The sequence below is a fragment of the Prunus avium genome, chromosome 1, assembly GCF_965620075.1.
Source record: "Prunus avium chromosome 1, drPruAviu1.hap1.1, whole genome shotgun sequence".
In the NCBI taxonomy this organism is placed as follows: Eukaryota; Viridiplantae; Streptophyta; class Magnoliopsida; order Rosales; family Rosaceae; genus Prunus; species Prunus avium.
In genome coordinates, this window is record NC_142284.1 from 26,365,811 (window position 1) to 26,509,989 (window position 144,179).

A 144,179-nucleotide genomic window follows, 5' to 3' on the forward strand; every position below is an offset into this window, starting at 1 on the left:
ATGATGTTGCCCAAGTTTTGGGCTCGATCCGAAATCAATAGGTGTTCCAAATTGGACAATTCAAGTTCAACGGCAGTTCGTTCCTAATTGGAGTGGTTGGTGTATTCCGTACTTCTAGCGTTTGGATTTCACTCAAAACTCACCAAATGACTCCTCCCACCAAATTATGATGTTTCCCAAGTTTTGGGATCGATCCGAAATCAATAGGTGTGAGAAATTGGTCAATTGAATTTCAACGGCATGTCGTTCCTAATTGGAGTGGTTGGTGTATTCCATACTTCTAGCGATTGGATTTCATTCAAAACGCACTAAATGACTCCTTCCACCATATTATGATGTTGCCCAAGTTTTGGGCTCGATCCGAAATCAATAGGTGTGAGAAATTGGACAATTCAAGTTCAACGGCAGTTCGTTCCTAATTGGAGTGGTTGGTGTATTCCATACTTCTAGCGATTGGATTTCACTCAAAACTCACCAAATGACTCCTCCCACCATATTATGATGTTGCCCAAGTTTTAGGCTCGATCCGAAATCAATAGGTGTGAGAAATTGGACAATTCAAGTTCAACGGCAATTCGTTCCTAATTGGAGTGGTTGGTGTATTCCATACTTCTAGCGATTGGATTTCACTCAAAACGCACCAAATGACTCCTCCCACCATATTATGATGTTGCCCAAGTTTTGGGCTCGATCCGAAGTCAATAGGTGTTCCAAATTGGACAATTCAAGTTCAACGGCAGTTCGTTCCTAATTGGAGTGGTTGGTGTATTCCAAACTTCTAGCGATTGGATTTCACTCAAAACGCACCAAATGACTCCTCCCACCATATTATGATGTTGCCCAAGTTTTGGGATCGATCCGAAATCAATAGGTGTGAGAAATTGGTCAATTCAATTTCAACGGCATTTCGTACCTAATTGGAGTGGTTGGTGTATTCCATACTACTAGCGATTGGATTTCACTCAAAACTCACCAAATGACTCCTCCCACCATATTATGATGTTGCCCAAGTTTTGGATCGATCCGAAATCAATAGGTGTGAGAAATTGGTCAATTCAATTTCAACGGCATGTCGTTCCTAATTGGAGTGGTTGGCGTATTCCATACTTCTAGCGATTGGATTTCACTCAAAACTCACCAAATGAATCCTCCCACCATATTATGATGTTGCCCAAGTTTTGGGCTCGATCCGAAATCAATAGGTGTGAGAAATTGGACAGTTCAAGTTCAACGGCAGTTCGTTCCTAATTGGAGTGGTTGGTGTATTCCATACTTCTAGCAATTGGATTTCACTCGAAACGCACCAAATGACTCCTCCCACCATATTATGATGTTGCCCAAGTTTTGAGCTCGATCCGAAATCAATAGGTGTGAGAAATTGGACAATTCAAGTTCAACGGCAGTTCGTTCCTTATTGGAGTGGTTGGTGTATTCCATACTTCTAGCGATTGGATTTCACTCAAAACTCACCAAATGACTCCTCCCACCATATTATGATGTTGCCCAAGTTTTGGGCTCGATCCGAAATCAATAGGTGTTCCAAATTGGACAATTCAAGTTCAATGGCAATTCGTTCCTAATTGGAGGGGTTGGTGTATTCCATACTTCTAGCGATTGGATTTCACTCAAAACGAACCAAATGACTCCTCCCACCATATTATGATGTTGCCCAACTTTTGGGCTCGATCCGAAATCAATAGGTGTTCCAAATTGGACAATTCAAGTTCAACGGCAGTTCGTTCCTAATTGGAGTGGTTGGTGTATTCCATGCTTCTAGCGATTGGATTTCACTCAAAACTCACCAAATGACTCCTCCCACCATATTATGATGTTGCCCAAGTTTTGGGCTCGATCCGAAATCAATAGGTTTTCCAAATTGGACAATTCAAGTTCAACGGTAGTTCATTCCTAATTAGAGTGGTTGGTGTATTCCATACTTCTAGCGTTTGGATTTCACTCAAAACTCACCAAATGACTCCTCCCACCATATTTTGATGTTGCCCAAGTTTTGGGCTCGATCCGAAATCAATAGGTGTTCCAAATTGGACAATTCAAGTTCAACGGCAGTTCGTTCCTAATTGGAGTGGTTGGTGTATTCCATACTTCGAGCATTTGGATTTCACTCAAAACGCACCAAATGACTCCTCCCACCATATTATGATGTTGCCCAAGTTTTGGGCTCGATCCGAAATCAACAGGTGTGAGAAATTGGACAATTCAAGTTCAACGGCAGTTCGTTCCGAATTGGGGTGGTTGGTGTATTCCATACTTCTAGGGATTGGATTTCACTCAAAACTCACCAAATGACTCCTCCCACCATATTATGATGTTGCCCAAGTTTTGGGCTCGATCCGAAATCAATAGGTGTTCCAAATTGGACAATTCAAGTTCAACGGCAGTTCGTTCCTAATTGGAGTGGTTGGTGTATTCCGTACGTCTAGCGATTGGATTTCACTCAAAACTCACCAAATGACTCCTCCCACCATATTATGATGTTGCCCAAGTTTTGGGCTCGATCCGAAATCAATAGGTGTGAGAAATTGGACAATTCAAGTTCAACGGCAGTTCGTTCATAATTGGAGTGGTTGGTGTATTCCATACTTCTAGCGATTGGATTTCACTCAAAACGAACCAAATGACTCCTCCCACCATATTATGATGTTGCCCAAGTTTTGGGCTCGATCCGTAATCAATAGGTGTTCGAAATTGGATAATTCAAGTTCAACGGCAGTTCTTTCCTAATTGGAGTGGTTGGTGTATTCCGTACTTCTAGCGATTGGATTTCACTCAAAACTAACCAAATGACTCCTCCCACCATATTATGCTGTTGCCCAAGTTTTGGGCTCGATTCGAAATCAATAGGTGTTCCAAATTGGACAATTCAAGTTCAACGGCAGTTCGTTCCTAATTGGAATGGTTGGTGTATTCCGTACTTCTAGCGATTGGATTTCACTCAAAACTCACCAAATGACTCCTCCCACCATATTATGATGTTGCCCAAGTTTTGGGCTCGATCCGAAATCAATAGGTGTGAGAAATTGGACAATTCAAGTTCAACGGCAGTTCGTTCCTAATTGGAGTGGTTGGTGTATTCCCAACTTCTAGCGATTGGATTTCACTCAAAACGAACCAAATGACTCCTCCCACCATATTATGATGTTGCCCAAGTTTTAGGCTCGATCCGAAATCAATAGGTGTTTGAAATTGGACAATTCAAGTTCAACGGCAGTTCGTTCCTAATTCGAGTGGTTGGTGTATTCCATACTTCTAGCGATTGGATTTCACTCAAAACTCACCAAATGACTCCTCCCACCATATTATGATGTTGCACAAGTTTGGGGTTCGATCCGAAATCAATAGGTGTGAAAAATTGGACAATTCAACTTGAACGGTAGTTCGTTCCTAATGGGAGTGGTTGGTGTATTCCATACTTCTAGCGATTGGATTTCACTCAAAACTAACCAAAGGACTCCTCCCACCATATTATGCTGTTGCCCAAGTTTTTTGCTCGATCCGAAATCTAAAGGTGTGACAAATTGGACAATTCAAGTTCAACGGCAGTTCGTTCCTAATTGGTGTGGTTGGTGTATTCCATACTTCTAGAGATTGGATTTCACTCAAAACTCACCAAATGACTCCTCCCACCATATTATGATGTTGCCCAAGTTTTGGGCTCGATCCGAAATCAATAGGTGTGAGAAATTGGACAATTCAAGTTCAACGGCAGTTCATTCCGAATTGGAGTGGTTGGTGGATTCCATACTTCTAGCAATTGGATTTCACTCAAAACTCACCAAATGACTTCTCCCACCATATTATGATGTTGCCCAAGTTTTGGGCTCGATCCGAAATCAATAGGTGTGAGAAATTGGACAATTCAAGTTCAACGGCAGTTCATTCCTAATTGGAGTGGTTGGTGGATTCCACACTTCTAGCGATTGGATTTCACTCAAAACTCACCAAATGACTCCTCCCACCATATTATAATGTTGTCCAAGTTTGGGGCTCGATCCGAAATCAATAGGTGTGAGAAATTGGACAATTCATGTTCAATGGCAGTTCGTTCCTAATTGGTGTGGTTGGTGGCGATTGGATTTCACTCAAAACTCACCAAATGACTCCTCCCACCTTATTATGATGTTGCCCAAGTTTTGGGCGCGATCCGAAATCAATAGGTGTTCCAAATTGGACAATTCAAGTTCAACGGCAGTTCGTTCCTAATTGGATTGGTTGGTGTATTCCATACTTCTAGCGATTGGATTTCACTCAAAACTCACCAAATGACTCCTCCCACCATATTATGATGTAGCCCAAGTTTCGGGCTCCATCCGAAATCAATAGGTGTTCCAAACTGGACAATTCAAGTTCAACGGCAGTTCGTTCCTAATTGGAGTGGTTGGTGTATTCCATATTTCTAGCGATTGGATTTCACCCAAAACTAACCAAATGACTCCTCCCCCCATATTATGATGTTTCCCAAGTTTTGGGCTCGATCCGAAATCAATAGGTGTGAGAAATTGAAAATTCAAGTTTAACGGCAGTTAGTTCCTAATTGGAGTGGTTGGTGTATTCCATACCTCTAGCGATTGGATTTCACTCAAAACTCACCAAATGACTCCTCCCACCATATTATGATGTTGCACAAGTTTGGGGATCGATCCGAAATCAATAGGTGTGAAAAATTGGACAATTCAACTTGAACGGTAGTTCGTTCCTAATGGGAGTGGTTGGTGTATTCCATACTTCTAGCGATTGGATTTCACTCAAAACTCACCAAATGACTCCTCCCACCATATTATGATGTTACCCAAGTTTTGGGCTCGATCCGAAATCAATAGGTGTGAGAAATTGGACAATTCAAGTTCAACGGCAGTTCATTCCGAATTGGAGTGGTTGGTGGATTCCATACTTCTAGCGATTGGATTTCACTCAAAACTCACCAAATGACTTCTCCCACCATATTATGATGTTGCCCAAGTTTTGGGCTCAATCCGAAATCAATAGGTGTGAGAAATTGGACAATTCAAGTTCAACGGCAGTTCATTCCTAATTGGAGTGGTTGGTGGATTCCACACTTCTAGCGATTGGATTTCACTCAAAACTCACCAAATGACTCCTCCCACCATATTATAATGTTGTCCAAGTTTGGGGCTCGATCCGAAATCAATAGGTGCGAGAAATTGGACAATTCATGTTCAATGGCAGTTCGTTCCTAATTGGTGTGGTTGGTGGCGATTGGATTTCACTCAAAACTCACCAAATGACTCCTCCCACCTTATTATGATGTTGCCCAAGTTTTGGGCTCGATCCGAAATCAATAGGTGTGAGAAATTGGACAATTCAATTTCAACGGCAGTTCGTTCCTAATTGGTGTGGTTGGTGTATTCCATACTTCTAGCGATTGGATTTCACTCAAAACTCACCAAATGACTCCTCCCACCATATTATGATGTTGCCAAAGTTTTGGGATCGATCCGAAATCAATCGGTGTTCCAAATTGGACAATTCAATTTCAACGGCAGTTCGTTCCCAATTGGAGTGGTTGGTGTATTCCATACCTCTAGCGATTGGATTTCACTCAAAACTCACCAAATGACTCCTCCCACCATATTATGATGTTGCCCAAGTTTTGGGCTCGATCCGAAATCAATAGGTGTGAGAAATTGGACAATTCAAGTTCAACGGCAGTTCGTTCCTAATTGGAGTGGTTGGTGTATTCCATACTTCTACCGATTGGATTTCACTCAAAACTCACCAAATGCCTCCTCCCACCATATTTATATGTTGCCCAAGTTTGGGGCTCGATCCGAAATCAATAGGTGTGAGAAATTGGTCAGTTCAATTTCAACGACAGTTCTTTCCTAATTGGAGTGGTTGGTGTATTAGATACATCAAGCGATTGGATTTCACTCAAAACTCACCAAATGACTCCTCCCACCATATTATGATGTTGCCCAAGTTTTGGGCTCGATCCGAAATCAATAGGTGTTCCAAATTGGACAATTCAAGTTCAACGGCAGTTCGTTCCTAATTGGAGTGGTTGGTGTATTCCATACTTCTAGCGATTGGATTTCACTCAAAACTCACCAAATGACTCCTCCCACCATATTATGATGTTGCACAAGTTTGGGGTTCGATCCGAAATCAATAGGTGTGAAAAATTGGACAATTCAACTTGAACGGTAGTTCGTTCCTAATGGGAGTGGTTGGTGTATTCCATACTTCTAGCGATTGGATTTCACTCAAAACTCACCAAATGACTCCTCCCACCATATTATGATGTTACCCAAGTTTTGGGCTCGATCCGAAATCAATAGGTGTGAGAAATTGGACAATTCAAGTTCAACGGCAGTTCGTTCCTAATTGGTGTGGTTGGTGTATTCCATACTTCTAGAGATTGGATTTCACTCAAAACTCACCAAATGACTCCTCCCACCATATTATGATGTTGCCCAAGTTTTGGGCTCGATCCGAAATCAATAGGTGTGAGAAATTGGACAATTCAAGTTCAACGGCAGTTCATTCCGAATTGGAGTGGTTGGTGGAGTCCATACTTCTAGCAATTGGATTTCACTCAAAACTCACCAAATGACTTCTCCCACCATATTATGATGTTGCCCAAGTTTTGGGCTCGATCCGAAATCAATAGGTGTGAGAAATTGGACAATTCAAGTTCAACGGCAGTTCATTCCTAATTGGAGTGGTTGGTGGATTCCACACTTCTAGTGATTGGATTTCACTCAAAACTCACCAAATGACTCCTCCCACCAGATTATAATGTTGTCCAAGTTTGGGGCTCGATCCGAAATCAATAGGTGTGAGAAATTGGACAATTCATGTTCAATGGCAGTTCGTTCCTAATTGGTGTGGTTGGTGGCGATTGGATTTCACTCAAAACTCACCAAATGACTCCTCCCACCTTATTATGATGTTGCCCAAGTTTTGGGCGCGATCCGAAATCAATAGGTGTTCCAAATTGGACAATTCAAGTTCAACGGCAGTTCGTTCCTAATTGGATTGGTTGGTGTATTCCATACTTCTAGCGATTGGATTTCACTCAAAACTCACCAAATGACTCCTCCCACCATATTATGATGTAGCCCAAGTTTCGGGCTCCATCCGAAATCAATAGGTGTTCCAAACTGGACAATTCAAGTTCAACGGCAGTTCGTTCCTAATTGGAGTGGTTGGTGTATTCCATATTTCTAGCGATTGGATTTCACCCAAAACTAACCAAATGACTCCTCCCCCCATATTATGATGTTTCCCAAGTTTTGGGCTCGATCCGAAATCAATAGGTGTGAGAAATTGAAAATTCAAGTTTAACGGCAGTTAGTTCCTAATTGGAGTGGTTGGTGTATTCCATACCTCTAGCGATTGGATTTCACTCAAAACTCACCAAATGACTCCTCCCACCATATTATGATGTTGCACAAGTTTGGGGATCGATCCGAAATCAATAGGTGTGAAAAATTGGACAATTCAACTTGAACGGTAGTTCGTTCCTAATGGGAGTGGTTGGTGTATTCCATACTTCTAGCGATTGGATTTCACTCAAAACTCACCAAATGACTCCTCCCACCATATTATGATGTTACCCAAGTTTTGGGCTCGATCCGAAATCAATAGGTGTGAGAAATTGGACAATTCAAGTTCAACGGCAGTTCATTCCGAATTGGAGTGGTTGGTGGATTCCATACTTCTAGCGATTGGATTTCACTCAAAACTCACCAAATGACTCCTCCCACCATATTATGATGTTACCCAAGTTTTGGGCTCGATCCGAAATCAATAGGTGTGAGAAATTGGACAATTCAAGTTCAACGGCAGTTCATTCCGAATTGGAGTGGTTGGTGTATTCCATACTTCTAGCGATTGGATTTCACTCAAAACTCACCAAATGATTCCTCCCACCATATTATGATGTTGCCCAAGTTTGGGGCTCGATCCGAAATCAATATGTGTGAGAAATTGGACAATTCAAGTTCAACGGCAGTTCATTCCTAATTGGAGTGGTTGGTGGATTCCACACTTCTAGCGATTGGATTTCACTCAAAACTCACCAAATGACTCCTCCCACCATATTATAATGTTGTCCAAGTTTGGGGCTCGATCCGAAATCAATAGGTGCGAGAAATTGGACAATTCATGTTCAATGGCAGTTCGTTCCTAATTGGTGTGGTTGGTGGCGATTGGATTTCACTCAAAACTCACCAAATGACTCCTCCCACCTTATTATGATGTTGCCCAAGTTTTGGGCTCGATCCGAAATCAATAGGTGTGAGAAATTGGACAATTCAATTTCAACGGCAGTTCGTTCCTAATTGGTGTGGTTGGTGTATTCCATACTTCTAGCGATTGGATTTCACTCAAAACTCACCAAATGACTCCTCCCACCATATTATGATGTTGCCAAAGTTTTGGGATCGATCCGAAATCAATCGGTGTTCCAAATTGGACAATTCAATTTCAACGGCAGTTCGTTCCCAATTGGAGTGGTTGGTGTATTCCATACCTCTAGCGATTGGATTTCACTCAAAACTCACCAAATGACTCCTCCCACCATATTATGATGTTGCCCAAGTTTTGGGCTCGATCCGAAATCAATAGGTGTGAGAAATTGGACAATTCAAGTTCAACGGCAGTTCGTTCCTAATTGGAGTGGTTGGTGTATTCCATACTTCTACCGATTGGATTTCACTCAAAACTCACCAAATGCCTCCTCCCACCATATTTATATGTTGCCCAAGTTTGGGGCTCGATCCGAAATCAATAGGTGTGAGAAATTGGTCAGTTCAATTTCAACGACAGTTCTTTCCTAATTGGAGTGGTTGGTGTATTAGATACATCAAGCGATTGGATTTCACTCAAAACTCACCAAATGACTCCTCCCACCATATTATGATGTTGCCCAAGTTTTGGGCTCGATCCGAAATCAATAGGTGTTCCAAATTGGACAATTCAAGTTCAACGGCAGTTCGTTCCTAATTGGAGTGGTTGGTGTATTCCATACTTCTAGCGATTGGATTTCACTCAAAACTCACCAAATGACTTCTCCCACCATATTATGATGTTGCCCAAGTTTTGGGCTCGATCCGAAATCAATAGGTGTGAGAAATTGGACAATTCAAGTTCAACGGCAGTTCATTCCTAATTGGAGTAGTTGGTGGATTCCATACTTCTAGCGATTCGATTTCACTCAAAACTAACCAAAGGACTCCTCCCACCATATTATGATGTTGCCCAAGTTTTGGGCTCGATCCGAAATCAATAGGTGTTAGAAATTGGACAATTCAAGTTCAACGGCAGTTCGTTCCTAATTGGTGTGGTTGGTGTATTCCATACTTCTAGCGATTGGATTTCACTCAAAACTCACCAAATGACTTCTCCCACCATATTATGATGTTGCCCAAGTTTTGGGCTCGATCCGAAATCAATAGGTGTGAGAAATTGGACAATTCAAGTTCAACGGCAGTTCGTTCCTAATTGGAGTGGTTGGTGGCGATTGGATTTCACTCAAAACTCACCAAATGACTCCTCCCACCAAACTATGATGTTGCCCAAGTTTTGGGCTCGATCCGAAATCAATAGGTGTGAGAAATTGGAAAATCCAAGTTCAACGGCAGTTCGTTCCTAATTGGAGTGGTTGGTGTATTCCATACTTCTAGCGATTGGATTTCACTCAAAACTCACCAAATGACTTCTCCCACCATATTATGATGTTGCCCAAGTTTTGGGCTCGATCCGAAATCAATTGGTGTGAGAAATTGGACAATTCAAGTTCAACGGCAGTTCGTTCCTAATTGGAGTGATTGGTGTATTCCATACTTCTAGCGATTGGATTTCCCTCAAAACTCACCAAATGACTCCTCCCACCATATTGTGATGTTGCCCAAGTTTTGGGCTCGATCAGAAATCAATACGTGTGACAAATTGGACAATTCAATTTCAACGGCAGTTCGTTCCTAATTGGAGTGGTTGGTGTATTCCATACTTCTAGCGATTGGATTTCACTCAAAATTCACCAAATGACTCCTGCCACCATATTATGATGTTGCCAAAGTTTTGGACTCGATCCGAAATCAATCGGTGTTCCAAATTGGACAATTCAAGTTCAACGGCAGTTCGTTCCCAATTGGAGTGGTTGGTGTATTCCACACCTCTAGCGATTGGATTTCACTCAACACTCACCAAATGACTCCTCCCACCATATTATGATGTTGCCCAAGTTTTGGGCTCGATCCGAAATCAATAGGTGTTCCAAATTGGAAAACTCAAGTATAACGGCAGTTCGTTCCAAATTGGAGTGGTTGGTGTATTCCATACTTCTAGCGATTGGATTTCACTCAAAACTCAATAAATGACTCCTCCCACCATATTATGATGTTGCCCAAGTTTTGGGCTCGATCCGAAATCAATAGGTGTGAGAAATTGGACAATTCAATTTCAACGGCAGTTCGTTCCTAATTGGGGTGGTTGGTGCATTCCATACTTCTAGCGATTGGATTTCACTCAAAACTCACCAAATGACGCCTCCCACCACATTATGATGTTGCCCAAGTTTTGGGCTCGATCCGAAATCAATAGGTGTGAGAAATTGGACAATTCAAGTTGAACGGCAGTTCGTTCCTAATTGGAGTGGTTGGTGTATTCCACACTTCTAGCGATTGGATTTCACTCAAAACTCACCAAATGACTCCCACCATATTATGATGTTGCCCAAGTTTTGGGCTCGATCCGAAATCAATAGGTGTTCCAAATTGGAAAATTCAAGTATAACGGCAGTTCGTTCCTAACTAGAGTGGTTGGTGTATTCCATACTTCTAGCGATTGGATTTCACTCAAAACTCACCAAATGACTCCTCCAACCATATTATGATGTTGCCCAAGTTTTGGGCTCGATCCGAAATCAATAGGTGTTCCAACTTGGACAATTCAAGTTCAACGGAAGTTCGTTCCTAATTGGAGTGGTTGGTGTATTCCATACTTCTAGCGATTGGATTTCACTCAAAACTCACCAAATGACTCCTCCCACCATGTTATGATGTTGCCCAAGTTTTGGGCTCGATCCGAAATCAATACTGTTCCAAATTGGAAAATTCAAGTTCAACGGCAGTTCGTTGCTAATTGGAGTGGTTGGTGTATTCCATACTTCTAGCGATTGGATTTCACTCAAAACTCACCAAATGATTCCTCCCACCATATTATGATGTTGCCCAAGTTTGGGGCTCGATCCGAAATCAATAGGTGTGAGAAATTGGTCAATTCAATTTCAACGAAAGTTCGTTCCTAATTGGAGTGGTTGGTGTATTCCATACTTCTAGCGATTGGATTTCACTCAAAACTCACCAAATGACTCCTCCCACCATATTATGATGTTGCCCAAGTTTTGGGCTCGATCCGAAATCAATAGGTGTGAGAAATTGGACAGTTCAAGTTCAACGGCAGTTCGTTCCTAATTGGAGTGGTTTGTGTATTCCATACTTCTAGCGATTGGATTTCACTCAATACTCACCAAATGACTCCTCCAACCATATTATGATGTTGCCCAAGTTTTGGGCTCGATCCGAAATCAATAGGTGTGAGAAATTGGACAATTCAAGTTCAATGGCAGTTCGTTCCTAATTGGAGTGGTTGGTGTATTCCATACTTCTAGCGAATGGATTTCACTCAAAACTCACCAAATGACTCCTCCCACCATGTTGTGATTTTGCCCAAGTGTTGGGCTCGATCCGAAATCAATAGGTGTTCCAAATTGGACAATTCAAGTTCTACGGCAGTTCGTTCCTAATTGGAGTGGTAGGTGTATTCCATACTTCTAGCGATTGGATTTCATTCGAAACTCACCAAATTACTCCATCCACCATATTATGATGTTGCCCAAGTTTTGGGCTCGATCTGAAATCAATAGGTGTGAGAAATTGGTCAATTCAATTTCAACGACAGTTCTTTCCAAATTGGAGTGGTTGGTGTATTCCATACTTCAAGAGATTGGATTTCACTCAAAACTCACCAAATGACTCCTCCCACCATATTATGATGTTGCCCAAGTTTTGGGCTCGATCCGAAATCAATAGGTGTGAGAAATTGGACAGTTCAAGTTCAACGGTAGTTCGTTCCTAATTGGAGTGGTTGGTGTATTCCAATCTTCTAGCGATTGGATTTCACTCAAAACTAACCAAATGACTCCTCCCACCATATTATGATGTTGCCCAAGTTTTGGGCTCGATCCGAAATCAATAGGTGTGAGAAATTGGACAATTCAAATTCAACAGCAGTTCGTTCCTAATTGGAGTGGTTGGTGTATTCCATACTTCTAGCGATTTGATTTCACTCAAAATTCAACAAATGACTCCTCCCACCATATTATGATGTTGCCCAAGTTTTGGGCTCGATCCGAAATCAATAGGTGTTCCAAATTGGACAATTCAAGTTCAACGGCAGTTCGTTCCTAGTTGGAATGGTTGGTGTATTCCATACTTCTAGCGATTGGATTTCACTCAAAACTCACCAAACGACTCCTCCCCCCGTATTATGATGTTGCCCAAGTTTTGGGTTCGATCCAAAATCGATATGTGTTCCAAATTGGACAATTCAAGTTCAACGGCAGTTCGTTCCTATTTGGAGTGGTTGGTGTATTCCATACTTCTAGCGATTGGATTTCACTCAAAACTCACCAAATGACTCCTCCCACCATATTATGATGTTGCCCATGTTTTTGGCTCGATCCGAAATCAATAGGTGTGAGAAATTGGACAATTCAAGTTCAGCGGCAGTTCGTTCCTAATTGCAGTGGTTGGTGTATTCCATACTTCTAGCGATTGGATTTCACTAAAACTCACCAAATGACTCCTCCCACCATATTATGATGTTGCCCAAGTTTTGGGCTCGATCCGAAATCAATAGGTGTTCCAAATTGGACAATTCAAGTTCAACGGCAGTTCGTTCCTAATTGGAGTGGTTGGTGTATTCCATACTTCTAGCGACTGGATTTCACTCAAAACTCACCAAATGACTCCTCCCACCATATTATGATGTTGCCCAAGTTTTGGGTTCAATCCGAAATCGATATATGTTCCAAATTGGACAATTCAAGTTCAACGGCAGTTCGTTCCTAACTGCAGTGGTTGGTGTATTCCATACTTCTAGTGATTGGATGTCACTCAAAACTCACCAAATGACTCCTCCCACCATATTGTGATGTTGCCCAAGTTTTGGGCTGGATCCGAAATCAATAGGTGTGAGAAATTGGTAAATTCAATTTCAACGACAGTTCGTTCCTAATTGGAGTGGTTGGTGTATTCCATACTTCTAGCGATTGGATTTCACTCAAAACTCACCAAATGACTCCTCCCACCATATCGTGATGTTGTCCAAGTTTTGGGCTCGATCCGAAATCCATAGGTGTTCCAAATTGGACAATTCAAGTTCAACGGCAGTTCGTTCCTAACTGGAGTGGTTGGTGTATTCCATACTTCTAGCGATTAGATTTCACTCAAAACACACCAAATGACTCCTCCCACCATATTATGTTGTTGCCCAAGTTTTGGGCTCGATCCGAATTCAATACGTGTTCCAAAGTGGACAATTCAAGTTCAACGGCAGTTCATTCCTAACTGGAGTGGTTGGTGTATTCCATACGTCTAGCGATTGGATTTCACTCAAAAGTCACCAAATGACTTCTCCCACCATATTATGATATTGCCCAAGTTTTGGGCTCGATCCGAAATCAATAGGTGTGATAAATTGGACAATTCAAGTTCAAAGGCAGTTCGTTCCTAATTGGAGTGGTTGGTGTATTCCATACTTCTTGCGATTTGATTTCACTCAAAACTCAACAAATGACTCTTCCCACAATATTATGATGTTGCCCAAGTTTTGGGCTCGATCCGAAATCAATAGGTGTTCCAAATTGGACAATTCAAGTTCAACGGCAGTTCGTTCCTAATTGGAGTGGTTGGTGTATTCCATACTTCTAGCGACTGGATTTCACTCAAAACTCACCAAATGACTCCTCCCACCATATTATGATGTTGCCCAAGTTTTGGGTTCGATCCGAAATCGATATATGTTCCAAATTGGACAATTCAAGTTCAACGGCAGTTCGTTCCTAACTGCAGTGGTTGGTGTATTCCATACTTCTAGTGATTGGATTTCACTGAAAACTCACCAAATGACTCCTCCCACCATATTGTGATGTTGCCCAAGTTTTGGGCTGGATCCGAAATCAATAGGTGTGAGAAATTGGTCAATTCAATTTCAACGACAGTTCGTTCCTAACTGGAGTGGTTGGTGTATTCCATATTTCTAGCGATTTGATTTCACTCAAAACTCACCAAATGACTCCTCCCACCATATTATGATGTTGCCCAAGTTTTGGGCTCGATCCGAAATCAATAGGTGTGAGAAATTGGTAAATTCAATTTCAACGACAGTTCGTTCCTAATTGGAGTGGTTGGTGTATTCCATACTTCTGGCGATTAGAATTCACTCAAAACTCACCAAATGACTCCTCCCACCATATTATGATGTTGCCCAAGTTTTGGGTTCGATCCGAAATCGATATATGTTCCAAATTGGACAATTCAAGTTCAACGGCAGTTCGTTCCTAACTGCAGTGGTTGGTGTATTCCATACTTCTAGTGATTGGATTTCACTCAAAACTCACCAAATGACTCCTCCCACCAGATTTTGATGTTGCCCAAGTTTTGGGTTCGATCCGAAATCCATAGGTGTTCCAAATTGGACAATTCAAGTTCAACGGCAGTTCGTTCCTAACTGGAGTGGTTGGTGTATTCCATACTTCTAGCGATTGGATTTCACTCAAAACTCACGAAATGACTCCACCCACCATATTGTGATGTTGCCCAAGTTTTGAGCTCGACCCGAAATCAATAGGTGTTCCAAATTGGTCAATTCAAGTTCAACGGTAGTTCGTTCCCAATTGGAGTGGTTGGTGTATTCCATACTTCTAGCGATTGGATTTCACTCAAAACTAACCAAATGACTCCTCCCACCATATTATGATGTTGCCCAAGTTTTGGGCTCGATCCGAAATCAATAGGTGTTCCAAATTGGACAATTCAAGTTCAACGGCAGTTCGTTCCTAATTGGAGTTGTTGGTGTATTCCATACTTCTAGCGATTGGATTTCACCCAAAACTATCCAAATGACTCCTCCCACCATCTTATGATGTTACCCAAGTTTTGGGCTCGATCCGAAATCAATAGGTGTTCCAAATTGGACAATTCAAGTTCAACGGCAGTTCGTTCCTAACTGGAGTGGTTGGTGTATTCCATACTTGTAGCGATTGGATTTCACTCAAAACTAACCAAATGACTCCTCCCACCATATTATGATGTTGCCCATGTTTTCGGCTCGATCCGAAATCAATAGGTGTGAGAAATTGGTAAATTCAATTTCAACGACAGTTCGTTCCTAATTGGAGTGGTTGGTGTATTCCATACTTCTAGCGATTAGAATTCACTCAAAACTCACCAAATGACTCCTCCCACCATATTATGATGTTGCCCAAGTTTTGGGCTCGATCCGAAATCAATAGGTGTTCCAAATTGGACAATTCAAGTTCAACGGCAGTTCGTTCCTAATTGGAGTGGTTGGTGTATTCCATACTTCTAGCGACTGGATTTCACTCAAAACTCACCAAATGACTCCTCCCACCATATTATGATGTTGCCCAAGTTTTGGGTTCGATCCGAAATCGATATGTGTTCCAAATTGGACGATTCAAGTTCAACGGCAGTTCGTTCCTAACTGGAGTGGTTGGTGTATTCCATACTTCTAGCGATTGGATTTCACTCAAAACTCACCAAATGACTCCTCCCACCATATTGTGATGATGCCCAAGTTTTGGGCTCGATCCGAAATCAATAGGTGTGAGAAATTGGTCAATTCAAATTCAACGGCAGTTCGTTCCTAATTGGAGTGGTTGGTGTATTCCATACGTCTAGCGATTAGATTTCACTCAAAACTCACCAAATGACTCCTCCCACCATATTATGATGTTGCCCATGTTTTCGGCTCGATCCGAAATCAATAGGTGTGAGAAATTGGACAATTCAAATTCAACGGCAGTTCGTTCCTAATTGGGGTGGTTGGTGTATTCCATACTTCTAGTGATTGGATTTCACTCAAAACTCACCAAATGACTCCTCCCACCAGATTTTGATGTTGCCCAAGTTTTGGGTTCGATCCGAAATCCATAGGTGTTCCAAATTGGACAATTCAAGTTCAACGGCAGTTCGTTCCTAACTGGAGTGGTTGGTGTATTCCATACTTCTAGCGATTGGATTTCACTCAAAACTCACCAAATGACTCCTCCCACCATATTGTGATGTTGCCCAAGTTTTGGGCTCGATCCGAAATCAATAGGTGTTCCAAATTGGTCAATTCAAGTTCAACGGCAGTTCGTTCCCAATTGGAGTGGTTGGCGTATTCCATACTTCTAGCGATTGGATTTCACTCAAAACTAACCAAATGACTCCTCCCACCATATTATGATGTTGCCCAAGTTTTGGGCTCGATCCGAAATCAATAGGTGTTCCAAATTGGACAATTCAAGTTCAACGGCAGTTCGTTCCTAATTGGAGTGGTTGGTGTATTCCATACTTCTAGCGATTGGATTTCACTCAAAACGCACCAAATGACTCCTCCCCCCATATTATGATGTTGCCCAAGTTTTGGGCCCGATCCAAAATCAATAGGTGTTCCAAATTGGACAATTCAAGTTCAACGGCAGTTCGTTCCCAATTGGAGTGGTTGGTGTATTCCGTACTTCTAGCGATTGGATTTCACTCAAAACTCACCAAATGACTCCTCCCACCATATTGTGATGTTGCCCAAGTTTTGGGCCCGATCCAAAATCAATAGGTGTTCCAAATTGGACAATTCAAGTTCAACGGCAGTTCGTTCCTAATTGGAGTGGTTGGTGTATTCCACACTTCTAGAGATTGGATTTCACTCAAAACAAACCAGATGACTCCTCCCACCATATTATGATGTTGCCCAAATTTTAGGCTCGATCCGAAGTCAATAGGTGTTCCAAATTGGACAATTCAAGTTCAACGGCTGTTCGTTCCTAACTGGAGTGGTTGGTGTATTCCATACTTCTAGCGATTGGATTTCACTCAAAACTCAGCAAATGACTCCTCCCACCATATTATGATGTTGCCCAAGTTTTGGGCTCGATCCGAAATCAATAGGTGTTTCAAATTGGACAATTCAAGTTCAACGGCAGTTCGTTCCTAATTGGAGTGGTTGGTGTATTCCATACTTCTAGCGATTGGATTTCACTCAAAACTAACCAAATGACTCCTCCCACCATATTATGATGTAGCCCAAGTTTTGGTCTCCATTCGAAATCAATAGGTGTTCCAAATTGGACAATTCAAGTTCAACGGCAGTTCGTTCCTAACTGGAGTGGTTGGTGTATTCCATACTTCTAGCGATTGGATTTCACTCAAAACTCACCAAACGACACCTTCCATCATATTATGATGTTGCCCAAGTTTTGGGGTTGATCCGAAATCAATAGGTGTTCCAAATTGGACAATTCAAGTTCAACGGCAGTTCGTTCCTAATTGGAGTGGTTGGTGTATTCCATACTTCTAGCGATTGGATTTAACTCAAAACTAACCAAATGACTCCTCCCACCATATTATGATGTTGCCCAAGTTTTGGGCTCCATTCGAAATCAACAGGTGTTCCAAATTGGACAATTCAAGTTTAACGGCAGTTCGTTCCTAATTGGAGAGGTTGGTGTATTCCATACTTCTAGCTATTGGATTTCACTCAAAACTAACCAAATGACTCCTCCCACCATATTATGATGTTGCCCAAGTTTTGGGCTCGATCCGAAATCAATAGGTGTTCCAAATTGGACAATTCAAGTTTAACGGCAGTTCGTTCCTAATTGGAGTGGTTGGTGTAGTCCATACTTCTAGCGATTGGATTTCACTCAAAACACACCAAATGACTACTCCCACCATATTATGATGTTGCCCAAGTTTTGGGCTCGATCCGAAATCAATAGGTGTTCGAAATTGGACAATTCAAGTTCAACGGCAGTTCGTTCCAAATTGGAGTGGTTGGTGTATTCCATACTTCTGGCGATTGGATTTCACTCAAAACTCACCAAATGACTCTTCCCACCATATTATGATGTTGCCCAAGTTTTGGGCTCGATCCGAAATCAATAGGTCTGAGAAATTGGACAATTCAAGTCCAACGGCAGTTCGTTCCTAACTGGAGTGGTTGGTGTATTCCATACTTCTAGAGATTGGATTTCACTCAAAACTCACCAAATGACTCCTTCCACCATATTATGATGTTGCCCAAGTTTTGGGCCCGATCCAAAATCAATAGGTGTTCCAAATTGGACAATTCAAGTTCAACGGCAGTTCGTTCCTAATTGGAGTGGTTGGTGTATTCCACACTTCTAGAGATTGGATTTCACTCAAAACTAACCAGATGACTCCTCCCACCATATTATGATGTTGCCCAAGTTTTGGGCTCGATCCGAAATCAATAGGTGTTCGAAATTGGACCATTCAAGTTCAACGGCAGTTCGTTCCAAATTGGAGTGGTAGGTGTATTCCATACTTCTAGCGATTGGATTTCACTCAAAACTCACCAAATGAGTACCCCCACCATATTATGATGTTGCCCAAGTTTTGGGCTTGATCCGTAGTCAATAGGTGTTCCAAATTGGACAATTCAAGTTCAACGGCAGTTCGTTCCTAATTTGAGTGGTTGGTGTATTCCATACTTCTAGCGATTGGATTTCACTCAAAACTCACCAAATGACTCCTCCCACCATATTATGACGTCGTCCAAGTTTTGGGCTCGATCCGAAATCAATAGGTGTTCCAAATTGGACAATTCAAGTTCAACGGCAGTTCGTTCCTAATTGGAGTGGTTGGTGTATTCCATACTTCCAGCGATTGGATTTCACTCAAAACTCACCAAATGACACCTCCCACCATATTTTGTTGTTCCCCAAGTTTTGGGCTCGATCCGAAATCAATAGGGGTTCCAAATTGGACAATTCAAGTTCAACGGCAGTTCGTTCCTAATTGGAGTGGTTGGTGCATTCCATACTTCTAGCGATTGGATTTCTCTCAAAACTAACCAAATGACTCCTCCCACCATATTATGATGTTGCACAAGTTTTGGGCTCGATCTGAAATCAATAGGTGTTCCAAATTGGACAATTCAAGTTCAACGGCAGTTCGTTCCTAATTGGAGTGGTTGGTGCATTCCATACTTCTAGCGATTGGATTTCTCTCAAAACTAACCAAATGACTCCTCCCACCATATTATGATGTTGCCCAAGTTTTGGGCTCGATCCGAAATGAATAGGTGTTCCAAATTGGACAATTCAAGTTCAACGGCAGTTCCTTCCTAATTGGAGTGGTTGGTGTATTTCATACTTCTAGCGATTGGATTTCACTCAAAACTCACCAAATGACTCCTCCCACCAAATTACGATGTTGCCCAAGTTTTGGGCTCGATCCGAAATCAATAGGTGTTCGAAATTGGACAATTCAAGTTCAACGGCAGTTCGTTCCAAACTATAGTGGTTGGTGTATTCCATACTTCTTGCGATTGGATTTCACTCAAAACTCACCAAATGACTCTTCCCACCATATTATGATGTTGCCCAAGTTTTGGGTTCGATTCGAAATCAATAGGTGTTCCAAATTGGACAATTCAAGTTCAACGGCAGTTCGTTCCTAATTGGAGTGGTTGGTGTACTCCATACTTCTAGCGATTGGATTTCACTCAAAACTCACCAAATGACTCCTCCCACCATATTATGATGTTTCCCAAGTTTTGGGCTCGATTCGAAATGAATAGGTGTGAGAAATTGGACAATTCAAGTTCAACGGCAGTTCGTTCCTAATTGGAGTGGTTTTTGTATTCCATACTTCTAGCGATTGGATTTCACTCAAAACTAACCAAATGACTCCTCCCACCATATTATGATGTTGCCCAACTTTTGGGCTCGATCCGAAATCAATATGTGTTCCAAATTGGACAATTCAAGTTCAACGGCAGTTCGTTCCTAATTGGAGTGGTTGGTGTATTCCATACTTCTAGCGATTGGATTTCACTCAAAACTCACCAAATGACTCCTCCCACCATATTATGATGTTGCCCAAGTTTTGGGCTCGATCCGAAATCAAAAGGTGTGAGAAATTGGACAATTCAAGTTCAACGGCAGTTCGTTCCTAATTTTTGTGGTTGGTGTATTCCATACTTCTAGCGATTGGATTTCACTCAAAACTCACCAAATGACTCCTCCCACCATATCTTGTTGTTCCCCATGTTTTGGGCTCGATCCGAAATGAATAGGTGTTCCAAATTGGACAATTCAAGTTCAACGGCAGTTCGTTCCTAATTGGAGTGGTTGGTGTATTCCATACTTCTAGCGATTGGATTTCACTCAAAACTCACCAAATGACTCCTCCCACCATATTATGATGTTGCCCAAGTTTTTGGCTCGATACGAAATCAATAGGTGTTCGAAATTGGACAATTCAAGTTCAACGGCAGTTCTTTCCTAATTGGAGTGGTTGGTGTATTCCATACTTCTAGCGATTGGATTTCACTCAAAACTCACCAAATGACTCCTCACACCATATTATGATGTTGCCCAAGTTTTGGGTTCGAGCCGAAATCAATAGGTGTTCCAAATTGGACAATTCAAGTTCGACGGCAGTTTGTTCCTAATTGGAGTGGTTGGTGTATTCCATACTTCTAGCGATTGGATTTCACTCAAAACTCTCCAAATGACTCCTCCCACCATATTATGACGTTGCCCAAGTTTTGGGCTCGATCCTGAATCAATAGGTGTGACAAATTGGACAATTCAAGTTCAACGGCAGTTTGTTCCTAAATGGAGTGGTTGGTGTATTCCATATTTCTAGCGATTGGAATTCACTCAAAACTCACCAAATGACTCCTCCCACCATATTATGATGTTGCCCAAGTTTTGGGCTCGATCCGAAATCAATAGGTGTGAGAAATTGGTAAATTCAATTTCAACGACAGTTCGTTCCTAATTGGAGTGGTTGGTGTATTCCATACGTCTAGCGATTGGACTTCACTCAGAACTCACCAAATGACTCCTCCCACCATATTATGATGTTGCCCAAGTTTTGGGCTCGATCCGAAATCAATAGGTGTTCGAAATTGGACAATTCAAGTTCAACGGCAGTTCGTTCCTAATTGGAGTGGTTGGTGTATTCCATACTTCTAGCGATTGGATTTCACTCAAAACTCACCAAATGACTCCTCCCACCATATTATGATATTGCCCAAGTTTTGGGTTCGAGCCGAAATCAATAGGTGTTCCAAATTGGACAATTCAAGTTCAACGGCAGTTCGTTCCTAATTGGAGTGGTTGCTGCATTCCATACTTCTAGCGATTGGATTTCACTCAAAACTCACCAAATGACTCTTCCCACCATATTATGATGTTGACCAAGTTTGGGGCTCGATCCGAAACCAATAGGTGTGAGAAATTGGACAATTCAAGTTCAACGGCAGTTCGTTCCTAATTGGAGTGGTTGGTGTATTCCGTACTTCTAGCGATTGCATTTCACTCGAAACTAACCAAATGACTCCTCCCACCATATTATGGTGTTGCCCAAGTTTTGGGCTCGATCCGAAATCAATAGGTGTTCGAAATTGGACAATTCAAGTTGAACGGCAGTTCGTTCCTAATTGGAGTGGTTGGTGTATTCCGTAATTCTAGCGATTGGATTTTATTCGAAACTAACCAAATGACTCCTCCTACCATATTATGACGTTGCCCAAGTTTTGGGCTCGATCCGGAATCAATAGGTGTGACAAATTGGACAATTCAAGTTCAACGGCAGTTTGTTCCTAATTCGAGTGGTTGGTGTATTCCATACTTCTAGCGAGCGATTAGAATTCACTCAAAACTCACCAAATGACTCCTCCCACCATATTATGATGTTGCCCAAGTTTTGGGCTCGATCCGAAATCAATAGGTGTTCGAAATTGGACAATTCAAGTTCAACGGCAGTTCGTTCCTAATTGGAGTGGTTGGTGTATTCCGTACTTCTAGCGATTGGATTTCACTCAAAACTCACCAAATGACTCCTCCCACCATATTATGACGTTTCCCAAGTTTTGGGCTCGATTCGAAATGAATAGGTGTGAGAAATTGGACAATTCAAGTTCAACGGCAGTTCGTTCCTAATTGGAGTGGTTTTTGTATTCCATACTTCTAGCGATTGGATTTCACTCAAAACTAACCAAATGACTCCTCCCACCATATTATGTTGTTGCCCAGGTTTTGGGCTCGATCCGAAATCAATAGGTGTTCGAAATTGGACAATTCAAGTTCAACGGCAGTTCGTTCCTAATTGGAGGGGTTGGTGTATTCCATACTTCTAGCGATTGGATTTCACTCAAAACTCACCAAATGACTCCTCCCACAATATTATGATGTTGCCCATGTTTTGGGCTCGATCCGAAATCAATAGGTGTTCCAAATTAGACAATTCAAGTTCAACGGCAGTTCGTTCCTAATTGGAGTGGTTGGTGTATGCCATACTTCTAGCGATTGGATTTCACTCAAAACTCACCAAATGACTCCTTCCACCATATTATGATGTTGCCCAAGTTTTGGGCTCGATCCGAAATCAATAGGTGTGAGAAATTGGACAATTCAAGTTCAACGGCAGTTCGTTCCTAATTGTTGTGGTTGGTGTATTCCATACTTCTGGAGATTGGATTTCACTCAAAACTCACCAAATGACTCCTCCCACCATATTTTGTTGTTCCCCAAGTTTTGGGCTCGATCCGAAATGAATAGGTGTTCCAAATTGGACAATTCAAGTTCAACGGCAGTTCGTTCCTAATTGGAGTGGTTGGTGTATTCCATACTTCTAGCGATTGGATTTCACTCAAAACTCACCACATGACTCCTCCCACCATATTATGATGTTGCCCAAGTTTTGGGCTTGATCAGAACTCAATAGGTGTTCCAAATTGGACAATTCAAGTTCAACGGCAGTTCGTTCCTAATTGGAGTGGTTGGTGTAGTCCGTACTTCTAGCGATTGGATTTCACTCAAAACACACCAAATGACACCTGCCACCATATTATGATGTTGCCCAAGTTTTGGGCTCGATCCGAAATCAATAGGTCTGAGAAATTGGACAATTCCATTTCAACGACAGTTCGTTCCTAATGGTAGTGGTTGGTGTATTCCATACGTCCAGCGATTGGATTTCACTCAAAAGTCACCAAATGTCTCCTCCCACCATATTATGATGTTGCACAAGTTTTGGGCTCGATCCGAAATCAATAGGTGTTCCAAATTGGACAATTCAAGTTCAACGGCAGTTCGTTCCTAATTGGAGTGGTTGGTGTATTCCATACTTCTAGCGATTGGGTTTCACTCAAAACTAACCAAATGACTCCTCCCACCATATTATGATGTTGCCCAAGTTTTGGGCTCGATCCGAAATCAATAGGTGTTCCAAATTGGACAATTCAAGTTCAACGGCAGTTCGTTCCTAATTGGAGTGGTTGGTGTATTCCATACTTCTAGCGATTGGATTTCACTCAAAACTCACCAAATGACTCCTCCCACCATATTATGATGTTGCCAATGTTTTGGGTTCGAGCCGAAATCAATAGGTGTTCCAAATTGGACAATTCAAGTTCAACGGCAGTTCGTTCCTAATTGGAATGGTTGTTGTATTCCATACTTCTAGCGATTGGATTTCACTCAAAACTCACCAAATGACTCCTCCCACCATATTATGATGTTGCCCAAGTTTTGGGCTCGATCCGAAATCAATAGGTGTGAGAAATTGGACAATTCAAGTTCAACGGCAGTTCGTTCCTAATTGGAGTGGTTGGTGTATTCCATATTTCTAGCGATTGGATTTCACTCAAAACTCACCAAATGACTCCTCCCACCATATTATGATGTTGCCCAAGTTTTGGGCTCGATCCGAAATCAATAGGTGTGAGAAATTGGACAATTCAAGTTCAACGGCAGTTCGTTCCTAATTGAAGTGGTTGTTGTATTCCATACCTCTAGCGATTGGATTTCACTCAAAACTCCCCAAATGACTCCTCCCACCATATTATGATGTTGCCCAAGTTTTGGGCTCGATCCGAAATCAATAGGTGTGAGAAATTGGACAATTCAAGTTCAACCGCAGTTCGTTCCTAATTGGAGTGGTTGGTGTATTCCATATTTCTAGCGATTGGATTTCACTCAAAACTCACCAAATGACTCCTCCCACCATATTATGATGTTGCCCAAGTTTTGGGCTCGATCTGAAATCAATAGGTGTTCGAAATTGCACAATTCATGTTCAACGGCAGTTCGTTCCTAATTGGAGTGGTTGGTGTATTTGTTAAGCTCATAATTTCATACATATACATGCCCAATTTACTTACTTCTTTTGCTTAGTTCCTATAATTCTAAGTTATTTCCCTCCCTTTGTGTGTTTTGTAGGCCAATAGAGCAAGAGAGCATAATTCATGCAATTCAAGCATGTTAAGGCCTAATTTGGATGAATGGAAGAAGAGCTTAAAAGACAAACTCATTTTGGCTACAGCCCCCTGCCAGTCCAGTTCCGTGGGTCATATTGCAAGCTTTGTTTCAGCAACCTACACAGCTCGGATGAGGCAGCATTCTTCATGAAAGTTGTTCCAATGGGTGTGTACTATAACATATCCAAAAGTCAGCCCCATTGGATAAATATGGAGTCTGTTACCTAGCAAACACAGAGCCATGCTCAGGATGGATTTTATCAGCGCGCAAAATGAGTTAGCAATTTGTTTTGGCCTTAACTTCCTCCTCCGACCTTGGATTGGCCCAAATGACATATGGCTGGAAAGAAGACATTCTGAACTTCAATTTCGAGTGCTTAAAGTCCTAATTTGATTAAGAGAAGCCCAAGTTGTAAGCCCTTGAAGTTGCTGGTTATGCTGACCTCAGCATGTGCTGGTTGGATGCTTGGTCATGGTGAGCTAGGTATGAGCTATCATTTCTGGTTGGAAGCTTGGTCATGGTGACATGAAGATGAGCTAGGGCTGCTGGTGGGATCTATTGGTGAAGTGCATCAACCAATTCAGATTTTATAATGCAAGTGTTGTATGCATTAGTGAAGTGCATCAACCAATTCATCTTTTATAATGCAAGTGTTGTATGCATTAGCCATATTGAATTCAGATTTGTCACTCCCCTCTCCCTATAAATACCACATCCATTCCACATTCAAGACACAACAAATCCTGAGATTCACAACCCCCACAATTCACTCCAACCATCCTCAAACACTCTCAAAATCCCAAACACTCCAACAATCACCAAAACAACTCCAGCAAACCTCTCTTCCATTTCCCTACGAATTTCATCTTCCTTAGCCATCACCTCTCTTCCTTTTTTAAAGAATGTCATACAATCAATGCTATGGAGCTGCTATTTGAGGTTTTCATATCAGAATTTTGCACTTCACAAAGCTTTTGCTCTTAGAATTCTGGTGGCTAAAGTACCACGCTCAAATTCTTGAAGGAAAATAGTGGAGACTACCCTAGTGAGCTATATCGAGCCTATTGCTTTCTTGAGAGGGTTTAAAGTGTTCTATTTCTCATCCATACTTATTTTCTTCAATTCACTCTAATTGATCTCATTATTCCATTTTGATTGAATACTAAGGATGATTCTCTTTTGCAGATATCATGTGCTTGCTCTCATTCATGAATGAACTCATTGAAGTGATGCTAGGCTATGTGTGCATAACCATTCTATGTGCTTTCTTTTCACCCTACCTATATGTGTGTTCCATCAACCCTCTTGAAGCCAAACACTTAAAGCCTTTTCTTCTATCACCCTCATCATTTCCCTACCTTTGTATCTCAATCTGAGATACTTGACCTATTGTAGCCATACCCTATAGCTTAGAAATATACCAAGGTGTGCCAAGATAAAGTTTGAAGCAAGGAAGTTGCAGCCATGTACCTAAATAAAGATGATGTGAATCTGTGCAATGAAGTTAATGAAGATGCAGATCAAATCAACGAAGATGAAAGTGTTTCGATTTGATCTAAGTGTGAAAAATAAAGTCTATGCCAGGAGATACCATGAAGTTTGCTGCCATGCCAATCTAAATCAATGATGCCTTGCAGATTAATGAAGCATGCAACCTTGGTATGTTCTTAAGTTATTTGTTTTTCCTTCCAATTCTTCCATTTCCCCTAAACCTTAGCCTTTCATTACAACATTGTGAAAGACCTAGCTGATCTTTGAGGATGTATTCATGGGTGCTGGTAAGTATGTGTGTATCTCTATTCTTAGTATTTAATTCCTTTCATGAGATCTAACCAAATTTGTGCTTCTATTTCATACACTCACTTATGCTTTCTTGAGAGAATTAAAACATAGGTTCTGAGTGATTGAGTGTTATCTGTGAGAATTAGAGTCGAAGCATGTTCTCTATTCAAGGTTTGAGTGTGCTTGCTTTGAAACTGTGTGCCTTTGAGCTATAGCTTCCACTTGTACACACTGATTGATGACCTATCTTGGCAACTCTATGGTGTTGGAGGTATGACTAAAACTTTCTTTCATTTTCATTAGTTGATTTCAAAGTTGTTTTTCTAACCATTTTGTTTTGTAGAGTTAGAAAAACGTTTGTGGGTATCGTATCTGTTAAACCCTCAGGAGACACAACTCCTCCTACTAGGGATGCCTAGAGGTTTAAAGGCTTGTTGCATACGCTCAATGCAATCGAGTTACCTACGAAAGTGGTCTAGTTAACTTCTTGTTTTGTTTTTATCTTTGTTTCTCTTTTGTTTTGCTCGAGGACTAGCAAAATCTAAGTTTGGGGGTGTGTTAAGCTCATAATTTCATACATATACATGCCCAATTTACTTACTTCTTTTGCTTAGTTCCTATAATTCTAAGTTATTTCCCTCCCTTTGTGTGTTTTGTAGGCCAATAGAGCAAGAGAGCATAATTCATGCAATTCAAGCATGTTAAGGCCTAATTTGGATGAATGGAAGAAGAGCTTAAAAGACAAACTCATTTTGGCTACAGCCCCCTGCCAGTCCAGTTCCGTAGGTCATATTGCAAGCTTTGTTTCAGCAACCTACACAGCTCGGATGAGGCAGCATTCTTCATGAAAGTTGTTCCAATGGGTGTGTACTATAACATATCCAAAAGTCAGCCCCATTGGATAAATATGGAGTCTGTTACCTAGCAAACACAGAGCCATGCTCAGGATGGATTTTATCAGCGCGCAAAATGAGTTAGCAATTTGTTTTGGCCTTAACTTCCTCCTCCGACCTTGGATTGGCCCAAATGACATATGGCTGGAAAGAAGACATTCTGAACTTCAATTTCGAGTGCTTAAAGTCCTAATTTGATTAAGAGAAGCCCAAGTTGTAAGCCCTTGAAGTTGCTGGTTATGCTGACCTCAGCATGTGCTGGTTGGATGCTTGGTCATGGTGAGCTAGGTATGAGCTATCATTTCTGGTTGGAAGCTTGGTCATGGTGACATGAAGATGAGCTAGGGCTGCTGGTGGGATCTATTGGTGAAGTGCATCAACCAATTCAGATTTTATAATGCAAGTGTTGTATGCATTAGTGAAGTGCATCAACCAATTCATCTTTTATAATGCAAGTGTTGTATGCATTAGCCATATTGAATTCAGATTTGTCACTCCCCTCTCCCTATAAATACCACATCCATTCCACATTCAAGACACAACAAATCCTGAGATTCACAACCCCCACAATTCACTCCAACCATCCTCAAACACTCTCAAAATCCCAAACACTCCAACAATCACCAAAACAACTCCAGCAAACCTCTCTTCCATTTCCCTACGAATTTCATCTTCCTTAGCCATCACCACTCACTCAAACTCATCCCAAATCACCTCCATATCCTTCATACATCTTTCTAGAAGTGGGGAAGCTCTTGGAGAAGCATTAGAAGTGGAGAAGCACTTGGAGAAGCCTTGGACACCACAAGAACTTCAGAAAAAGGGTTTTTCTACTCTTATTGTATTCATTATGTTTTCTCATTTCTGTTCAAGTCTCTTTTCCATTATGAGTAGCTAAATCCATAACTAGGGCTTCGATGTAACCTAACATGAATATTCTGGGTTTATAAGTTTGGAGTTTCAAGTTTGATTCATGATTCATGTTCTTATTCATTATGCTTATAAGTTAACATGCTTGTTTGAATGATTGATCACCATTAGAACTTGTTTGTTAACTATCTTGGTTTGAATTAAGAGTATACACCATGCTTTAATTCGAATTGAACTATGAATAGGAAGAGTATGTATGGACATTCGACAACAGGGATTAGATACATACTTGGTTGTTTAAAATGTTCTTCTATGCTTAATGGGTTCCTAATGCTTAATTTTAGGTTAGACAACAAATGATCAAATTAGGGAATTAGGAACACAAGGTTAGGACCAAACACCATGGCCTAATCATACTTTAGCTAGAATCAATCTTTGAATCTGAATTAGACTTGTTACTTGAATCTTTATAACCCAGAATTGAATTGTTATGGTGATTCGAATGCCCTAGTCTCAAAATCTGTTTTCCAACTCTTAAAACCACTCTTTGTTACATTTGTTTACTTGTTTTTGTTTGCAATTTCATTTTGCTTCTTTTGTTCAACAATCACAACCACTCTTGTTTTAAATTCTGTTTTAGACATAACCTCCTACTTTCTTGAATTTGGTAATCTAAGTACATAACTAGTTTTAACTTCTCAGTCTTCGTGGGTACGACCTCGTACTTGTCTTGCTATACTACTAATTGCCCCGTACAATTGCGAGTTAACATAATATTAACAACAGTATTCCGTACTTCTAGCGATTGGATTTCACTCGAAACTAACCAAATGACTCCTCCCACCATATTATGGTGTTGCCCAAGTTTTGGGCTCGATCCGAAATCAATAGGTGTTCCAAATTGGACAATTCAAGTTCAACGGCAGTTCGTTCCTAATTGGAGTGGTTGGTGTATTCCGTACTTCTAATGATTGGATTTCACTCGAAACTAACCAAATGACTCCTCCCACCATAATATGATGTTGCCCAAGTTTTGGGCTCGATCCGGAATCAATAGGTGTGACAAATTGGACAATTGAAGTTCAACGGCAGTTCGTTCCTAATTGGGGTGGTTGGTGTATTCCATACCTCTAGCGATTGGATTTCACTCAAAACTCACCAAATGACTCCTCCCACCATATTATGATGTTGCCCAAGTTTTGGGCTCGATCCGAAATCAATAGGTGTGAGAAATTGGACAATTCAAGTTCAACGGCAGTTCGTTCCTAATTGGAGTGGTTGGTGTATTCCATATTTCTAGCGATTGGATTTCACTCAAAACTCACCAAATGACTCCTCCCACCATATTATGATGTTGCCCAAGTTTTGGGCTCGATCCGAAATCAATAGGTGTGAGAAATTGGACAATTCAAGTTCAACGGCAGTTCGTTCCTAATTGAAGTGGTTGTTGTATTCCATACCTCTAGCGATTGGATTTCACTCAAAACTCCCCAAATGACTCCTCCCACCATATTATGATGTTGCCCAAGTTTTGGGCTCGATCCGAAATCAATAGGTGTGAGAAATTGGACAATTCAAGTTCAACCGCAGTTCGTTCCTAATTGAAGTGGTTGGTGTATTACATACCTCTAGCGATTGGATTTCACTCAAAACTCTCCAAATGACTCCTCCCACCATATTACGATGTTGCCCAAGTTTTGGGCTTGATCCGAAATCAATAGGTGTGAGAAATTGGACAATTCAAGTTCAACGGCAGTTCGTTCCTAATTGAAGTGGTTGGTGAATTCCATACCTCTAGCGATTGGATTTCACTCAAAACTACCCAAATGTCTCCTCCCACCATATTATGATGTTTCCCAAGTTTTGGGCCCGATCCGAAATCAATAGGTGTTCCAAATTGGACAATTCAAGTTCAACGGCAGTTCGTTCCTAATTGGAGTGGTTGGTGTATGCCATACTTCTAGCGATTGGATTTCACTCAAAACTCAGCAAATGACTCCTCCCACCATATTATGATGTTGCCCAAGTTTGGGGCTCGATCCGAAATCAATAGGTGTGAAAAATTGGACAATTCAAGTTCAACGGCAGTTCGTTCCTAATTGGAGTGGTTGGTGTATTCCATATTTCTAGCGATTGGATTTCACTCAAAACTCACCAAATGACTCCTCCCACCATATTATGATGTTGCCCAAGTTTGGGGCCCGATACGAAATCAATAGGTGTGAGAAGTTGGACAATTCAAGTTCAACGACAGTTCCTTCCTAATTGGAGTGGTTGGTGTATGCCATACTTCTAGCGATTGGATTTCACTCAAAACTCACCAAATGACTCCTCCCACCATATTATGATGTTGCCCAAGTTTGGGGCTCGATCCGAAATCAATAGGTGTGAGAAATTGGACAATTCAAGTTCAACGGCAGTTCGTTCCTAATTGGAGTGGTTGGTGTATTCCATACTTCTAGCGATTGGATTTCACTCAAAACTCATCAAATGACTCCTCCCACCATATTATGATGTTGCCCAGGTTTTGGGCTCGATCCGAAATTAGTAGGAGTGAGAAATTGGTCAATTCAATTTCAACGCCAGTTCGTTTCTAATCGGAGTAGTTGTTGTATGCCATACTTCTAGCGATTGGATTTCACTCAAAACTCACCAAATGACTCCTCCCAACATATTATGATGTTGCCCAAGTTTTGGGTTCGAGCCGAAACCAATAGGTGTTCCAAATTGGACAATTCAAGTTCACCGGCAGTTCGTTCCTAATTGGAGTGGTTGGTGTATTCCATACTTCTAGCGATTGGATTTCACTCAAAACTAACCAAATGACTCCTTCCACCATATTATGATGTTGCCCAACTTTTGGGCTCGATCCGAAATCAATAGGTGTGAGAAATTGGACAATTCAAGTTCAACAGCAGTTCGTTCCTAATTGGAGTGGTTGGTGTATTCCATACTTCTAGCGATTGGATTTCACTCAAAACTCACCAAATGACTCCTCCGACCATATTTTGATGTTGCCCAAGTTTGGGGCTCGATACGAAATCAATAGGTGTGAGAAGTTGGACAATTCAAGTTCAACGACAGTTCCTTCCTAATTGGATCGGTTGGTGTATGCCATACTTCTAGCGATTGGATTTCACTCAAAACTCACCAAATGACTCCTCCCACCATATTATGATGTTGCCCAAGTTTGGGGCTCGATCCGAAATCAATAGGTGTGAGAAATTGGACAATTCAAGTTCAACGGCAGTACGTTCCTAATTGGAGTGGTTGGTGTATTCCATACTTCTAGCGATTGGATTTCACTCAAAACTCATCAAATGACTCCTCCCACCATATTATGATGTTGCCCAGGTTTTGGGCTCGATCCGAAATTAGTAGGAGTGAGAAATTGGTCAATTCAATTTGAACGCCAGTTCGTTTCTAATCGGAGTAGTTGTTGTATGCCATACTTCTAGCGATTGGATTTCACTCAAAACTCACCAAATGACTCCTCCCACCATATTATGATGTTGCCCAAGTTTTGGGTTCGAGCCGAAACCAATAGGTGTTCCAAATTGGACAATTCAAGTTCAACGGCAGTTCGTTCCTAATTGGAGTGGTTGGTGTATTCCATACTTCTAGCGATTGGATTTCACTCAAAACTAACCAAATGACTCCTCCCACCATATTATGATGTTGCCCAAGTTTTGGGCTCGATCCGAAATCAATAGGTGTGAGAAATTGGTCAATTCAATTTGAACGCCACTTCGTTCCTAATCGGAGTAGTTGTTGTATTCCATACTTCTAGCGATTGGATTTCACTCAAAACTCACCAAATGACTCCTCCTACCATATTATGATGTTGCCCAAGTTTTGGGCTCGATCCGAAATCGATAGGTGTTTCAAATTGGAAAATTCAAGTTCAACGGCAGTTGGTTCCTAATTGGAGTGGTTGGTGTATGCCATACTTCTAGCGATTGGATTTCACTCAAAACTCACCAAATGACTCCTCCCACCATATTATGATGTTGCCCAAGTTTGGGGCTCGATACGAAATCAATAGGTGTGAGAAGTTGGACAATTCAAGTTCAACGACAGTTCCTTCCTAATTGGAGTGGTTGGTGTATGCCATACTTCTAGCGATTGGATTTCACTCAAAACTCACCAAATGACTCCTCCCACCATATTATGATGTTGCCCAAGTTTGGGGCTCGATCCGAATTCAATAGGTGTGAGAAATTGGACAATTCCAGTTCAACGGCTGTTCGTTCCTAATTGGAGTGGTTGGTGTATTCCATACTTCTGGCGATTGGATTTCACTCAAAACTCACCAAATGACTCCTCCCACCATATTATGATGTTGCCCAAGTTTTGGGCTCGATCCGAAATCAATAGGTGTGAGAAATTGGTCAATTCAATTTCAACGCCAGTTCGTTCTTAATCGGAGTAGTTGTTGGATTCCATACTTCTAGCGATTGGATTTCACTCAAAACTCACCAAATGACTCCTCCTGCCATATTATGTTGTTGCCCAAGTTTTGGGCTTGATCCGAAATCAATAGGTGTTCCAAATTGGAAAATTCAAGTTCAACGGCAGTTCGTTCCTAATTGGAGTGGTTGGTGTATGCCATACTTCTAGCGATTGGATTTCACTCAAAACTCACCAAATGACTCCTCCCACCATATTATGATGTTGCCCAAGTTTTGGGTTCGAGCCGAAACCAATAGGTGTTCCAAATTGGACAATTCAAGTTCAACGGCAGTTCGTTCCTAATTGGAGTGGTTGGTCTATTCCATACTTCTAGCGATTGGATTTCACTCAAAACTAACCAAATGACTCCTCCCACCATATGATGATGTTGCCCAACTTTTGGGCTCGATCCGAAATCAATAGGTGTGAGAAATTGGACAATTCAAGTTCAACAGCAGTTCGTTCCTAATTGGAGTGGTTGGTGTATTCCATACTTCTAGCGATTGGATTTCACTCCAAACTCACCAAATGACTCCTCCCACCATATTTTGATGTTGCCCAAGTTTGGGGCTCGATACGAAATCAATAGGTGTGAGAAGTTGGACAATTCAAGTTCAACGACAGTTCGTTCCTAATTGGAGTGGTTGGTGTATGCCATACTTCTAGCGATTGGATTTCACTCAAAACTCACCAAACGACTCCTCCCACCATATTATGATGTTGCCCAAGTTTGGGGGTCGATCCGAAATCAATAGGTGTGAGAAATTGGACAATTCAAGTTCAACGGCAGTTCGTTCCTAATTGGAGTGGTTGGTTTATTCCATACTTCTTGCGATTGGATTTCACTCAAAACTCACCAAATGACTCCTCCCACCATATTATGATGTTGCCCAAGTTTTGGGCTCGATCCGAAATCAATAGGTGTGAGAAATTGGTCAATTCAATTTGAACGCCACTTCGTTCCTAATCGGAGTAGTTGTTGTATTCCATACTTCTAGCGATTGGATTTCACTCAAAACTCACCAAATGACTCCTCCTACCATATTATGATGTTGCCCAAGTTTTGGGCTCGATCCGAAATCGATAGGTGTTCCAAATTGGAAAATTCAAGTTCAACGGCAGTTGGTTCCTAATTGGAGTGGTTGGTGTATGCCATACTTCTAGCGATTGGATTTCACTCAAAACTCACCAAATGACTCCTCCCACCATATTATGATGTTGCCCAAGTTTGGGGCTCGATCCGAAATCAATAGGTGTGAGAAATTGAACAATTCAAGTTCAACGGCAGTTCGTTCCTAATTGTCGGTTGGTGTATTCCATACTTCTGGCGATTGGATTTCACTCAAAACTAACCAAATGACTCCTCCCACCATATTATGATGTTGCCCAAGTTTTGGGCTCGATCTGAAATCAATAGGTGTTCCAAATTGGACAATTCAAGTTCAACGGCAGTTCGTTCCTAATTGGAGTGGTTGGTGTATGCCATACTTCAAGCGATTGGATTTCACTCAAAACTCACCAAATGACTCCTCCCACCATATTATGATGTTGCCCAAGTTTGGGGCTCGATCCGAAATCAATAGGTGTGAGAAATTGGACAATTCCAGTTCAACGGCTGTTCGTTCCTAATTGGAGTGGTTGGTGTATTCCATACTTCTGGCGATTGGATTTCACTCAAAACTCACCAAATGACTCCTCCCACCATATTATGATGTTGCCCAAGTTTTGGGCTCGATCCGAAATCAATAGGAGTAGGAAATTGGTCAATTCAATTTCAACACCCGTTCGTTCCTAATCGGAGTAGTTGTTGTATTCCATACTTCTAGCGATTGGATTTCACTCAAAACTCACCAAATGACTCCTCCCCCCATATTATGATGTTGCCCAAGTTTTGGGCTCGATCCGAAATCAATATGTGTGAGAAATTGGAAAATTCAAGTTCAACGGCAGTTCGTTCCTAATTGGGGTGGTTGGTTTATTCCACACATCTAGTGATTGGATTTCCCTCAAAACACACCAAATGACTCCTCCCACCATATTATCTTGTTGCCCAAGTTTTGGGCTCGATCCGAAATTAATAGGTGTGAGAAATTGGACAATTCAAGTTCAACGGCAGTTCGTTCCTAATTGGAGTGGTTGGTGTATTCCGTACCCCTAGCGATTGGATTTCACTCAAAACTCTCCAACTGACTCCTAACACCAGATTATCATGTTGCCCAAGTTTTGGGCTCGATCCGAAATCAATAGGTGTGAGAAATTGGACAATTCAAGTTCAACGACAGTTCGTTCCTAATTGGAGTGGTTGGTGTATTCCATACATCTATCGATTGGATTTCACTCAAAACTCACCAACTGACTCCTAACACCAGATTATCATGTTGCCCAAGTTTTGGGCTCGATCCGAAATCAATAGGTGTGACAAATTGGACAATTCAAGTTCAACGGCAGTTCGTTCCTAATTGGAGTGGTTGGTGTATTCCATACTTCTAGCGATTGGATTTCACTCAAAACTCACCAAATGACTCCTCCCGCCATATTATCATGTTGCCCAAGTTTTGGGCTCGATTCGAAATCAATAGGTGACAGAAATTGGACAATTCAAGTTCAACGGCAGTTCGATCCTAATTGGAGTAGTTGGTGTATTCCAAACTTCTAGCGATTGGATTTCACTCAAAACTCACCAAATGACTCCTCAGACCATATTATGATGTTGCCCAAGTTTGGGGCTCGATCCGAAATCAATAGGTGTGAGAAATTGGACAATTCAAGTTCAACGGCAGTTCGTTCCTAATTGGAGTTGTTGGTGTATTCCACGCTTCTAGCGATTGGATTTCACTCAAAACTCACCGAATGACTCCTCCCACCATATTATGATGTTCGCCATGTTTGGGGCTAGATAAAAATCAATAGGTGTGAGAAATTGGACAATTCATGTTCAACGGCAGTTCGTTCCTAATTGGAGTGGTTGGTGTATTCTGTACTTCTAGCAATTGGATTTCACTCAAAACTCACCAAATGACTCCTCCCACCATATTAAGATGTTGCCCAAGTTTTGGGCTCGATCTGAAATCAATAGGTGTGAGAAATTGGACAATTGAAGTTCAGCGGCAGTTCGTTCCTAATTGGAGTGGTTGGTGTATTCCATACTTCTAGCGATTGGATTTCACTTAAAAATCACCAAATGACTCCTCCCACCATATTATGATGTTGCCCAAGTTTTGGACTCGATCCAAAATCAATAGGTGAAAGAAATTGGACAATTCGAGTTAAACGGCAGTTCGTTCCTAATTGGAGTGGTTGGTGTATTCCATACTTCTTGCAATTGGATTTCACTCAAAACTCACCAAATGACTCCTCCCACCATATTATGAGGTTGCCCAAGTTTTGGGCTCGATCCGAAATCAATAGGTGAAAGAAATTGGACAATTCAAGTTCAACGGCAATTCGTTCCTAATTGGAGTGGTTGGCGTATTCCATACTTCTAGCGATTGGATTGCACTCAAAACTCACGAAATGACTCCTCCCACCATATTCTGATGTTGCCCAGGTTTGGGGATCGATCTGAAATTAATAGGTGTGAGAAATTGGACAATTCAAGTTCAACGGCAGTCCGTCCCTAATTGGAGTGGTTGGTGTATTCCATACTTCTAGCAGTTGGATTTCACCCAAAACTCACCAAATGACTCTTCCCACCATATTATGATGTTGCCCAAGTTTGGGGCTCGATCCAAAATCAATAAGTGTGAGAAATTGGACAATTCAAGTTCAACGGCAGTTCGTTCCTAATTGGAGTGGTTGGTGTATTCCATACTTCTTGCGATTGGATTTCACTCAAAACTCAGCAAATGACTCCTCCCACCATATTATGATGTTGCCGAATTTTGGGGCTCAATCCGAAATCAACAGGCGTTAGAAATTGGACAATTCAAGTTCAACGGCAGTTGGTTCCTAATTGGAGTGGTTGGGGTATTCCATACTTCTAGCGATTGGATTTCGCTCAAAACTCACCAAATGACTCCTCCCACTATATTATGATGTTGCCCAAGTTTGGGGATCGATCTGAAATTAATAGGTGTGAGAAATTGGACAATTCAAGTTCAACGGCAGTCCGTTCCTAATTGGAGTGGTTGGTGTATTCCATACTTCTAGCAGTTGGATTTCACCCAAAACTCACCAAATGACTCTTCCCACCATATTATGATGTTGCCCAAGTTTGGGGCTCGATCCAAAATCAATAAGTGTGAGAAATTGGACAATTCAAGTTCAACGGCAGTTCGTTCCTAATTGGAGTGGTTGGTGTATTCCATACTTCTAGCGATTGGATTTCACTCAAAACTCACCAATTGACTCCTCCCACCACATTATGATGTTGCCCAAGTTTTGGGCTCGATCCGAAATCAATAGGTCGTCCAAATTGGACAATTCAAGTTCAACGGCAGTTCGTTCCTACTTGGGGTGGTTGGTGTATTCCATACTTCTAGCTATTGGATTTCACTCAAAACTAACCAAATGACTCCTACCGCCATATTATGATGTTGCCCAAGTTTTGGGCTCGATCCGAAATCAATAGGTGTGAGAAATTGGACAATTCAAGTTCAACGGCAGTTCGTTCCTAATTGGAGTGGTTGGTGTATTCCATACTTCTAGAGATTGGATTTCACTCAAAACTCACCAAATGACTCCTCCCACCATATTACGATGTTGCCCAAGTTTGGGGCTCGATCCGAACTAAATAGGTGTGTGAAATTGGACAATTCAAGTTCAACGGCAGATCGTTCCTAATTGGAGTGGTTGGTGTATTCCATACTTCTAGCGATTGGATTTCACTCAAAACTCACCAATTGACTCCTCCCACCATATTATGATGTTGCCCAAGTTTTGGGCTCGATCCGAAATCAATAGGTCGTCCAAATTGGACAATTCAAGTTCAACGGCAGTTCGTTCCTACTTGGGGTGGTTGGTGTATTCCATACTTCTAGCGATTGGATTTCACTCAAAACTAACCAAATCACTCCTCCCGCTATATTATGATGTTCCCCAAGTTTTGGGCTCGATCCGAAATCAATAGGTGTGAGAAATTGGACAATTCAAGTTCAACGGCAGTTCGTTCCTAATTGGAGTGGTTGGTGTATTCCATACTTCTAGGGATTGGATTTCACTCAAAACTCACCAATTGACTCCTCCCCCCATATTATGATGTTGCCCAAGTTTTGGGCTCGATCCGAAATCAATAGGTGTTCCAAATTGGACAATTCAAGTTCAACGGCAGTTCGTTCCTAATTGGAGTGGTTGGTGTATTCCATACTTCTAGGGATTGGATTTCACTCAAAACTCACCCATTGACTCCTCCCACCATATTATGATGTTGCCCAAGTTTTGGGCTCGATCCGAAATCAATAGGTGTGAGAAATTGGACAATTCAAGTTCAACGGAAGTTCGTTCCTAATTGGGGTGGTTGGTGTATTCCATACTTCTAGGGATTGGATTTCACTCAAAACTCACCAAATGACTCCTCCCACCATATTATGATGTTGCCCAAGTTTTGGGCTCGATCCGGAATCAATAGGTGTTCCAAATTGGACAATTCAAGGTCAACGGCAGTTCGTTCCTAATTGGAGTGGTTGGTGTATTGCATACTTCTAGCGATTGGATTTCACTCAAAACTCACCAAATGACTCCTCCCACCATATTATGATGTTGCCCAAGTTTTGGGATCGATACGACCTCAATAGGTGTGAGAAATTGGACAATTCAAGTTCAACGGCAGTTCATTCCTAATCGGAGTGGTTGGTGTATTCCATACTTCTAGCGATTGGATTTCACTCAAAACTCACCAAATGACTCCTCCCACCATATTATGACGTTGCCCAAGTTTTGGGCTCGATACGAAATCAATAGGTGTTCCAAATTGGACAGTTCAAGTTCAACGGCAGTTCGTTCCTAATTGGAGTGGTTGGTGTATTCCATACTTCTAGCGATTGGATTTCACTCAAAACTCACCAATTGACTACTCCCACCATATTATGATGTTGCCCAAGTTTTGGGCTCGATCCGAAATCAATTGGTCTTCCAAATTTGACAATTAGAGTTCAACGGCAGTTCGTTCTTAATTGGAGTGGTTGGTGTATTCCATACTTCTAGCGATTGGATTTCACTCAAACCTCACCAATTGACTCCTCCCACCATATTATGATTTTGCCCAACTTTTGGGCTCAATCCGAAATCAATAGGTGTTCCAAATTGGACAATTCAAGTTCAACGGCAGTTCGTTCCTAATTGCAATTGTTGGTGTATTCCATACTTCAAGCGATTTGATTTCACTCAAAACTCACCAAATGACTCCTCCCACCATATTATTATGTTGCCCAGGTTTTGGGCTCGATCCGAAATCAATAGGTCTTCCAAATTTGACAATTAGAGTTCAACGGCAGTTCGTTCCTAATTGGAGTGGTAGGTGTATTCCATACTTCTAGCGATTGGATTTCACTCAAAACTAACCAAATGACTCCTCCCACCATATTATGATGTTCCCCAAGTTTTGGGCTCGCTCCGAAATCAATAGGTGTGAGAAATTGGACAATTCAAGTTCAACGGCAGTTCGTTCCAAATTGGAGTAGTTGGTATATTCCATACTTCTAGAGATTGGATTTCACTCAAAACTCACCAATTGACTCCTCCCACCATATTATGATGTTGCCCAAGTTTTGGGCTCTATCCGAAATCAATAGGTGTTCCAAATTGGACAATTCAAGTTCAACGGCAGTTCGTTCCTAATTGGAGTGGTTGGTGTATTCCATACTTCTAGCGATTGGATTTCACTCAAAACTAACCAAATGACTCCTTCCGCCATATTATGATGTTGCCCATGTTTTGGGCTCGATCCGAAATCAATAGGTGTGAGAAATTGGACAATTCAAGTTCAACGGCAGTTCGTTCCTAATTAGAGTGGTTGGTGTATTCCATACTTCTAGCGATTGGATTTCACTCAAAACTCACCAAATGACTCCTCCCACCATATTATGATGTTGCCCAAGTTTTGGGCTCGATCCGAACTCAATAGGTGTTCTAAATTGGACAATTCAAGTTCAACGGCAGCTCGTTCCTAATTGGAGTGGTTGGTGTATTCTATACTTCTAGCGATTGGATTTCACTCAAAACACACCAAATGACTCCTCCCACCATATTATGATGTTGCCCAAGTTTTGGGATCGATACGACCTCAATAGGTGTGAGAAATTGGACAATTCAAGTTCAACGGCAGTTCATTCCTAATCGGAGTGGTTGGTGTATTCCATACTTCTAGCGATTGGATTTCACTCAAAACTCACCAAATGTCTCCTCCCACCATATTATGATGTTGCCCAAGTTTTGGGCTCTATCCGAAATCAATAGGTGTTCCAAATTGGACAATTCAAGTTCAACGGCAGTTCGTTCCTAATTGGAGTGGTTGGTGTATTCCATACTTCTAGCGATTGGATTTCACTTAAAACTCACCAATTGACTCCTCCCACCATATTATGATGTTGGCCAAGTTTTGGGCTCGATTCGAAATCAAGGTCTTCCAAATTTGACAATTAGAGTTCAACGGCAGTTCGTTCCTAATTGGAGTGGTTGGTGTATTCCATACTTCTAGTGATTGGATTTCATTCAAACCTCACCAATTGACTCCTCCCACCATATTATGATGTTGCCCAAGTTTTGGGCTCGATCCGAAATCAATAGGTGTTCGAAATTGGACAATTCAAGTTCAACGGCAGTTCGTTCCTAATTGCAGTGGTTGGTGTATTCCATACTTCCAGTGATTGGATTTCACTCAAAACTCACCAAATGACTCCTCCCACCATATTATGATGTTGCCCAAGTTTTGGGCTCGATCCGAAATCAATAGGTGTTCCAAATTGGACAATTCAAGTTCAACGGCAGTTCGTTCCTAATTGGAGTGGTTGGTGTATTCCATACTTCTAGCGATTGGATTTCACTCAAAACTCACCAACTGACTCCTCCCACCATATTATGATGTTGCCCAAGTTTTGGGCTCGATCCGAAACCAGTAGGTGTTCCAAATTGGACAATTCAAGTTCAACGGCAGTTCGTTCCTAATTGGAGTGGTTGGTGAATTCCATACTTATAGCGATTGGATTTCACTCAAAACTCACCAAATGACTCCTCCCACCATATTATGACGTTGCCCAAGTTTTGGGCTCGATCCGAAATCAATAGGTGTTCCAAATTGGACAATTCAAGTTCAACGGCAGTTCGTTCCTAATTGGAGTGGTTGGTGTATTACATACTTCTAGCCATTGGATTTCACTCAAAACTCACCAAATGACTACTCCCACCATATTATGATGTTGCCCAAGTTTGGGGCTCGATCCGAAATCAATAGGTGTGAGAAATTGGACAATTCAAGTTCAACGGCAGTTCGTTCCTAATTGGAGTGGTTGGTGTATTCCGTACTTCTAGCGATTGGATTTCACTCAAAACGAACCAAATGACTCCTCCCACCATATTATGATGTTGCACAAGTTTTGGGATCGATCCGAAATCAATAGGTGTGAGAAATTGGTCAATTCAATTTCAACGGCATGTCGTTCCTAATTGGAGTGGTTGGTGTATTCCATACTTCTACCGATTGGATTTCACTCAAAACTCGCCAAATGACTCCTCCCACCATATTATGATGTTGCCCAAGTTTTGGGCTCGATCCGAAATCAATAGGTGTGAGAAATTGGACAATTCAAGTTCGACGGCAGTTCGTTACTAATTGGAGTGGTTAGTGTATTCCATACTTCTAGCGATTGGATTTCACTCAAAACTCACCAAAAGACTCCTCCCACCATATTATGTTGTTGCCCAAGTTGTGGGCTCGATCCGAAATCAATAGGTGTTCCAAATTGGACAATTCAAGTTCAACGGCAGTTCGTTCCTGGTTGGAGTGGTTGGTGTATTCCATACTTCTAGCGATTGGATTTGACTCAAAACTCACCAAATGACTCCTCCCACCATATTATGTTGTTGCCCAAGTTGTGGGCTCGATCCGAAATCAATAGGTGTTCCAAATTGGACAATTCAAGTTCAACGGCAGTTCGTTCCTAATTGGAGTGGTTGGTGTATTCCATACTTCTAGCGATTGGATTTCACTCAAAACTCACCAAATGACTCCTCCCACCATATTATGATGTTGCCCAAGTTTTGGGCTCGATCCGAAATCAATAGGTGTTCCAAATTGGACAATTCAAGTTCAACGGCAGTTCGTTCCTAATTGGAGTGGTTGGTGTATTCCATACTTCTAGCGATTGGATTTCACTCAAAACTCACCAAATGACTCCTCCCACCATATTATGATGTTGCCCAAGTTTTGGGCTCGATCCGACATCAATAGGTGTGAGAAATTGGACAATTCAAGTTGAACGGCAGTTCGTTCCTAATTGGAGTGGTTGGTGTATTCCATACTTGTAGCGATTGGATTTCACTCAAAACTCACCAAATGACTCCTCCCACCATATTATGATGTTGCCCAAGTTTTGGGCTCGATCCGACATCAATAGGCGTGAGAAATTGGACAATTCAAGTTGAACGGCAGTTCGTTCCTAATTGGAGTGGTTGGTGTATTCCATACTTGTAGCGATTGGATTTCACTCAAAACTCCCCAAATGACTCCTCCCACCATATTATGATGTTGCCCAAGTTTTGGGCTCGATCCGAAATCAAGGTCATCCAAATTTGACAATTAGAGTTCAACGGCAGTTCGTTCCTAATTGGAGTGGTTGGTGTATTCCATATTTCTAGCGATTGGATTTCACTCAAAACTCACCAAATGACTCCTCCCACCATATTATGATGTTGCCCAAGTTTGGGGCTCGATCCGAAATCAATAGGTGTGAGAAATTGGACAATTCAAGTTCAACGGCAGTTCGTTCCTAATTGGAGTGGTTGGTGTATTCCATACTTCTAGCGATTGGATTTCAATCAAAACTCACCAAATGACTCCTCCCACCATATTATGTTGTTGCCCAAGTTTGGGGCTCGATCCGAAATCAATAGGAGTGAGAAATTGGACAATTCAAGTTCAACGGCAGTTCGTTCCTAATTGGAGTGGTTGGTATATTCCATACTTCTAGCGATTGGATTTCACTCAAAACTCACCAAATGACTCCTCCCACCATATTATGATGTTGCCCAAGTTTTGGGCTCGATCCGAAATCAATAGGTGTGAGAAATTGGACAATTCAAGTTCAACGACAGTTCGTTCCTAATTGGAGTGGTTGGTGTATTCCATACTTCTAGCGATTGGATTTCACTCAAAACTCACCAAATGACTCCTCCCACCATATTATGATGTTGCCCAAGTTTTGGGCTCGATCCGAAATCAATAGGTGTGAGAAATTGGACAATTCAAGTTCAACGGCAGCTCGTTCCTAATTGGAGTGGTTGGTGTATTCCATACTTATAGGGATTGGATTTCACTCAAAACTCACCAAATGACTCCTCCCACCATATTATGATGTTGCCCAAGTTTTGGGCTCGATCCGAAATCAATAGGTGTGAGAAATTGGACAATTCAAGTTCAACGACAGTTCGTTCCTAATTGGAGTGGTTGGTGTATTCCATACTTCTAGCGATTGGATTTCACTCAAAACTCACCAAATGACTCCTCCCACCATATTATGATGTTGCCCAAGTTTTGGGCTCGATCCGAAATCAATAGGTGTTCCAAATTGGACAATTCAAGTTCAACGGCAGTTCGTTCCTAATTGGAGTGATTGGTGTATTCCATACTTCTATCGATTGGATTTCACTCAAAACTCACCAAACGACTCCTCCCACCATATTATGATGTTGCCCAAGTTTTGGGCTCGATCCGAAATCAATAGGTGTGAGAAATTGGACAATTCAACTTCAACGGCAGTTCGTCCCTAATTGGAGTGGTTGGTGTATTCCATACTTCTAGCGATTGGATTTCACTCAAAACTAACCAAATCACTCCTCCCACCATATTATGATGTTGCCCAAGTTTTGGGCTCGATTCGAAATCAATAGGTGTTCCAAATTGGACAATTCAAGTTCAACGGCAGTTCGTTCCTAATTGGAGTGGTTGGTGTATTCCATACTTCTATCGATTGGATTTCACTCAAAACTCACCAAATGACTCCTCCCACCATATTATGATGTTGCCCAAGTTTTGGGCTCGATCCGAAATCAATAGGTGTTCCAAATTGGACAATTCAAGTTCAACGGCAGTTCGTTCCTAATTGGAGTGATTGGTGTATTCCATACTTCTATCGATTGGATTTCACTCAAAACTCACCAAACGACTCCTCCCACCATATTATGATGTTGCCCAAGTTTTGGGCTCGATCCGAAATCAATAGGTGTGAGAAATTGGACAATTCAACTTCAACGGCAGTTCGTCCCTAATTGGAGTGGTTGGTGTATTCCATACTTCTAGCGATTGGATTTCACTCAAAACTAACCAAATCACTCCTCCCACCATATTATGATGTTGCCCAAGTTTTGGGCTCGATCCAAAATCAATAGGTGTCAGAAATTGGACAGTTCAACTTCAACGGCAGTTCGTTCCTAATTGGAGTGGTTGGTGTATTCCATACTTCTACCCATTGGATTTCACTCAAAACTCACCAAATGACTCCTCCCACCATATTATGATGTTGCCCAAGTTTGGGGCTAGATCCGAAATCAATAGGTGTGAGAAATTGGACAATTCAAGTTCAACGACAGTTCGTTCCTAATTGGAGTGGTTGGTGTATTCCATACTTCTAGCGATTGGATTTCACTCAAAACTAACCAAATCACTCCTCCCACCATATTATGATGTTGCCCAAGTTTTGGGCTCGATCCGAAATCAATAGGTGTGAGAAATTGGACAATTCAAGTTCAACGGCAGTTCGTTCCTAATTGGAGTGGTTGGTGTACTCCATACTTCTAGCGATTGGATTTCACTCAAAACTCACCAAATGACTCCTCCCACCATATGATGATGTTGCCCAAGTTTTGGGATCAATCCGAAATCAATTGGTGTGACAAATTGGACAATTCAAGTTCAACGGCAGTTCGTTCCTAATTGGAGTGGTTGGTGTATTCCATACTTCTAGCGATTGGATTTCTCTCAAAACTCACCAAATGACTTCTCCCACGATATTATGATGTTGCCCGAGTTTTGGGATCGATCCGAAATCAATAGGTGTGAGAAATTGGACAGTTCAACTTCAACGGCAGTTCTTTCCTAATTGGAGTGGTTGGTGTATTCCGTACTTCTAGCCATTGGATTTCACTCAAAACTCACCAAATGACTCCTCCCACCATATTATGATGTTGCCCAAGTTTGGGGATAGATCCGAAATCAATAGGTGTGAGAAATTGGACAATTCAAGTTCAACGGCAGTTCGTACCTAATTGGAGTGGTTGGTGTATTCCATACTTCTAGCTATTGGATTTCACTCAAAACTCACCGAATGACTCCTCCCACCATATTATGACGTTGCCCAAGTTTTGGGCTCGATCCGAAATCAATAGGTGTGAGAAATTGGACAATTCAAGTTCAACGGCAGTTCGTTCCTAATTGGAGTGGTTGGTGTATTCTATACTTCTTGCGATTGGATTTCACTCAAAACTCACCAAATGACTCCTCCCACCATATTATGATGTTGCCCAAGTTTGGGGCTCGATCCGAAATCAATAGGTGTGAGAAATTGGACAATTCAAGTTCAACGGCAGTTCGTTACTAATTGGAGTGGTTGGTGTATTCCATAGTTCTAGTGTTTGAATTTCACTCAAAACTCACCAAAATGACTCCTCCCACCATATTATGATGTTGCCCAAGTTTTGGGCTCGGTCCGAAATCAATAGCTGTTCCAAATTGGACAATTCAAGTTCAACGGCAGTTCGTTCCTAATTGGAGTGGTTGGTGTATTCCATACTTCTAGCGATTGGATTTCACTCAAAACTCACCAAATGACTCCTCCCACCATATTATGATGTTGCCCAAGTTTTGGGCTCGATCCGAAATCAATAGGTGTGAGAAATTGGACAATTCAAGTTCAACGAGAGTTCGTTCCTAATTGGAGTGGTTGGTGTATTCCATACTTCTAGCGATTGGATTTCACTCAAAACTCACCAAATGACTCCTCCCACCATATTATGATGTTGCCCAAGTTTTGGGCTCGATCTGAAATCAATAGGTGTGAGAAATTGGACAATTCAAGTTCAACGGCAGTTCGTTCCTAATTGGAGTGGTTGGTGTATTCCATACTTCTAGCGATTGGATTTCACTCAAAAGTCACCAAATGACTCCTCCCACCATATTATGATGTTGCCCAAGTTTTGGGCTCGATCTGAAATCAATAGGTGTGAGAAATTGGACAATTCAAGTTCAACGGCAGTTCATTCCTAATTGGAGTGGTTGGTGTATTCCATACTTCTAGCGATTGGATTTCAATCAAAACTCACCAAATGACTCCTCCCACCATATTATGATGTTGCCCAAGTTTGGGGCTCGATCCGAAATCAATAGGAGTGAGAAATTGGACAATTCAAGTTCAACGGCAGTTCGTTCCTAATTGGAGTGGTTGGTATATTCCATACTTCTAGCAATTGGATTTCACTCAAAACTCACCAAATGACTCCTCCCACCATATTATGATGTTGCCCAACTTTTGGGCTCGATCCGAAATCAATAGGTGTGAGAAATTGGACAATTCAAGTTCAACGACAGTTCGTTCCTAATTGGAGTGGTTGGTGTATTCCATACTTCTAGCGATTGGATTTCACTCAAAACTCACCAAATGACTCCTCCCACCATATTATGATGTTGCCCAAGTTTTGGGATCGATCCGAAATCAATAGGTGTGAGAAATTGGACAATTCAAGTTCAACGGCAGTTCGTTCCTAATTGGAGTGGTTGGTGTATTCCAAACTTCTAGCGATTGGATTTCACTCAAAACTCACCAAATGACTCCTCCCACCATATTATGATGTTGCCCAAGTTTTGGGCTCGATCCGAAATCAATAGGTGTGAGAAATTGGACAATTCAAGTTCAACGACAGTTCGTTCCTAATTGGAGTGGTTGGTGTATTCCATACTTCTAGCGATTGGATTTCACTCAAAACTCACCAAATGACTCCTCCCACCATATTATGATGTTGCCCAAGTTTTGGGCTCGATCCGAAATCAATAGGTGTTCCAAATTGGACAATTCAAGTTCAACGGCAGTTCGTTCCTAATTGGAGTGATTGGTGTATTCCATACTTCTATCGATTGGATTTCACTCAAAACTCACCAAACGACTCCTCCCACCATATTATGATGTTGCCCAAGTTTTGGGCTCGATCCGAAATCAATAGGTGTGAGAAATTGGACAATTCAAGTTCAACGACAGTTCGTTCCTAATTGGAGTGGTTGGTGTATTCCATACTTCTAACGATTGGATTTCACTCAAAACTCACCAAATGACTACTCCCACCATATTATGATGTTGCCCAAGTTTTGGGCTCGATCCGAAATCAATAGGTGTTCCAAATTGGACAATTCAAGTTCAACGACAGTTCGTTCCTAATTGGAGTGGTTGGTGTATTCCATACTTCTAGCGAATGGATATCACTCAAACCTCACCAAATGACTCCTCCCACCATATTATGATGTTGCCCATGTTTTTGGCTCGATCCGAAATCAATAGGTGTTCAAAATTGGACAATTCAAGTTGAACGGCAGTTCGTTCCTAATTGGAGTGGTTGGTGTAGTCCACACTTCTAGCGATTGGATTTCACTCAAAACTCACCAAATGACTCCTCCCACCATATTATGATGTTGCCCAAGTTTTGGGCTCGATCCGAAATCAATTGGTGTGAGAAATTGGACAATTCAAGTTCAACGGCAGTTCGTTCCTAATTGGAGTGGTTGGTGTATTCCATACTTCTATCGATTGGATTTCACTCAAAACTAACCAAATGACTCCTCCCACCATATTATGATGTTGCCCAAGTTTTGGGCTCGATCCGAAATCAATAGGTGTTCCAAATTAGACAATTCAAGTTCAACGGCAGTTCGTTCCAAATTGCAGTGGTTGGTGTATTCCATACTTCTAGTGATTGGATTTCACTCAAAACTTACCAAATGACTCCTCCCACCATATTATGATGTTGCCCGAGTTTTGGGCTCGATCCGAAGTCAATAGATGTGGGAAATTGGACAATTCAAGTTCAACGGCAGTTCGTTCCTAATTGGAGTGGTTGGTGTATTCCATACTTCTATCGATTGGATTTCACACAAAACTCACCAAATGACTCTTCCCACCATATTATGATGTTGCCCAAATTTTGGTCTCGATCCGAAATCAATAGGTGTGAGAAATTGGAGAGTTCAAGTTCAACGGCAGTTCGTTCCTAATTGCAGTGGTTGGTGTATTCCATACTTCAAGCGATTGGATTTCACTCAAAACTCACCAAATGACTCCTCCCACCATATTATGATGTTGCCCAAGTTTTGTGCTCGATCCGAAATCAATAGGTGTGAGAAATTCGAGAATTCAAGTTCAACGGCAGTTCGTTCCTAATTGGAGTGGTTGGTGTATTCCGTACTTCTATCGATTGGATTTCACTCAAAAGTCACCAAATGACTCCTCACACCATATTATGATGTTGCCCAAGTTTTGGTCTCGATCCGAAATCAATAGGTGTTCCAAATTGGACAATTCAAGTTCAACGGCAGTTCGTTCCTAATTGCAGTGGTTGGTGTATTCCACACTTCTTGCGATTGGATTTCACTCAAAACTCACCAAATGACTCCTCCCACCATATGATGATGTTGCCCAAGTTTTGGGCTCGATCAGAAATCAATACGTGTGAGAAATTGGACAATTCAATTTCAACGGCAGTTCGTTCCTAATTTGTGTGGTTGGTGTATTCCATACTTCTAGCGATTGGATTTCACTCAAAACTCACCAAATGACTACTCCCACCATAATATGATGTTGCCCATGTTTTGGGCCCGATCCGAAATCAATACGTGGTCCAAATTGGACAATTCAAGTTCAACAGCAGTTCGTTCCTAATTCGAGTGGTTGGTGTATTCCATACTTCTAGCGATTGGATTTCACTCAAAACTCACCAAATGACTCCTCCCACCATATTATGATGTTGCCCAAGTTTTGGGCTCGATCCGAACTCAATAGGTGTGAAAAATTAGACAATTCAAGTTCAACGGCAGTTCGTTCCTAATTGGAGTGGTTGGTGTATTCCATACTTCTGGCGATTGGATTTCACTCAAAACTCACCAAATGACTCTTCCCACCATATTATGATGTTGCCCAAATCTTGGGCTCGATCCGAAATCAATAGGTGTTCCATATTAGCCAATTCAAGTTCAACGGCAGTTCGTTCCTAAATGGAGAGGTTGGTGTATTCCACACTTGTAGCGATTGGATTTCACTCAAAACTCACCAAATGACTCCTCCCACCATATTTTGATGTTGCCCAAGTTTGGGGCTCGATCCGAAATCAATAGGTGTGAGAAATTGGACAATTCAAGTTCAACGGCAGTTCGTTCCTAATTGGAGTGGTTGGTGTCTTCCATACTTCTAGCGATTGAATTTCACTCAAAACTCACCGAATGACTCCTCCCACCATATTATGATGTTGCCCAAGTTTGGGGATCGATCCGAAACCAATAGGTGTGAGAAATTAGACAATTCAAGTTCAACGGCAGTTCGTTCCTAATTGGAGCGGTTGGTGTATTCCATACTTCTAGCGAATGGATGTTGTGTAGATACAGCTGCACCAAAATGGATTAAGCTGCATCCTCAACTTGTGATACTCGCAAGTGCACGAACCGTTGGTAGTTTAGCGTATGTAAGTGCGAGGTCGATTCCACAGGGATTGGTGATTGAATGATCCAATTTAGTTTCCCTACACAAAACAGAAATGAAAAAGAAAGGAAATAAATAAAACAAGGAAGAAAGAAAATAACTAACTCAAGTAGATAAGTTCCCAAGTTCAATTAGATTAACGGATTGATTCTAGCTAATGTATGATTAAGCCATGGTGTTTGGTCATAACCTTGTGTTCCTAATTCCCTAATTTGATCATTTGTTGTCTAACCTAAAATTAAGCATTAGGAACCCATTAAGCATAGAAGAACATTTTAAACAACCAAGCATGTATCTAATCCCTGTTGTCGAATGTCCATACATACTCTTCCTATTCATAGTTCAATTCGAATTAAAGCATGGTGTCTACTCTTAATTCAAACCAAGATAGCTAACATGCAAGCCTAAATGGTGATCAATCATTCAAACTAGCATATTAACTTATAAGCATAATGAATAAGAACAAAAATCATAATTGAAACTTGGAAACTAATCAAACTTGAAACTAAAGAAAAGAATTTACATAACAATGAAAATTAAGTAGAACTTGGAAAAACTTAAGGAGAATTTCAGCACAAAGATCTCATTATAACAATTGAAAACTAGAAAGAGAAACTAAGAGAATTTGAGGGAGAGAAGGGAAGGGAGCTCTAGAGAAGTGTTTGAGAGCTCCCCCCCTTGGGGTGTTATTACAAGCTTAGAGAACTTCCCTATTTATAGGCCTAGGGGAAGTGAAAATCAGAATTCAATAAGACTAATGCATACAACACTTGAATAATAAAATCTGAAATGGTTGATGCACTTGTATTAGAAAATCTGAAATGGGTGATGCACTTGTATTAGAAAATCTTGAATTGGTTGATGCACTTCACCACTAAATCCCACCAGCAGCCCTAGCTCATCTTCATGTCACCATGACCAAGCTTCCAACCAGAAATGATAGCTCATACCTAGCTCACCATGACCAAGCATCCAACCAGCACATGCTGAGGTCAGCATGACCAGCAACTTCAAGGGCTTACAACTTGGGCTTCTCTTAATCAAATTAGGACTTTAAGCACTCTAAATTGAAGTTCAGAATGTCTTCTTTCCAGCCATATGTTATTTGGGCCAATCCAAGGTCGGAGGAAGAAGTTAAGGCCGAAACAAATTGCTAACTCATTTTCCGCGCTGATAAGATCCATCCTGAGCATGGTTCTGTGTTTGCTAGGTAACGGACTCCAGATTTATCCAATGGGGCTGAATTTTTGATATGTTATAGTACACACCAATTGGAGCAACTTTCATGAAGAATGTGGCCTCATCCGAGCTATGTAGGTTGCTGAAACAAAGCTTGCAATATGACCTACGGAACTGGACTGGCAGGGGGCTGTAGCCATAATGAATTTGTCTTTAAGCTCTTCATCAATTCATCCAAATTAGGCCTTAACAAGCTTGAATTGCATGAATTATGTTCTCCAAAGCCATCATTGTTACCTAAAGCTCAATTAACTGAAAGATAAACACAAAAAGGATTAAAAGCACAAGTTTAACTCAAAAACATAACCAAATCATAAGCTAGAAGGGTAAGAAATAATATACAATTATGAACCGATCAAATACCCCCAAACCTAGATTTTGCTAGTCCTCGAGCAAAACAACACAAAACAAAGTTAAAAACAAAACTAGAAGTTAACTAAACCACTTTCGTAGGTAACTCGATTGCATTTAGCATATGCAACAAGCCTTTAAACCTCTAGGCATCCCTAGTAGGAGGAGTTGTGTCTCCTGAGGGTTTAACAGATACGATACCCACAAACGTTTTACTGACTCTGTAAAACAAAGTAATTAGAAAACTTAAAGATTGTTAGTCCTTAAGCAAAACCAAAAACAAAAACAAACACAAAAACACAAAGAACTTAAAACAATTTTTCCGAACATTTTCTGAAGAGAAATGACTCATGCACATGACTTAAACGTTTTAACAATAAAAGCTCAATTTTTAGACATTATTTACAAAGCGGCAAAGTTCTAAACACAATATGCTCAAAGTGTAGTAGTGTGATAGCCAAATGCAACAAATTCCCCAATCTTAGTTTTCACACAATTTCAAAAATCATACAAAGCATAAGTTCAACTTCAAATCTCACCAAAGTTGTCCTCTCACAAATGAATCACTCAGAAGAGGGCTATAATGCACACTCAGTTATAAACATGAGAATAGAGTTAAACCATAAGGGACTTAACTCGCAATAGAAATATGAAGAACTTGCATTAATATGATCTCAAGAAGGATGTCAAACACTTAAAAGTAGAAAAATGAATGCAATTCAACCACATGACATTTAAGATCAATTTAGGTCTTTAACATGGGTTGTAATGGGGCCAAGGGTGTAAGGTGAGTAAGAAATGAAGGATATGGATAATACAAAGTCCAAGGAACTCGCAATGCAAGAGCATAAAAAAATTGTTTACAAGACTTCGAATCATCACGATTAGATTTTTTTCTTTTACCTGATCAAAACTCCTTATACCCTTCATTTACATTGATTCACTCCTTTCCTGAACAACCACCAATTTATTTTGAAGGCCCAAAAATGAAATTTCATTCAACCACCACTTAATCACAACTTTTCTCTTTTCTTTCACCAATTGTGTGATTTTTTTTTTTTCTTCGAAATTCCCAAACTTAGTATGAAAAACACATCCCAATTAAAGCTCATGAGTTCTTTAGAAAGGTAAATATTTGTTTTTCAGGCTAAGGCGAGGAAATATAATTGGTTAAATGAAAGAAAAGGTTTACATGTAGGCTCAAAATGGTTAACAATGGAAAATCATGCTTAAGCATGCATAAGGTTAGCTTGAAAGGCACAAACGATCCAAAGAGGGCCTTAATATCACTTCTTAAATGTCGTGAAGTCAAATTGCATAAGAATGAATGACTTTTAAGTGTTCAACCAAATCAATAAATAATGAGATCAAACAACAACTTTGATGACAAGAAAATAAGAGTATGTATATAACACTCATGAATTGAAGTACAAGGCTCAAAAGCTCACTTTATATGGTTATATAAGTCTAATTTGTGCTTGATACAATTCTTTGGGTCATGCAAATCCTTTAATTGGAAAATTATGAAACAAATGGCAAGTGTAAAGAAGGTTTCAAACATATCATGCTAGAACAATGCCAAATTTTTTTTTATTTTTTAATAAAGAAAAAAAAACACTAAAATAAAATGAAATCCAATTTTTATTTAAGTCATGCAAACATTTATCACTATCTCATCATAAGTGTTCGGAAAGTGACTCAAAACAAAAACAAAACAAAACAATACTTAAAATAAAAACAAGCAAAAAAATAAATATTTTTTTTTTTCAATTATTATTTTTTTTAATTTTAAGAAAAACCAAATTTACTTGCTAAACTCCAATACCCCCAAACCTAGAAATGAACATTGTCCTCAATGTTTAAAAATTAGCCACAACCAATGTCATAACAACAAATGAAGGGTATTAAAGCAAATAAAAATCACAAAACATACAAAAATAAAATAAAACAATTACAAAATAAAAATTACAAAACAAACAATCAAATAAAATAAAATAAAATAAATAAATAAAAAAACACGAAACAGTAAAACACTCAAAACAGTAAGCCCTAACAGATAGTCTTACACAAACTGAAACCCAAACAATTGAAAGCCCAACCCAAAATGAAATTAACCCAACAACGGTAAAACCCGACCCAACATGAAATCTGAAGCCCACACGTTTAAATTTAATTTTTTTCTTAAAAAGATAAAACGTGAATTATGAGCGCAAAGCGGGATTTCTAAAAAGAGGGAATGTGGTCCCTGATGTCGTTTCATGGATAGTCACGGGCAGAAAGCAGGAGCCACGTGTCGACGCATAGAGGCGCCGCAGATCCACAAGCGAAAATTATGGGCTCATGGAAAGGCGCGACAACTTTGCTGAACGCGTCCGTTCAGACAAAGCAAGTCGTGACAAATGTGTTGGAAACGGTTGGAAAGTGAGAAGGTTGTGGGACTCGAGGAACGCTGGATATTCAGAAAACGCTTAGACGCTGCAACGGCTAGGGTTTGTTTGTCAAAGACTACATCTATAAGAAGGAAAAAGAAGGGAAAAAAACAAAAAACAAAAAACACACAAACTCAGAAACACAAAAGAGAAAAGAAGCAAGAAAAAGAAAAAAAAAGTGAGAAATCAAATGGCTTCTTCCTACCCCTTTTCGTTAGATCTCAACCTAGCTCCACCGACTCAGACACGAGGCCAAGCAGTAGCACCAGTATGGATGCCCTACTTTGCCTCCGCACGGGGGCCTGTGACTGTCAATGACTCAATACTCCTGGACAACGATGTTGCCATTGGAGTTTGCAGAAATTTAGTGACTCCCAAAGATATACGTGTGTTCGGGACAAGGGATGACAACCGGGTCACGAGTGATGCCCTGGCACTGAGCGTGCAGAGTACAGCATGTGTCGCAAGTTTGGGTCATCGCCTACTTGCGAAGTCCCATGAGGTAGAGGTGCTTAAAGCTCAGTTGGCGGCGGAGCGAAGTTTGGTTGAAGACTGTCAGAGTGCTATAAAAAGCTTGAAAAGGGAGAGGTCAAGGATTGTGGAGGTGAATCGACACCAGCTAGAAGTATTGCGAGACGAGAATAAAAATCTATCAAAGATGGTAGAGTTGTACTCTCGCGACATGAGAAAGCAACTGGAGGACCTAGACCGACCGGGTAAACGCAAGCAAGCGGATCGCGAGAGTAGTTACGCTCAAGCTAAGATTGCGATCTTTGGGAGCTCAAGTGATGAGCCCCAAGAGGCTGTGCGTGAAGCCCCGGAAGAGGACAGCCAGAGGGCCAAACTCAAAGCTCCTATGGTCGAGACACCGAGCGCCAAGAAGAAATGATTTCAGTTTTTATTTATTATTTAATTTTAAAGTGTATGTGTGTTTTTTTTTTTTCTTTAATTGGGAAATAAAAACGTTAGCTATCTCAAAGAAACGATTGACCCTAAATGTAAAGAACGACAATCAAACAAAAACACGAAGACCCAAACAAGATTTTTTATTTTTTTTATTTTTTATTTTTAGTTAAGTAAATACACAAATAACTGCTTCTTCTTTTAAGAGAAAAACTTAAGGATGACCAGTTAAGGGCCTCAGAAAACACAGCCAGGGGTTCCGGGAAGGTTGGAGGGGTCACAATGGTCCCGCTTAAAACCCTAACTTCTTAGACACCGAAGGTGTCGCCTTAAAGAACTCCTAGACACTGTATAGACTGCGGTTGCTCACTGGAGTTACCAAAAATTTAGCTCCTTCAAAGAATATCCTATGAGTTTTAAATTATACTACCTAATTAAATAAAAGACAAAATAAATAAATAAATAAATAAACTGAAATAAACACGCAATTCAAACAATAATTTAAAAGAAGAGTTGGGATTCTTGCACCAGGTGTCCAAGACGCATCTTTAATTTTGTCTCTTCTTCCAACTACATTATTAAGAAACCAGTCAAACAAGAAGAAAATAATTGAAAATAAAATAAAATAAAAACTGAAAAAGCAAAAACACAAACATCAGAAAACAGGGAGGCAAAAGTAAGTGAAAGTGTAGACATGCTCCCTTTTAAAAAAAAAACGTGCTCGCAATTTGCGCCAGAAATGAAGGGATCCGAGAGAAAAGAGCACAGGATAGCACCCTCGAGATCCGAAGTGCTTTCGGCTCCCTCATCTGCATAAGTCTATTTAAACTCATCTCGGTGAAGTAGAAGAGCACCCCGCATTTCTTCCTGCAAATTTAGAGAAAACATCAAAAAATCCAAAAACAAAACAATGGCATCCTCATGCACTCACCTTGATGATCTTAGCCTTGAACTGTCCATTGCACCACCGAATGCGCAGATAAGGGCTCCTCAAAACCATGTCTTCCCAAACTCCACATATCATCACGGTACGGCCTCAAACTTTGCTGAGGTAATACCGAACTTTTCTGAGGCAATGCCGAACAGAGCAGCGCTGCTTGGAGGCATGATTGGCAGCAAGCTCACACCGACAGATCATCTGCATGTGGCACAGAGGTCTGACAAAGCAGCGGTGGAGGAGTCCAATAATTTAACTGTTCTCCATGCGGTCTCGGCTACCAATTTGGGTATGCGATTGCTGGCGAGAACACGGGAGTGTGCCGCGATGAGCGAGGAAATAACTTCCTTGAAGGCTATGGTGGCGGACTTGCAGAAGCGGCTCTACTGTGCCAATCAGCACGTGGAAGCACTGCAGAGAAAAAATGAGGACCATGTGGAGCTGCTGCAGATTCTGCAAGTAAGAGACAATAGAGGCATGCCATGAAGATGAAGATGAAGATGAAGAAGTTGTTTTTATTTTTAATTTACTTGAATGTTTTTTTTTGTTTTTTGTTTTTTTTTTGTTTTTTTTTTTTGTTTTACTTTTTTTTTTCTTTGTTTGTAATGTTTGAAATGAAATAAAAATGTGTTTTTAACACTCAGAAATAAACTAACTAACCACACCACGTAAATAAATAAACTAACCTAACAAAACAAAAAAAAGAACATAAAAGAAAACAAAGAACTTCCAAATTGATTTTTTTTATTTTTAAATTTATTATTATTTACAACTAACTGACCACACAAAGAAGTTCCAAATTGCAATTTACAAGGAAAATTAAATAAAAACTCAAATTTCAATTTTTTTTTTAAACTTTTTAATTTTTAAATTTTTTTTTTTAATTTTTAATTTTTTGTTTTGTTTTGTTTTTTTTTTTTTGAAAAAAAAAACACAAATATACAAGCAACTCATGGATGACCAGTTAAGGGCCTCAGAAAACACAGCCAGGGGATCCGGGAAGGTTGGAGGGGTCACAAAGGTCCCACTTAAAACCCAAACTTCTTAGACACCGAAGGTGTCGCCTAAAGAACTCCTAGACACTGTATTGACGGAGACGCTCACTGGAGTTACCACGAGTCAGCTAATATAAAAAATCTTTTTTAATTTTTTTTTAATAAAAGAAATAGAAAATTAAAATTACTGAAGTAATAACAAAACAACTAAAGAGAAAGGATTGGAATACTCCCTCTTGAAGCGATTAGGTCGAGCATGATGCATTTGGAGGTCGCGACTTCTCCCACTGCTCCACACTCCCCATTCTTATGATTGAGGTTGCCATCTCTCTCCATTTTTATTAAGCTATCATAAATTGCTAAAACGAACACAAAAAACTTGAAACAGAATTAAAGGATTACGAAATATTAAAAAAAAACTAAAAATGAAAAGGAAAAATCAACACATGTCCAATTCCATGCTTCAAAGCAACAAGCACCAATGGGTTGTGTAAGCTGGGACTTAAACCCAGTTCTCTTGCTTGTTGGGCAATTGTCCTTTTCTGTTGGACTACAAACACAACTTGTCCATTAATGTCATTAACTTTAAAACTTGAAATTGTCCAGTTAAGAAAAAAAAAAAATAATAAAGTAGGAAAGCCAAATAGAATCAAACAATGTTACCGATCCCCGGCAACGGCGCCAAAAACTTGTTGCGTAGATTCAGCTGCACCAAAATGGATTAAGCTGCATCCTCAACTTGTGATACTCGCAAGTGCACGAACCGTTGGTAGTTTAGCGTATGTAAGTGCGAGGTCGATTCCACAGGGATTGGTGATTGAATGATCCAATTTAGTTTCCCTACACAAAACAGAAATGAAAAAGAAAGGAAATAAATAAAACAAGGAAGAAAGAAAATAACTAACTCAAGTAGATAAGTTCCCAAGTTCAATTAGATTAACGGATTGATTCTAGCTAATGTATGATTAAGCCATGGTGTTTGGTCATAACCTTGTGTTCCTAATTCCCTAATTTGATCATTTGTTGTCTAACCTAAAATTAAGCATTAGGAACCCATTAAGCATAGAAGAACATTTTAAACAACCAAGCATGTATCTAATCCCTGTTGTCGAATGTCCATACATACTCTTCCTATTCATAGTTCAATTCGAATTAAAGCATGGTGTCTACTCTTAATTCAAACCAAGATAGCTAACATGCAAGCCTAAATGGTGATCAATCATTCAAACTAGCATATTAACTTATAAGCATAATGAATAAGAACAAAAATCATAATTGAAACTTGGAAACTAATCAAACTTGAAACTAAAGAAAAGAATTTACATAACAATGAAAATTAAGTAGAACTTGGAAAAACTTAAGGAGAATTTCAGCACAAAGATCTCATTATAACAATTGAAAACTAGAAAGAGAAACTAAGAGAATTTGAGGGAGAGAAGGGAAGGGAGCTCTAGAGAAGTGTTTGAGAGCTCCCCCCCTTGGGGTGTTATTACAAGCTTAGAGAACTTCCCTATTTATAGGCCTAGGGGAAGTGAAAATCAGAATTCAATAAGACTAATGCATACAACACTTGAATAATAAAATCTGAAATGGTTGATGCACTTGTATTAGAAAATCTGAAATGGGTGATGCACTTGTATTAGAAAATCTTGAATTGGTTGATGCACTTCACCACTAAATCCCACCAGCAGCCCTAGCTCATCTTCATGTCACCATGACCAAGCTTCCAACCAGAAATGATAGCTCATACCTAGCTCACCATGACCAAGCATCCAACCAGCACATGCTGAGGTCAGCATGACCAGCAACTTCAAGGGCTTACAACTTGGGCTTCTCTTAATCAAATTAGGACTTTAAGCACTCTAAATTGAAGTTCAGAATGTCTTCTTTCCAGCCATATGTTATTTGGGCCAATCCAAGGTCGGAGGAAGAAGTTAAGGCCGAAACAAATTGCTAACTCATTTTCCGCGCTGATAAGATCCATCCTGAGCATGGTTCTGTGTTTGCTAGATAACGGACTCCAGATTTATCCAATGGGGCTGAATTTTTGATATGTTATAGTACACACCAATTGGAGAAACTTTCATGAAGAATGTGGCCTCATCCGAGCTATGTAGGTTGCTGAAACAAAGCTTGCAATATGACCTACGGAACTGGACTGGCAGGGGGCTGTAGCCATAATGAATTTGTCTTTAAGCTCTTCATCAATTCATCCAAATTAGGCCTTAACAAGCTTGAATTGCATGAATTATGTTCTCCAAAGCCATCATTGTTACCTAAAGCTCAATTAACTGAAAGATAAACACAAAAAGGATTAAAAGCACAAGTTTAACTCAAAAACATAACCAAATCATAAGCTAGAAGGGTAAGAAATAGTATACAATTATGAACCGATCAATGGATTTCACTCAAAACTCACCAAATGACTCTTCCCACCATATTATGATGTTGCCCAAGTTTGGGCCTCGATCCGAAATCAATAGGTGTGAGAAATTGGACAATTTCAAGTTCAACGTCAGTTCGTTCCTAATTGGAGTGGTTGGTGTATTCCATACTTCTAGCGATTGGATTTCACTCAAAACTCCTGAAATGACTCCTCCCACCATATTATCATGTTGCCCAAGTTTTGGGCTTGATCCAAAATCAATAGGTGTTCGAAATTGGACAATTCAAGTTCCACGGCAGTTCGTTCCTAATTGGAGTGGTTGGTGTATTCCATACTTGTAGCGATTGGATTTCACTCAAAACTCACCAAATGACTCCTCCCACCATATTATGATGTTGCCCAAGTTTTGGGCTCAATCCGAAATCAATAGGTGTTCCAAATTGGACAATTCAAGTTCAATCGCAGTTCGTTCCTAATTGGAGTGGTTGGTGTATTCCATACTTCTAGCGATTGGATTTCGCTCAAAACTCACTGAATGACTCCTCCCACCAAATTATGATGTTGCCCAAGTTTTGGGTCGATCCGAAATTAATAGGTGTTCCAAATTGGACAATTCCAGTTCAACGGCAGTTCGTTCCTAATTGGAGTGGTTGGTGTATTCCGTACTTCTAGCGATTGGATTTCACTCAAAACTCACCAAATGACTCCTCCCACCATATTATGATGTTGCCCAAGTTTTGGGCTCGATCGGAAATCAATAGGTGTGAGAAATTGGATAATTCAAGTTCAACGGCAGTTCGTTCATAATTGGAGTGGTTGGTGTATTCCATACTTCTAGCAATTGGATTTCACTCCAAACTCACCAAATGACTCCTCCCACCATATTATGATGTTGCACAAGTTTGGGGTTCGATCCGAAATCAATAGGTGTTAGAAATTGGACAATTCAAGTTCAACGGCAGTTCGTTCCTAATTGGAGTGGTTGGGGTATTCCATACTTCAAGCGATTGGATTTCACTCAAAACTCACCAAATGACTCCTCCCACCATATTATGATGTTGACCAAGTTTTGGGCCTGATCCGAAATCAATAGGTGTGAGAAATTGGACAATTCAAGTTCAACGGCAGTTCGTTCCTAATTGGAGTGGTTGGTGTATTCCATACTTCTAACGATTGGATTTCACTCAAAACTCACCAAATGACTCCTCCCACCATATTATGATGTTGCCCAAGTTTTGGGGTTGATCCGAAATCAATAGGTGTTCGAAATTGGACAATTCAAGTTCAACGGCAGTTCGTTCCTAATTGGAGTTGTTGGTGTATTCCATACTTCTAGCGAATGGATTTCACTCAAAACTCACCAAATGACTCTTCCCACCATATTATGATGTTGCCCAAGTTTGGGGCTCGATCCGAAATCAATAGGTGTGAGAAATTGGACAATTTAAGTTCAACGGCAGTTCGTTCCTAATTGGTGTGGTTGGTGTATTCCATACTTCTAGCGATTGGATTTCACTCAAAACTCACTAAATGACTCCTGACACCATATTATGATGTTGCCGAAGTTTGTGGCTCGATCCGAAATCAATAGGTGTGAGAAATTGGACAATTCAAGTTCAACGGCAGTTCGTTCCTAATTGGAGTGGTTGGTATATTCCATGCTTCTAGCGATTGGATTTCACTCAAAACTCACCAAATGACTCCTAACACCAAATTATGATGTTGCCCAAGTTTTGGGCTCGATCCGAAATCAATAGGTGTGAGAAATTGGACAATTTAAGTTCAACGGCAGTTCGTTCCTAATTGGAGTGGTTGGTGTATTCCGTACTTCTAGCGAATGGATTTCACTCAAAACTCTCCAAATGACTCTTCCCACCATATTATGATGTTGCCCAAGTTTGGGGATCGATCCGAAATCAATAGGTGTGAGAAATTGGACAATTCAAGTTCAACGTCAGTTCGTTCCTAATTGGAGCGGATGGTGTATTCCATACTTCAAGCGAATGGATTTCACTCAAAACTCACCAAATGACTCTTCCCACCATATTATGATGTTGCCCAAGTTTGGGCCTCGATCCGAAATCAATAGGTGTGAGAAATTGGACAATTCAAGTTCAACGGCAGTTCTTTCCTAATTCGAGTGGTTGGTGTCTTTCATACTTCTAGGGATTGGATTTCACTCAAAACTCACCAAATGACTCCTCCCACCATATTATGATGTTGCCCAAGTTTTGGGCTTGATCCGAAATCAATAGGTGTTCGAAATTGGACAATTCAAGTTCCACGGCAGTTCATTCCTAATTCAAGTGGTTGGTGCATTCCATACTTCTAGCGATTGGATTTCACTCAAAACTCACCAAATGACTCCTCCCACCATATTATGATGTTGCCCAAGTTTGGGGACCGATCCGAAATCAATAGGTGTGAGAAATTGGACAATTCAAGTTCAACGGCAGTTCGTTTCTAATTGGAGTGGTTGGTGTATTCCATACTTCTAGCGATTGGATTTCACTCAAAACTCACCAAATGACTCCTCCCACCAAATTACGATGTTGCCCAAGTTTTGGGCTCGATCCGAAATCAATAGGTGTTCCAAATTGGACAATTCAAGTTCAATGGCAGTTCGTTCCTAATCGGAGTGGTTGGTGTATTCCATACTTCTAGCGATTGGATTTCGCTCAAAACTCACCAAATGACTCCTCCCACCAAATTACGATGTTGCCCAAGTTTTGGCTCGATCCGAAATTAATAGGTGTTCCAAATTGGACAATTCCAGTTCAACGGCAGTTCGTTCCTAATTGGAGTGGTTGGTGTATTCCATACTTCAAGCGATTGGATTTCACTCAAAACTCACCAAATGACTCCTCCCACCATATTATGATGTTGCCCATGTTTTGGGCTCGATCCGAAATCAATAGGTGTGAGAAATTGGACAATTCAAGTTCAACGGCAGTTCGTTCCTAATTGGAGTGGTTGGTGTATTCCATACTTCAAGCGATTGGATTTCACTCAAAACTCACCAAATGACCCCTCCAACCATATTATGATGTTGCCCATGTTTTGGGCTCGATCCGAAATCAATAGGTGTGAGAAATTGGACAATTCAAGTTGAACGGCAGTTCGTTCCTAATTGGAGTGGTTGGTGTATTCCATACTTCTAGCGATTGGATTTCACTCAAAACTCACCAAATGACTCCTCCCTCCATATTATGATGTTGCCGAAGTTTGGGGCTCGATCGGAAATCAATAGGTGTGAGAAATTGGACAATTCAAGTTCAACGGCAGTTCGTTCCTAATTGGAGTGGTTGGTGTATTCCATACTTCTAGCGATTGGATTTCACTCAAAACTTACCAAACGACTCCTCCCACCATATTATGATGTTGCCCAAGTTTTGGGCCTGATCCGAAATCAATAGGTGTGAGAAATTGGACAATTCAAGTTTAACGGCAGTTCGTTCCTAATTGGAGTGGTTGGTGTATTCCATACTTCTAGCGATTGGATTTCACTCCAAACTCACCAAATGACTCCTCCCACCATATTATGATGTTGCACAAGTTTGGGGTTCGATCCGTAATCAATAGGTGTTAGAAATTGCACAATTCAAGTTGAACGTCTGTTTGGTCCTAGTGGGAGTGGTTGGTGTATTCCATACTTCTAGCGATTGGATTTCGCTCAAAACTTACCAAACTACTCCTCCCACCATATTATGCTGTTGCCCAAGTTTTGGGCTCGATCCGAAATCAATAGGTGTGAGAAATTGGACAATTCAAGTTCAGCGGCAGTTCGTTCCTAATTGGAGTGGTTGGTGTATTCCATACTTCTAACGATTGGATTTCACTCAAAACTCACCAAATGACTCCTCCCACCATATTATGATGTTGCCCAAGTTTGGGGCTCGATCCGAAATGAATGGGCGTGAGAAATTGGACAATTCAAGTTCAACGGCAGTTCGTTCCTAATTGGAGTGGTTGGTGTGTTCCATACTTCTAGTGATTGGATTTCAGTCAAAACTCACCAAATGACTCCTCCCCCCATATTATGATGTTGCCCAAGTTTTGGGCTCGATCCGAAATCAATAGGTGTGAGAAATTGGACAATGCGATTTCAACGACAGTTCGTTCCTAATTTGAGTGGTTGGTGTATTCCATACTTCTAGCGATTGGATTTCACTCAAAACTCACCAAATGACTCCTCCCACCATATTATGATGTTGCCCAAGTTTTGGGCTCGATCCGAAATCAATGGGTGTTCCAAATTGGACAATTCAAGTTCCCCGGCAGTTCGTTCCTAATTGGAGTGGTTGGTGTATTCCATACTTCTAGCGATTGGATTTCACTCAAAACTCACCAAATGACTCCTCCCACTATATTATGATGTTGCCCAAGTTTTGGGCTCGATCCGAAATCAATAGGTGTTCCAAATTGGACAATTCAAGTTCAATGGCAGTTCGTTCCTAATTGGAGTGGTTGGTGTATTCCATACTTCTAGCGATTGGATTTCGCTCAAAACTCACCAAATGTCTCCTCCCACCAAATTATGATGTTGCCCAAGTTTTGGGCTCGATCTAAAATCAATAGGAGTTCCAAATTGGACAATTCAAGTTCAACGGCAGTTCGTTCCTAATTGGAGTGGTTGGTGTATTCCATACTTCTAGCGATTGGATTTCACTCAAAACTCACCAAATGACTCCTCCCACCATATTATGATGTTGCCCAAGTTTGGGGCTTGATCCGAAATCAATAGGTGTGAGAAATTGGACAACTCAAGTTCAACGGCAGTTCGTTCCTAATTGGAGTGGTTGGTGTATTCCATACTTCTAGCGATTGGATTTCACTCAAAACTCACCAAATGACTCCTCCCACCATATTATGATGTTGCACAAGTTTGGGGTTCGATCCGAAATCAATAGGTGTTATAAATTGGACAATTCAAGTTCAACGGCAGTTCGTTCCTAATGGGAGTGGTTGGTGTATTTCATACTTCTAGCGATTGGATTTCACTCAAAACTCACCAAATGACTCCTCCCACCATGTTATGATGTTGCCCAAGTTTTAGGCCTGATCCGAAATCATTAGGTGTGAGAAATTGGACAATTGAAGTTCAACGGCAGTTCGTTCCTAATTGGAGTGGTTGGTGTATTCCATACTTCTAACGATTGGATTTCACTCAAAACTCACCAAATGACTCCTCCCACCATATTATGATGTTGCCCAAGTTTGGGGCTCGATCCGAAATCAATGGGCGTGAGAAATTGGACAATTCAAGTTCAACGGCAGTTCGTTCCTAATTGGAGTGGTTGGTGTATTCCATACTTCTAGCGATTGGATTACGCTCAAAACTTACCAAATGACTCCTCCCCCCATAGTATGATGTTGCCCAAGTTTTGGGCTCGATCCGAAATCAATAGGTGTGAGAAATAGGACAACTCAAGTTCAACGGCAGTTCGTTCCTAATTGGAGTGGTTGGTGTATTCCATACTTCTAGCGATTGGATTTCACTCAAAACTCACCAAATGACTCCTCCCACCATGTTATGAAGTTGCCCATGTTTTGGGCTCGATCCGAAATCAATAGGTGTGAGAAATTGGACAATTCAAGTTCAACGGCAGTTCGTTCCTAATTGGAGTGGTTGGTGTATTCCATACTTCTAGCGATTGGATTTCACTCAAAACTCACCAAATGACTCCTCCCACCATATTATGATGTTGCCCAAGTTTGGGGCTCGATCCGAAATCAATAGGTGTGAGAAATAGGACAACTCAAGTTCAACGGCAGTTCGTTCCTAATTGGAGTGGTTGGTGTATTCCATACTTCTAGCGATTGGATTTCACTCAAAACTAACCAAATGACTACTCCCACCATATTATGATGTTGCCCAAGTTTTGGGCTCGATCCAAAATCAATTGGTGTGAGAAATTGGACAATTCAAGTTCAACGGCAGTTCGTTCCTAATTGGAGTGGTTGGTGTATTCCATACTTCTAGCGATTGGATTTCACTCAAAACTCACCAAATGACTCCTCCCACCATATTATGATGTTGCCCAAGTTTTGGGCTCGATCCGAAATCAATGGGTGTTCCAAATTGGACAATTCAAGTTCAATGGCAGTTCGTTCCTAATTGGAGTGGTTATTGTATTCCATACTTCTAGCGATTGGATTTCGCTCAAAACTCTCCAAATGTCTCTTCCCCCCAAATTATGATGTTGCCCAAGTTTTGGGCTCGATCTAAAATCAATAGGTGTTCCAAATTGGACAATTCAAGTTCAACGGCAGTTCGTTCCTAATTGGAGTGGTTGGTGTATTCCATACTTCTAGCGATTGGATTTCACTCAAAACTCACCAAATGACTCCTCCCACCATATTATGATGTTGCCCAAGTTTGGGGCTTGATCCGAAATCAATAGGTGTGAGAAATTGGACAATTCAAGTTCAACGGTAGTTCGTTCCTAATTGGAGTGGTTGGTGTATTCCATACTTCTAGCGATTGGATTTCACTCAAAACTAACCAAACGACTCCTCCCACCGTATTATGATGTTGCCCAAGTTTTGGGCTCGATCCGAAATCAATAGGTGTTCCAAAATGGACAATTCAAGTGCTACGGCAGTTCGTTCCTAATTGGAGTGGTTGGTGTATTCCATACTTCTAGCGATTGGATTTCACTCAAAACTAACCAAATGACTCCTCGCACCATATTATGTTGTTGCCCAAGTTTTGGGCTCGATCCGAAATCAATAGGTGTTCCAAATTGGACAATTCAAGTTCAACGGCAGTTCGTTCCTAATTGGAGTGGTTGGTGTATTCCATACTTCTAGCGATTGGATTTCACTCAAAACTCACCAAATGACTCCTCCCACCATATTATGATGTTGCCCAAGTTTGGGGCTTGATCCGAAATCAATAGGTGTGAGAAATTGGACAATTCAAGTTCAACGGCAGTTCGTTCCTAATTGGAGTGGTTGGTGTATTCCATACTTCTAGCGATTGGATTTCACTCAAAACTAACCAAACGACTCCTCCCACCGTATTATGATGTTGCCCAAGTTTTGGGCTCGATGCGAAATCAATAGGTGTTCCAAAATGGACAATTCAAGTGCTACGGCAGTTCGTTCCTAATTGGAGTGGTTGGTGTATTCCATACTTCTAGCGATTGGATTTCAGTCAAAACTCACCAAATGACTCCTCCCACCATATTATGATATTGCCCAAGTTTTGGGCTCGATCCAAAATCAATAGGTGTTCCAAATTGGACAATTCAAGTTCAACGGCAGTTCGTTCCTAATTGGAGTGGTTGGTGTATTCCATACTTCTAGCGATTGGATTTCACTCAAAACTCACCAAATGACTCCTCCCACCATATTATCTTGTTGCCCGAGTTTGGGGCTCGATCCGAAATCAATAGGTGTGAGAAATTGGACAATCCAAGTTCAACGGCAGTTCGTTCCTAATTCGAGTGGTTGGTGTCTTCCATACTTCTAGCGATTGGATTTCACTCAAAACTCACCAAATGACTACTCCCACCATATTATGATGTTGCCCAAGTTTTGGGCTTGATCTGAAATCAATAGGTGTTCGAAATTGGACAATTCAAGTTCAACGGCAGTTCGTTCCTAATTGGAGTGGTTGGTGTATTCCATACTTCTAGCGATTGGATTTCACTCAAAACTCACCAAATGACTCCTCCCACCATATTATGATGTTGCCCAAGTTTGGGGATCGATCCGAAATCAATAGGTGTGAGAAATTGGACAATTCAAGTTCAACGGCAGTTCGTTCCTAATTGGATTGGTTGGTGTATTCCATACTTCTAGCGATTGGATTTCACTCAAAACTCACCAAATGACTCCTCCCACCATATTATGATGTTGCCCAAGTTTTGGGCTCGATCCGAAATCAATAGGTGTGAGAAATTGGACAATTCATGTTCAACGGCAGTTCGTTCCTAATTGGAGTGGTTGGTGTATTCCATACTTCTAGCGATTGGATTTCACCCCAAACTCACCAAATGACTCCTCCCACCATATTATGACGTTGCCCAAGTTTGGGGCTCGATCCGTATTCAATAGGTGTTCCAAATTGGACAATTCAAGTTCAACGGCAGTTCTTTCCTAATTGGAGTGGCTGGTGTATTCCATACTTCTAGCGATTGGATTTCACTCAAAACTCACCAAATGACTCCTCGCACCATATTATGATGTTGCCCAAGTTTGGGGCTCGATCCGAAATCAACAGGTGTGAGAAATTGGACAATTCAAGTTCAACGGCAGTTCGTTCCTAATTGGAGTGGTTGGTGTCTTCCGTACTTCTAGCGATTGGATTTCACTCAAAACTCACCAAATGACTCCTCCCACCATATTATGTTGTTGCCCAAGTTTTGGGCTCGATCCGAAATCAATAGGTGTTCCAAATTCGACAATTCAAGTTCAACGGCAGTTCGTTCCTAATTGGAGTGGTTGGTGTATTCCATACTTCTAGCGATTGGATTTCAGTCAAAACTCACCAAATGACTCCTCCCACCATATTATGATATTGCCCAAGTTTTGGGCTCGATCCAAAATCAATAGGTGTTCCAAATTGGACAATTCAAGTTCAACGGCAGTTCGTTCCTAATTGGAGTGGTTGGTGTATTCCATACTTCTAGCGATTGCATTTCACTCAAAACTCACCAAATGACTCCTCCCACCATATTATCATGTTGCCCAAGTTTGGGGCTCGATCCGAAATCAATAGGTGTGAGAAATTGGACAATCCAAGTTCAACGGCAGTTCGTTCCTAATTCGAGTGGTTGGTGTCTTCCATACTTCTAGCGATTGGATTTCACTCAAAACTCACCAAATGACTCCTCCCACCATATTATGATGTTGCCCAAGTTTGGGGCTTGATCCGAAATCAATAGGTGTGAGAAATTGGACAATTCAAGTTCAACGGCAGTTCGTTCCTAATTGGAGTGGTTGGTGTATTCCATACTTCTAGCGATTGGATTTCACTCAAAACTCACCAAACGACTCCTCCCACCGTATTATGATGTTGCCCAAGTTTTGGGCTCGATCCGAAATCAATAGGTGTTCCAAAATGGACAATTCAAGTGCTACGGCAGTTCGCTCCTAATTGGAGTGGTTGGTGTATTCCATACTTCTAGCGATTGGATTTCACTCAAAACTAACCAAATGACTCCTCGCACCATATTATGTTGTTGCCCAAGTTTTGGGCTCGATCCGAAATCAATAGGTGTGAGAAATTGGACCATTCAAGTTCAACGGCAGTTCGTTCCTAATTGGAGTGGTTGGTGTATTCCATACTTCTAGCGATTGGATTTCACTCAAAACTCACCAAATGACTACTCCCACCATATTATGATGTTGCCCAAGTTTTGGGCTCGATCCGAAATCAATAGGTGTGACAAATTGGACAATACAAGTTCAACGGAAGTTCGTTCCTAATTGGAGTGGTTGATGTATTCCATACTTCTAGCGATTGGATTTCACTCAAAACTCACCAAATGACCCCTCCCACCATATTATGATGTTTCCCATGTTTTCGGCTCGATCCGAAATCAATAGGTGTGACAAATTGGACAATTCAAGTTCAACGGAAGTTCGTTCCTAATTGGATTGGTTGGTGTATTCCATACTTCTAGCGATTGGATTTCACTCAAAACTCACCAAATGACTCCTCCCACCATATTAACATGTTGCCCAAGTTTTGGGCTCGATCTGAAATCAATAGGTGTTCCAAATTGGACAATTCAAGTTCAACGGCAGTTCGTTCCTAATTGGAGTGGTTGGTGTATTCCATACTTCTAGCGATTCGATTTCACTCAAAACTCACCAAATGACTCCTCCCACCATATTATGATGTTGCCCAAGTTTTGGGCTCGATCCGAAATCAATAGGTGTGGGAAATTGGACAATTTAAGTTCAACGGCAGTTCGTTCCTAATTGGAGTGGTTGGTGTATTCCACACTTCTAGCGATTGGATTTCACTCAAAACTAACCAAATGACTCCTCCCACCATATTATGATGTTGCACAAGTTTGGGGTACGATCCGAAATCAATAGGTGTTAGAAATTGGACAATTCAAGTTCAACGGAAGTTCGTTCCTAATTGGATTGGTTGGTGTATTCCATACTTCTAGCGATTGGATTTCACTCAAAACTCACCAAATGACTCCTCCCACCATATTAAGATGTTGCCCAAGTTTTGGGCTCGATTTGAAATAAATAGGTGTTCCAAATTGGACAATTCAAGTTCAACGGCAGTTCGTTCCTAATTGGAGTGGTTGGAGTATTCCATACTTCTAGCGATTGGATTTCACTCAAAACACACCAAATGACTCCTCCCACCATATTATGATATTGCCCAAGTTTTGGGCTCGATCCGAAATCAATAGGTGTTCCAAATTGGACAATTCAAGTACAACGGCAGTTCGTTCCTAATTGGAGTGGTTGGTGTATTCCATACTTCTAGCGATTGGATTTCACTCAAAACTAACCAAATGACTCCTAGCACCATATTATGTTGTTGCCCAAGTTTTGGGCTCGATTCGAAATCAATAGGTGTGAGAAATTGGACAATTCAAGTTCAACGGCAGTTCGTTCCTAATTGGATTGGTTGGTGTATTCCATACTTCTTGCGATTGGATTTCACTCAAAACTCACCAAATGACTCCTCCCACCATATTAAGATGTTGCCCAAGTTTTGGGCTCGATCCGAAATCAATAGGTGTTCCAAATTGGACAATTCGAGTTCAACGGCAGTTCGTTCCTAATTGGAGTGGTTGGTGTATTCCATACTTCTAGCGATTGGATTTCACTCAAAACTCACCAAATGACTCCTCGCACCATATTATGATGTTGCCCAAGTTCGGGGCTCGATCCGAAATCAACAGGTGTGAGAAATTGGACAATTCAAGTTCAACGGCAGTTCGTTCCTAATTGGAGTGGTTGGTGTATTCCATACTTCTAGCGATTGGATTTCACTCAAAACTCACCAAATGACTCCTCCCACCATATGATGATGTTGCTCAAGTTTGGGGATCGATCCGAAATCAATAGGTGTTCCAAATTGGACAATTCAAGTTCAACGGCAGTTCGTTCCTAATGGGAGTGGTTGGTGAATTCCATACTTCTAGAGATTGGATTTCACTCAAAACTCACCAAATGACTCCTCCCACCATATTATGATGTTGCCCAAGGTTTGGGCCTGATCCGAAATCTATAGGTGTGAGAAATTGGAAAATTCAAGTTCAACGGCAGGTCGTTCCTAATTGGAGTGGTTGGTGTATTCCATACTTCTTGCGATTGGATTTCATTCAAAACTCACGAAATGACTCCTCCCACCATATTATGATGTTGCCCAAGTTTGGGGCTCGATCTGAAATCAATAGGTGTGAGAAATTGGACAATTCAAGTTCAACGGCTGTTCGTTCCTAATTGGACTGGTTGGTGTATTCCATACTTTTAGCGATTGGATTTCACTCAAAACTCACCAAATGACTCCTCCCACCATATTATGATGTTGCCCAGGTTTGGGGCTCGATCCGAAATCAATAGGTGTGAGAAATTGGACAATTCAAGTTCAACGGCAGTTCGTTCCTAATTGGAGTGGTTGGTGTATTCCATACTTCTAGCGATTGGATTTCACTCAAAACTAACCAAATGACTCCTCCCACTATATTATGGTGTTGCCCAAGTTTTGGGCTCGATCCGAAATCAATAGGTGTTCCAAATTGGACAATTCAAGTTCAATGGCAGTTCGTTCCTAATTGGAGTGGTTGGTGTATTAGATACTTCTAGCGATTGGATTTCACTCAAAACTCACCAAATGACTCCTCCCACCATATTATGATGTTGCCCAAGTTTTGGGCTCGATCCGAAATCAATCGGTGTGAGAAATTGGAGAATTCAAGTTTAAGGGCAGTTCGTTCCAAATTGGAGTGGTTGGTGTATTCCATACATCTAGCGATTGGATTTCACTCAAAACTAACCAAATGACTACTCCCACCATATTATGATGTTTCCCAAGTTTTCGGCTCGATCCAAAATCAATAGGTGTGAGAAATTGGACAATTCAAGTTTAACGGCAGTTCGTTCCTAATTGGAGAGGTTGGTGTATTCCATACTTCTAGCTATTGGATTTCACTCAAAACTCACCAAATGACTCCTCCCACCATATTATGATGTTGCCCAAGTTTTGGGCTGGATCCGAAATCAATAGGTGTTCCAAATTGGACAATTCAAGTTCAACGGCAGTTCGTTCCTAATTGCAGTGGTTGGTGTATTCCATACTTCTAGCGATTGGATTTCACTCAAAACTCACCAAATGACTCCTCCCACCATATTATGATGTTGCCCAAGTTTTGGGCTCGATCCGAAATCAATAGGTGTTCCAAATTGGACAATTCAAGTTCAACGGCAGTTCGTTCCTAATTGGAGTGGTTGGTGTATTCCATACTTCTAGCGATTGGATTTCACTCAAAACTCACCAAATGACTCCTCCCACCATATTATGGTGTTGTCCAAGTTCTGGGCTCGATCCGAAATCAATAGGTGTTCCAAATTGGACAATTCAAGTTCAACGGCAGTTCGTTCCTAATTGGAGTGGTTGGTGTATTCCATACTTCTAGCGACTGGATTTCACTCAAAACTCACCAAATGACTCCTCCCACCATATTATGATGTTTCCCAAGTTTTGGGCTCGATCCGAAATCAATAGGTGTGAGAAATTGGACAATTCAAGTTCAACGGCAGTTCGTTCCTAATTGAAGTGGTTGGTGTATTCCATACTTCTAGCGATTGGATTTCACTCAAAACTCGCCAAATGACTCCTCCCACAATATTATGATTTTGCCCAAGTTTGGGGCTCGATCCGAAATCAATCCGTTTGAGAAATTGGACAATTCAAGTTCAACGGCAGTTCGTTCCTAATTGGAGTGGTTGGTGTATTCCATACTTCTAACGATTGGATTTCACTCAAAGCTCACCAAATGACTCCTCCCACCATATTATGCTGTTGCCCAAGTTTTGGGCTCGATCCGAAATCAATAGGTGTGAGAAATTGGACAATTCATGTTCAACGGCAGTTCGTTCCTAATTGGAGTGGTTGGTGTATTCCGTACTTCTAGTGATTGGATTTCACTCGAAACTAACCAAATGACTCCTCCCACCATATTATGATGTTGCCCAAGTTTAGGGCTCGATCCGAAATCAGTAGGTGTGAGAAATTGGACAATTCAAGTTCAACGGCAGTTCGTTCCTAATTGGAGTGGTTGGTGTATTCCATACCTCTAGCGATTGGATTTCACTCAAAACTCACCGAATGACTCCTCCCACCATATTATGATGTTGCCCAAGTTTGGGGCTTGATCAGAAATCAATGGGTTTGAGAAATTGGACAATTCAAGTTCAACGGCAGTTCGTTCCAAATTGGAGTGGTTGGTGTATTTCATACTTCTAGCGATTGGATTTCTCTCAAAACTCACCAAATGACTCCTCCCACCATATTATGATGTTGCCCAAGTTTTGGTCTCGATCCGAAATCAATAGGTGTTCCAAATTGGACGATTCAAGTTCAACGGCAGTTCGTTCCTAATTGGAGTGGTTGGTGTATTCCACACTTCTAGCGATTGGATTTCACTCAAAACTCTCCAAATGACTCCTCCCACCATATTATGATGTTGCCCAAGTTTTGGGCTCGATCCGAAATCAATAGGTGTGAGAAATTGGACAATTGAAGTTCAACGGTAGTTCGTACCTAATTGGAGTGGTTGGTGTATTCCATACTTCTAGCGATTGGATTTCACTAAAAACTCACCAAATGACTCCTCCCACCATATTATGATGTTGCCCAAGTTTTGGGCTCGATCCGAAATCAATAGGTGTTCCAAATTGGACAATTCAAGTTCAACGGCAATTTGTTCCTAATTGGAGTGGTTGGTGTATTCCATACTTCTAAAGATTGGATTTCACTCAAAACTCACCAAATCACTCCTCCCACCATATTATGATGTTGCCCAAGTTTGGGGCTCGATCCGAAATCAATAGGTTTGAGAAATTGGAAAATTCAAGTTCAACGGCAGTTCGTTCCTAATTGGAGTGGTTGGTGTATTCCATACTTCTAGCGATTGGATTTCACTAAAAACTCACCAAATGACTCCGCCCACCATATTATGATGTTGCCCAAGTTTTGAGCTCGATCCGAAATCAATTGGTGTGAGAAATTGGACAATTCAAGTTCAACGGCAGTTCGTTCCTAACTGGAGTGGTTGGTGTATTCCATACTTCTAAAGATTGGATTTCACTCAAAACTCACCAAATGACTCCTACCACCATATTATGATGTTGCCCAAGTTTTCGGCTCGATCCGGAATCAATAGGTGTGAGAAATTGGACAATTCAAGTTCAACGGCAGTTTGTTCCTAATTGGAGTGGTTGGTGTATTCCATACTTCTACCGATTGGATTTCACTCAAAACTCACCAAATGACTCCTCCCACCATATTATGATGTTGCCCAAGTTTTGGGCTCGATCCGAAATCAATAGATGTTCCAAATTGGACAATTCAAGTTCACCGGCAGTTCGTTCCTAATTGGAGTCGTTGTTGTATTCCATACTTCTAGCGATTGGATTTCACTCAAAACTAAACGGAAGTTCGTTCCTAATTGGAGTGGTTGGTGTATTCCACACTTCTAGCGATTGGATTTCACTCAAGACTCACCAAATGACTCCTCCCACCATATTATGATGTTGCCCAAGTTTGGGGCCCGATCCGAAATCAATAGGTTTGGGAAATTGGACAATTCAAGTTCAACGGCAGTTCGTTCCTAATTGGAGTGGTTGGTGTATTCCATACCTCTAGCGATTGGATTTCACTCAAAACTCACCGAATGACTCCTCCCACCATATTATGATGTTGCCCAAGTTTTGGGCTCGATCTGAAATCAATAGGTGTTCCAAATTGGACAATTCAAGTTCAATGGCAGTTTGTTCCTAATTGGAGTGGTTGGTGTATTCCATACTTCTTAAGATTGGATTTCACTCAAAACACACCAAATGACTCCTCCCACCATATTATGATGTTGCCCAAGTTTTGGGCTCGATCCGGAATCAATAGGTGTGAGAAATTGGACAATTCAAGTTCAACGGCAGTTTGTTCCTAATTGGAGTGGTTGGTGTATTCCATACTTCTAGCGATTGGATTTCACTCAAAACTCACCAAATGACTCCTCCCACCATATTATGATGTTGCCCAAGTTTGGGGCTTGATCAGAAATCAATGGGTTTGAGAAATTGGATAATTCAAGTTCAACGGCAGTTCGTTCCAAATTGGAGTGGTTGGTGTATTTCATACTTCTAGCGATTGGATTTCTCTCAAAACTCACCAAATGACTCCTCCCACCATATTATGATGTTGCCCAAGTTTTAGGCTCTATCCGAAATCAATAGATGTTCCAAATTGGACAATTCAAGTTCAACGACAGTTCGTTCCTAATTGGAGTCGTTGGTGTATTCCATAATTCTAGCGATTGGATTTCACTCGAAACTCACCAAATGACTCCTCCACCATATTATGATGTTGCCCAAGTTTTGGGCTCGATCCGAAATCGATAGGTGTGAGAAATTGGACAATTCAAGTTCGACAGCAGTTCGTTCCTACTTGGAGTGGTTGGTGTATTCCACACTTCTAGCGATTGCATTTCACTCAAAACTCACCAAATGACTCCTCCCACCATATTATGATGTTGCCCAAGTTTTGGGCTCGATCCGAAATCAATAGGTGTGAGAAATTGGACAATTGAAGTTCAACGGTAGTTCGTACCTAATTGGAGTGGTTGGTGTATTCCATACTTCTAGCGATTTGATTTCACTCGAAACTCACCAAATGACTCCACCCACCATATTATGATGTTGCCCAAGTTTTGGGCTCGATCCGAAATCGATAGGTGTGAGAACTTGGACAATTCAAGTTCGACAGCAGTTCGTTCCTACTTGGAGTGGTTGGTGTATTCCATACTTCTAGCGATTGGATTTCACTCAAAAATCACCAAATGACTCCTCCCACCATATTATGATGTTGCCCAAGTTTTGGGCTCGATCCGAAATCAATAGGTGTGAGAAATTGGACAATTCAAGTTCACCGGCAGTTCGTTCCTAATTGGACAATTCATGTTCAACGGCAGTTCGTTCCTAATTGGAGTGGTTGGTGTATTCCATACTTCTAGTGATTGGATTTCACTCAAAATTCACCAAAGGACTCCTCCCACCATATTATGATGTTTCCCAAGTTTTGGGCTCGATCCGTAATCAATAGGTGTGAGAAATTGGACAATTCAAGTTCAACGGCAGTTTGTTCCTAATTGGAGTGGTTGGTGTATTCCATACTTCTAGAGATTCGATTTCACTCAAAACTCACCAAATGACTCCTCCCACCATATTATGATGTTGCCCAAGTTTGGGTCTCGATCCGAAATCAATAGGTTTGAGCAATTGGACAATTCAAGTTCAACGACAGTTCGTTCCTAATTGGAGTGGTTGGTGTATTCCATACCTCTAGCGAATGGATTTCACTCAAAACTCACCAAATGACTCCTCCCACCATATTATGATGTTGCCCAAGTTTTGGGCTCGATCCGAAATCTATAGGTGTTCCAAATTGGACAATTCAAGTTCAACGGCAGTTCGTTCCTAATTGGAGTGGTTGGTGTATTCCCTACTTCTAGCGATTGGATTTCACTCAAAACTCACCAAATGACTCCTCCCACCATGTTATGATGTTGCCCAAGTTTGGGGCTCGGTCCGAAATCAATAGGTGTTCCAAATTGGACAATTCAAGTTCAACGGCAGTTCGTTCCTAATTGGAGTGGTTGGTGTATTCCCTACTTCTAGCGATTGGATTTCACTCAAAACTCACCAAATGACTCCTCCCACCATATTATGATGTTGCCCAAGTTTGGGGCTCGGTCCGAAATCAATAGGTGTGAGAAATTGGACAATTCAAGTTCAACGGCAGTTCGTTCCTAATTGGAGTGGTTGGTGTATTCCCTACTTCTAGCGATTGGATTTCACTCAAAACTCACCAAATGACTCCTCCCACCATATTATGATGTTGCCCAAGTTTGGGGCTTGATCCGAAATCAATAGGTTTGAAAAATTGGACAATTCAAGTTCAACGGCAGTTCGTTCCTAATTGGAGTGGTTGGTGTATTCCGTACTCCTAGCGATTGGATTTCACTCAAAACTCACCAAATGACTCCTCCCACCATATTATGATGTTGCCCAAGTTTAGGGTTCGATCCGAAATCAATAGGTGTGAGAAATTGGACAATTCAAGTTCAACAGCAGTTCGTTCCTCTCTCTCTCTGTCCCCAACTCCAAATCTTCTCTTCATTCTCTCTCATCTCTCCCTTCCCTTTCTTTTCTTTTTCTGTTCACTCTTCACTCATTCTCCAGCACCCCCTGATCTTCTCCTCATCTTTTCTTCTCGTGTATCTCCAACAATGGCTTATTTTGCTGGGGATGTGTGATATTGAGTTTTGAAGGTGGAGATTCTAATTGAAGTTGTGGTAATTCAATGCTCAAGGTACGAATTTTTTCTTCTTCTTCTCTTCTTTGCATTTTTCTCATTTATATTTTAGTTTGCCCCTAATTCTTTTTTATATTATCATTTTTGTAATGAATTTTCGGGACATTTGAGCTGTTGAAGAGGTGTCTTTTCGAGCCTTTAATTTCTTCTGGGGACATTTGAGAGAGCTTCATAAAGCCATTGTCAGCTTGGGCAATTCGTTGAGAGAGCTAAGGAATTTTGAATTTCTTCTTGAACCCTTTGTAAGTTTGTTTTATCAGATTTTAATTTCTTGTTTTTGGATGTTGTTGTCTTGTTGGGTTGATTATTTAAATTGTGTAGTTGATTGATTGCTCCACAGAACCCACGAAACTAAATGGAAGAAGAGTATGAATTGGATTTATTAAGTTTGGGTGTATTGATCAACTTTCAGTTTCGGGTTTTGGTTTTTCAAACTTCGATTCTTGTTGGTAATTGAGTAGCAGTCATAACTGAAATATATACTTGTTTTTAAGATTGTTCAAAAGTGTTTTGGGGTTTTGTTTTGTTAAAAAAAAAAATAGGTGCAGAAGTTGTTCAGTTTCAGATTTTTAGAAAGTGTGATTGTTTTACCCACATTGACTGTTAGTTTTGCACAGGTTGTGGGTTAGTTTTGAGATATAAGTACTTGGTTTTAAACTATACATATCCAGGATTAAAAGCCCTCTGATATCATGTAATTTGGCTGAAGTTTGATACCTAAAGTTTGGTAATTAAAGTATGACTACAAAATCTGTCAAAAACAGGGGCTGCAGTTTCAGTTTTGAAACACTTACCTTTGTTATATGAAAATAGACATCTCAATGAACATTTGAAAACTTGTTTCATGTAAATCAGAGTTAAATTGAATTTATGGTAACTTTTCCAAGTTAGTGTTATGCTGCAGAAAAACAGAAAAGTCTGTAACTTAGTCTGTTTTGAATTCAGTTTTTGACATGATTCCTGAACTTCGAATTGAATGAATTTTTGATATGATGAGGTTCTATATGTCTTGTTATGATCTGGAAAGTTTTACATTCTTTTGAATTAAACTGAATGTTTAGTTAGCAACACCACTGCAAATGTTAGGGGCATGGCCACAGAGCTTAGGATTTCCTCTGTCAAGATTGTAACCCCAATTAACCTTCTATGCAATTGATCGTCTTTGAGAGGTGATAGGTTCCAGCCCAAAAGAATTGAACAAAACTAACTGGTTTTTGGGTTTTGGATATAATGCCATATATGATATTAGTTTCTCTTACCATCCCTCCCCGTACTTGCACCTATTTCTTATCTTTCTTTTTTTCTGGTTTTTTGGTAAGTTAACTTCATTCAGGAATTTTTGGTCCTTAAAATTTGTTTTGTTGGATTCTATTGTTCCCCTTGTTTTATTTGGCATTTGGTTTAGCAAGACATTTCTATCAAATGAAATTTCCACAAATGAAATTTCCAATTTTGACCAAGAATTTACAGACCTGTATCATTTTCATTCATGCTTGCTTGTAATTTCTAGACCTTCATTCTCATTTTCTAATCTTCTGTTTTAATGCAGGTGTGGTTGTAATTATTTTAGTACCTTTTACACTCTCATTTGGACATGAAGCATCACATCCTCTCATACGATCATGGAGCATACTTTGTTTTGGACAGTCCAAGTATCAAATCTTCTCAAACTTCATAGGATTGACTTTGTGGGATTAGTTCAAGACAATATTAATGTACTAGCATCATTTTGAGTAATAGAAATATAATTTAGAGTACTTTGCCTTTGTGTCTTCATTTTTGCTTCTATATATTAATTTATTTTTTAATAATTATAATGATGGGATATATATAAATATTAGAATTTTAATTTTTTTTTTATAAATAAAGAATTTCAATGACGTCTGAACTGTGTCATGAAAAATATTTCAATGACGTCTCATCAGCGTCGTTAAGTTCCATGACGCCTAGTCCGCGTCATGTAAAGTCCTAAAAGAAGGCGTCAAATAGAACGTCATATTCTTAATGACGCTTAATTGACGTCATCAAAACTTCATCCACGACATCGAGGACACGTCATGGAAAGAGTAGGACGACACACGATCCGCGTCATTGAAACCCCATTCCATGACGCGGAACAGACGTCGTGTTTTGAAAAAAGTTTCCATGACCCCCCCTTTCGACGACGCAGGTTACGACGCCTGATCCGCGTCATTAAATGCCTTCCATGACGCAAATCAGACGTCATAGAAGGGTTTTTGTGTTGTAGTGTTCACTCAAAACTCCCCAAATGACTCCTCCCACCATATTATGATGTTGCCCAAGTTTTGGGCTCGATCCGAAATCAATAGGTGTTCCAAATTGGACAATTCAAGTTCAACGGCAGTTCGTTCCTAATTGGAGTGGTATTCCATACTTCTAGCAATTGGATTTCACTCAAAACTCACCAAATGACTCCTCCCACCATATTATGATGTTGCCCAAGTTTGGGGATCGATCCGAAATCAATAGGTGTTCCAAATTGGACAATTCAAGTTCAACGGCAGTTCGTTCCTAATTGGAGTGGTATTCCATACTTCTAGCGATTGGATTTCACTTAAAACTCACCAAATGACTCCTCCCACCATATTATGATGTTGCCCAAGTTTGGGGATCGAACTGAAATCAATAGGTGTGAGAAATTGGACAATTCAAGTTCAACGGCAGTTCGTTCCTAATTGGAGTGGTTGGTGCATTCCATACTTCTAGCGATTGGATTTCACTCAAAACTCCCCAAATGACTCCTCCCACCATATTATGATGTTGCCCAAGTTTTGGGCTCGATCCGAAATCAATAGGTGTTCCAAATTGGACAATTCAAGTTCAACGGCAGTTCGTTCCTAATTGGAGTGGTATTCCATACTTCTAGCGATTGGATTTCACTCAAGACTCACCAAATGACTCCTCCGCCAATATTATGATGTTGCCCAAGTTTGGGGCTCGATCCGAAATCAATAGGTGTTCCAAATTGGACAATTCAAGTTCAACGGCAGTTCGTTCCTAATTGGAGTGGTTGGTGTATGCCATACTTCTAGCGATTGGATTTCACTCAAAACTCACCAAATGACTCCTCCCACCATATTATGATGTTGCCCAAGTTTAGGGCTCGATCCGAAATCAATAGGTGTGAGAAATTGGACAATTCAAGTTCAACGGCAGTTGGTTCCTAATTGGAGTGGTTGGTGTATTCCATACTTCTAGCGATTGGATTTCACTCAAAACTCACCAAATGACTCCTCCCACCACATTATGATGTTGCCCAAGTTTTGGGCTCGATCCGAATTCAATAGGTGTTCCAAATTGGACAATTCAAGTTCAACGGCAGTTCGTTCCTAATTGGAGTGGTTGGTGTATTCCATACTTCTAGCGATTGGATTTCAATCAAAATTCACCAAAAGACTCCTCCCACCATATTATGATGTTGCCCAAGTTTTGGGCTCGATCCGAAATCAATAGGTGTTCCAAATTGGACAATTCAAGTTCAACGGCAGTTCGTTCCTAATTGGAGTGGTATTCCATACTTCTAGTGATTGGATTTCACTCAAAACTCACCAAATGACTCCTCCCACCATATTATGATGTTGCCCAAGTTTGGGGCTCGATCCGAAATCAATAGGTGTGAGAAATTGGACAATTCAAGTTCAATGTCAGTTCGTTCCTAATTGGAGTGATTGGTGTATTCCATACTTCTAGCGAATGGATTTCACTCAAAACTCACCACATGACTCCTCCCACCATATTATGATGTTTCCCAAGTTTTGGGTACGATCCGAAATCAATAGGTGTTCCAAATTGGACAATTCAAGTTCAACGGCAGTTCGTTCCTAATTGGAGTGGTATTCCATACTTCTAGCGATTGGATTTCACTCAAAACTCACCAAATGACTCCTCTCACCATATTATGATGTTGCCCAAGTTTGGGGCTCGATTCGAAATCAATAGGTGTGAGAAATTGGACAATTCAAGTTCAACGTCAGTTCGTTCCTAATTGGAGTGGTTGGTGTATTCCATACTTCTAGCGATTGGATTTCACTCAAAACTAACCAAATGACTCCTCCCACCGTATTATGATGTTGCCCAAGTTTTGGGCTCGATCCGAAATCAATAGGTGTTCCAAATTGGACAATTCAAGTTCAACGGCAGTTCGTTCCTAATTGGAGTCGTTGGTGTATTCCATACTTCTAGCGATTGGATTTCACTCAAAATTCACCAAATGACTCCTCCCACCATATTATGCTGTTGCCCAAGTTTTGGGCTCGATCCGAAATCAATAGGTGTGAGAAATTGGACCATTCTAGTTCAAAGGCAGTTCCTTCCTAATTGGAGCGGTTGCTGTATTCCATACTTCTAGCGATTGGATTTCACTCAAAATTCACCAAATGACTACTCCCACCATATTATGTTGTTGCCCAAGTTTTGGGCTCGATCCAAAATCAATAGGTGTGAGAAATTGGACAATTCAAGTTCAACGGCAGTTCGTTCCTAATTGGAGTGGTTGGTGTATTCCATACTTCTAGCGATTGGATTTCACTCAAAATTCACCAAATGACTACTCCCACCATATTATGATGTTGCCCAAGTTTTGGGCTCGATCCAAAATCAATAGGTGTGAGAAATTGGACAATTCAAGTTCAACGGCAGTTCGTTCCTAATTGGAGTGGTTGGTGTATTCCATACTTCTAGCGATTGGATTTCACTCAAAACTAACCAAATGACTCCTCCCACCATATTATGATGTTGCCCAAGTTTTGGGCTCGATCCGAAATCAATAGGTGTGAGAAATTGGACAATTCAAGTTCAACAGCAGTTCGTTCCAAATTGGAGTGGTTGGTGTATTCCATACTTCTAGCGATTGGATTTCACTCAAAACTAACCAAATGACTCCTCCCACCATCTTATGCTGTTGCCCAAGTTTTGGGCTTGATCCGAAATCAACAGGTGTTCCAAATTGGACAATTCAAGTTCAACGGCAGTTCGTTCCTAATTGGAGTGGTATTCCATACTTCTAGCAATTGGATTTCACTCAAAACTCACCAAATGACTCCTCCCACCATATTATGATGTTGCCCAAGTTTGGGGCTCGATCCGAAATCAATAGGTGTTCCAAATTGGACAATTCAAGTTCAACGGCAGTTCGTTCCTAATTGGAGTGGTTGGTGTATGCCATACTTCTAGCGATTGGATTTCACTCAAAACTCACCAAATGACTCCTCCCACCATATTATGATGTTGCCCAAGTTTAGGGCTCGATCCGAAATCAATAGGTGTGAGAAATTGGACAATTCAAGTTCAACGGCAGTTCGTTCCTAATTGGAGTGGTTGGTGTATTCCATACTTCTAGCGATTGGATTTCACTCAAAACTAACCAAATGACTCCTCCCACCATATTATGATGTTGCCCAAGTTTTGGGCTCGATCTGATATCAATAGGTGTGAGAAATTGGACAATTCATGTTCAACGGCAGTTCGTTCCTAATTTGAGTGGTTGGTGTATTCCATACTTCTAGCGATTGGATTTCACTCAAAACTCACCAAATGACTCCTCCCACCATATTATGATGTTGCCCAAGTTTGTGGCTCGATCCGAAATCAATAGGTGTGAGAAATTGGACAATTCAAGTTCAACGGCAGTTCGTTCCTAATTGGAGTGGTTGGTGTATTCCATACTTCTAGCGATTGGATTTCACTCAAAACTAACCAAATGACTCCTCCCACCATATTATGATGTTGCCCAAGTTTTGGGCTCGATCTGAAATCAATAGGTGTGAGAAATTGGACAATTCAAGTTCAACGGCAGTTCGTTCCTAATTGGAGTGGTTGGTGTATTCCATACTTCTAGCAATTGGATTTCACTCAAAACTCACCAAATGACTCCTCCCACCATATTATGATGTTGCCCATGTTTTGGGCTCGATCCGAAATCAATAGGTGTTCCAAATTGGACAATTCAAGTTCAACGGCAGTTCGTTCCTAATTGGAGTCGTTGGTGTATTCCATACTTCTAGCGATTGGATTTCACTCAAAATTCACCAAATGACTCCTCCCACCATATTATGATGTTGCCCAAGTTTTGGGCTCGATCCGAAATCAATAGGTGTGAGAAATTCTACAATTCAAGTTCAACGGCAGTTCGTTCCTAATTGGAGTGGTTGGTGTATTCCACACTTCTAGCGATTGGATTTCACCCAAAACTCACCAAATGACTCCTCCCACCATATTATGATGTTGCCCAAGTTTGCGGCTCGATCCGAATTCAATAGGTGTGAGAAATCGGACAATTCAAGTTCAACGACAGTTCGTTCCTAATTGGAGTGGTTGGTGTATTCTATACTTCTAGCGGTTGGATTTCACTCAAAACTCACCAAATGACTCCTCCCACCATATTATGATGTTGCCCAACTTTGGGGCTCGATCCGAAATCAATAGGTGTGAGAAATTGGACAATTCAAGTTCAACGGCAGTTCGTTCCTAATTGGAGTGGTTGGTGTATTCCATACTTCTAGCGATTGGATTTCACTCAAAACTAACCAAATGACTCCTCCCACCATATTATGATGTTGCCCAAGTTTTGGGCTCAATCCAAAATCACGAGGTGTTCCAAATTGGACAATTCAAGTTCAACGATAGTTCGTTCCTAATTGGAGTGGATGGTTGTTAAGCTCATAATTTCATACATATACATGCCCAAATTTACTTACTTCTTTTGCTTAGTTTCCTAGATTTCTATGTTATTTGCCTCCCTTTGTGTGTTTTGTAGGCAAATAGAGCAAGAGAGCATAATTCATGCAATTCAAGCATGTTAAGGCCTAATTTGGATGAATGGATGAAGAGCTTAAAAGACAAACTCATTTTGGCTACAGCCCCCTGCCAGTCCAGTTCCGTAGGTCATATTGCAAGCTTTGTTTCGGCAACCTACACAGCTCGGATGAGGCAGAATTCTTCATGAAAGTTGTTCCAATGGGTGTGTACTATAACATATCCAAAATTCAGCCCCATTGGATAAATATGGAGTCTATTACCTAGCAAACACAGAGCCATGCTCAGGATGGATTTTATCAGCGCGCAAAATGAGTTAGAAGTTTGTTTTGGCCTTAACTTCCTCCTCCGACCTTGGATTGGCCCAAATGATATATGGCTGGAACGAAGACATTCTGAACTTCAAGTTTGAGTGCTTAAAGTCTTAATTTGCTTAAGGGAAGCCCAATTCGTAAGCCCTTGAAGTTGCTGGTCATGCTGACCTCAGGATGAGCTATTGTTTCTGGTTGGAAGCTTGGTCATGGTGAGCTAGGCATGAGCTATTGAGCTGGTTGGAAGCTTGGTCATGGTGACATGAAGATGAGCTAGGGCTGCTGGTGGGATTTATTGGTGAAGTGCATCAACCATTTCAGATTTTATAAAACAAGTGTTGTATGCATTAGCCATATTGAATTCAGATTTTTCACTTCCTTAGGCCTATAAATAGGGAGGTTCTCTAAGCTTGTAAACACACCCCAAGGGGGGGAGCTCTCAAACACTTCTCTAGAGCTCCCTTCCCTTCTCTCCCTCAAATTCTCTAGAGAAGTGTTTGAGAGCTCCCCCCCTTGGGGTAGGGGTGGGCATATAAACCGGAAAACCGGAAAACCGAACCAAACCGGATGAAAAAAAACCGGAAAAAACCGAGTTGACTAAAAAGTCAACAAAACCGGACCGGACCGGACCAGACCGGTTCAAACCGATTCCAGTTCCGGTTTTACACAAAATAGCACCGGACCGGACCGGTCCAGTATTTAGTATATATTTTTTGGTGGCCCAACCACTAAGCCCAGAATTTTTCTCACTTCCCAAACCCAACTACTAACATCTAACCTTAGCCAAGCCCAACAACAAAAGCCCATCAACCAACACCTAACCCTAAAACCACCTTTTCTTTCCTTCCTCTCTCCTTTATCTTTTCAATCCGCCGCAGCTTCTCTCTTTTATTTTCTCTCTCTCTCTCTCTCTCTCTCTCTCTCTCTCTCTCTCTCTCTCTCTCTCTTTCTTCTTCTTTCTCTTTCTTCTTCCTCTTTCTAATTCCAATTTTCTCTCTCTCTCATTCTCTCTGACTCGGCGGCGTCACGAAACCAGGTGAGCTAGTTACTCTCTTTCTAATTCTTCATTGCTTATTGTGTTGCCTCGTTCTCTCATTTTTTGTTTTATTTGATTCACGATCGAAGATGTGGGTATGATTGATTTAGGGTTCTATCAAACGCAAACGTTCAGTATTCCTTCGTTTCATTCTCGTTGTTTTTTCTACTGTAAAAATTTCAAGCTCGAAGTAAAACCCTAATTGCTGTTTGGAGATAATGAAAATGAAAATTTCAAGCTCGAAGTAAAACCCCAATTTTCTCTCTCTCTCTCTCTCTCTCTCTCTCTCTCTCTCTCTCTGTATTTTTTTTTTTTTTTTGGACTAGGCTTGATGTGTCTGAGAGTGGCTTGGCGGCAGTTGTGCGGCTTAGCAATGGTGACATGAGAACACATAACAATGACATGTATGTAGTTTCCGATTCTCCAAAGTTTATTAATTCATTGGACAAGACTTTTGTGCAATCATATCATGGAGGACATACTTTCTCACCTGCAGTCAACTCATATGGCTTCACAGCAGCAGATAACAGAAGAAGCAGTATATCTTTGCACAGGAAATCCAGGGGCTGGGAGAGCTTAATAGAGAAGGTTTGAAGAAGATGCCTCTTTGTGTTGCCCTTGCCTCCGAGAAAGAACAAGGGGAAGATGGAGCATTTTTTTTCTTTTTTTTTCAGTGGAAAATGGAGTAGTTTAAATGTTATTTCTATAATTTTTTTTAGTAATTTTGTTTGCAATTAAGTGTATTTGTTTTGTTATTGGCATGTAATTTTAAATTTAATGTTTGGGATGATTGGGTGGGAATTGGGCTAATTGTGAATTTGTAGGCCCAAATTTTGTTTAAAAACTTCAGTTGGGCTTAAATCTCTAAAAATTTATAATAAAAAAATCAATTGGGCCCAAGGGACGGTCCAAATTGTGAAATCGGAAACCGAACCGGATATAAACCGGTTCGGGTTGGTGCGGTTCTCTTAGGTTTTTAATTGAAAAACCGGACCGAACCGGACCGAATGAACAGTACCGGTTTCGATTTCGGGTTTAGGGGAGAACCAGGCCGAACCAGACCTTGGGGTGTGTTTACAAGCTTAGAGAACCTCCCTATTTATAGGCCTAAGGAAGTGAAAAATCTGAATTCAATATGGCTAATGCAAGTTCAACGGCAGTTCGTTCCAAATTGGAGTGGATGGTGTATTCCATACTTCTAGCGATTGGATTTCACTCAAAACTCACCAACTGACTACTAACACCAGATTATCATGTTGCCCAACTTTTGGGCTCGATCCGAAATCGATAGGTGTGAGAAATTGGACAATTCAAGTTCAACGGCAGTTCGTTCCTAATTGGAGTGGTTGGTGTATTCCATACTTCTAGTGATTGGATTTCACTCAAAGCTCATCAAATTACTCCTCCCACCATATTACCATGTTCCCCAAGTTTTGGGCTCGATCCGAAATCAATTGGTGTGAGACATTGGACAATTCAAGTTCAACGGCAGTTCGTTCCTAATTGGAGTGGTTGGTGTATTCCATACTTCTAGCGATTGGATTTCACTCAAAACTCACCTAATTACTCCTCCCACCATATTATCATGTTGCCCAAGTTTTGGGCTCGATCCGAAATCAATAGGTGTGAGAAATTGGACAATTCAAGTTCAACGGCAGTTCGTTCCTAATTGGAGTGGTTCATGTATTTCCTACTTCTAGCAATTGGATTTCACTCAAAACTCACCAAATGACTCCTCAGACCATATTATGATGTTGCCCATGTTTGGGGCTCGATCCGAAATCAATAGGTGTGAGAAATTGGACAATTCAAGTTCGACGGCAGTTCGTTCAAAATTGGAGTGGTTGCTGTATTCTATACTTCTAGCGATTGGATTTCACTCAAAACTCACCAAACGACTCCTAACACCATACTATCATGTTGCCCCAGTTTTGGGCTCGATCCGAAATCAATAGGTGTGAGAAATTGGACAATTCAAGTTCAACGGCAGTTCGTTCCTAATTGGAGTGGTTGGTGTATTCCATACTTCGAGCGATTGGATTTCACTCAAAACACACCAAATGACTCCTCCCAACATATTATGGTGTTGCCCAAGTTTTGGGCTCGATCCGAAATCAATAGGTGTGAGAAATTGGACAATTCAATTTCAACGGCAGTTCGTACCTAATTGTAGTGGTTGGTGTATTCCATACTTCTAGCGATTGGATTTCACTCAAAACTCACCAAATGACTCCTCCCACCATATTATGATGTTGCCCGAGTTTTGGGCTCGATCCGAAATCAATAGGTGTTCCAAATTGCACAATTCAAGTTCAACGGCAGTTCGTTCCTAATTGGAGTTGTTGGTGTATTCCATACTTCTAGCGATTGGATTTCCCTCTAAACTCACCAAATGACTCCTCCCACCATATTATCATGTTGCCCAAGTTTTGGGCTCGATCCGAAATCAATAGGTGTGAGAAATTGGACAATTGAAGTTCAGTGTCTGTTCGTTCCTAATTGGAGTGTATTCTATACTTCTAGCGATTGGATTTCACTCAAAACTCACCAAATGACTCCTAACACCATATTATCACGTTGCCCAATTTTTGGGCTCGATCCGAAATCAATAGGTGTGAGAAATTGGACAATTCAAGTTCAACGGCAGTTCGTTCCTAATTGGAGTGGTTGGTGTATTCCATACTTCTGGCGATTGGATTTTACTCAAAACTCACCAAATGACTCCTAACACTATATTATGATGTTGCCCAAGTTTTGGGCTCGATCCGAAATCAATAGGAGAAAGAAACTGGACAATTCAAGTTCAACGGCAGTTCGTTCCTAATTGGAGTGGTTGGTGTATTCCATACTTCTAGCGATTGGATTTCACACAAAACTCACCAAATGACTCCTCCCACAATATTATGATGTTGCCCACGTTTTGGGCTCGATCCGAAATCATTTGGTGTGAGAAATTGGACAATTCAAGTTCAATGGCAGTTCGTTCCTAATTAGTGTGGTTGGTGCATTCCCTACTTCTAGCGATTCGATTTCACTCAAAACTCACCAAATGACTCCTCCCACCATATTATGATGTTGCCCAAGTTTTGGGCTCGATCTGAAATCAATAGGTGTGGGAAATTGGACAATTCAAGTTCAATGGCAGTTCATTCCAAATTGGAGTGGTTGCTGTATTCTATACTTCTAGCGATTGGATTTCACTCAAAACTCACCAAACGACTCCTAACACCATATTATCATGTGGCCCAAGTTTTGGGCTCAATCCGAAATCAATAGGTGTGAGAAATTGGACAATTCAAGTTCAAAGGCAGTTCGTTCCTAATTGGAGTGGTTGGTGTATTCCATACTTCGAGCGATTGGATTTCACTCAAAACACACCAAATGACTCCTCCCAACATATTATGGTGTTGCCCAAGTTTTGGGCTCGATCCGAAATCAATAGGTGTGAGAAATTGGACAATTCAAGTTCAACGGCAGTTCTTACCTAATTGTAGTGGTTGGTGTATTCCATACTTCTAGCGATTGGATTTCCCTCAAAACTCACCAAATGACTCCGACCACCATATTATGATGTTGCCCAAGTTTTGGGATCGATCCGAAATCAATAGGTGAAAGAAATTGGACAATTCAAGTTCAACGGCAGTTCGTTCCTAATTGGAGTTGTTGGTGTATTCCATACTTCTAGCGATTGGATTTCCCTCAAAACTCACCAAATGACTCCTCCCACCATATTATCATGTTGCCCAAGTTTTGGGCTCGATCCGAAATCAATAGGTGTGAGAAATTGGACAATTCAAGTTCAACTGCAGTTCGTTTCAAATTGGAGTGTATTCTATACTTCTAGCGATTGGATTTCACTCAAAACTCACCAAATGACTCCTAACACCATATTATCACGTTGCCCAAGTTTTGGGCTCGATCCGAAATCTGAGAAATTGGACAATTCAAGTTCAACGGCAGTTCGTTCCTAATTGGAGTCGTTGGTGTATTCCATACTTCTAGCGATTGGATTTCACTCAAAATTCACCAAATGAGTCCTCCCACCATATTATGTTGTTGCCCAAGTTTTGGGCTCGATCCGAAATCAATAGGTGTGAGAAATTGGACAATTCTAGTTCAAAGGCAGTTCCTTCCTAATTGTAGTGGTTGCTGTATTCCATACTTCTAGCGATTCAATTTCACTCAAAACTCACGAAATGACTCCTCCCACCATATTATGAAGTTGTCATAGTTTTGGGCTCAACCCGAAATCAATAGATGTGAGAAATTGGACAATTCAAGTTCAACGGCAGTTCGTTCCTAATTGGAGTGGTTGGTGTATTCCATACTTCTAGCGATTGGATTTCACTCAAAATTCACCAAATGACTACTCCCACCATATTATGATGTTGCCCAAGTTTTGGGCTCGATCTGAATTCAATAGGTGTGAAAAATTGGACAATTCAAGTTCAACGGCAGTTCGTTCCTAATTGGAGTGGTTGGTGTATTTCCTACTTCTAGCAATTGGATTTCACTCAAAACTCACCAAATGACTCCTCAGACCATATTATGATGTTGCCCATGTTTGGGGCTCGATCCGAAATCAATAGGTGTGAGAAATTGGACAATTCAAGTTCAACGGCAGTTCGTTCATAATTGGAGTGGTTGCTGTATTCTATACTTCTAGCGATTGGATTTCACTCAAAACACACCAAACGACTCCTAACACCATATTATCATGTTGCCCCAGTTTTGGGCTCGATCCGAAATCAATAGGTGTGAGAAATTGGACAATTCAAGTTCAACGGCAGTTCGTTCCTAATTGGAGTGGTTGGTGTATTCCATACTTCTAGCGATTGGATTTCACTCAAAACACACCAAACGACTCCTAACACCATATTATCATGTTGCCCCAGTTTTGGGCTCGATCCGAAATCAATAGGTGTGAGAAATTGGACAATTCAAGTTCAACGGCAGTTCGTTCCTAATTGGAGTGGTTGGTGTATTCCATACTTCTAGCGATTGGATTTCACTCAAAATTCACCAAATGACTCCTCCCACAATATTATGATGTTGCCCAAGTTTTGGGCTCGATTTGAAATCAATAGGTGTGGGAAATTGGACAATTCAAGTTCAACGGCAGTTCATTCCAAATTGGAGTGGTTGCTGTATTCTATACTTCTAGCGATTGGATTTCACTCAAAACTCACCAAACGACTCCTAACACCATATTATCATGTGGCCCAAGTTTTGGGCTCAATCCGAAATCAATAGGTGTGAGAAATTGGACAATTCAAGTTCAAAGGCAGTTCGTTCCTAATTAGAGTGGTTGGTGTATTCCATACTTCGAGCGATTGGATTTCACTCAAAACCCTCCAAATGACTCCTCCCAACATATTATGGTGTTGCCCAAGTTTTGGGCTCGATCCGAAATCAATAGGTGTGAGAAATTGGACGATTCAAGTTCAACGGCAGTTCGTACCCAATTGTAGTGGTTGGTGTATTCCATACTTCTAGCGATTGGATTTCACTCAAAACTCACCAAATGACTCCTCCCACCATATTATGATGTTGCCCAAGTTTTGGGCTCGATCCGAAATCAATAGGTGAAAGAAATTGGACAATTCAAGTTCAACGGCAGTTCGTTCCTAATTGGAGTTGTTGGTGTATTCCATACTTCTAGCGATTGGATTTCCCTCAAAACTCACCAAATGACTCCTCCCACCCTATTATGATGTTGCCCAAGTTTTGGGCTCGATCTGAATTCAATAGGTGTGAGAAATTGGACAATTCAAGTTCAACGGCAGTTCATTCCAAATTGGAGTGGTTGCTGTATTCTATACTTCTAGTGATCGGATTTCACTCAAAACTCACCAAACGACTCCTAACACCATATTATCATGTTGCCCAAGTTTTGGGCTCGATCCGAAATCAATAGGTGTGAGAAATTGGACAATTCAAGTTCAAAGGCAGTTCCTTCCTAATTGGAGTGGTTGCTATATTCCATACTTCTAGCGATTCGATTTCACTCAAAACTCACCAAATGACTCCTCCCACCATATTATGAAGTTCCCATAGTTTTGGGCTCAACCCGAAATCAATAGATGTGAGAAATTGGACAATTCAAGTTCAACGGCAGTTCGTTCCTAATTGGAGTGGTTGGTGTATTCCATACTTCTAGCGATTGTATTTCACTCAAAATTCACCAAATGACTACTCCCACCATATTATGATGTTGCCCAAGTTTTGGGCTCGATATGAAATCAATAGGTGTGAGAAATTGGACAATTCAAGTTCAACGGCAGTTCGTTCCTAATTGGAGTGGTTGGTGTATTCCATACTTCTTGCGATTGGATTTCACTCACAACTCACCAAATGACTCCTCCCACCATATTATGATGTTGCCCAAGTTTGGGGCTCGATCCGAAATCAATAGGTGTGAGAAATTGGACAATTCAAGTTCAACGACAGTTCGTTCCAAATTGGAGTGGATGGTTGTTAAGCTCATAATTTCATACATATACATGCCCAAATTTACTTACTTCTTTTGCTTAGTTTCCTAGATTTCTATGTTATTTGCCTCCCTTTGTGTGTTTTGTAGGCAAATAGAGCAAGAGAGCATAATTCATGCAATTCAAGCATGTTAAGGCCTAATTTGGATGAATGGATGAAGAGCTTAAAAGACAAACTCATTTTGGCTACAGCCCCCTGCCAGTCCAGTTCCGTAGGTCATATTGCAAGCTTTGTTTCAGCAACCTACACAGCTCGGATGAGGTAGAATTCTTCATGAAAGTTGTTCCAATGAGTGTGTACTATAACATATCCAACATTCAGCCCCATTGGATAAATATGGGGTCTATTACCTAGCAAACACAGAGCCATGCTCAGGATGGATTTTATCAGCGCGCAAAATGAGTTAGCAGTTTGTTTTGGCCTTAACTTCCTCCTCCGACCTTGGATTGGCCCAAATGATATATGGCTGGAAAGAAGACATTCTGAACTTCAAGTTTGAGTGCTTAAAGTCTTAATTTGCTTAAGGGAAGCCCAATTCGTAAGCCCTTGAAGTTGCTGGTCATGCTGACCTCAGGATGAGCTATTGTTTCTGGTTGGAAGCTTGGTCATGGTGAGCTAGGCATGAGCTATTGAGCTGGTTGGAAGCTTGGTCATGGTGACATGAAGATGAGCTAGGGCTGCTGGTGGGATTTATTGGTGAAGTGCATCAACCATTTCAGATTTTATAAAACAAGTGTTGTATGCATTAGCCATATTGAATTCAGATTTTTCACTTCCTTAGGCCTATAAATAGGGAGGTTCTCTAAGCTTGTAAACACACCCCAAGGGGGGGAGCTCTCAAACACTTCTCTAGAGCTCCCTTCCCTTCTCTCCCTCAAATTCTCTAGAGAAGTATTTGAGAGCTCCCCCCCTTGGGGTAGGGGTGGGCATATAAACCGGAAAACCGGAAAACCGAACCAAACCGGATGAAAAAAAACCGGAAAAAACTGAGTTGACTAAAAAGTCAACAAAATCGGACCGGACCGGTTCAAATCGGTTCCAGTTCCTGTTTTACACAAAATAGCACCGGACCGGACCGGTCTAGTATTTAATATATATTTTTTGGTGGCCCAACCACTAAGCCCAGAATTTTTCTCACTTCCCAAACCCAACTACTAACATCTAACCTTAGCCAAGCCCAACAACAAAAGCCCATCAACCAACACCTAACCCTAAAACCACCTTTTCTTTCCTTCCTCTCTCCTTTATCTTTTCAATCCGCCGCAGCTTCTCTCTTTTATTTTTTGTCTCTCTCTCTCTCTCTCTCTCTCTCTCTTTCTTCTTCTTTCTCTTTCTTCTTCCTCTTTCTAATTCCAATTTTCTCTCTCTCTCATTCTCTCTGACTCGGCGGCGTCACGAAACCAGGTGAGCTAGTTACTCTCTTTCTAATTCTTCATTGCTTATTGTGTTGCCTCGTTCTCTCATTTTTTGTTTTATTTGATTCACGATCGAAGATGTGGGTATGATTGATTTAGGGTTCTATCAAACGCAAACGTTCAGTATTCCTTCGTTTCATTCTCGTTGTTTTTTCTACTGTAAAAATTTCAAGCTCGAAGTAAAACCCTAATTGCTGTTTGGAGATAATGAAAATGAAAATTTCAAGCTCGAAGTAAAACCCCAATTTTCTCTCTCTCTCTCTCTCTCTCTCTCTCTCTCTCTCTCTCTCTCTGTATTTTTTTTTTTGGACTAGGCTTGATGTGTCTGAGAGTGGCTTGGCGGCAGTTGTGCGGCTTAGCAATGGTGACATGAGAACACATAACAATGACATGTATGTAGTTTCCGATTCTCCAAAGTTTATTAATTCATTGGACAAGACTTTTGTGCAATCATATCATGGAGGACATACTTTCTCACCTGCAGTCAACTCATATGGCTTCACAGCAGCAGATAACAGAAGAAGCAGTATATCTTTGCACAGGAAATCCAGGGGCTGGGAGAGCTTAATAGAGAAGGTTTGAAGAAGATGTCTCTTTGTGTTGCCCTTGCCTCCGAGAAAGAACAAGGGGAAGATGGAGCTTTTTTTTTCTTTTTTTTTCAGTGGAAAATGGAGTAGTTTAAATGTTATTTCTATAATTTTTTTAGTAATTTTGTTTGCAATTAAGTGTATTTGTTTTGTTATTGGCATGTAATTTTAAATTTAATGTTTGGGATGATTGGGTGGGAATTAGGCTAATTGTGAATTTGTAGGCCCAAATTTTGTTTAAAAACTTCAGTTGGGCTTAAATCTCTAAAAATTTATAATAAAAAAATCAATTGGGCCCAAGGGCCGGTCCAAATTGTAAAACCGGAAACCGAACCGGATATAAACCGGTTCGGGTTGGTGCGATTCTCTTAGGTGTTTAATTGAAAAATCGGACCGAACCGGACCGGATGAATAGTACCGGTTCCGGTTTCAGGTTTAGGGGAGAACCGGGCCGAACGGGACCGTGCCCACCCTTACCTTGGGGTGTGTTTACAGGCTTAGAGAACCTCCCTATTTATAGGCCTAAGGAAGTGAAAAATCTGAATTCAATATGGCTAATGCAAGTTCAACGGCAGTTCGTTCCAAATTGGAGTGGATGGTGTATTCCATACTTCTAGCGATTGGATTTCACTCAAAACTCACCTAATGACTCCTCCCGCCATATTATCATGTTGCCCAAGTTTGGGGCTCGATCCGAATTCAATTGGTGTGAGAAATTGGACAATTCAAGTTCAAAAGCGGTTCGTTCCTAATTGGAGTGGTTGGTGTATTCCATACATCTAACGATTGGATTTCACTCAAAACTCACCAAATGACTCCTCCCACCATATTATCGTGTTGCCCAAGTTTTGGGCTCAATCCGAAATCAATAGGTGTGAGAAATTGGACAATTCAAGTTCAACGGCAGTTCGTTCCTAATTGGAGTGGTTGGTGTATTCCGTACTTCTAGCGATTGGATTTCACTCAAAATTTACCCAATGACTCCTCCCACCATATTATGATGTTGCCCAAGTTTTGGTCTCGATCCGATATCAATAGGTGTGAGCAATTGGAAAATTCAAGTTCAACGGCAGTTCGTTCCTAATTGGAGTGGTTGGTGTATTCCATACTTCTAGCGATTGGATTTCACTCAAAACTCACCAAATGACTCCTCCCACCATATTATGATGTTGCCCAAGTTTTGGGCTCGTTCCAAAATCAATAGTTGTGAGAAATTGGACAATTCAAGTTCAACGGCAGTTCGTTACTAATTGGAGTGGTTGGTGTATTCCCTACTTCTAGCGATTGGATTTCACTCAAAACTCACCAAATGACTCCTCCCACCATATTTTGATGTTGCCCAAGTTTGGGGCTCGATCCGAAATCAATAGGCGTAAGAAATTGGACAATTCAAGTTCAACGGCAGTTCGTTCCTAATTGGAGTGGTAGGTGTATTCCATACTTCTAGCGATTGGATTTCACTCAAAACTCACCAAATGACTCCTCCCACCATATTATGATGTTGCCCAAGTTTTGGGCTCATTCCAAAAGTAATAGTTGTGAGAAATTGGACAATTCAAGTTCAACGGCAGTTCGTTCCTAATTGGAGTGGTTGGTGTATTCCATACTTCTAGCGATTGGATTTCACTCAAAACTCACCAAATGACTCCTCCCACCATATTATGTTGTTGCCCAAGTTTGAGCCTCGATATGAAATTAATAGGTGAAAGAAATTGGACAATTCAAGTTCAACGGCAGTTCGTTCTGAATTGGAGTGGTTGGTGTATTCCATACTTCTAGCGATTGGATTTCACTCAAAACTCACCAAATGATTCCTCCCACCATATTATGATGTTAACCAAGTTTTGGGCTCGTTACGATATCAATAGGTGTGAGAAATTGGACAATTCAAGTTCAACGGCAGTTCGTTCCTAATTGGAGTGGGTGGTGTATTCCATACTTCTAGCGATTGGATTTCACTGAAAACACACCAAACGACTCCTCCCACCATATTATGATGTTGCCCAAGTTTGGGGCTCGATCCGAAATCAATAGGTGTGAGAAATTGGACAATTCAAGTTCAACGGAAGTTCGTTCCTAATTGGAGTGGTTGGTGTATTACATACTTCTGGAGATTGGATTTCAGTCAAAACTCACCAAATGATTCCTCCCACCATATTATGATGTTGCCCAAGATTTGGGCTCGATCCGAAATCAATAGGTGTTCCAAATTGGACAATTCAAGTTCAACGGCAGTTCGTTCCTAACTGGAGTGGTTGGTGTATTCCATACTTCTAGCGATTGGATTTCACCCAAAACTCACCAAATGACTCCTCCCACCATATTATCTTGTTGCCCAAGTTTTGGGCTCGAACCGAAATCAATGGGTGTTCCAAATTGGACAATTCAAGTTCAACGGCTGTTCATTCTAATTGGAGTGGTTGGTGTATTCCATACTTCTAGCGATTGGATTTCACCCAAAACTCACCAAATGACTCCTCCCACCATATTATCATGTTGCCCAAGTTTTGGGCTCGAACCGAAATCAATAGGTGTTCCAAATTGGACAATTCAAGTTCAACGGCTGTTCGTTCCTAATTGGAGTGGTTGGTGTATTCCATACTTCTAGCGATTGGATTTCACTCAAAACTCACCAAATGACTCCTCCCACCATATTATCATGTTGCCCAACTTTTGGGCTCGAGCCGAAATCAATAGGTGTGGGAAATTGGACAATTCAAGTTCAATGGCAGTTCGTTCCTAATTGGAGTGGTTGGTGTATTCCATACTTCTAGCGATTGGATTTCACTCAAAACTCACCAAATGACTACTCCCACCATATTATGATGCTGCCCAAGTTTTGGGCTCGATCCGAAATCAATAGGTGTTCCAAATTGGGCAATTCAAGTTCAACGGCAGTTCGTTCCTAATTGGAGTGGTTGGTGAATTCCATACTTCTAGCGATTGGATTTCACTCAAAACTCACCAAATGACTCCTCCCACCATATTATGACGTTGCCCAAGTTTTGGTCTCGATCCGAAATCAATAGGTGTGAGAAATTGGACAATTCAAGTTCAACGGCAGTTCGTTCCTAATTGGAGTGGTTGGTGTATTCCATACTTCAAGTGATTGGATTTCACTCAAAACTAACCAAATGACTCCTCCGACCATATTATGATGTTGCCCAAGTTTGGGGCTCGATCCGAAATCAATAGGTTTGAGAAATTGGACAACTCAAGTTCGACGGCAGTTCGTTCCTAATTGAAGTGGTTGGTGTATTCCATACTTCTACCGATTGGATTTCACTCAAAACTCCCCAAATGACTCCTCCCACTATATTATCATGTTGCCCAACTTTTGGGCTCGAGCCGAAATCAATAGGTGTGAGAAATTGGACAATTCAAGTTCAATGGCAGTTTATTCCTAATTGGAGTGGTTGGTGTATTCCATACTTCTTGTGATTGGATTTCACTCAAAACTAACGAAATGACTCCTCCCACCATATTATGATGTTGCCCAAGTTTTGGGCTTGATCTGAAATCAATAGGTGTGGGAAATTGGACAATTCCAGTTCAACGGCAGTTCGTTCCTAATTGGAGTGGTTGGTGTAATCCATACTTCTACCGATTGGATTTCACTCAAAACTCACCAAATGACTCCTCGCACCACATTATAATGTTGCCCAAGTTTGGGGCTCGATCCGAAATCAATAGGTTTGAGAAATTGGACAATTCAAGTTCAACGGCAGTTCGTTCCTAATTGGAGTGGTTGGTGTATTCCATACTTCTAGCGATTGGATTTCACTCAAAACTCACCAAATGATTCCTCCCACCATATTATGACGTTGCCCAAGATTTGGGCTCGATCCGAAATCAATAGGTGTTCCAAATCGGACAATTCAAGTTCAACAGCAGTTCGTTCCTAATTGGAGTGGTTGGTGTATTCCATACTTCAAGTGATTGGATTTCACTCAAAACTAACCAAATGACTCCTCCCACCATATCATGATGTTGCCCAAGTTTTGGGCTCGATCCGAAATCAATAGGTGTTCCATATTGGACAATTCAAGTTCAACGGCAGTTCGTTCCTAATTGGAGTGGTTGGTGTATTCCATACTTCTAGCGATTGGATTTCACTCAAAACTCACCAAATGACTCCTCCCACCATATTATGATGTTGCCCAGGTTTTGGGCTCGATCCGAAATCAATAGGTCTACAAAATTGGACAATTCAAGTTCAACGACAGTTCGTTCCTAATTGGAGTGGTTGGTGAATTCCATACTTCTAGCGATTGGATTTCACTCAAAACTCACCAAATGACTCCTCCCACCATATTATGACGTTGCCCAAGTTTTGGTCTCGATCCGAAATCAATAGGTGTGAGAAATTGGACAATTCAAGTTCAACGGCAGTTCGTTCCTAATTGGAGTGGTTGGTGTATTACATACTTCTAGCGTTTGGATTTCACTCAAAACTCACCAAAAGATTCCTCCCACCATATTATGATGTTGCCCAAGATTTGGGCTCGATCCGAAATCAATAGGTGTTCCAAATTGGACAATTCAAGTTCAACAGCAGTTCGTTCCTAATTGGAGTGGTTGGTGTATTCCATACTTCAAGTGATTGGATTTCACTCAAAACTAACCAAATGACTCCTCCCACCATATAATGATGTTGCCCAAGATTTGGGCTCGATCCGAAATCAGTTGGTGTTCCAAATTGGACAATTCAAGTTCAACAGCAGTTCGTTCCTAATTGGAGTGGTTGGTGTATTCCATACTTCAAGCAATTGGATTTCACTCAAAACTAACCAAATGACTCCTCCCACCATATTACGATGTTGCCCAAGATTTGGGCTCGATCCGAAATCAATAGGTGTTCCAAATCGGACAATTCAAGTTCAACAGCAGTTCGTTCCTAATTGGAGTGGTTGGTGTATTCCATACTTCAAGTGATTGGATTTCACTCAAAACTAACCAAATGACTCCTCCTACCATATTATGATGTTGCCCAAGTTTTGGGCTCGATCCGAAATCAATAGGTGTAGGAAATTGGACAATTCAAGTTCAACGGCAGTTCGTTCCTAATTGGAGTGGTTGGTGTATTCCGTACTTGTAGCGATTGGATTTAACTCAAAACTCACCAAATGACTCCTCCCACCATATTATGATGTTGCCCAAGTTTGGGGCTCGATCCGAAATCAATAGGTGTGAGAAATTGGACAAGTCAAGTTCAACGGCAGTTCGTTCCTAATTGGAGTGGTTGGTGAATTCCATACTTCTAGCGATTGGATTTCACTCAAAACTCACCAAATGACTCCTCCCACCATATTATGATGTTGCCCAAGTTTTGGGCTCGATCCGAAATCAATAGGTGTAGGAAATTGGACAATTCAAGTTCAACGGCAGTTCGTTCCTAATTGGAGTGGTTAGTGTATTCCATACTTCTAGCGATTGGATTTCACTCAAAACTCAACAAATGACTCCTCCCACCATATTATGTTGTTGCCCAAGTTTTGGGCTCGATCCGAAATCAATAGGTGTTCCAAATTGGACAATTCAAGTTCAACGGCAGTTCGTTCCTAATTGGAGTGGTTGGTGTATTCCATACTTCTAGCGATTGGATTTCACTCAAAACTCACCAAATGACTCCTCCCACCATATCATGATGTTGCCCAAGTTTTGGGCTCGATCCGAAATCAATAGGTGTTCCAAATTGGACAATTCAAGTTCAACAGCAGTTCGTTCCTAATTGGAGTGGTTGGTGTATTCCATACTTCAAGTGATTGGATTTCACTCAAAACTAACCAAATGACTCCTCCCACCATATTATGATGTTGCCCAAGTTTTGGGCTCGATCCGAAATCAATAGGTGTGAGAAATTGGACAATTCAAGTTCAACGGCAGTTCGTTCCTAATTGGAGTGGTTGGTGAATTCCATACTTCTAGCGATTGGATTTCACTCAAAACTCACCAAATGACTCCTCCCACCATATTATGATGTTGCCCAAGTTTTGGGCTCGATCCGAAATCAATAGGTGTAGGAAATTGGACAATTCAAGTTCAACGGCAGTTCGTTCCTAATTGGAGTGGTTGGTGTATTCCGTACTTCTAACAATTAGATTTCACTCACAACTCCCCAAATGATTCCTCCCACCATATAATGATGTTGCCCAAGATTTGGGCTCGATCCGAAATCAGTAGGTGTTCCAAATTGGACAATTCAAGTTCAACAGCAGTTCGTTCCTAATTGGAGTGGTTGGTGTATTCCATACTTCAAGTGATTGGATTTCACTCAAAACTAACCAAATGACTCCTCCCACCATATTATGATGTTGCCCAAGTTTTGGGCTCGATCCGAAATCAATAGGTGTGAGAAATTGGACAATTCAAGTTCAACGGCAGTTCGTTCCTAATTGGAGTGGTTGGTGAATTCCATACTTCTAGCGATTGGATTTCACTCAAAACTCACCAAATGACTCCTCCCACCATATTATGACGTTGCCCAAGTTTTGGGCTCGATCCGAAATCAATAGGTGTTCCAAATTGGACAATTCAAGTTCAACAGCAGTTCGTTCCTAATTGGAGTGGTTGGTGTATTCCATACTTCAAGTGATTGGATTTCACTCAAAACTAACCAAATGACTCCTCCCACCATATTATGATGTTGCCCAAGTTTTGGGCTCGATCCGAAATCAATAGGTGTGAGAAATTGGACAATTCAAGTTCAACGGCAGTTCGTTCCTAATTGGAGTGGTTGGTGAATTCCATACTTCTAGCGATTGGATTTCACTCAAAACTCACCAAATGACTCCTCCCACCATATTATGATGTTGCCCAAGTTTTGGGCTCGATCCGAAATCAATAGGTGTAGGAAATTGGACAATTCAAGTTCAACGGCAGTTCGTTCCTAATTGGAGTGGTTGGTGTATTCCGTACTTCTAGCGATTGGATTTAACTCAAAACTCACCAAATGACTCCTCCCACCATATTATGATGTTGCCCAAGTTTGGGGCTCGATCCGAAATCAATAGGTGTGAGAAATTGGACAATTCAAGTTCAACGGCAGTTCGTTCCTAATTGGAGTGGTTAGTGTATTCCATACTTCTAGCGATTGGATTTCACTCAAAACTCAACAAATGACTCCTCCCACCATATTATGTTGTTGCCCAAGTTTTGGGCTCGATCCGAAATCAATAGGTGTTCCAAATTGGACAATTCAAGTTCAACGGCAGTTCGTTCCTAATTGGAGTGGTTGGTGTATTCCATACTTCTAGCGATTGGATTTCACTCAAAACTCACCAAATGACTCCTCCCACCATATCATGATGTTGCCCAAGTTTTGGGCTCGATCCGAAATCAATAGGTGTTCCATATTGGACAATTCAAGTTCAAAAGCAGTTCGTTCCTAATTGGAGTGGTTGGTGTATTCCATACTTCTAGCGATTGGATTTCACTCAAAACTCACCAAATGACTCCTCCCACCATATTATGATGTTGCCCAGGTTTTGGGCTCGATCCGAAATCAATAGGTCTACAAAATTGGACAATTCAAGTTCAACGACAGTTCGTTCCTAATTGGAGTGGTTGGTGAATTCCATACTTCTAGCGATTGGATTTCACTCAAAACTCACCAAATGACTCCTCCCACCATATTATGACGTTGCCCAAGTTTTGGTCTCGATCCGAAATCAATAGGTGTTCCAAATTGGACAATTCAAGTTCAACGGCAGTTTGTTCCTAATTGGAGTGGTTGGTGTATTACATACTTCTAGCGTTTGGATTTCACTCAAAACTCACCAAAAGATTCCTCCCACCATATTATGATGTTGCCCAAGATTTGGGCTCGATCCGAAATCAATAGGTGTTCCAAATTGGACAATTCAAGTTCAACAGCAGTTCGTTCCTAATTGGAGTGGTTGGTGTATTCCATACTTCAAGTGATTGGATTTCACTCAAAACTAACCAAATGACTCCTCCCACCATATTATGATGTTGCCCAAGTTTTGGGCTCGATCCGAAATCAATAGGTGTGAGAAATTGGACAATTCAAGTTCAACGGCAGTTCGTTCCTAATTGGAGTGGTTGGTGAATTCCATACTTCTAGCGATTGGATTTCACTCAAAACTCACCAAATGACTCCTCCCACCATATTATGACGTTGCCCAAGTTTTGGGCTCGATCCGAAATCAATAGGTGTTCCAAATTGGACAATTCAAGTTCAACAGCAGTTCGTTCCTAATTGGAGTGGTTGGTGTATTCCATACTTCAAGTGATTGGATTTCACTCAAAACTAACCAAATGACTCCTCCCACCATATTATGATGTTGCCCAAGTTTTGGGCTCGATCCGAAATCAATAGGTGTGAGAAATTGGACAATTCAAGTTCAACGGCAGTTCGTTCCTAATTGGAGTGGTTGGTGAATTCCATACTTCTAGCGATTGGATTTCACTCAAAACTCACCAAATGACTCCTCCCACCATATTATGATGTTGCCCAAGTTTTGGGCTCGATCCGAAATCAATAGGTGTAGGAAATTGGACAATTCAAGTTCAACGGCAGTTCGTTCCTAATTGGAGTGGTTGGTGTATTCCGTACTTCTAACAATTAGATTTCACTCACAACTCCCCAAATGATTCCTCCCACCATATAATGATGTTGCCCAAGATTTGGGCTCGATCCGAAATCAGTAGGTGTTCCAAATTGGACAATTCAAGTTCAACAGCAGTTCGTTCCTAATTGGAGTGGTTGGTGTATTCCATACTTCAAGTGATTGGATTTCACTCAAAACTAACCAAATGACTCCTCCCACCATATTATGATGTTGCCCAAGTTTTGGGCTCGATCCGAAATCAATAGGTGTGAGAAATTGGACAATTCAAGTTCAACGGCAGTTCGTTCCTAATTGGAGTGGTTGGTGAATTCCATACTTCTAGCGATTGGATTTCACTCAAAACTCACCAAATGACTCCTCCCACCATATTATGACGTTGCCCAAGTTTTGGGCTCGATCCGAAATCAATAGGTGTTCCAAATTGGACAATTCAAGTTCAACAGCAGTTCGTTCCTAATTGGAGTGGTTGGTGTATTCCATACTTCAAGTGATTGGATTTCACTCAAAACTAACCAAATGACTCCTCCCACCATATTATGATGTTGCCCAAGTTTTGGGCTCGATCCGAAATCAATAGGTGTGAGAAATTGGACAATTCAAGTTCAACGGCAGTTCGTTCCTAATTGGAGTGGTTGGTGAATTCCATACTTCTAGCGATTGGATTTCACTCAAAACTCACCAAATGACTCCTCCCACCATATTATGATGTTGCCCAAGTTTTGGGCTCGATCCGAAATCAATAGGTGTAGGAAATTGGACAATTCAAGTTCAACGGCAGTTCGTTCCTAATTGGAGTGGTTGGTGTATTCCGTACTTCTAACAATTAGATTTCACTCACAACTCCCCAAATGATTCCTCCCACCATATAATGATGTTGCCCAAGATTTGGGCTCGATCCGAAATCAGTAGGTGTTCCAAATTGGACAATTCAAGTTCAACAGCAGTTCGTTCCTAATTGGAGTGGTTGGTGTATTCCATACTTCAAGTGATTGGATTTCACTCAAAACTAACCAAATGACTCCTCCCACCATATTATGATGTTGCCCAAGTTTTGGGCTCGATCCGAAATCAATAGGTGTAGGAAATTGGACAATTCAAGTTCAACGGCAGTTCGTTCCTAATTGGAGTGGTTGGTGTATTCCGTACTTCTAGCGATTGGATTTAACTCAAAACTCACCAAATGACTCCTCCCACCATATTATGATGTTGCCCAAGTTTGGGGCTCGATCCGAAATCAATAGGTGTGAGAAATTGGACAATTCAAGTTCAACGGCGGTTCGTTCCTAATTGGAGTGGTTAGTGTATTCCATACTTCTAGCGATTGGATTTCACTCAAAACTCACCAAATGACTCCTCCCATCATATTATGTTGTTGCCCAAGTTTTGGGCTCGATCCGAAATCAATAGGTGTTCCAAATTGGACAATTCAAGTTCAACGGCAGTTCGTTCCTAATTGGAGTGGTTGGTGTATTCCATACTTCTAGCGATTGGATTTCACTCAAAACTCACCAAATGACTCCTCCCACCATATCATGATGTTGCCCAAGTTTTGGGCTCGATCCGAAATCAATAGGTGTTCCATATTGGACAATTCAAGTTCAACGGCAGTTCGTTCCTAATTGGAGTGGTTGGTGTATTCCGTACTTCTAACAATTAGATTTCACTCACAACTCCCCAAATGATTCCTCCCACCATATAATGATGTTGCCCAAGATTTGGGCTCGATCCGAAATCAGTAGGTGTTCCAAATTGGACAATTCAAGTTCAACAGCAGTTCGTTCCTAATTGGAGTGGTTGGTGTATTCCATACTTCAAGTGATTGGATTTCACTCAAAACTAACCAAATGACTCCTCCCACCATATTATGATGTTGCCCAAGTTTTGGGCTCGATCCGAAATCAATAGGTGTGAGAAATTGGACAATTCAAGTTCAACGGCAGTTCGTTCCTAATTGGAGTGGTTGGTGAATTCCACACTTCTAGCAATTGGATTTCACTCAAAACTAACCAAATGACTCCTCCCACCATATTACGATGTTGCCCAAGATTTGGGCTCGATCCGAAATCAATAGGTGTTCCAAATCGGACAATTCAAGTTCAACAGCAGTTCGTTCCTAATTGGAGTGGTTGGTGTATTCCATACTTCAAGTGATTGGATTTCACTCAAAACTAACCAAATGACTCCTCCCACCATATTATGATGTTGCCCAAGTTTTGGGCTCGATCCGAAATCAATAGGTGTAGGAAATTGGACAATTCAAGTTCAACGGCAGTTCGTTCCTAATTGGAGTGGTTGGTGTATTCCGTACTTCTAGCGATTGGATTTAACTCAAAACTCACCAAATGACTCCTCCCACCATATTATGATGTTGCCCAAGTTTGGGGCTCGATCCGAAATCAATAGGTGTGAGAAATTGGACAATTCAAGTTCAACGGCAGTTCGTTCCTAATTGGAGTGGTTAGTGTATTCCATACTTCTAGCGATTGGATTTCACTCAAAACTCAACAAATGACTCCTCCCACCATATTATGTTGTTGCCCAAGTTTTGGGGTCGATCCGAAATCAATAGGTGTTCCAAATTGGACAATTCAAGTTCAACGGCAATTCGTTCCTAATTGGAGTGGTTGGTGTATTCCATACTTCTAGCGATTGGATTTCACTCAAAACTCACCAAATGACTCCTCCCACCATATCATGATGTTGCCCAAGTTTTGGGCTCGATCCGAAATCAATAGGTGTTCCATATTGGACAATTCAAGTTCAAAAGCAGTTCGTTCCTAATTGGAGTGGTTGGTGTATTCCATACTTCTAGCGATTGGATTTCACTCAAAACTCACCAAATGACTCCTCCCACCATATTATGATGTTGCCCAGGTTTTGGGCTCGATCCGAAATCAATAGGTCTACAAAATTGGACAATTCAAGTTCAACGACAGTTCGTTCCTAATTGGAGTGGTTGGTGAATTCCATACTTCTAGCGATTGGATTTCACTCAAAACTCACCAAATGACTCCTCCCACCATATTATGACGTTGCCCAAGTTTTGGTCTCGATCCGAAATCAATAGGTGTGAGAAATTGGACAATTCAAGTTCAACGGCAGTTCGTTCCTAATTGGAGTGGTTGGTGTATTACATACTTCTAGCGTTTGGATTTCACTCAAAACTCACCAAAAGATTCCTCCCACCATATTATGATGTTGCCCAAGATTTGGGCTCGATCCGAAATCAATAGGTGTTCCAAATTGGACAATTCAAGTTCAACAGCAGTTCGTTCCTAATTGGAGTGGTTGGTGTATTCCATACTTCAAGTGATTGGATTTCACTCAAAACTAACCAAATGACTCCTCCCACCATATTATGATGTTGCCCAAGTTTTGGGCTCGATCCGAAATCAATAGGTGTGAGAAATTGGACAATTCAAGTTCAACGGCAGTTCGTTCCTAATTGGAGTGGTTGGTGAATTCCATACTTCTAGCGATTGGATTTCACTCAAAACTCACCAAATGACTCCTCCCACCATATTATGACGTTGCCCAAGTTTTGGGCTCGATCCGAAATCAATAGGTGTTCCAAATTGGACAATTCAAGTTCAACAGCAGTTCGTTCCTAATTGGAGTGGTTGGTGTATTCCATACTTCTAGCGTTTGGATTTCAGTCAAAACTAACCAAATGACTTCTCCCACCATATTATGATGTTGCCCAAGTTTGGGGCTCGATCCGAAATCAATAGGTGTGAGAAATTGGACAATTCAAGTTCAACGGCAGTTCGTTCCTAATTGGAGTGGTTGGTGTATTCCATACTTCTAGCGATTGGATTTCACTCAAAACTCACCAAATGATTCCTCCCACCATGTTATGATGTTGCCCAAGTTTTGGGCTCGATCCGAAATCAATAGGTGTTCAAAATTGGACAATTGAAGTTCAACGGCAGTTCGTTCCTAATTGGAGTGGTTGGTGAATTCCATACTTCTAGCGATTGGATTTCACTCAAAACTCACCAAATGACTCCTCCCACCATAATATGATGTTGCCCAAGTTTTGGGCTCGATCCGAAACCAATAGGTGTTCCAAATTGGGCAGGTCAAGTTGAACGGCAGTTCGTTCCTAATTGGAGTGGTTGGTATATTCCATCCTTCTAGTGATTGGATTTCACTCAAAACTAACGAAATGACTCCTCCCACCATATTATGAAGTTGACCAAGTTTTGGGCTCGATCTGAAATCAATAGGTGTCTGAAATCAATAGGTGTGAGAAATTGGACAATTCTAGTTCAACGGCAGTTCGTTCCTAATTGGAGTGGTTGGTGTATTCCATACCTCTAGCGAGTGGATTTCACTCAAAACTCACCAAATGAGTCCTCCCACCATATTATGATGTTGCCCAAGTTTGGGGCTCGATCCGAAATCAATAGGTGTGAGAAATTGGACAATTGAAGTTCAACGGCAGTTCGTTCCTAATTGGAGTGGTTGGTGTATTCCATACTTCTAGAGATTGGATTTCACCCAAAACTCACCAAATGACTCCTCCCACCATATTATCATGTTGCCCAAGTTTTGGGCTCGAACCGAAATCAATAGGTGTTCCAAATTGGACAATTCAAGTTCAACGGCTGTTCGTTTCTAATTGGAGTGGTTGGTGTATTCCATACTTCTAGCGATTGGATTTCACTCAAAACTCACCAAATGACTCCTCCCACCATATTATCATGTTGCCCAACTTTTGGGCTCGAGCCGAAATCAATAGGTGTGAGAAATTGGACAATTCAAGTTCAACGGCAGTTCGTTCCTAATTGGAGTGGTTGGTGTATTCCATACTTCTAGGGATTGGATTTCACCCAAAACTCACCAAATGACTCCTCCCACCATATTATCATGTTGCCCAAGTTTTGGGCTCGAACCGAAATCAATAGGTGTTCCAAATTGGACAATTCAAGTTCAACGGCTGTTCGTTTCTAATTGGAGTGGTTGGTGTATTCCATACTTCTAGCGATTGGATTTCACTCAAAACTCACCAAATGACTCCTCCCACCATATTATGACGTTGCCCAAGTTTTGGGCTCGATCCGAAATCAATAGGTGTTCCAAATTGCACAATTCATGTTCAACGGCAGTTCGTTCCTAACTGGAGTGGTTGGTGAATTCCATACTTCTAGCGATTGGATTTCACTCAAAACTAACCAAATGACTCCTCCCACCATATTATGATGTTGCCCAAGTTTGGGGCTCGATCCGAAATCAATAGGTGTGAGAAATTGGACAATTCAAGTTCAACGGCAGTTCGTTTCTAATTGGAGTGGTTGGTGAATTCCATACTTCTAGCGATTGGATTTCACTCAAAACTCACCAAATGACTCCTCCCACCATATTATGACGTTGCCCAAGTTTTGGGCTCGATCCGAAATCAATAGGTGTTCCAAATTGGACAATTCAAGTTGAACGGCAGTTCGTTCCTAATTGGAGTGGTTGGTGTATTCCATACTTCTTGCAATTGGATTTCACTCAAAACTCACCAAATGACTCCTCCCACCATATTATGATGTTGCCCAAGATTTGGGCTCGATCCGAAATCAATAGGTGTTCCAAATTGGACAATTCAAGTTCAACAGCAGTTCGTTCCTAATTGGAGTGGTTGGTGTATTCCATACTTCAAGTGATTGGATTTCACTCAAAACTAACCAAATGACTCCTCCCACCATATTATGATGTTGCCCAAGTTTTGGGCTCGATCCGAAATCAATAGGTGTTCCAAATTGGACAATTCAAGTTCAACAGCAGTTCGTTCCTAATTGGAGTGGTTGGTGTATTCCATACTTCAAGTGATTGGATTTCACTCAAAACTAACCAAATGACTCCTCCCACCATATTATGATGTTGCCCAAGTTTTGGGCTCGATCCGAAATCAATAGGTGTTCCAAATTGGACAATTCAAGTTCAACGGCAGTTCGTTCCTAACTGGAGTGGTTGGTGAATTCCATACTTCTAGCGATTGGATTTCACTCAAAACTAACCAAATGACTCCTCCCACCATATTATGATGTTGCCCAAGTTTGGGGCTCGATCCGAAATCAATAGGTGTGAGAAATTGGACAATTCAAGTTCAACGGCAGTTCGTTCCTAATTGGAGTGGTTGGTGTATTCCATACTTCTAGCGATTGGATTTCACTCAAAACTCACCAAATGACTCCTCCCACCATATTATGATGTTGCCCAAGATTTGGGCTCGATCCGAAATCAATAGGTGTTCCAAATTGGACAATTCAAGTTCAACAGCAGTTCGTTCCTAATTGGAGTGGTTGGTGTATTCCATACTTCAAGTGATTGGGTTTCACTCAAAACTAACCAAATGACTCCTCCCACCATATTATGATGTTGCCCAAGTTTTGGGCTCGATCCGAAATCAATAGGTGTTCCAAATTGGACAATTCAAGTTCAACGGCAGTTCGTTCCTAACTGGAGTGGTTGGTGAATTCCATACTTCTAGCGATTGGATTTCACTCAAAACTAACCAAATGACTCCTCCCACCATATTATGATGTTGCCCAAGTTTGGGGCTCGATCCGAAATCAATAGGTGTGAGAAATTGGACAATTCAAGTTCAACGGCAGTTCGTTCCTAATTGGAGTGGTTGGTGTATTCCATACTTCTAGCGATTGGATTTCACTCAAAACACACCAAATGACTCCTCCCACCATATTATGATGTTGCCCAAGTTTTGGGCTCGATCCGAAATCAATAGGTGTTCAAAATTGGACAATTCAAGTTCAACGGCAGTTCGTTCCTAATTGGAGTGGTTGGTGAATTCCATACTTCTAGCGATTGGATTTCACTCAAAACTCACCAAATGACTCCTCCCACCATATTATGACGTTGCCCAAGTTTTGGGCTCGATCCGAAATCAATAGGTGTTCCAAATTGGACAATTCAAGTTCAACGGCAGTTCGTTCCTAATTGGAGTGGTTGGTGTATTCCATACTTCTTGCGATTGGATTTCATTCAAAACTCACCAAATGACTCCTCCCACCATATTATGATGTTGCCCAAGTTTTGGGCTCGATCCGAAATCAATAGGTGTTCCAAATTGGACAATTCAACTTCAATGGCAGTTCGTTCCTAATTGGAGTGGTAGGTGTATGCCATACTTCTAGCGATTGGATTTCACTCAAAACGCACAAAATGACTCCTCCCACCATATTATGATGTTGCCCAAGTTTTGGGCCCGATCCGAAATCAATAGGTGTTCCAAATTGGACAATTCAAGTTCAACGGCAGTTCGTTCCTAATTGGAGTGGTTGGTGTATTCCATACTTCTAGCGATTGGATTTCACTCAAAACTCACCAAATGACTCCTCCCACCACATTATGATGTTGGCCAAGTTTTGAGCTCGATCCGAAATCAATAGGTGTTCAAAATTGGACAATTCAAGTTCAACGGCAGTTCGTTCCTAATTGGAGTGGTTGGTGAATTCCATACTTCTAGCGTTTGGATTTCACTCAAAACACATAAAATGACTCCTCCCACCATATTATGATGTTGCCCAAGTTTTGGGCTCGATCCGAAATCAATAGGTGTGAAAAATTGGACAATTCAAGTTCAACGGCAGTTCGTTCCTAATTGGAGTGGTTGGTGTATTCCATACTTATAGCGATTGGATTTCACTCAAAACTCACCAAATGACTCCTCTCACCATATTATGATGTTGCCCAAGTTTTGGGATCGATCCGAAATCAATAGGTGTGAGAAATTGGTCAATTCAATTTCAACGGCATTTCGTTCCTAATTGGAGTGGTTGGTGTCTTCCAAACTACTAGCGATTGAATTTCACTCAAAACTCACCAAATGACTCCTCCCACCATATTATGATGTTGCCCAAGTTTTGGATTGATCCGAAATCAATAGGTGTGAAAAATTGGTCAATTCAATTTCAACGGCATGTCGTTCCTAATTGGAGTGGTTGGTGTATTCCATACTTCTAGCGATTGGATTTCACTCAAAACTCACCAAATGACTCCTCCCACCATATTATGATGTTGCCCAAGTTTTGGGATCGATCCGAAATCAATAGGTGTGAGAAATTGGTCAATTCAATTTCAACGGCCGTTCGTTCCTAATTGGAGTGGTTGGTGTATTCCATACTTCTAGCGATTGGATTTCACTTAAAACTCACCAAATGACTCCTCCCACCACATTATGATGTTGGCCAAGTTTTGGGCTCGATCCGAAATCAATAGGTGTTCCAAATTGGACAATTCAAGTTCAACGGCAGTTCGTTCCTAATTGTAGTGGTTGGTGTATTCCATACTTCTAGCGTTTGGATTTCACTCAAAACTCACCAAATGACTCCTCCCACCATATTATGATGTTGCCCAAGTTTTGGGCTGGATCCGAAATCAATAGGTGTGAAAAATTGGAGAATTCAAGTTCAACGGCAGTTCGTTCCTAGTTGGAGTGGTTGGTGTATTCCATACTTATAGCGATTGGATTTCACTCAAAACTCACCAAATGACTCCTCCCACCATATTATGACGTTGCCCAAGTTTTGGGCTCGATCCGAAATCAATAGGTGTTCCAAATTGGACAATTCAAGTTCAACGGCAGTTCGTTCCTAATTGGAGTGGTTGGTGTATTCCGTACTTCTAGCGTTTGGATTTCACTCAAAACTCACCAAATGACTCCTCCCACCATATTATGATGTTTCCCAAGTTCTGGGATCGATCCGAAATCAATAGGTGTGACAAATTGGTCAATTGAATTTCAACGGCATGTCGTTCCTAATTGGAGTGGTTGGTGTATTCCATACTTCTAGCGATTGGATTTCATTAAAAACGCACTAAATGACTCCTCCCACCATATTATGATGTTGCCCAAGTTTTGGGCTCGATCCGAAATCAATAGGTGTGAGAAATTGGACAATTCAAGTTCAACGGCAGTTCGTTCCTAATTGTAGTGGTTGGTGTATTCCATACTTCTAGCGATTGGATTTCACTCAAAACTCACCAAATGACTCCTCCCACCATATTATGATGTTGCCCAAGTTTTAGGCTCGATCCGAAATCAATAGGTGTGAGAAATTGGACAATTCAATTTCAACGGCAATTCGTTCCTAAATGGAGTGGTTGGTGTATTCCATACTTCTAGCGATTGGATTTCACTCAAAACGCACAAAATGACTCCTCCCACCATATTATGATGTTGCCCAAGTTTTGGGCTCGATCCGAAGTCAATAGGTGTTCCAAATTGGACAATTCAAGTTCAACGGCAGTTCGTTCCTAATTGGAGTGGTTGGTGTATTCCAAACTTCTAGCGATTGGATTTCACTCAACACGTACCAAATGACTCCTCCCACCATATTATGATGTTGCCCAAGTTTTGGGATCGATCCGAAATCAATAGGTGTGAGAAATTGGTCAATTCAATTTCAACGGCATTTCGTACCTAATTGGAGTGGTTGGTGTATTCCATACTACTAGCGATTGGATTTCACTCAAAACTCACCAAATGACTCCTCCCACCATATTATGATGTTGCCCAAGTTTTGGATCGATCCAAAATCAATAGGTGTGAGAAATTGGTCAATTCAATTTCAACGGCATGTCGTTCCTAATTGGAGTGGTTGGCGTATTCCATACTTCTAGCGATTGGATTTCACTCAAAACTCACCAAATGAATCCTCCCACCATATTATGTTGTTGCCCAAGTTTTGGGCTCGATCCGAAATCAATAGGTGTGAGAAATTGGACAATTCAAGTTCAACGGCAGTTCGTTCCTAATTGGAGTGGTTGGTGTATTCCATACTTCTAGCAATTGGATTTCACTCAAAACGCTCCAAATGACTCCTCCCACCATATTATGATGTTGCCCAAGTTTTGAGCTCGATCCGAAATCAATAGGTGTGAGAAATTGGACAATTTAAGTTCAACGGCAGTTCGTTCCTTATTGGAGTGGTTGGTGTATTCCATACTTCTAGCGATTGGATTTCACTCAAAACGAACCAAATGACTCCTCCCACCATATTATGATGTTGCCCAAGTTTTGGGCTCGATCCGTAATCAATAGGTGTTCGAAATTGGACAATTCAAGTTCAACGGCAGTTCGTTCCTAATTGGAGTGGTTGGTGTATTCCATACTTCTAGCGATTGGATTTCACTCAAAACTCACCAAATGACTCCTCCCACCATATTATGACGTTGCCCAAGTTTTGGGCTCGATCCGAAATCAATAGGTGTTCCAAATTGGACAATTCAAGTTCAACGGCAGTTCGTTCCTAATTGGAGTGGTTGGTGTATTCCGTACTTCTAGCGATTGGATTTCACTCAAAACTCACCAAATGACTCCTCCCACCATATTATGATGTTGCCCAAGTTTTGGGCTCGATCCGAAATCAATAGGTGTGAGAAATTGGACAATTCAAGTTCAACGGCAGTTCGTTCCTAATTGGAGTGGTTGGTGTATTCCATACTTCTAGCGATTGGATTTCACTCAAAACGAACCAAATGACTCCTCCCACCATATTATGATGTTGCCCAAGTTTTGGGCTCGATCCGTAATCAATAGGTGTTCGAAATTGGACAATTCAAGTTCAACGGCAGTTCGTTCCTAATTGGAGTGGTTGGTGTATTCTATACTTCTAGCGATTGGATTTCACTCAAAACTCACCAAATGACTCCTCCCACCATATTATGACGTTGCCCAAGTTTTGGGCTCGATCCGAAATCAATAGGTGTTCCAAATTGGACAATTCAAGTTCAACGGCAGTTCGTTCCTAATTGGAGTGGTTGGTGTATTCCGTACTTCTAGCGATTGGATTTCACTCAAAACTCACCAAATGACTCCTCCCACCATATTATGATGTTGCCCAAGTTTTGGGCTCGATCCGAAATCAATAGGTGTGAGAAATTGGACAATTCAAGTTCAACGGCAGTTCGTTCCTAATTGGAGTGGTTGGTGTATTCCATACTTCTAGCGATTGGATTTCACTCAAAACGAACCAAATGACTCCTCCCACCATATTATGATGTTGCCCAAGTTTTGGGCTGGATCCGAAATCAATAGGTGTGAAAAATTGGAGAATTCAAGTTCAACGGCAGTTCGTTCCTAGTTGGAGTGGTTGGTGTATTCCATACTTATAGCGATTGGATTTCACTCAAAACTCACCAAATGACTCCTCCCACCATATTATGACGTTGCCCAAGTTTTGGGCTCGATCCGAAATCAATAGGTGTTCCAAATTGGACAATTCAAGTTCAACGGCAGTTCGTTCCTAATAAGAGTGGTTGGTGTATTCCGTACTTCTAGCGTTTGGATTTCACTCAAAACTCACCAAATGACTCCTCCCACCATATTATGATGTTTCCCAAGTTCTGGGATCGATCCGAAATCAATAGGTGTGAGAAATTGGTCAATTGAATTTCAACGGCATGTCGTTCCTAATTGGAGTGGTTGGTGTATTCCATACTTCTAGCGATTGGATTTCATTAAAAACGCACTAAAAGACTCCTCCCACCATATTATGATGTTGCCCAAGTTTTGGGCTCGATCCGAAATCAATAGGTGTGAGAAATTGGACAATTCAAGTTCAACGGCAGTTCGTTCCTAATTGTAGTGGTTGGTGAATTCCATACTTCTAGCGATTGGATTTCACTCAAAACTCACCAAATGACTCCTCCCACCATATTATGACGTTGCCCAAGTTTTGGGCTCGATCCGAAATCAATAGGTGTTCCAAATTGGACAATTCAAGTTCAACGGCAGTTCGTTCCTAATTGGAGTGGTTGGTGTATTCCATACTTCTTGCGATTGGATTTCATTCAAAACTCACCAAATGACTCCTCCCACCATATTATGATGTTGCCCAAGTTTTGGGCTCGATCCGAAATCAATAGGTGTTCCAAATTGGACAATTCAACTTCAATGGCAGTTCGTTCCTAATTGGAGTGGTAGGTGTATGCCATACTTCTAGCGATTGGATTTCACTCAAAACGCACAAAATGACTCCTCCCACCATATTATGATGTTGCCCAAGTTTTGGGCCCGATCCGAAATCAATAGGTGTTCCAAATTGGACAATTCAAGTTCAACGGCAGTTCGTTCCTAATTGGAGTGGTTGGTGTATTCCATACTTCTAGCGATTGGATTTCACTCAAAACTCACCAAATGACTCCTCCCACCACATTATGATGTTGGCCAAGTTTTGAGCTCGATCCGAAATCAATAGGTGTTCAAAATTGGACAATTCAAGTTCAACGGCAGTTCGTTCCTAATTGGAGTGGTTGGTGAATTCCATACTTCTAGCGTTTGGATTTCACTCAAAACTCATAAAATGACTCCTCCCACCATATTATGATGTTGCCCAAGTTTTGGGCTCGATCCGAAATCAATAGGTGTGAAAAATTGGACAATTCAAGTTCAACGGCAGTTCGTTCCTAATTGGAGTGGTTGGTGTATTCCATACTTATAGCGATTGGATTTCACTCAAAACTCACCAAATGACTCCTCTCACCATATTATGATGTTGCCCAAGTTTTGGGATCGATCCGAAATCAATAGGTGTGAGAAATTGGTCAATTCAATTTCAACGGCATTTCGTTCCTAATTGGAGTGGTTGGTGTCTTCCAAACTACTAGCGATTGAATTTCACTCAAAACTCACCAAATGACTCCTCCCACCATATTATGATGTTGCCCAAGTTTTGGATTGATCCGAAATCAATAGGTGTGAAAAATTGGTCAATTCAATTTCAACGGCATGTCGTTCCTAATTGGAGTGGTTGGTGTATTCCATACTTCTAGCGATTGGATTTCACTCAAAACTCACCAAATGACTCCTCCCACCATATTATGATGTTGCCCAAGTTTTGGGATCGATCCGAAATCAATAGGTGTGAGAAATTGGTCAATTCAATTTCAACGGCCGTTCGTTCCTAATTGGAGTGGTTGGTGTATTCCATACTTCTAGCGATTGGATTTCACTTAAAACTCACCAAATGACTCCTCCCACCACATTATGATGTTGGCCAAGTTTTGGGCTCGATCCGAAATCAATAGGTGTTCCAAATTGGACAATTCAAGTTCAACGGCAGTTCGTTCCTAATTGTAGTGGTTGGTGTATTCCATACTTCTAGCGTTTGGATTTCACTCAAAACTCACCAAATGACTCCTCCCACCATATTATGATGTTGCCCAAGTTTTGGGCTGGATCCGAAATCAATAGGTGTTCCAAATTGGACAATTCAAGTTCAACGGCAGTTCGTTCCTAATTGGAGTGGTTGGTGTATTCCGTACTTCTAGCGTTTGGATTTCACTCAAAACTCACCAAATGACTCCTCCCACCATATTATGATGTTTCCCAAGTTCTGGGATCGATCCGAAATCAATAGGTGTGACAAATTGGTCAATTGAATTTCAACGGCATGTCGTTCCTAATTGGAGTGGTTGGTGTATTCCATACTTCTAGCGATTGGATTTCATTAAAAACGCACTAAATGACTCCTCCCACCATATTATGATGTTGCCCAAGTTTTGGGCTCGATCCGAAATCAATAGGTGTGAGAAATTGGACAATTCAAGTTCAACGGCAGTTCGTTCCTAATTGTAGTGGTTGGTGTATTCCATACTTCTAGCGATTGGATTTCACTCAAAACTCACCAAATGACTCCTCCCACCATATTATGATGTTGCCCAAGTTTTAGGCTCGATCCGAAATCAATAGGTGTGAGAAATTGGACAATTCAATTTCAACGGCAATTCGTTCCTAAATGGAGTGGTTGGTGTATTCCATACTTCTAGCGATTGGATTTCACTCAAAACGCACAAAATGACTCCTCCCACCATATTATGATGTTGCCCAAGTTTTGGGCTCGATCCGAAGTCAATAGGTGTTCCAAATTGGACAATTCAAGTTCAACGGCAGTTCGTTCCTAATTGGAGTGGTTGGTGTATTCCAAACTTCTAGCGATTGGATTTCACTCAACACGTACCAAATGACTCCTCCCACCATATTATGATGTTGCCCAAGTTTTGGGATCGATCCGAAATCAATAGGTGTGAGAAATTGGTCAATTCAATTTCAACGGCATTTCGTACCTAATTGGAGTGGTTGGTGTATTCCATACTACTAGCGATTGGATTTCACTCAAAACTCACCAAATGACTCCTCCCACCATATTATGATGTTGCCCAAGTTTTGGATCGATCCAAAATCAATAGGTGTGAGAAATTGGTCAATTCAATTTCAACGGCATGTCGTTCCTAATTGGAGTGGTTGGCGTATTCCATACTTCTAGCGATTGGATTTCACTCAAAACTCACCAAATGAATCCTCCCACCATATTATGTTGTTGCCCAAGTTTTGGGCTCGATCCGAAATCAATAGGTGTGAGAAATTGGACAATTCAAGTTCAACGGCAGTTCGTTCCTAATTGGAGTGGTTGGTGTATTCCATACTTCTAGCAATTGGATTTCACTCAAAACGCTCCAAATGACTCCTCCCACCATATTATGATGTTGCCCAAGTTTTGAGCTCGATCCGAAATCAATAGGTGTGAGAAATTGGACAATTTAAGTTCAACGGCAGTTCGTTCCTTATTGGAGTGGTTGGTGTATTCCATACTTCTAGCGATTGGATTTCACTCAAAACGAACCAAATGACTCCTCCCACCATATTATGATGTTGCCCAAGTTTTGGGCTCGATCCGTAATCAATAGGTGTTCGAAATTGGACAATTCAAGTTCAACGGCAGTTCGTTCCTAATTGGAGTGGTTGGTGTATTCCATACTTCTAGCGATTGGATTTCACTCAAAACTCACCAAATGACTCCTCCCACCATATTATGACGTTGCCCAAGTTTTGGGCTCGATCCGAAATCAATAGGTGTTCCAAATTGGACAATTCAAGTTCAACGGCAGTTCGTTCCTAATTGGAGTGGTTGGTGTATTCCGTACTTCTAGCGATTGGATTTCACTCAAAACTCACCAAATGACTCCTCCCACCATATTATGATGTTGCCCAAGTTTTGGGCTCGATCCGAAATCAATAGGTGTGAGAAATTGGACAATTCAAGTTCAACGGCAGTTCGTTCCTAATTGGAGTGGTTGGTGTATTCCATACTTCTAGCGATTGGATTTCACTCAAAACGAACCAAATGACTCCTCCCACCATATTATGATGTTGCCCAAGTTTTGGGCTCGATCCGTAATCAATAGGTGTTCGAAATTGGACAATTCAAGTTCAACGGCAGTTCGTTCCTAATTGGAGTGGTTGGTGTATTCTATACTTCTAGCGATTGGATTTCACTCAAAACTCACCAAATGACTCCTCCCACCATATTATGACGTTGCCCAAGTTTTGGGCTCGATCCGAAATCAATAGGTGTTCCAAATTGGACAATTCAAGTTCAACGGCAGTTCGTTCCTAATTGGAGTGGTTGGTGTATTCCGTACTTCTAGCGATTGGATTTCACTCAAAACTCACCAAATGACTCCTCCCACCATATTATGATGTTGCCCAAGTTTTGGGCTCGATCCGAAATCAATAGGTGTGAGAAATTGGACAATTCAAGTTCAACGGCAGTTCGTTCCTAATTGGAGTGGTTGGTGTATTCCATACTTCTAGCGATTGGATTTCACTCAAAACGAACCAAATGACTCCTCCCACCATATTATGATGTTGCCCAAGTTTTGGGCTGGATCCGAAATCAATAGGTGTGAAAAATTGGAGAATTCAAGTTCAACGGCAGTTCGTTCCTAGTTGGAGTGGTTGGTGTATTCCATACTTATAGCGATTGGATTTCACTCAAAACTCACCAAATGACTCCTCCCACCATATTATGACGTTGCCCAAGTTTTGGGCTCGATCCGAAATCAATAGGTGTTCCAAATTGGACAATTCAAGTTCAACGGCAGTTCGTTCCTAATAAGAGTGGTTGGTGTATTCCGTACTTCTAGCGTTTGGATTTCACTCAAAACTCACCAAATGACTCCTCCCACCATATTATGATGTTTCCCAAGTTCTGGGATCGATCCGAAATCAATAGGTGTGAGAAATTGGTCAATTGAATTTCAACGGCATGTCGTTCCTAATTGGAGTGGTTGGTGTATTCCATACTTCTAGCGATTGGATTTCATTAAAAACGCACTAAAAGACTCCTCCCACCATATTATGATGTTGCCCAAGTTTTGGGCTCGATCCGAAATCAATAGGTGTGAGAAATTGGACAATTCAAGTTCAACGGCAGTTCGTTCCTAATTGTAGTGGTTGGTGTATTCCATACTTCTAGCGATTGGATTTCACTCAAAACTCACCAAATGACTCCTCCCACCATATTATGACGTTGCCCAAGTTTTAGGCTCGATCCGAAATCAATAGGTGTGAGAAATTGGACAATTCAAGTTCAACGGCAATTCGTTCCTAATTGGAGTGGTTGGTGTATTCCATACTTCTAGCGATTGGATTTCACTCAAAACGCACAAAATGACTCATCCCACCATATTATGATGTTGCCCAAGTTTTGGGCTCGATCCGAAGTCAATAGGTGTTCCAAATTGGACAATTCAAGTTCAACGGCAGTTCGTTCCTAATTGGAGTGGTTGGTGTATTCCAAACTTCTAGCGATTGGATTTCACTCAAAACGCACCAAATGACTCCTCCCACCATATTATGATGTTGCCCAAGTTTTGGGATCGATCCGAAATCAATAGGTGTGAGAAATTGGTCAATTCAATTTCAACGGCATTTCGTACCTAATTGGAGTGGTTGGTGTATTCCATACTACTAGCGATTGGATTTCACTCAAAACTCACCAAATGACCCCTCCCACCATATTATCATGTTGCCCAAGTTTTGGGCTCGATCCGAAATCAATAGGTGTGAGAAATTGGACAATTCAAGTTCAATGGCAGTTCGTTCCTAATTGGAGTGGTTGGTGTACTCCATACTTCTAGCGATTGGATTTCACTCAAAACTCACCAAATGACTCCTCCCACCATATTATCATGTTGCCCAAGTTTTGGGCTCGATCCGAAATCAATAGGTGTTCCAAATTGGACAATTCAAGTTCAACGGCAGTTCGTTCCTAATTGGAGTGGTTGGTGTATTCCATACTTCTAGCGATTGGATTTCACTCAAAACTCACCAAATGACTCCTCCCACCATATTACGAAGTTGCCCAAGTTTTGGGCTCTATCCGAAATCAATAGGTGTGAGAAATTGGACAATTCAAGTTCAATGGCAGTTCGTTCCTAATTGGAGTGGTTGGTGTATTCCATACTTCTAGCGATTGGATTTCTCTCAAAACTCACCAAATGACTCCTCCCACCATATTATGATGTTGCCCAAGTTTTGGGCTCGATCCGAAATCAATAGGTGTGAGAAATTGGACAATTCAAGTTCAATGGCAGTTCCTTCCTAATTGGAGTGGTTGGTGTATTCCATACTTCTAGCGATTGGATTTCACTCAAAACTTACCAAATGACTCCTCCCACCATATTATCATTTGCCCAAGTTTGGGGTTCGAACCGAAATCAATAGGTGTTCCAAATTGGACAATTCAAGTTCAACGGCAGTTCGTTCCTAATTGGAGTGTTTGGTGTATTCCGTACTTCTAGCGACTGGATTTCACTCAAAACTCACCAAATGACTCCTCCCACCATATTATGATGTTGCCCAAGTTTTGGGCTCGATCCGAAATCAATAGGTGTGAGAAATTGGACAATTCAAGTTCAACGGCAGTTCGTTCCTAATTCACTCAAAACTCACCATATTATTTTGTTGCCCAAGTTTTGGGATCGATCCGAAATCAATAGGTGTGACAAATTTTACAATCCAAGTTCGACTCCAGTTCGTTCCGAATTGCAGTGGTTGGTGTATTCCATACTTCTACCTAATCGATTTCACTCAAAACTCACCAAATGACTCCTCCCACCTTATTATGAAGTTGCCGAAGTTTTGGACAATTCAAGTTCAACGGCAGTTCGTTCCAAATTGGAGTGGTCGGTGTATTCCATACTTCTAGCGATTGGATTTCACTCAAAACTCACCAAATGACCCCTCCCACCATATTATCCTGTTGCCCAAGTTTTGGGCTCGATCCGAAATCAATAGGTGTGAGAAATTGGACAATTCAAGTTCAATGGCAGTTCGTTCCTAATTGGAGTGGTTGGTGTACTCCATACTTCTAGCGATTGGATTTCACTCAAAACTCACCAAATGACTCCTCCCACCATATTATCATGTTGCCCAAGTTTTGGGCTCGATCCGAAATCAATAGGTGTTCCAAATTGGACAATTCAAGTTCAACGGCAGTTCGTTCCTAATTGGAGTGGTTGGTGTATTCCATACTTCTAGCGATTGGATTTCACTCAAAACTCACCAAATGACTCCTCCCACCATATTACGAAGTTGCCCAAGTTTTGGGCTCGATCCGAAATCAATAGGTGTGAGAAATTGGACAATTCAAGTTCAATGGCAGTTCGTTCCTAATTGGAGTGGTTGGTGTATTCCATACTTCTAGCGATTGGATTTCTCTCAAAACTCACCAAATGCCTCCTCCCACCATATTATGATGTTGCCCAAGTTTTGGGCTCGATCCGAAATCAATAGGTGTGAGAAATTGGACAATTCAAGTTCAATGGCAGTTCGTTCCTAATTGGAGTGGTTGGTGTATTCCATACTTCTAGCGATTGGATTTCACTCAAAACTCACCAAATGACTCCTCCCACCATATTACGAAGTTGCCCAAGTTTTGGGCTCGATCTGAAATCAATAGGTGTGAGAAATTGGACAATTCAAGTTCAACGGCAGTTCGTTCCTAATTGGAGTGGTCGGTGTATTCCACACTTCTAGCGATTGGATTTCACTCAAAACTCACCAAATGACTCCGCCCACCATATTATGAAGTTGCCCAAGTTTTGGGCTCGATCCGAAATCAAAAGGTATGAGAAATTGGACAATTCAAGTTCAACGGCAGTTCGTTCCTAATTGGAGTGGTTAGTTGATTCCATACTTATAGCGATTGGATTTCACTCAAAACTCACCAAATGACTCCTCCCACCATATTATCATGTTGCCCAAGTTTTGGGATCGAACCGAAATCAATAGGTGTTCCAAATTGGACAATTCAAGTTCAACGGCTGTTCGTTCCTAATTGGAGTGGTTGGTGTATTCCGTACTTCTAGCGACTGGATTTCACTCAAAACTCACCAAATGACTCCTCCCACCACATTATCATGTTGCCCAAGTTTTGGGCTCGATCCGAAATCCATAGGTGTTCCAAATTGGACAATTCAAGTTCAACGGCAGTTCGTTCCTAATTGGACTGCTTAGTTTATTCCATACTTCTAGCGATTGGATTTTGCTCAAAACTATCCAAATGACTCCTCCCACCATATTATCATGTTGCCCAAGTTTTGGGCTCGATCCGAAATCAATAGGTGTGAGAAATTGGACAATTCAAGTTCAATGGCAGTTCGTTCCTGATTGGAGTGGATGGTGTATTCTATACTTCTAGCGATTGGATTTCACCCAAAACTCACCAAATGACTCCTCCCACCATATTATCATGTTGCCCAAGTTTTGGGCTCGATCTGAAATCAATAGGTGTCAGAAATTGGACAATTCAAGTTCAACGGAAGTTCGTTCCTAATTAGAGTGGTTGGTGTAGTCAATACTTCTAGCGATTGGATTTCACTCAAAACTCACCAAATGACTCCTCCCCCCATATTATGATGTTGCCCAAGTTTTGGGCTCGATCCGAAGTCAATAGGTGTTCCAAATTGGACAAATCAAGTTCAACGGCAGTTCGTTCCTAATTGGAGTGGTTGGTGTATTCCATACTTCTAGCGATTGGATTTCACTCAAAACTCACCAAATGACTCCTCCCACCATATTATGTTGTTGCCCAAGTTTTGGGCTCGATCCGAAATCAGTAGGTGTTCCAAATTGGACAATTCAAGTTCAACGGCAGTTCGTTCCTATTTGGAGTGGTTGGTGTATTCCGTACTTCTAGCGACTGGATTTCACTCAAAACTCACCAAATGACTCCTCCCACCATATTATCATGTTGCCCAAGTTTTGGGCTCGATCCGAAATCCATAGGTGTTCCAAATTGGACAATTCAAGTTCAACGGCAGTTCGTTCCTAATTGGACTGGTTAGTTTATTCCATACTTCTAGCGATTGGATTTTGCTCAAAACTATCCAAATGACTCCTCCCACCATATTATCATGTTGCCCAAGTTTTGGGCTCGATCCGAAATCAATAGGTGTGAGAAATTGGACAATTCAAGTTCGATGACAGTTCGTTCCTGATTGGAGTGGATGGTGTATTCTATACTTCTAGCGATTGGATTTCACCCAAAACTCACCAAATGACTCCTCCCACCATATTATCATGTTGCCCAAGTTTTGGGCTCGATCTGAAATCAATAGGTGTCAGAAATTGGACAATTCAAGTTCAACGGAAGTTCGTTCCTAATTGGAGTGGTTGGTGTAGTCAATACTTCTAACGATTGGATTTCACTCAAAACTCACCAAATGACTCCTCCCCCCATATTATGATGTTGCCCATGTTTTGGGCTCGATCCGAAGTCAATAGGTGTTCCAAATTGGACAAATCAAGTTCAACGGCAGTTCGTTCCTAATTGGAGTGGTTGGTGTATTCCATACTTCTAGCGATTGGATTTCACTCAAAACTCCCCAAATGACTCCTCCCACCATATTATGTTGTTGCCCAAGTTTTGGGCTCGATCCGAAATCAGTAGGTGTTCCAAATTGGACAATCCAAGTTCAACGACAGTTCGTTCCTAATTGGAGTGGTTGGTGTATTCCATACTTCTAGCGATTGGATTTCACTCAAAACTCACCAAATGACTCCTCCCACCATATTATGATGTTGCCCAAGTTTTGGGCTCGATCTGAAATCAAGAGGTGTGAGAAATTGGACAATTCAAGTTCAACGGCAGTTCGTTCCTAATTGGAGTGGTTAGTTGATTCCATACTTATAGCGATTGGATTTCACTCAAAACTCACCAAATGACTCCTCCCACCATATTATGATGTTGCCCAAGTTTTGGGCTCGATCTGAAATCAAAAGGTGTGAGAAATTGGACAATTCAAGTTCAACGGCAGTTCGTTCCTAATTGGAGTGTTTGGTGTATTCCATACTTCTAACGATTGGATTTCACTCAAAACTCACCAAATGACTACTCCCACCATATTATGATGTTACCCAATTTTGGGCTCGATCCGAAATCCATAGGTGTGAGAAATTCGACAATTCAAGTTCAACGGCAGTTCGTTCCTAATTGGAGTGGTTAGTTTATTCCATACTTCTAGCGATTGGATTTCACTCAAAACTCACCAAATGACTCCTCCCACCATATTATCATGTTGCCCAAGTTTTGGGATCGAACCGAAATCAGTAGGTGTTCCAAATTGGACAATTCAAGTTCAACGGCTGTTCGTTCCTAATTGGAGTGGTTGGTGTATTCCGTACTTCTAGCGACTGGATTTCACTCAAAACTCACCAAATGACTCCTCCCACCATATTATCATGTTGCCCAAGTTTTGGGCTCGATCCGAAATCCATAGGTGTTCCAAATTGGACAATTCAAGTTCAACGGCAGTTCGTTCCTAATTGGACTGGTTAGTTTATTCCATACTTCTAGCGATTGGATTTTGCTCAAAACTATCCAAATGACTCCTCCCACCATATTATCATGTTGCCCAAGTTTTGGGCTCGATCCGAAATCAATAGGTGTGAGAAATTGGACAATTCAAGTTCAATGGCAGTTCGTTCCTGATTGGAGTGGATGGTGTATTCTACACTTCTAGCGATTGGATTTCACCCAAAACTCACCAAATGACTCCTCCCACCATATTATCATGTTGCCCAAGTTTTGGGCTCGATCTGAAATCAATAGGTGTCAGAAATTGGACAATTCAAGTTCAAAGGAAGTTCGTTCCTAATTGGAGTGGTTGGTGTAGTCAATACTTCTAGCGATTGGATTTCACTCAAAACTCACCAAATGACTCCTCCCCCCATATTATGATGTTGCCCAAGTTTTGGGCTCGATCCGAAGTCAATAGGTGTTCCAAATTGGACAAATCAAGTTCAACGGCAGTTCGTTCCTAATTGGAGTGGTTGGTGTATTCCATACTTCTAGCGATTGGATTTCACTCAAAACTCACCAAATGACTCCTCCCACCATATTATGTTGTTGCCCAAGTTTTGGGGTCGATCCGAAATCAGTAGGTGTTCCAAATTGGACAATTCAAGTTCAACGGCAGTTCGTTCCTAATTGGAGTGGTTAGTTTATTCCATACTTCTAGAGATTGGATTTCACTCAAAACTCACCAAATGACTCCTCCCACCATATTATCATGTTGCCCAAGTTTTGGGATCGAACCGAAATCAATAGGTGTTCCAAATTGGACAATTCAAGTTCAACGGCTGTTCGTTCCTAATTGGAGTGGTTGGTGTATTCCGTACTTCTAGCGACTGGATTTCACTCAAAACTCACCAAATGACTCCTCCCACCATATTATCATGTTGCCCAAGTTTTGGGCTCGATCCGAAATCCATAGGTGTTCCAAATTGGACAATTCAAGTTCAACGGCAGTTCGTTCCTAATTGGACTGGTTAGTTTATTCCATACTTCTAGCGATTGGATTTCACTCAAAACTCACCAAATGACTCCTCCCACCATATTATCATGTTGCCCAAGTTTTGGGCCCGATTCGAAATCAATAGGTGTGAGAAATTGGACAATTCAAGTTCAATGGCAGTTCGTTCCTAATTGGAGTGGTTGGTGTATTCCATACTTCTAGCAATTGGATTTCACTCAAAACTCACCAAATGACTCCTCCCACCATATTATCATGTTGCCCAAGTTTTGGGCTCGATCCGAAATCAATAGGTGTGAGAAATTGGACAATTCAAGTTCAGTGGCAGTTCGTTCCTGAATGGAGTGGATGGTGTATTCTACACTTCTAGCGATTGGATTTCACCCAAAACTCACCAAATGACTCCTCCCACCATATTATCATGTTGCCCAAGTTTTGGGCTCGATCTGAAATCAATAGGTGTCAGAAATTGGACAATTCAAGTTCAACGGAAGTTCGTTCCTAATTGGAGTGGTTGGTGTAGTCAATACTTCTAGCGATTGGATTTCACTCAAAACTCACCAAATGACTCCTCCCCCCATATTATGATGTTGCCCAAGTTTTGGGCTCGATCCGAAGTCAATAGGTGTTCCAAATTGGACAAATCAAGTTCAACGGCAGTTCGTTCCTAATTGGAGTGGTTGGTGTATTCCATACTTCTAGCGATTGGATTTCACTCAAAACTCACCAAATGACTCCTCCCACCGTATTATGTTGTTGCCCAAGTTTTGGGGTCGATCCGAAATCAGTAGGTGTTCCAAATTGGACAATTCAAGTTCAACGGCAGTTCGTTCCTAATTGGAGTGGTTGGTGTATTCCATACTTCTAGCGATTGGATTTCACTCAAAACTCACCAAATGACTCCTCCCACCATATTATGATGTTGCCCAAGTTTTGGGCTGGATCTGAAATCAAGAGGTGTGAGAAATTGGACAATTCAAGTTCAACGGCAGTTCGTTCCTAATTGGAGTGGTTAGTTGATTCCATACTTATAGCGATTGGATTTCACTCAAAACTCACCAAATGACTCCTCCCACCATATTATGATGTTGCCCAAGTTTTGGGCTCGATCTGAAATCAAGAGGTGTGAGAAATTGGACAATTCAAGTTCAACGGCAGTTCGTTCGTAATTGGAGTGTTTGGTGTATTCCATACTTCTAACGATTGGATTTCACTCAAAACTCACCAAATGACTCCTCCCACCATATTATGATGTTGCCCAAGTTTTGGGCTCGATCTGAAATCAAGAGGTGTGAGAAATTGGACAATTCAAGTTCAACGGCAGTTCGTTCCTAATTGGAGTGGTTAGTTGATTCCATACTTATAGCGATTGGATTTCACTCAAAACTCACCAAATGACTCCTCCCACCATATTATGATGTTGCCCAAGTTTTGGGCTCGATCCGAAATCAATAGGTGTTCCAAATTGGACAATTCAAGTTCAACGGCAGTTCGTTCCTAATTGGAGTGTTTGGTGTATTCCATACTTCTAACGATTGGATTTCACTCAAAACTCACCAAATGACTCCTCCCCCCATATTATGATGTTGCCCAAGTTTTGGGCTCGATCCGAAATCAATAGGTGTTCCAAATTTGACAATTCAAGTTCAACGGCTGTTCGTTCCTAATTGGAGTGGTTGGTGTATTCCATACTTCTAGCGATTGGATTTCACTCAAAACTCACCAAACGACTCCTCCCACCATATTATCAAGTTGCCTAAGTTTTGGGCTCGATCCGAAATCAGTAGGTGTGAGAAATTGGACAATTCAAGTTTAACGGCAGTTCGTTCATAATTGGAGTGGTTGGTGTATTCCATACTTGTAGCGATTGGATTTCACTCAAAACTCACCAAATGACTCCTCCCACCGTATTATGTTGTTGCCCAAGTTTTGGGGTCGATCCGAAATCAGTAGGTGTTCCAAATTGGACAATTCAAGTTCAACGGCAGTTCGTTCCTAATTGGAGTGGTTGGTGTATTCCATACTTCTAGTGATTGGATTTCACTCAAAACTAAAGAAATGACTCCTCCCACCATATTATGATGTTGCCCAAGTTTTGGGTTCGATCTGAAATCAATAGGTGTGAGAAATTGGACAATTCAAGTTCAACGGCAGTTCGTTCCTAATTGGAGTGGTTAGTTTATTCCATACTTCTAGCGATTGGATTTCACTCAAAACTCCCCAAATGACTCCTCCCACCATATTATCATGTTGCCCAAGTTTTGGGCCCGATTCGAAATCAATAGGTGTGAGAAATTGGACAATTCAAGTTCAATGGCAGTTCGTTCCTAATTGGAGTGGTTGGTGTATTCCATACTTCTAGCAATTGGATTTCACTCAAAACTCACCAAATGACTCCTCCCACCATATTATCATGTTGCCCAAGTTTTCGGCTCGATCCGAAATCAATAGGTGTGAGAAATTGGACAATTCAAGTTCGACGGCAGTTCGTTCCTAATTGGAGTGGTTGGTGTATTCCATGCTTCTAGCAATTGGATTTCTCTCAAAACTCACCAAATGACTCCTCCCACCATATTATGATGTTGCCCAAGTTTTGGGCTCGATCTGAAATCAATAGGTGTGAGAAATTGGACAATTCAAGTTCAACGGCAGTTCGTTCCTAATTGGAGTGCTTGGTGTATTCCATACTTCTAGCGATTGGATTTCACCCAAAACTCACCAAATGACTCCTCCCACCATATTATCATGTTGCCCAAGTTTTGGGCTCGAACCGAAATCAATAGGTGTTCCAAATTGGACAATTCAGGTTCAACGGCTGTTCGTTCCTAATTGGAGTGGTTGGTGTATTCCATACTTCTGGCGATTGGATTTCACACAAAACTCACCAAATGATTCCTCCCACCATATTATGATGTTGCCCAAGATTTGGGCTCGATCTGAAATCAATAGGTGTGAGAAATTGGACAATTCAAGTACGACGGCAGTTCGTTCCTAATTGGAGTGGTTGGTGTATTCCATACTTCTAGCGATTGGATTTCACTCAAAACTCACCAAATGACTCCTCCCACTATATTATCATGTTGCCCAACTTTTGGGCTCGAGCCGAAATCAATAGGTGTGAGAAATTGGACAATATAAGTTCAATGGCAGTTCGTTCCTAATTGGAGTGGTTGGTGTATTCCATACTTCTAGCTATTGGATTTCACTCAAAACTCACCAAATGACTCCTCCCACCATATTATGATGTTGCCCAAGTTTTGTGCTCGATCCGAAATCAATAGGTGTGAGAAATTGGACAATTCAAGGTCGACGGCAGTTCGTTCCTAATTGGAGTGGTTGGTGTATTCCATACTTCTAGCGATTGGATTTCACTGAAAACTCACCAAATGACTCCTCCCACTATATTATCATGTTGCCCAACTTTTGGGCTCGAGCCGAAATCAATAGGTGTGAGAAATTGGACAATATAAGTTCAATGGCAGTTCGTTCCTAATTGGAGTGGTTGGTGTATTCCATACTTCTAGCGATTGGATTTCACTCAAAACTCACCAAATGACTCCTCCCACCATATTATGATGTTGCCCAAGTTTTGTGCTCGATCCGAAATCAATAGGTGTTCCAAATTGGGCAATTCAAGTTCAACGGCAGTTCGTTCCTAATTGGAGTGGTTGGTGTATTCCATACTTCTTGTGATTGGATTTCACTCAAAACTAACCAAATGACTCCTCCCACCGTATTATGATGTTGCCCAAGTTTTGGGCTCGATCTGAAATCAATAGGTGTGAGAAATTGGACAATTCAAGTTCAACGGCAGTTCGTTCCTAATTGGAGTGGTTGGTTGTTAAGCTCATAATTTCATACATATACATGCCCTATTTACTTACTTCTTTTGCTTAGTTTCTTAGATTTCTAAGTTATTTGCCTCCCTTTGTGTGTTTTGTAGGCAAATAGAGCAAGATAGCATAATTCATGCAATTCAAGCATGTTAAGGCCTAATTTGGATGAATGGATGAAGAGCTTAAAAGACAAACTCATTTTGGCTACAGCCCCTGCCAGTCCAGTTCCGTAGGTCATATTGCAAGCTTTGTTTCAGCAACCTACACAGCTCGGATGAGGCCGCATTCTTCATGAAAGTTGTTCCAATGGGTGTATACTATAACATGTCCAAAATTCAGCCCCATTGGATAAATATGGAGTCTATTACCTAGCAAAAACAGAGCCATGCTCAGGATGGATTTTATCAGCGCGCAAAATGAGTTAGCAATTTGTTTTGGCCTTAACTTCCTCCTCCGACCTTGGATTGGCCCAAATGATATATGGCTGGAAAGAAGACATTCTGAAATTCACGTTTGAGTGCTTAAAGTCTTAATTTGCTTAAGTGAAGCCCAATTTGTAAGCCCTTGAAGTTGCTGGTCATGCTGACCTCAGGATGAGCTATTGTTTCTGGTTGGAAGCTTGGTCATGGTGAGCTAGGCATGAGCTATTGTAGCTGGTTGGAAGCTTGGTCATGGTGACATGAAAATGAGCTAGGGCTGCTGGTGGGATTTATTGGTCAAGTGTATCAACCAATTCATATTTTCTAATACAAGTGTTGTATGCATTAGCCATATCAAATTCAGATTTTCACTTCCCCTAGGCCTATAAATAGAGAAGTTCTCTAAGCTTGTAAACACACCCCAAGGGGGGGAAGCTCTCAAACACTTCTCTAGAGCTCCCTTCCCTTCTCTCCCTCAAATTCTCTTAGTTTCTCTTTCTAGTTTTCAATTGTTATAATGAGATCTTTGTGCTGAAATTCTCCTTAAGTTTTTCCAAGTTCTACTTAATTTTCATTGTTATGTAAATTCTTTTCTTTAGTTTCAAGTTTAATTAGTTTCCAAGTTTCAATTATGGTTTTTGTTCTTATTCATTATGCTTATAAGTTAATATGCTAGTTTGAATGATTGATCACCATTTAGGCTTGCATGTTAGCTATCTTGGTTTGAATTAAGAGTAGACACCATGCTTTAATTCGAATTGAACTATGAATAGGAAGAGTATGTATGGACATTCAACAACAGGGATTAGATACATACTTGGTTGTTTAAAATGTTCTTCTATGCTTAATGGGTTCCTAATGCTTAATTTTAGGTTAGACAACAAATGATCAAATTAGGGAATTAGGAACACAAGGTTATGACCACACACCATGGCTTAATCATACTTTAGCTAGAATCAATCCACTAATCTAATTGAACTTGGGAACTTATCTGCTTGAGTTAGTTATTTCTTTCTTCCTTGTTTTATTTATTTCCTGTCTTTTTCATTTCTGTTTTGTGTAGGAAAAATGAATTGGATCATTCAATCACCAATCCTCGTGGGATCGACCTCGCACTTACATATGCTATACTACCAAACGGCAGTTCGTTCCTAATTGGAGTGGTTGGTGTATTCCATACTTCAAGCGAATGGATTTCACTCAAAACTCACCAAATGACTCCTCCTACCATATTAATATGTAGCCCAAGTTTTGGGCTCGATCCGAAATCAATAGGTGTGAGAAATTGGACAATTCAAGTTCAACGGCAGTTAGTTCCTAATTGGAGTGGTTGGTGTATTCCATACTTCTAGCGATTGGATTTCACTCAAAACTCACCAAATGACTCCTCCCTCCATATTATGATGTTGCCCAAGTTTTGGGCTCGATCTGAAATCAAGAGGTGTGAGAAATTGGACAATTCAAGTTCAACGGCAGTTCGTTCCTAATTGGAGTGGTCAGTTGATTCCATACTTATAGCGATTGGATTTCACTCAAAACTCACCAAATGACTCCTCCCACCATATTATGACGTTGCCCAAGTTTTGGGCTCGATCCGAAATCAATAGGTGTGAGAAATTGGACAATTCAAGTTCAACGGCAGTTCGTTCCTAATTGGAGTGGTTGGTGTATTCCATACTTCTAGCGATTGGATTTCACTCAAAACTAACCAAATGACTCCTCCCACCATATTACGATGTTGCCCAAGTTTGGGGCTCGATCCGAAATCAATAGGTGTGAGAAATTGGACAACTCAAGTTCAACGGCAGTTCGTTCCTAATTGGAGTGGTTAGTGTATTCCATACTTCTAGCGACTGGATTTCACACAAAACTCACCAAATGACTCCTCCCACCATATTATGATGTTGCCCAAGTTTTGGGCTCGATCTGAAATCAATAGGTGTTCAAAATTGGACAATTCAAGTTCAACGGCAGTTTGTTCCTAATTGGAGTGGTTGGTGAATTCCATACTTCTAGCGATTGGATTTCACTCAAAACTCACCAAATGACTCCTCCCACCATATTATGACGTTGCCCAAGTTTTGGGCTCGATCCGAAATCAATAGGTGTGAGAAATTGGACAATTCAAGTTCAACGGCAGTTCGTTCCCAATTGGAGTGGTTGGTGTATTCCATACTTCTAGCGTTTGGATTTCACTCAAAACTCACGAAATGATTCCTCCCACCATATTATGATGTTGCCCAAGATTTGGGCTCGATCCGAAATCAATAGGTGTTCCAAATTGGACAATTCAAGTTCAACGGCAGTTCGTTCCTACTTGGAGTGCTTGGTGTATTCCATACTTCTAGCGATTGGATTTCACCCAAAACTCACCAAATGACTCCTCCCACCATATTATCATGTTGCCCAAGTTTTGGGCTCGAACCGAAATCAATAGGTGTTCCAAATTGGACAATTCAAGTTCAACGGCTGTTCGTTCCTAATTGGAGTGGTTGGTGTATTCCATACTTCTAGCGACTGGATTTCACTCAAAACTCACCAAATGACTCCTCCCACCATATTATGATGTTGCCCAAGTTTTGGGCTCGATCCGAAATCAATAGGTGTTCCAAATTGGACAATTCAAGTTCAACGGCAGTTCGTTCGTAATTGGAGTGGTTGGTGTATTCCATAGTTCTAGCGATTGGATTTCACTCAAAACTCACCGAATGACTCCTCCCACCATATTATGGTGTTGCCCAAGTTTGGGGCTCGATCCGAAATCAATAGGTGTGAGAAATTGGACAATTCAAGTTCAACGGCAGTTCGTTCGTAATTGGAGTGGTTGGTGTATTCCATAGTTTTAGCGATTGGATTTCACTCAAAACTCACAAAATGATTCCTCCCACCATATTATGATGTTGCCCAAGATTTGGGCTCGATCCGAAATCAATAGGTGTTCCAAATTGGACAATTCAAGTTCAACGGCAGTTCGTTCCTAATTGGAGTGGTTGGTGTATTCCATACTTCTAGCGATTGTATTTCACTCAAAACTCACCAAATGACTCCTCCCACCATATTATGATGTTGCCCAAGTTTTGGGCTCGATCCGAAATCAATAGGTGTTTCAAATTGGACAATTCAAGTTCAACGGCAGTTCGTTCCTAATTGGAGTGGTTGATGTATTCCATACTTCTAGTGATTGGATTTCACTCAAAACTAACCAAATGAGTCCTCCCACCATATTATCATGTTGGCCAAGTTTTCGGCTCGATCCGAAATCAATAGGTGTGAGAAATTGGACAATTCAAGTTCAACGGCAGTTCGTTCCTAATTGGAGTGGTTGGTGTATTCCATACTTCTAGCGATTGGATTTCACTCAAAACTAACCAAATGACTCCTCCCACCATATTATGATGTTGCCCAAGTTTGGGGCTCGATCCGAAATCAATATGTGTGTGAAATTGGACAATTCAAGTTCAACGGCAGTTCATTCCTAATTGGAGGGGTTAGTGTATTCCAGAATTCTAGCGATTGGATTTCACTCAAAACTCACCAAATGACTCCTCCCACCATATTATGTTGCTGCCCAAGTTTTGGGCTCGATCCAAAATCAATAGGTGTTCCAAATTGGACAATTCAAGTTCAACGGCAGTTCGTTCCTAATTGGAGTGGTTGGTGTATTCCATACTTCTAGCGATTGTATTTCACTCAAAACTCACCAAAGGACTCCTCCCACCATATTATGATGTTGCCCAAGTTTTGGGCTCGATCCGAAATCAATAGGTGTGAGAAATTGGAGAATTCAAGTTGAACGGCAGTTCGTTCCAAATTGGAGTGGTTGGTGTATTCCATACTTCTATCGATTGGATTTCACCTAAAACTCACCAAATGACTCCACCCACCATATTATGATGTTTCCCAAGTTTTGGGCTCGATCCGAAATCAATAGGTGTGAGAAATTGGACAATTCAAGTTCAGCGGCAGTTCGTTCCTAATTGGAGTGGTTGGTGTGTTCCATACTTCTAGCGAATGGATTTCACTCAAAACTCACCAAATGACTCCTCCCACCATATTATGATGTTGCCCAAGTTTGGGGCTCGATTCGAAATCAATAGGTGTGACAAATTGGACAATTCAAGTTCAACGGCAGTTCGTTACTAATTGGAGCGGTTAGTGTATTCCGTACTTCTAGTGATTGGATTTCACCCAAAACTCACCAAATGACTCCTCCCACCATATTATGATGTTGCCCAAGTTTTGGGCTCGATCCGAAATCAATAGGTGTGAGAAATTGGACAATTCAAGTTGAACGGCAGTTCGTTCCAAATTGGAGTGGTTGGTGTATTCCATACTTCTATCGATTGGATTTCACCCAAAACTCAACAAATGACTCCTCCCACCATATTATGATGTTGCCCAAGTTTTGGGCTCGATCCGAAATCAATAGGTGTGAGAAATTGGACAATTCAAGTTCAACGGCAGTTCGTTCATAATTGGAGTGGTGGGTGTATTCCATACTTCTAGCGAATGGATTTCACTCAAAACTCACCAAATGACTCCTCCCACCATATTATGATGTTCCCCAAGTTTTGGGCTCAATCCGAAATCAATAGGTGTTCCAAATTGGACAATTCAAGTTCAACGGCAGTTCGTTCCTAATTGGAGTGGTTGGTGTATTCCATACTTCTAGCGATTGGATTTCACTCAAAACTCACCAAATGACTCCTCCCACCATATTATGACGTTGCCCAAGTTTTGGGCTCGATCCGAAATCAATAGGTGTTCCAAATTGGACAATTCAAGTTCAACGCCAGTTCGTTCCTAATTGGAGTGGTTGGTGTATTCTATACTTCTTGCTATTGGATTTCACTCAAAACTCACCAAATGACTCCTCCCACCATATTATGATGTTGCCCAAGTTTTGGGCTCGATCCGAAATCAGTAGGTGTTCCAAATTGGACAATTCAAATTCAACGGCAATTCGTTCCTAATTGGAGTGGTTGGTGTATTCCATACTTCTAGCGATTGGATTTCACTCAAAACTCACCAAATGACTCCTCCCACCATATTATGATGTTGCCCAAGTTTTGGGCTCGATCCGAAATCAATAGTTGTTGAAAATTGGACAATTCAAGTTCAACGGCAGTTCGTTCCTAATTGGAGGGGTTGGTGAATTCCATACTTCTAGTGATTGGATTTCACTCAAAACTCACCAAATGACTCCTCCCACCATATTATGACGTTGCCCAAGTTTTTGGCTCGATCCGAAATCAATAGGTGTTCCAAATTGGACAATTCAAGTTCAACGGCAGTTCGTTCCTAATTGGAGTGGTTGGTGTATTCCATATTTCTAGCGATTGGATTTCACTCAAAAGTAACCAAATGACTCCTCCAACCATATTATGATGTTGCCCAAGTTTAGGGCTCGATCCGAAATCAATAGGTGTTCAAAATTGGACAATTCAAGTTCAACGGCAGTTCGTTCCTAATTGGAGTGGTTGGTGTATTCCACAGTTCTAGCGATTGGATTTCACTCAAAACTCACCAAATGACTCCTCCCACCATATTATGATGTTGCCCAAATTTTGGGCTCGATCCGAAATAAATAGGTGTGAGAAATTGGACAATTCAAGTTGAACGGCAGTTCGTTCCAAATTGGAGTGGTTGGTGTATTCCATACTTCTATCGATTGGATTTCACTCAAAACTCACCAAATGACTCCTCCCACCATATTATGATGTTGCCCAAGTTTTGGGCTCGATCCGAAATCAATAGGTGTGAGAAATTGGACAATTCAAGTTCAACGGCAGTTCGTTCCTAATTGGAGGGGTTGGTGAATTCCATACTTCTAGCGATTGGATTTCACTCAAAACTCACCAAATGACTCCTCCCACCATATTATGACGTTGCCCAAGTTTTGGGCTCGATCCGAAATCAATAGGTGTTCCAAATTGGACAATTCAAGTTCAAAGGCAGTTCGTTCCTAATTGGAGTGGTTGGTGTATTCCATACTTCTAGCGATTGGATTTCACTCAAAAGTAACCAAATGACTCCTCCAACCATATTATGATGTTGCCCAAGTTTGGGGCTCGATCCGAAATCAATAGGTGTTCAAAATTGGACAATTCAAGTTCAACGGCAGTTCGTTCCTAACTGGAGTGGTTGGTGTATTCCACAGTTCTAGCGATTGGATTTCACTCAAAACTCACCAAATGACTCCTCCCACCATATTATGATGTTGCCCAAATTTTGGGCTCGATCCGAAATAAATAGGTGTGAGAAATTGGACAATTCAAGTTGAACGGCAGTTCGTTCCAAATTGGAGTGGTTGGTGTATTCCATACTTCTATCGATTGGATTTCACTCAAAACTCACCAAATAACTCCTCCCACCATATTATGATGTTGCCCAAGTTTTGGGCTCGATCCGAAATCAATAGGTGTTCCAAATTGGACAATTCAAGTTCAACGGCAGTTCGTTCCTAATTGGAGGGGTTGGTGAATTCCATACTTCTAGCGATTGGATTTCACTCAAAACTCACCAAATGACTCCTCCCACCATATTATGACGTTGCCCAAGTTTTGGGCTCGATCCGAAATCAATAGGTGTTCCAAATTGGACAATTCAAGTTCAACGGCAGTTCGTTCCTAATTGGAGTGGTTGGTGTATTCCACAGTTCTAGCGATTGGATTTCACTCAAAACTCACCAAATGACTCCTCCCACCATATTATGATGTTGCCCAAATTTTGGGCTCGATCCGAAATAAATAGGTGTGAGAAATTGGACAATTCAAGTGGAACGGCAGTTCGTTCCAAATTGGAGTGGTTGGTGTATTCCATACTTCTATCGGTTGGATTTCACTCAAAACTCACCAAATGACTCCTCCCACCATATTATGATGTTGCCCAAGTTTTGGGCTCGATCCGAAATCAATAGGTGTGAGAAATTGGACAATTCAAGTTCAACGGCAGTTCGTTCCTAATTGGAGTGGTTGGTGAATTCCATACTTCTAGCGATTGGATTTCACTCAAAACTCACCAAATGACTCCTCCCACCATATTATGACGTTGCCCAAGTTTTGGGCTCGATCCGAAATCAATAGGTGTGAGAAATTGGACAATTCAAGTTCAACGGCAGTTCGTTCCTAATTGGAGGGGTTGGTGAATTCCATACTTCTAGCGATTGGATTTCACTCAAAACTCACCAAATGACTCCTCCCACCATATTATGACGTTGCCCAAGTTTTGGGCTCGATCCGAAATCAATAGGTGTTCCAAATTGGACAATTCAAGTTCAACGGCAGTTCGTTCCTAATTGGAGTGGTTGGTGTATTCCACAGTTCTAACGATTGGATTTCACTCAAAACTCACCAAATGACTCCTCCCACCATATTATGATGTTGCCCAAATTTTGGGCTCGATCCGAAATCAATAGGTGTGAGAAATTGGACAATTCAAGTTGAACGGTAGTTCGTTCCAAATTTTAGTGGTTGGTGTATTCCATACTTCTATCGATTGGATTTCACTCAAAACCCACCAAATGACTCCTCCCACCATATTATGATGTTGCCCAAGTTTTGGGCTCGATCCGAAATCAATAGGTGTGAGAAATTGGACAATTCAAGTTCAACGGCAGTTCGTTCCTAATTGGAGTGGTTGGTGTATTCCATACTTCTAGCGATTGGATTTCACTCAAAACTCACCAAATGACTCCTCCCACCATATTATGATGTTGCCCAAGTTTTGGGCTCGATCCGAAATCAATAGGTGTGAGAAATTGGACAATTCAAGTTCAACGGCAGTTCGTTCCTAATTGGAGTGGTTGGTGTATTCCCTACTTCTAGCGATTGGATTTCACTCACAACTCACCAAATGACTCCTCCCACCATATTATGATGTTGCCCAAGTTTTGGGCTCGATCCGAAATCAATAGGTGTGAGAAATTGGACAATTCAAGTTGAACGGCAGTTCGTTCGAAATTGGAGTGGTTGGTGTATTCCATACTTCTATCGATTGAATTTCACTCAAAACTCACCAAATGACTCCTCCCACCATATTATGATGTTGCCCAAGTTTTGGGCTCGATCCGAAATCAATAGGTGTTCCAAATTGGACAATTCAAGTTCAATGGCACTTCGTTCCTAATTGGAGTGGTTGGTGTATTCCATACTTCTAGCCATTGGATTTCACTCAAAACTCACCAAATGACTCCCCCCACCATATTATGATGTTGCCCAAGTTTGGGGCTCGATCCGAAATCAATAGGTGTGAGAAATTGGACAATTCAAGTTCAACGGCAGTTCGTTCCTAATTGGAGTGGTGGGTGTATTCCATACTTCTAGCGATTGGATTTCACTCAAAACTCACCAAATGACTCCTCCCACCTTATTATGATGTTGCCCAAGTTTTGGGCTCGATCTGAAATCAATAGGTGTGAGAAATTGGACAATTCAAGTTCAACGGCAGTTCGTTCCTAATTGGAGTGGTTGGTGTATTCCATACTTCTAGCGATTGGATTTCACTCAAAACTCACCAAATGACTCCTCCCACCATATTATGATGTTGCCCAAGTTTTGGGCTCGATCTGAAATCAATAGGTGTGAGAAATTGGACAATTCAAGTTCAAAGGCAGTTCGTTCCTAATTGGAGTGGTTGGTGTATTCCATACTTCTAGCGATTGGATTTCAATCAAAACTCACCAAATAACTCCTCCCACCATATTATGATGTTGCCCAAGTTTGGGGCTCGATCCGAAATCAATAGGTGTGAGAAATTGGACAATTCAAGTTCAACGGCAGTTCGTTCCTAATTGGATTGGTTGGTGTATTCCATACTTCTATCGATTGGATTTCACCCAAAACTCACCAAATGACTCCTCCCACCATATTATGATGTTGCCCAAGTTTTGGGCTCGATCCGAAATCAATAGGTGTTCCAAATTGGACAATTCAAGTTCAACGGCAGTTCGTTCCTAATTGGAGTGGTTGGTATATTCCATACTTCTAGCGATTGGATTTCAATCAAAACTCACCAAATGACTCCTCCCACCATATTATGTTGTTGCCCAAGGTTTGGGCTCGATCCGAAATCAATAGGTGTGAGAAATTGGACAATTCAAGTTCAACGGCAGTTCGTTCCTAATTGGAGTGGTTGGTGTATTCCATACTTCTAGCGATTGGATTTCACTCAAAACTCACCAAATGACTCCTCCCACCATATTATGTTGTTGCCCATGTTGTGGGCTCGATCCGAAATCAATAGGAGTTCCGAATTGGACAATTCAAGTTCAACGGCAGTTCGTTCCTAATTGGAGTGGTTGGGGTATTCCATACTTGTAGCGATTGGATTTCACTCAAAACTCACCAAATGACTCCTCCCACCATATTATGATGTTGCCCAAGGTTTGGCCTCGATCCGAAATCAATAGGTGTTCCAAATTGGACAATTCATGTTCAACGGCAGTTCGTTCCTAATTGGAGTGGTTGGTGTATTCCATACTTCTAGCGATTGGATTTCACTCAAAACTCACCAAATGACTCCTCCCACCATATTATGATGTTGCCCAAGTTTAGGGCTCGATCCGACATCAATAGGTGTGAGAAATTGGACAATTCAAGTTGAACGGCAGTTCGTTCCTAATTGGAGTGGTTGGTGTATTCCATACTTGTAGCGATTGGATTTCACTCAAAACTCACCAAATGACTCCTCCCACCATATTATGATGTTGCCAAAGTTTTGGGCTCGATCCGAAATCAATAGGTGTTCCAAATTGGACAATTTAAGTTCAACGGCAGTTCGTTCCTAATTGGAGTGGTTGGTGTATTCCATACTTCTAGCGATTGGATTTCACTCAAAACACACCAAATGACTCGTCCCACCATATTATGATGTTGCCCAAGTTTTGGGCTCGATCCGAAATCAATAGGTGTTCCAAATTGGACAATTCAAGTTCAACGGCAGTTCGTTCCTAATTGGAGTGGTTGGTGTATTCCATACTTCTAGCGATTGGATTTCCCTCCAAACTCACCAAATGACTCCTCCCACCATATTATGATGTTGCCCAAGTTTTGGGCTCGATCCGAAATCAATAGGTGTTCAAAATTGGACAATTCAAGTTCAACGGCAGTTCGTTCCTAATTGGAGTGGTTGGTGAATTCCATACTTCTAGCGATTGGATTTCACTCAAAACTCACCAAATGACTCCTCCCACCATATTATGATGTTGCCCAAGTTTTGGGCTCGATCCGAAATCAATAGGTGTTCCAAATTGCACAATTCAAGTTCAACGGCAGTTCGTTCCTAATTGGAGTGGTTGATGAATTCCATACTTCTAGCGATTGGATTTCACTCAAAACTCCCCAAATGACTCCTCTCACCATATTATGATGTTGCCCAAGTTTTGGGCTCGATCCGAAATCAATAGGTGTTCCAAATTGGACAATTCAAGTTCAACGGCAGTTCGTTCCTAATTGGAGTGGTTGGTGAATTCCATACTTCTAGCGATTGGATTTCACTAAAAATTCACCAAATGACTCCTCCCACCATATTTTGATGTTGCCCAAGTTTTGGGCTTGATCCGAAATCAATAGGTGTGAGAAATTGGACAATTCAAGTTCAACGGCAGTTCGTTCCTAATTGGAGTGGTTGGTGTATTCCATACTTCTAGGAATTGGATTTCACTCAAAACTCACCAAATGACTCCTCCCACCATATTATGATGTTGCCCAAGTTTTGGGCTCGATCCGAAATCAATAGGTGTGAGAAATTGGACAAATCAAGTTCAACGGCAGTTCGTTCCTAATTGGAGTGGTTGGTGTATTCCAAACTTCTAGCGATTGGATTTCACTCAAAACTCACCAAATGACACCTCCCACCATATTATGATGTTGCCCATGTTTTGGGCTCGATCCGAAATCAGTAGGTGTTCGAAATTGAACAATTCAAGTTCAACGGCGGTTCGTTCCTAATTGGAGTGGTTGGTGTATTCCATACTTCTAGCGTTTGGATTTCACTCAAAACTCACCAAATGACTCCTCCCACCATATTATGATGTTGCCCAAGTTTTGGGCTCGATCCGAAATCAATAGGTGTTCCAAATTGGACAATTCAAGTTCAATGGCAGTTCGTTCCTAATTGGAGTGGTTGGTGTATTCCATACTTCTAGCGATTGGATTTCACTAAAAATTCACCAAATGACTCCTCCCACCATATTATGATGTTGCCCAAGTTTTGGGCTCGATCTGAAATCAATAGGTGTGAGAAATTGGACAATTCAAGTTCAACGGCAGTTCGTTCCTAATTGGAGTGGCTGGTGTATTCCATACTTCTAGCGATTGGATTTCACTCAAAACTCACCAAATGACTCCTCCCACCATATTATGATGTTGCCCAAGTTTTGGGCTCGATCCGAAATCAGTAGGTGTTCAAAATTGGACAATTCAAGTTCAACGGCAGTTCGTTCCTAATTGGAGTGGTTGGTGAATTCCGTACTTCTAGCGATCGGATTTCACTCAAAACTCACCAAATGACTCCTCTCACCATATTATGATGTTGCCCATGTTTTGGGCTCGATCCGAAATCAATAGGTGTGAGAAATTGGACAATTCAAGTTCAACGGCAGTTCGTTCCTAATTGGAGTGGTTGGTGTATTCCATACTTCTAGCGATTGGATTTCCCTCAAAACTCACCAAATGACTCCTCCCACCATATTATGATGTTGCCCAAGTTTTGGTCTCGATCCGAAATCAATAGGTGTTCAAAATTGGACAATTCAAGTTCAACGGCAGTTCGTTCCTAATTGGAGTGGTTGGTGAATTCCACACTTCTAGCGATTGGATTTCACTCAAAACTCACCAAATGACTCCTCCCACCATATTATGATGTTGCCCAAGTTTTGGGCTCGATCCGAAATCAATAGGTGTTCCAAATTGGACAATTCAAGTTCAACGGCAGTTCATTCCTAATTGGAGTGGTTGGTGAATTCCATACTTCTAGCGATTGGATTTCACTCAAAACTCACCAAATGACTCCTCTCACCATATTATGATGTTGCCCAAGTTTTGGGCTCGATCCGAAATCAATAGGTGTTCCAAATTGGACAATTCAAGTTCAACCGCAGTTCGTTCCTAATTGGAGTGGTTGGTGTATTCTATACTTCTTGCGATTGGATTTCACTCAAAACTCACCAAATGACTCCTCCCACCATATTATGATGTTGCCCAAGTTTTGGGGTCGATCCGAAATCAATACGTGTGAGAAACTGGTCAATTCAATTTGAACGGCAGTTCGTTCCTAATTGGAGTGGTTGGTGTATTCCATACTTCTAGCGATTGGATTTCACTCAAAACTCACCAAATGACTCCTCCCACCATATTATGATGTTGCCCAAGTTTTGGGCTCGATCCGAAATCAGTAGGTGTGAGAAATTGGACAATTCAAGTTCAACGGCAGTTCGTTCCTAATTGGAGTGGTTGGTGTATTCCATACTTCTAGCGATTGGATTTCACTCAAAACTCAACAAATGACTCCTCCCAGCACATTATGATGTTGCCCAAGTTTTGGGCTTGATCCGAAATCAATAGGTGTTCCAAATTGGAGATTTCAAGTTCAACGGCAGTTCGTTCCTAATTGGAGTGGTTGGCGTATTCCATACTTCTGGCGTTTGGATTTCTCTCAAAACTCACCAAATGACTCCTCCCACCAAATTATGATGATGCCCAAGTTTTGGGCTCGATCCGAATTCAATAGGTGTTCCAAATTGGACAATTCAAGTTCAACGGCAGTTCGTTCCTAATTGGAGTGGTTGGTGTATTCCATACTTCTAGCGATTGGATTTCACTCAAAACTCACCAAATGACTCCTCCCACCATATTATGATGTTGCCCAAGTTTTGGGCTCGATCCGAAATCAATACGTGGGAGAAATTGGTCAATTCAATTTGAACGGCAGTTCGTTCCTAATTGGAGTGGTTGGTGTATTCCATACTTCTAGCGATTGGATTTCACTCAAAACTCACCAAATGACTCCTCCCACCATATTATGATGTTGCCCAAGTTTTGGGCTCGATCCGAAATCAATATGTGTGAGAAATTGGTCAATTCAATTTGAACGGCAGTTCGTTCCTAATTGGAGTGGTTGGTGTATTCCATACTTCTAGCGATTGGATTTCACTCAAAACTCACCAAATGACTCCTCCCACCATATTATGATGTTGCCCAAGTTTTGGGCTCGATCCGAAATCAATACGTGGGAGAAATTGGTCAATTCAATTTGAACGGCAGTTCGTTCCTAATTGGAGTGGTTGGTGTATTCCATACTTCTAGCGATTGGATTTCACTCAAAACTCACCAAATGACTCCTCCCACCATATTATGATGTTGCCCAAGTTTTGGGCTCGATCCGAAATCAATATGTGTGAGAAATTGGTCAATTCAATTTGAACGGCAGTTCGTTCCTAATTGGAGTGGTTGGTGTATTCCACACTTCTAGCGTTTCGATTTCACTCAAAACTCACCAAATGACTCCTCCCACCATATTATGATGTTGCCCAAGTTTTGGGCTCGATCCGAAATCAGTAGGTGTGAGAAATTGGACAATTCAAGTTCAACGGCAGTTCGTTCCTAATTGGAGTGGTTGGTGTATTCCACACTTCTAGCGATTGGATTTCACTCAAAACGAACCAAATGACTCCTCCCACCATATTATGATGTTGCCCGAGTTTTGGGCTCGATCCGAAATCAATAGGTGGGAGAAATTGGACAATTCAAGTTCAATGGCAGTTCGTTCCTAATTGGAGTGGTTGGTGTATTCCATACTTCTAGCGATTGGATTTCACTCAAAACTCACCAAATGACTCCTCCCACCACATTATGATGTTGCCCAAATTTTGGGCTCGATCCGAAATCAATAGGTGTTCAAAATTGGACAATTCAAGTTCAACGGCAGTTCGTTCCTAATTGGAGTGGTTGGTGTATTCCATACTTCTAGCGTTTCAATTTCACTCAAAACTTACCAAATGACTCCTCCCACCATATTATGATGTTGCCCAAGTTTTGGGCTCGGTCCGAAATCAGTAGGTGTGAGAAATTGGACAATTCAAGTTCAACGGCAGTTCGTTCCTAATTGGAGTGGTTGGTGTATTCCATACTTCTAGCGATTGGATTTCACACAAAACTCACCAAATGACTCCACCCACCATATTATGATGTTGCCCAAGTTTTGGTTTCGATCCCAAATCAATAGGAGTGAGAAATTGGTCAATTCAATTTCAACGGCATTTCGTTCCTAATTGGAGTGGTTGGTGTATTCCATACTTCTAGCGATTGGATTTCACTCAAAACTCACCAAATGACTCCTCCCACCATATTATGCTGGTGCCCAAGTTTTGGGATCGATCCGAAATCAATAGGTGTGCGAAATTGGACAATTCAAGTTCAATGGCAGTTCGTTCCTAATTGGAGTGGTTGGTGTATTCCATACTTCTAGCGATTGGATTTCACTCAAAACTCACCAAATGACTCCTCCCACCATATTATGATGTTGCCCAAGTTTTGGGCTCGATCCAAAATCAATAGGTGTGCGAAATTGGACAATTCAAGTCCAACGGCAGTTCGTTCCTAATTGGAGTGGTTGGAGTATTCCATACTTCTAGCGATTGGATTTCTCTCAAAACTCACCAAATGACTCCTCCCACCATATTATGATGTTGCCCAAGATTTGGGCTCGATCCGAAATCAATAGGTGTTCCAAATTGGATAATTCAAGTTCAACGGCAGTTCGTTCCTAATTGGAGTGGTTGGTGTATTCCATACTTCTAGCGATTGGATTTCACTCAAAAGTAACCAAATGACTCCTCCCACCATATTATGATGTTGCCCAAGTTTTGGGCTCGATCCGAAATCAATAGGTGTGAGAAATTGGACAATTCAAGTTCAACGGCAGTTCGTTCCTAATTGGAGTGGTTGGTGTATTCCATACTTCTAGCGATTGGATTTCACTCAAAACTCACCAAATGACTCCACCCCCCATATTATGATGTTGCCCAAGTTTTGGGCTCGATCCGAAATCAATAGGTGTGAGAAATTGGTCAATTCAATTTCAACGGCATTTCGTTCCTAATTGGAGTGGTTGGTGTAGTCCATACTTCTAGCGATTGGATTTCACTCAAAACTCACCAAATGACTCCTCCCACCATATTATGCTGGTGCCCAAGTTTTGGGATCGATCCGAAATCAATAGGTGTGCGAAATTGGACAATTCAAGTTCAATGGCAATTCGTTCCTAATTGGAGTGGTTGGTGTATTCCATACTTCTAGCGATTGGATTTCACTCAAAACTTACCAAATGACTCCTCCCACCATATTACGATGTTGCCCAAATTTTGGGCTCGATCCAAAATCAATAGGTGTGCGAAATTGGACAATTCAAGTCCAACGGCAGTTCATTCCTAATTGGAGTGATTGGTGTATTCCATACTTCTAGCGATTGGATTTCTCTCAAAACCCACCAAATGACTCCTCCCACCATATTATGATGTTGCCCAAGATTTGGGCTCGATCCGAAATCAATAGGTGTTCCAAATTGGACAATTCAAGTTCAACGGCTGTTCGTTCCTAATTGGAGTGGTTGGTGTATTCCATACTTCTAGCGATTGGATTTCACTCAAAACTAACCAAATGACTCCTCCCACCATATTATGATGTTGCCCAAGTTTTGGGCTCGATCCGAAATCAATAAGTGTTCCAAATTGGACGATTCAAATTCCACGGCAGTTCGTTCCTAATTGGAGTGGTTGGTGTATTCCACACTTCTAGCGATTGGATTTCACTCAAAACTCACCAAATGACTCCTCCCA